The 126,359-nt window shown below is 45.5% G+C and overlaps 4 protein-coding genes across 9 annotated transcripts; all 4 read left to right on the top strand.

Annotated features, from left to right (window-relative positions):
- Window positions 1–4,813: 4,813 nt before the first annotated feature.
- LOC100754633 (zinc finger protein 282) lies at window positions 4,814–38,513 on the top strand. The gene is given in 9 exon segments (XM_027428509.2): window positions 4,814–5,603; window positions 7,794–8,213; window positions 16,840–16,966; window positions 17,403–17,522; window positions 26,060–26,179; window positions 27,638–27,751; window positions 28,533–28,646; window positions 36,043–36,173; window positions 36,176–38,513. Coding segments are annotated over 9 exon segments (2,064 nt in total). The 5' UTR covers window positions 4,814–5,438; the 3' UTR covers window positions 36,929–38,513.
- Window positions 38,514–48,527: 10,014 nt separating this feature from the next.
- Window positions 48,528–64,923, top strand: Znf212 (zinc finger protein 212). 4 transcript variants are annotated; one of them, XM_027428512.2, is made up of 5 exons: window positions 48,528–48,681; window positions 55,632–56,021; window positions 56,146–56,272; window positions 58,664–58,744; window positions 60,495–64,923. In XM_027428512.2, the coding sequence occupies exons 1-5, from the start codon at window positions 48,541–48,543 to the stop codon at window positions 61,328–61,330; spliced, it is 1,575 nt and encodes a 524-aa protein (XP_027284313.1). In that variant the 5' UTR covers window positions 48,528–48,540; the 3' UTR covers window positions 61,331–64,923. The 4 variants fall into 4 exon arrangements, with proteins under 4 accessions (XP_027284313.1, XP_027284311.1, XP_027284314.1 ...); XM_027428510.2 differs by having other exon boundaries at window positions 60,492–64,923; XM_027428513.2 differs by lacking the exon at window positions 48,528–48,681 and adding an exon at window positions 48,904–49,148 and having other exon boundaries at window positions 60,492–64,923.
- Window positions 64,924–66,279: 1,356 nt separating this feature from the next.
- Window positions 66,280–75,930, top strand: Znf783 (zinc finger family member 783). The gene is made up of 7 exons (XM_027428508.2): window positions 66,280–67,296; window positions 69,250–69,588; window positions 69,674–69,800; window positions 69,919–70,047; window positions 71,389–71,520; window positions 71,893–72,000; window positions 72,973–75,930. The coding sequence occupies exons 1-7, from the start codon at window positions 67,273–67,275 to the stop codon at window positions 73,716–73,718; spliced, it is 1,605 nt and encodes a 534-aa protein (XP_027284309.1). The 5' UTR covers window positions 66,280–67,272; the 3' UTR covers window positions 73,719–75,930.
- Window positions 75,931–76,031: 101 nt separating this feature from the next.
- Window positions 76,032–87,022, top strand: LOC100763819 (zinc finger protein OZF). 3 transcript variants are annotated; one of them, XM_027428506.2, is made up of 5 exons: window positions 76,032–76,370; window positions 79,024–79,377; window positions 80,853–80,979; window positions 84,180–84,287; window positions 85,037–87,022. In XM_027428506.2, the coding sequence occupies exons 1-5, from the start codon at window positions 76,347–76,349 to the stop codon at window positions 86,137–86,139; spliced, it is 1,716 nt and encodes a 571-aa protein (XP_027284307.1). In that variant the 5' UTR covers window positions 76,032–76,346; the 3' UTR covers window positions 86,140–87,022. The 3 variants fall into 3 exon arrangements, with proteins under 3 accessions (XP_027284307.1, XP_027284306.1, XP_027284308.1); XM_027428505.2 differs by having other exon boundaries at window positions 85,034–87,022; XM_027428507.2 differs by lacking the exons at window positions 76,032–76,370; window positions 79,024–79,377 and adding an exon at window positions 79,780–80,719 and having other exon boundaries at window positions 85,034–87,022.
- Window positions 87,023–126,359: the final 39,337 nt, after the last annotated feature.

The following is a 126,359-nucleotide window of genomic DNA, read 5'->3' as shown; positions in this document are numbered from 1 at the left end:
AGAAAAACCTGTTTTTAAAAGGGGGAAGGTGACAAGGAGAAGCCAGAGAAATGGAGCCAGAGAGATGGCTCTGGGTTAAGAGTACTTGCTGCTTTTTCAGAGGATTTGAATTCAACTCCCAGCACCCACATGGTGGCTTCCAGTTTTAACTCCAGTTTCAAGAGATCTGAGGCCCTCTTCTAGCCTCCGTGGACATGCATGTGGTACATACGTACATACATCAAACACTCATACACATAAAAACAAACATCTTTTGTATCCATAGAAGTACTAGCTGGCTCAGCCTTTTGCTACCATCTTTTTCATAAATTTAGTATGATCTCTTACTAATTTTCTACACTTACCAGCCCACATGTTTCTGATGCCACAATCCCATATAGCTCTGATGCTCTCTTGATTTTTCTTCTTTTTCCTCCTACTCCTCTTTTAAAGACTTTTATTTTTGAGATTTTATGTGTCAATGTTTTGCTTGCATATATGTATGTGCATCATGTGCATGCCTTGTGCCTGTAGAAGTCAGAAGAGTATCTGATTTCCTAGAATTTGAGTTATGAATGGTTGCAAGCCACTCTGTGGGTGCTGGGAATTGAACCTGCGTCCTCTGCAAGAAAAACAAGTGCTCTAAACTACTGTTTTAAAGCAAAGAGTTTAGGGGGTAGTGGTGCACATCTTTAATCCCAGCACTCTGGAAGCAGAGGCAGGTGGATCTCTGTGAATTTGAGGCCAGCCTGGTCTATAGAGCTAGTTCCAGGGCAGCCAAGGCTACACAGAGAAGCCCTGTATCCAAAAAAAAAAAAAAAAAAAAAAAAAAAAAAGGAATTAAAAAATATTCTTTTACATGTTTCTCAGTTTTTCTAGAATTGAGAATCTGCCCAGGTCCTCTTCCCATGCTCATCCTAACTCAGTCAACTGCAGTCAGCAGTAAAATCCCTTTGGCCCCTGCACCAGGATCTGTAAACCTCATAAATGTATCTAGGAATGGGAACAATACAGCAGTTTAGTGCTGCCAGAGGGAACAGAATCTCTGTCTAATACTTATCGAGGTTTCTTCAAATATTTCTATTTCACAAATACTATCATAAGGCCGACACTTAGCATCCTTGCTCAAAATACCTGGAAAATGCTGTTTGTTCTATGAAAGAAGTCATTTGTCACTTGAAGTCAAGGGAAGGAGAGGTATTATCCTTTTCTGACCCTGCTCCTGTTTTTGTTTGTTTATTGAAGACAAAGTATCACTGTGTAACCCAGTTGGCCTCAAACTCACACTCTTGTCTCAGCTTCCCTTGTAAAGGGATCACAGATAGATGAGTACCACCATGCCTGGCTCTTCTCTTCACCCACCCCACCCTTTCTCTTTTTTCTATTTGTTTTTTGAGACAGTGTTTCATGTATCCCAAGCTGGATGCAAACTTGATTTGCCTAGATTTCTTTGAACTTCTGATCCTCCTTCCTCCCCTTGGTTTTATGGAGTGCTAGGGATCAAACCCAGAACTTTATGCATATTAGGCAAGCATAATTATAGAATTACAATTCTATAACTTCTTATAGAATTGACCACAGTCATAGATATATGATAGCCTTGGTCATCTTGGTCAATTAAATGTCCCCTCTATATCATGTCTAAGGCCATCGTGGAAGCCAGGACAGCACAGTCTCATCAGAACAGCCTCAAAAACAGTCATTCCGAAGTTCTCGAATCAGTCAGGTTACATTCCAAATAAAGGGCTTAATAAAACCACACTGAACTATGTGGGTTTGTGCTTATTAGCAAAGCAGTATTTATAATAAATCTTGATATTCTTCTAAAAATACGGGCTGGAGTTTAGGAGTTAGGGTTTAGGAATTAAGAACACTTGCTGTCCTTACAAAGGAACAGAATTTTGCTCCCAGCATCCATGTTGGGTGCTCATAACTACCTGTAACAATAGCTCCAGGATTGCGACTTTTGCAAGAAACTTTTTGTTTGTTTGTTTGAGACAGGGTTGCTCTGGGTAGTACTGGCACTCACTCTGTAGACCAGGCTGGTCTTGAACTCAGAGACCACCTGAATGGTCCAGAATGCTAGGATTAAAGGTGTATGCCACCACTGCCTGACAACTTTTTTTTAAAGACATAGACTCATGTAGCTTAGCATGGTCTTGAAATTGCCATATAACTAAGAATGACTTTGAACTTCTGATCTTTATCTTCACCTCCCAAGGGCTGAGATTATAGGTTTTTACTACCACATTATATGTCTCATATATAATATTCATAAACATAAATAAATATATGGAGAATAGCAGGTCAGGAAGGTAGCAGACACATTCCTGGAGACTAGGTTTTGTTTAACCAAACCAAGCAGAATTGAAAATTAAGAATGTTCATGAATTAATAATGTCAATCAGTTCTTGGCTTCCAGTTCATAATTAAGAAAATAAAAAAGCATAAGAAATGCAATATCTAACAGCCAACCTCAGTGAATAAACAGGATACAGGTACAAAGAATAATTAAACCATACTTACTAGCCAGTAGGATTCAGGATTTTCATTTTCTCATATGATCTTGTGGAGTAAGGGCAACTGCACTAGTTTGTTCTTGGCTGAATATGAGAATGACCTGGGGGCTTAGGAGGTACTTAAAAGCCAGGGCCCACTCTGGAATGGCTTCATTGCTCTGTGACAGAGAATGTATTTTATTTTTCCAAGTTCCCTCAAGTGCTTGCAGAGGGCCTGTGAGAATGAGAAAGTTAGTTCTTAAACTGGAAATAGCCTAAGTTGGCCTGCTTTCCTAGAGCAGAGAGTGGGGACTAGAGAATAATAAAGGGTCTTTGACTCCATAGTAGGAAGCCATAATTTATTCCAGAGGTAGGTCTATAGACATGTGTATGCCAGCAGGATGGAAAGCTTGAGTCTGAGGCTGCCCTTGTTTCCTAATCCCAATGGCCAACCTGGCAGTCCATAGCCTTTTTTGGATTGTTACTTTATTTGGCTAGTTGGTTTTGTTGTTGTTTTTGTGACGGGCTCAAGCTGGCCTTGAACTCTTGATATTCCTGCCTCAGCTTCCAGAGCGATGAGATGAAAGATGATCAGTGTCACATGTGGAAACCCTGCTGATTAAATTAGTGACGGAGCCTAATTTAGGAGACAGAAGTCTGTTTTCATCTTTACTTAAGCCTAGAGTGAGCCTAGTCATTTCCTTTATCAAATAAAACTCCACCTGGCTGCCTCCAGAGTGCTGGAATTAAAGGCCTGAACTGCCATATTGGCAAAGAGGTGAAGTAACTCTCTTTACTGAGTGCCTACTATGTGCCAGACATTAGCTTATAATTTTTCAACATTAAAATAGACTAGCATACCCCCACTTATACATAACATTGGGGGCTTGGAGAGCTTTAGGGAATGGTAGATAAATGTTCTAAAATTTTTGAGTCCCCTTCTCTTGCCCTTTGCCCAGAGCAATAGCTATAGAATTCTTGGAGAGAAGATAGAAACAGTCAATGCCCACGTGACAGATCAAGGGCCAGGCCTAAGTCTATTTCTTACAAAAAGTGTACATTAACTATGATACTTTAACCAGTTGCCCATTTTCCTCCTCAAGAAGGTCATAGTTAACCAGTGATTGCTGGAGACTGCTCTAATAAATGACTGGACACTCCCAGCAGGGATATCTCAGCCTCCTCGTCCCTTGGTCATTGGAGCACCTATCATAGGATCCATGACCAATGCAGCTCCAGCAGCTCCCCCATCAGACCCTTCCTTGTTTTTCTTCCAGAAGTGCTCCTTAGTTACCCCACACTCTTCAGTTTGTATGGATTATAGGGGTTTGTGCCCTGTAGTTGATAGGCTTGATGGTTATAAAATAATGCAGATATGTTGAAAATGTAAAATTGAATCTGTTTATGTATTTTGTTCATATGAAACATGACCTGGACCTCTAGCCTAAGCAGAAACTCTGCCACAAGGTAAAGGTGTGAATGGCTGTGTGGAAGTCTACCTGCAAAGAAGAAACTGGGTGAGATTGGTGGTGTCTTGCTGTATAAAAAGGGACATTGCTATGACTCACTACACACTTAAGACAGGAAATCATATTAGTTTTATCCTGAGGAGATAGTTTAAACACTTGGGACTAACCTAATGCTTCATTTCCCATCTCTAGGAAAGAGAAAATAGAGTTGACATCCCATAGGTCAGAATATGTCCTCTAAGATGTGGATTGTTGTTAGAAACATATTTGCCTGGAGCTTTCCCTGCTGGACTTGCCTGGTTTCTCTAATAATAGTGGATATGATATTTACAATGGGATATGTGCACTTGCATGCTTGCACAACCTGTATCCAGGAAACAGGGAAAGAAAGCACAGACTTCTGGAAACACAGCCTTCACTAGCCCCCAAGCTCCTTGAGAATAAGTCTATGAAATACTCATTTCTATATTCTGGAAGCATGCCTAACAAAGCACTTGATAACTGTACTTCTGTAGATAACCCTTCTGGCACCCCACCCCTGCCCACAGCTTCACTCTGTTCTCAATTTTAAGTGTACTAAAATTCATCGTTTCCATAAGGTCTGACTTTCCATAGGGTGGTAAACTGTAGAGCACTGCCCCAGGCAAGATAAGAACTGGTCATTTAGGAAGACAAAGTGGACCATATGCTGTAGATAACTACAGGGACTTATCTTTGAGGGGATATTTTCCTTTTTTTTTTTTTTTTTTTTTTTTTTTTTTTTTTTTTTTCCCAAGACTGGCCTGGAACTTACTCTGGAGACCAGGCTGGCCGTAAACTCAGAGATCCACCTGTCTCTATCTCTCAAGTGCTGGGATTAAAAACATATATCATCAGGCCTGGCAAAAGGATCAGGTTAACTACCTTTGCTGAGAGCTTACTATGCGCCAGGCCTTAGTTCCCAAGTTTTCAGCATTAAAATAAGACTAATGTACTTCCCCACCCTTGTTTATATAGAACATGGGCAGCTTGGAGACAGCACATGTTAAAAATCACAGCCAGTAGTGATGTTGCAGTTTAAACCTAAGAATATGCAACCACAAAAACCACCCCCTGCCTAAGCAGAATCTGACACATAGTAGGTGAAATTTTCACAAGGGTGAGGCACCATTTTCTCCTGGGATGCCCAATGCATTCGTACAAGTAATAGAAGCCAAGCCCACAGCCCGGCCCAGCAGGCTTGGGACATGAAGGCCGACCCCCCGGACTAGAGGCCGGCTGCGGCGCCACAGCTCCTCTCGGAGGGCGGCGGTGGCCCCCAGCCCGCAGGCGGGCAGGAGCTCCGAGGCCATTGGCTGGCGCGCCGGCTGCGAAGGGCGGGGAGCGCCACCGAAGGGGACTGTTTGCTCCTACGGGCTGTAGATGGAGCTGTCCGGCCCCGGCGAGGGGGAAGGCGCCTGGAAAACGTTCTTCTTCTCCCTGGCCGGCCCGAGCGGGGAACAGCACTCCCAGGATGCAGTTTGTGTCAACACGGCCGCAGCCTCAGCAGCTGGGCATCCAGGGCCTGGGGCTGGACAGCGGGAGCTGGAGCTGGGCCCAGGCTCTGCCCCCGGAGGAGGTCTGCCACCAGGAGCCGGCGCTGCGCGCGGAAATGGCCGAGGGAATGCCGCCCATGCAGGTGGGTGCAGCGCCCGCGGGCGCCATGGCCTTCCGCGCCGCGGCCGTGGGGGCGGGGCGGGGCCGGGCGGGCCTCGGGGAGCCTCGCGGAGCCTCGCGGAGCCTCGCGGCGGCCGCGGTCCCGGGCGGCCGCGGGAGCGGGCCCGGCGCAGGCCCCGGGCGCCAGGGCCTTCCGCGCCGCCCGGAGGCCGCTGCGTGGGCCGGTGCTGCCCGGGCCCAGGGCCCGCGGGACGCAGGGACCCGGGCCGCGCTGCCCCCGACCTGGCGCGGCCGGGGTCGCCTCCCTGAGCGGGGACCGGGGTTCCTCTTGGCGTCCTGGGTTTGCGGCAGGCCTTTTCCCGGCCCACAGAGGGAACAGTCCAACCATGTTTACACCGTAGTCAGTTTAGTAAAAGGGTTTGAAGCTGCCCTTTTCCGAGTATAGAGAGCAGTCCACTTTCCCTCTGCACAAGGGGTGAGCCAGGGAAGCATCTGGGAGGGGACTTTGTCGTCTTGGGTTAACAAACTTGCCTGCTTTGGAATCGCCTGAGCAGCTTAAGACAACTGATGACGCCCAAACCGCATCCCTGAGCGTGGTCTTGGGGGTGAGAGACAAGGCTCCAGTTGTTTCTTTAGGCTCCGTAAGTAATCTCAGGGTGCCTAGGACTTAGCTAGGATGGCCTTGGGCATAAAACACACGGGGAAGAGGGTTCAGAGTGGCTGCAGATCTCTGTCTCAGAGGGGAGGCTTTGAGTTGCCCGGACTGGGACTCCTCCGCAGAAGGCTCCCATGTCCCCACCTGATTTTCAACCAGGGCTTAGGACTTGACAAGTCAATCTAGAGTCTCTGTGTTGTTTTTGAGCAAAATGATCGGCAGTAGGTCTTCAAACCTGGTGAAATGCAACAGCCTCTGACTTCCTAAACTTCCACTGCCGCTCTAACCCCCTTCTCTGGACAAGGCCCCAGTGAAGCCTCCATAAGCCCCATGGATGGCACTGATGGCCATCCAGCCACCACGACCCTTCAGGGGCTGGCTGGCATGCCTAGGGCCCTGCTGTTCTCTCTCTCATGTCAGAGGGGAATCCTTAGACGCTGTGGGGTGGTCCTCTGGCTGTCACAGTGTCTTTGAATTTGAGAAAAATAGTTTGTATGATTGTTAAAGGCCTGTCCAGCTCACCTCACAGCTGTAGGATTCTACTTTTCCCAACTGCTGAAGCAGGGAGAGCAGAAAGAAAGAGACACTTCCTGTCCTGTGGGGAACCGAGAGCCAGTTATGAGCCAGTTAGCAGCCTGTGTTGTCATCCAGCCCATGCTGACTGCCTTCCACTCTCCTTTCTGTGCCGTAGGGCTCAGCTCCCAGCCTGTACCTCCTGGAAGATAAAGAAAGAGGCTCTGGGCCGTGGGGAACCCCCTCATCAGGAAGTAGGGAAGGAAGTATAGAGCTTTTCCTTGTAGTCCTCAAGAGGGTGAAGAATGTCCCCTCTTCCTGTCTAATAAAGTGATACTGTCTAGCAAACCTATTTTCATTTTGCGTAATTATGAAAAAGTAGCTGTGTGTGGAATTTAACAACTCCTGGTATGCCATCTAGCCTAAGTCCTCAGTCTCCTCTGGCTGGTAGGCCTAGTAGGAATGGCAGTGGCTACATGTTTGCCAAGTGTTTGTGTTACCTGTGGCGCCTAGAACTCAGCCAGTTGGCAGTGGGGGGCGGTGCTGAAGGATGACCAGCTGCGTCTTTGTTCCCCAATTTCGTCATCTGTAAAGCAGAGATAATCATTCTTGCCCTAACCTGCAAGAGAGATTGTGCAGAAGATTAACTTCAGACAAGTTGCATGGAAATTCCTACCTTGAAACAAAGATGACAGCCAAATGGGAAGTTTGTCATTCAGTATAGCTCATGAAGAAAGCAGCTATTTTATTCAGAGAAAGGGTCTGTGACAGGTTAGGCAGGGGGCCATGACCTAGACTTGCCAGGGGCCAAGGCAGGTGAACTGGTAACCAGCCTGGCTCTCATGAGAAGAAAATGGAAGAGTGGTTAGTTGGATGGATGGGTGGCTGCTCTAGCTATCACTGATGTCATTAATGAGCAAGGCCAGAGGTAGAGGCTGGGTAGAACAAAGGTATTCCATAACATTTGATTAGTTGTCCTATTTTAGGTCTTCTCTCTCACACATGTTCTTATTCTGAGCTATCACTTTCTCCCCTTGAACACAGGCTCAAGAATGGGACATGGATGCCAGGCGACCAATGCCTTTTCAGTTCCCGCCCTTCCCAGATAGGGCCCCCGTCTTTCCTGACCGTATGATGCGTGAACCCCAGTTGCCCACAGCAGAGATCTCACTCTGGACTGTGGTGGCTGCCATTCAGGCTGTAGAGAGGAAGGTGGACGCCCAGGCCAGTCAGTTGCTGAACCTGGAAGGACGGACAGGAACAGCAGAGAAGAAGCTAGCTGATTGCGAGAAGACAGCTGTGGAGTTTGGTAACCACATGGAGAGCAAGTGGGCTGTGCTGGGGACCTTGCTGCAGGAGTACGGGCTGCTGCAGCGGAGGCTGGAGAACCTGGAGAACCTGCTTCGCAACAGGAACTTCTGGGTCTTGAGGCTGCCCCCTGGCAGCAAGGGGGAGGCCCCCAAGGTATGTTGTGAGACAGGGGCAGGGCTAGAGGTGAGGACCTACACAGGTAAACAAACTCTTGATTTCATCTTGTCCATGTTGTCTCAATAGCTTTGTGAGGCCTGTCCTATGCCCTCACTTGATCCTGAGTGTGGTGCCCCAGCAGAGCTGTCCCTGTTCCCAGCAGAGCTGTCCCGTTCCCCACAACAACCCCCTGTGCTTATCTTACAGGCTTTGATGTTGCTTCAGCTTCCCTGAGTTGTTTAGCTGTCTGTTGAACTGTGGTTCTTACTGCTTGGTTTACTCACTTGACAATGTATGTGCTTGTCTGAACTGGAATGTGGCCAAGAATCATTTTTGAGTTAAGGTCACTGATTTCAGGTGGGTCCTTCTAAAATTTAGAATTCTGTTCTGTTCCCATATCCACCCTCCTCCTGGTTCACCAACACTTCATTCTCAAGTCAATGGCCCTGTTGTCTATTTCTCTGAGAGAACGGAGACTTCCAAAGCTGGGTACGGGGGCTCACTCCTGGAATCTAAACACTAGAGGAGCTGAGGCAGTAGGTCGCCATGTATTCAAGGGCATATTGAGTTACATATTGAGTTACAACCCAGGTCTATAGAGTGAGACGCTGTCTCAATAAAAACAAAAACAAGGCTAGAGAAATGGTTAAGAGCACTGGCTGTTCTTCCAGAGAACCTGGATTCAATTCCCAGCACCAGCTCACAACTGTCTATAACTCCAGTTCCTAGTGATCCAGTGGGGATCCAAAGTCCTTCACAGCTACCAGCATTCATTCACCACACACACACACACACACACACACACACACACACACACACTTAAGAATAAATATATTGGGCTGGAGAGATGGCTCAGAGGGTAAGAGCACTGACTGTTCTTCCAGAGGTCCTGAGTTCAATTCCCAGCAACCACATGGTGGCTCACAACCATCTGTAATGAGATATGGTGCCCTCTTCTGGTGTGTAAGCATATATGGAGGCAGAATGTTGTATACATAATAAATAAATAAATCATTAAAAAAAGAATAAATATATTAAAAAACAAGGCAAAACAGGGCTGGCCGTGCCTTGGTAAAGGCCCTTGCCTCCAGCCTGATCATTTAAGTTTGATCCAGGGGATCTAGACATTAGAAGGAGAGAACTGACTCCCCCAAATTATTCTCTTACATGCCAACAAACAAAAGGGGGGCTTCCATAAATAGGAGCATAAATAGGAGTTCATTCTTTGGTCTACCATCCTGGTCCATGTGGGTTCTGCTCCCACCCGCCTCTGTGACTCTGTGCTCCCCACCTTTTCCTCTCCATCACCAGCTGTCTCCTCTCTCCTGGGTCATCCTCACCGTCATGTGTACACTGTGTACCTATTTGGACCCCACACTTCCCTCTACCTCATTCTCATTCTCACCATCAGTACAAGAAAATGCCTTGAAAGAGTTACTTGTATTTGTTACATCTAATGCTTCCCTATCTGGTTATTACAGGTCTTCAAATACATGCCAACGTAGGCAAGACATTGTAATGAACTCTGAGTGCCCATCATGGGCTTCGACAATCACACTCTTGACTGATCCTGTTTTTCCTCTGCATTTCCCAACTCTTGTTTTATTTTGCAGCTAATTCTAGGCATCAGTAGTTTTATTCATACCAGCCATCATGGTGCATGCATTTAATCCCAGCCCCTGTGAGGCAGAGACAGGCAAATCTCTGTGAGTTTGAGATCAGTCTCATCTACATAGTGAGTTCTAGGGCAGCCAGGGCTACAAATTGAGACCCTGTCTTTAATCATCATCATCATCATCTTATTCATAAATATTTCAGTATTCACTCTAAAATGTAAAGACTCATTTTAAAGTATGACAAGGTCCACATTTCCCTGCCTCCATCATGATGTTCAGATTTTCAATTGATTCTTTTTTTTCTCCTTTTTTTTTTTTTTTCCGAGACAGAGTTTCTCTGTGTGGCTTTGGAGCCTATGTGTCCCAAGTGCTGGGATTAAAGGCCTGTGCCATCAATGCCCAGCTTTTTCTCCATTTTTTTTTTAATCAAAATTTAGAGTCATACATGGTTGGATGACAGTTTTCAGGACTTGAGTCTCTCCTTGTACTATGGGTTCTGGGGTTGAACTTAGGTCATCAGGCTTGCAAGGCATTTATTTATTTATTTATTTATTTATTTATTTATTTATTGCTTTTTTAAGACAGGGTTTCTCTGTGTAGCCCTGGCTGTCCTAGTATTTGCTCTGTAGACCAGGCTGGTCTCACAGAGATCTGCCTGCCTCTGCCTCCCATAGTGCTGGGATTAAAGGGGTATGTCACCATGTGGCATGAGGCATAAATTTTTAACTGCTAAGCCATCTTGCTGGTCTAGGACTTTTTGAAATATGTAGGCTCTTCCTTCATTTCTTATCCTTCCTTGCACCTTATGTAGTGGAGGAACTCTCATTGAACAGGTTCTCAGTCTATCCTCAATATTCCAGTAAATTGGTAACTAGATAACTCTCTCTGCAACCAACTCCAGTCAGACTTTTTATGGTTTTCTAAGGTCCTTATTATGTCCACAGTATAAGACCATCAGTCTGGTCTCTGCCGTCATCCTTTTAATGCCATCACCAATAGCAGGTGGTTACTCCTTCCTGGCAACACCTTTAATGTGGCTTCTAGGATTCTGATCTCCCTTGGTGCTCTCTCTAGCTCACTAGCAACTAGTCCTCAGTCTGCTTTGCTGGCTCTGTGTCCTTTTTTCATCTTCTGAATGTTAGTGGAGTGGTCCTGGCTCAGTCTTAGCATTTGTGCTCATTTGCACCTGTTTGCTCATAACTTCATCCATACCCATGGTTTTAACTACTTGTGGCTCCCAGATGCACCTTTCCCACCTATCCCACCATATATATATGTTAACAGGAAGAAATGTGAATATATATATTTATATTTCTTCCTGTTAACTCAGCATTCTGGATTTAATACGACCAGACTGAATTATGGGTCTTTTGCCTGAAGCCTATTTTGTCCAAAGTCACCCTCATCTTTAATAATGACAGTTCCATGCTTTCAGTCATTCAGATCTCATGTTGCCCCTCTGGTACACCTCCATAGTCTGACCAGTTCCATCACCTGCTTCAAGTCAGTCTCATCTTCCTTTTTATGGTCTCAATCTCTTGACCTATCTCCTGTTCTCCATCCTTGTTTAGGTCCCACACTACAATATATTCCTAAAAGAATAGCGATAGTGATCCCATTCAAATACCTCATTCATGGCTGGAGATGTAGTTAAGTTGGTAGAATGCTTGCTTAACATGTGCAAACTGATCCCTAGCACCTCATAAACGTTGGCCTGGTAGCACACGCCTGTAATCACAGCGCTTGGAATGGGAGGTGGAAGCAGGAGGATCTGAATTTGAAGGCCATCCTAGGCTACAGAGCAAATTCAAGGCCACCCCAGGAATATATGTGACCCTGTCTTTAAAAAAAAAAAAAAGTGTCATACTAAATCCATATAATGGCTTCTCATCTTTTTCTTCTTTTTTAAATGTAGTTTACATGCAATCTTTGGTTTCATTTTTTTAATTACACTTTTTAGGGGGATGAGGGACATGTGCCACAGCATGTCTGTGGAGATTAGATGACAACCTGTTGGGGCTGATTCTGACCTTCTACCACGTGGGTCCAGGGATGGAACTCAGGTTGTCAGGGTCAATAGCAGGTGCCTCTACACACCGAGCCATCACATCAGCCCTGGCTTTCCATCTCATTCCCAATAAACATCCAAGTTTGCCATCTTCTTGACCTCATCTCACCACTCTCCTTGCTGCCCAGTACCTGTCAGCTGTCTGGCCTCCTGCTGTTCTCCAGAATCACGAGCTGCTCCTGCCACAGGGACATCTCTCCTGGAAGCTCTTCCCTGGTTACCTGCCTGCTTCTCTAGTCAGTCCCACACTTCCATGGGGGTTAGCTTAGCTGTTATTTAATCAATGTGCCTTCCATGGTCACCTTACTACTAAGGAATCAAGCCCCCAAGCTGTGTGGGGTAGCACATGCCTGAATACCAGCCTTGGAAAGCAGGAAGATTTTGAGTTTACAGCCAGCCTGGGCTATGTATTGAGTTCAAAGTCAGCCTGGGGTTCATAGCAAGATCCTGTCCAAATGAGCAAATAAGCAACAGTACCAAGTTCTTCCAGAATCTTGAATTTTTTTTTCTTTCGGTTAGCATTCCCTAATCAGAATGTAAATTATTGGTTCATGACTGTGCCTTGTGTTTATAGTGGCAATCAGCTTAGAGATGGAATGTGAAACACATTTACCTATTCTCTGACTGAAGAGCTCAGAGCTCCTAGGAAGGGACCATGTCTTAGTGTGTCTTTATATCCAATGGGATGCTCAGTCTATTGACACTACCAGAAGAGCTGCCAGACATCTGTGTCTCTCGGCTGTAAGAAACTGATTTGCATCAACTGTGATTTTTGTATTTGTTGCCTGAGCAGCATGATCAGCATCTAGTCACCTGCTTCCCTTTGCTTTTGTCTGTACGTGTGCCTAATCTGTGCAAGATCCTTACCTACTACCACTTGTTCTATATGTTGAATAAAATGGTAGGAGTCTCAAGTTGCCACCTGCCATTGCATGATAATGGAATTGTTTGGAATCAGCAGGCTTGAGTTTGCATTTGACTGTGCCACCTTCTGGCTTTCCTACTATTGGGCAAGTATATTTTTGTTGTCTCTGAGCCTCTTCAGTTTCTCATTAAAGAAGTGTAAGTAGTGAAGCATGTCTATTTCTAGTTGGTCCCTTTGAACTTCAGTGTTGTTTATAACACGAAGATGGCATTGTAATTGCTTTTTGGAGTTATGAAAAGTCATTGATTTTATTTATGGGAAAACACCATGTAATCATTGTTAGTTATTTGTTGACAGGCAGCAAATGACCCCAAAATGGTAGTCTAAAAAATAAATCATCCGATAGTTCCTGTGAGTGAGGAATCAGGAACAGCTTGGGTGGTTCTGCTCAGTCAGTCCTGTGAGGTTTCAGTGTGACTTTTGACTAGTAATGCTGTCATTTGAAGGTTGACTACAACTCCCTTACCTGGTTGTTTGGGTCTCCCCAAGACTGTTTGAACCTACTTATAACAAAGAAGCTATCCCTGTTTCCTAGAATGAGGAATTCAAAGAGAAATAGTAGGATGGGTGTTGTATGTTCTATGCTATACCATTTCACTTCATTTGCTAGAAGTGACTTACCAAATCCTGCCTGCATTCAATAGGTAGAGAATTAAGCTCTTCCAACCTGAAGGGACTGAAAAAATGTTTGTTGGGCTAGGGAGACAGCTCAATTATTAACATGCTTGCCATGAAAACATAAGGATCTGAGTTTGCTCCCCAGAACCCATGAAAAATAGCCAGGCATGATGTGTGCTTGTAATCACATGTTAGGGAAGTGGACACAGAGGATTCCTTGGGCTCAATGGCTAGCAAGTCTAGCCTAATTGATGAGCCCCAAGCTACTGAAAACCTGTCTCCAAGGAGGTAGATACCCAGGCATACACACATACCCATACACATTTGTGAACCTGTACATACAAACATGAACACATATTCATAAAAGAAATCACATGTGTATTTTATAACCACTACAACCCTAGAGTGCCTGGGAGTGCTCATGAATGTTGCTTTCCACAGTTAATGTCACACTGTATGTTCTTAGGTGTTCAAGATGCATTCTGTTTATCTGTTAGGTCTAGGAAGGATATTCTCTCAGATCCCTTAGGCCTGTTGTATCTACTAATGGATTCCTAGCTAATTCATGGGTAGTCTTTCCTGTCTGCAGCTAGTCTGCAGGCTCCCTTCTGTCTCAGACTGTGTCTTAGGTTTCTGTATTCTGTCACCATGGAGCTTTTAAAGAGTGATGTATATTTCCAACTGTATAGTTCTGAAGTTTTGACTCTCCAAGGAAATGATAAAATAAAGTGAAGAAGCCACTGTACTGCAGAAGATGGTGAACATACCTTGGATATATTTAGTGTTAAGTACTTACAGGTGATTGAAGGAATGACTCAGAAGGCTGTGGAACTTTGAAGGGAACAAGAAAAGTTTAAGCTATCCTCAAAGAGGTAATAGTTGCAATAAAAACAATGAAATGCCAAGGGAAAGGAGAAGAAACAGCAAAGAATAATAGCAGAGCTTCATCCCAGGAGATGAAGAAGAAACAACAAAGAGTGCATGAGCAGCTCAATAATAGGTGACGTGACTGGTCACAGGAGCCAAGCAAAGCTCTAGAAAGGTGTTCTGGGCCTATCAAAGCAAGATCTTAACAACAAATCATTGGTGAATTTTCAGGGTATGGTTTGCTTTTAGAGAACAGATGTTAGATTTTAGGGAGCTAAAATGTATATGGATTTTGAAAACGGAAAAACAGACTTTTCTTAGGATATCTCAAGAGCAGGAGCAGAGTGAACTGAGACAGCAGAGATCTGCCTGCCTCTGCCCCCTGGGTGCTGTGATTAAAGGTGTTCGACACCACGTCCAGCTGGGTGTGTTTTGTTTTACATTTTATTTATTTACTTGTTTATTTATTTATTTTTTTTTGTGTGTGTGTGTGTGTGTGTGCACGTGACATAACACAGGTGTAGGGTCATGAATAAGTTCTCTCCCTTCCACCATGTGTGTGTTGGGAATTGTACTCAAGTCATCATACTTGGTGGCAAGTGACCTTACCCACTAAGCCATCTTCCAGTCTGAGTGAGTGAAGTTTTTCTTAGGTTGAAATGACCCCCAGGAGAAAGAGCCAGTGAGAGGGAGAAACTGGAGATGTGAAGGAGTCAACATTATTTGGATTAATCTTTGCAGATGGTAGGTGGAGTAGAAATACAGAATGAAATTGGCAGGTTTGACTTAATAAGAAGAAAAGGGCAAAATAGGAGCTCCCTAACATCAGTCTGGGATCAGAGACAGGTGGGAGAAGATGCAGGGAGACCAGGCAGGGCTTGCAATAAACTTCCTGGGGAACATGGCAAGGTATCAATAAGAGGTCACCAAAGCAGTGTGGGGCAGCTGGTGGGAATTTGTGGCAGATGTTGATTGCAGAATTCTGTGGTTTCATCTAATAACAGGGAAATAAAATGAAAACAAGGGGGTTGCATTTTTTTCCCAGACTGGGAATTTGCCCAAGTCTGGTAGGAGTTCTAGTTATAATTCTAATGATGGACAGGGAGCTGTCAATAGGGAGACACTTGGCCACTAAACACAGCTGTGCATATCACCCTTGCATAGGGTCGCCTTGCAGGTTCATGCACCTGGCTTGTGGACTGACAGACCTGGGACCAGTAGCTTTGCACCTGGCCCTGCTGGCTCTATCATTCACCCGGTGTCCCACACAGACCAGCTTTGGCCCTGAACATGAAGGCATGTAGACTAGGGGCTGGGTGAGATTCGAGGCACTGGATCTCAGAGTGAGAGCCCGATGCTGGTTCAGTAGGGATGTAAGAGGGCACAGGGTGGAGCCTGTGTGGTCAGAGAGAGAAGTTCAGCAATTAATTAATGGAAATGAAACAACCAGGTTCAGAGTGAGGCGGGGCTGGAGGAGGCTGAAATGAGTGTGGACGAGGCTCCTAGTCAGAATGAAATAGCAGCTCTATACAACATATGAGAATACCTCAATGGGCAGTGACTAATGGCAGCCACAGCCACAGCAGGGCTTCCTCATAAAGACAGGGCAGGGTCCTGGAGCTGAGGTGTGTACCTTTGGATTGTCCATGTTTATGACAAAACTTTTCGGGGGGTGGGAGAGTGCTGGAAAAATGGCTCTGTGGTTAAGAGCACTAATTGTTCTTCTAGAGGGCCCAGGTTTGATTCCCAGCACCTAAACTGAGGCTCACAGCCATGGCAACTCCAGTTCTAGAGAATCTAGCCCCTCTTCTGACCTCTGCAAGCCCAGGTACACAGACATTCATGCAGACAAAACACTCATACACATAAAATAAAAATAATAAAATCTTGAAAAAAAATTTAACTGTGTACACACAGGTGATCCGACCTGAAATGCAGGTTTTGTCTCCCAATTTTACAGTTCTTGACTTCCTGATTCCCACTTGGCATCTCTCATTTCCCTGTTACCCTGAACTCCCAAAGAAGCACACTGACTATGGCTCTGTCTTCAGTGTCTAGTTGTCTAAAATAGCAAAGGGCAGGATTAAGTGCTTAATAAAAAAAGAAAAGAGAGAGCCAAGAGATGGCTCAGCAGGTAAGAGCTCTTGATACTAAGCCTGGCAACTTGGATCCTGGTAGAATTTGAGAACCAGTTTCACAAGTTGTCCTCTGACCTCCGAGTGTGTGCCATTGCATAGATACTTCCACACTCATATGCACAATACACAGCGAATGAGTAAAATGTTTACAAAAAAAAAGAAGGAAAAGGGAAAAGGACAGCATTGACACCATTGCTATTGGTTACCTAGGAAGGCCAGCTTTCCAGTACAGGAAATTCTGAATCCATAGAAATGAGTTGATGTGAGCTGAGATACAGAAATTGGTGTTCTGGGAACAGAGGCCAAGCTCTGAGATAGGCTGGCCCTGTGACCCCAGGAAAGTGGGGTGAGGAACAGCAGCAAGCTGCTGACTAAACCCTTGTTGGCTCAGGTCCCAGTGACCTTCGTCGACATTGCTGTCTACTTCTCTGAGGATGAGTGGAAGAACTTGGACGAATGGCAGAAGGAGCTCTACAGCAATCTGGTGAAGGAGAACTACAAAACCCTGATGTCCCTGGGTAAGGATGCCTCCCCTCCATTGGTGAGAGCTCTCTGTTGAGAGCTTCAAGATGTAAAGGTGTCTAAAGGAAAGGGACACAGAACTTTTTATGGTAGGATGAAAATTAAAAGGTTGGCAGCTGAGCCTGTCACTGTGGTAGTGTATGTGACACCACTATTATTCTAAAATATCATAAAATATCAAGTTCATACCTCCTTGTGTTGTATCCTAACAGCCTGGGGTCAACTATGGGCTGTGCACTCTTGACTGTTGGGAACCAGTTCCTTCTACATTAGAAGCCCAGGATCCTGTTGGCTTGCTTTCAAGGTTCCTTCCTTACACAATAACTACCATGCTGAGGGACATTGGTAACAGACAGCCCTGCTGTATCACCTCAACCTGAATTCACTGGTCAACTTCATACAGCCTTCTTTCCCTTTCTCTCCAACTCACAGACTCGGATGGCCCGGTGTCCAAGCCAGATGCTCCAGTTCAGGCAGAACCCAGGGAAGAGCCTTGTGTGTGGGAACAGCATCACCCTGAAGAGAGAGAAATCCCAGTGGCTGCAGACACAGGTAATGACTGTTGAACTAGGGAGGAGCAGGAGAGGGAAGCTAGCGAAGGGGTTGGGTGTGGTGTGAACCTTTTTTTTTTTTTTTTCCTTTGCTTATCTTTTCTTTATTTTATTTTAATTAGAAAGAAGATTATTTTTCATGTTAATCCCAGGTCCCTCTCCCTCCCCTCCTCCCCTACCCCCCGCAACTAATACCTTACCTACCCCATACCCCTTTCTGCTACCCAGGGAGGATGAGTCCTTCCGTAGGGGTTCTTAAAGTCTGTCATATCCATTGGGATAGGGCCGAGGCCAACCCCCTTGTGCTAGGCTCAGGGAGTATCCCTCCATGTGGGGTGGGCTCCCAAAGTCCATTCCTATGCTAGGGATAAGTACTGGTTCACTACAAGGGGCTCCAATAGATTTCCAAGGTCTCCTCACTGACACCCACGTTCATGGGGTCTGGATCAGCATGGAACCATGCTGGTTTCCCAGGTATCAGTCTGGGGACCAACAGCTCTCCCTTGTTCAGGTCAGCTGTTTCAGTGGGTTTCATCAGCCTGGTATGGACCCCTTTGCTCATCTGTCCTTCTCTGCAACTGGATTCCAGTTCAGTTCAAGGTTTAGCTGTGGGTGTCTGCTTCTACTTCCACCAGCTGCTGGATGAAGGCTATATGATGGCATATGAATTAGTCATCAATCTCATTATCAGGGGAGGGCATTTAAGGTAGCCTCTCCTCTGTTGCTTAGATTGTTAGTGGTGTCATCTTTGTAGCTCTCCAGACATTTCCCTAGTGCCTGATTTCTCTTTAAACCTATAATGTCTCCCTCTGTTATATTATCTCTTATCTCACTCTCTTCTGTTTTTCCCTCAACTCAACCTCCCTGCCCCATCATGTCTTCCTCACCCCTCCTCTTCTCCCCTTCTCATTCTCCTAGTTCCCTCTCCCCTCCCCCCATGCTCCCAATTTGCTCAGGAGATCTTGTCCCTTTCCCCTTCTCCAGGGGACCATGTCTGCCTCTCTTAGGGTCCTCCTTGTTTCCTAGCTTCTCTGGCAGTGTGGATTGTAGGCTGATAATCCTTTACTCTATGTCTAAAATCCACATATGAGTGACTACATTCCATATTTGTCTTTTTGTGACTGGGTTACCTTGCTCAGAATGGTTTCTTCTAGTTCCATTCATTTGCCTGCAAATTTCAAGATTCCATTGTTTTGTTTTGTTTTCTGCTGAGTAGTACTCCATTGTGTAAATTTACCACATTTTCTCTATTCATTCTTCAGTTGAGGGGCATCTAGGTTGTTTCCAGGCTCTGGCTATTACAAATAGTGCTTCAATGAACATCATTGAACAGATGTCCTTGTATGAATGTGCTTCTTTTGGGTATATGCCTAAGAGTGGAATTGCTAGATCTTGGGGTAGACTCCCATTTTCCTGAGGAATCGCCATACTGATTTCCACAGTGGCTGTACCAGTTGGCACTCCCACCAGCAGTGGAGGAGTGTTCCCTTTTCTCCACATCCTCTCCAGCATAAACTGTCATTGGTGTTTTTGATTTTAGCCATTCTGACGGGTGTAAGATGGTATCTCAGAGTTGTTTTGATTTGCATTTCCCTGATGGCTAAGGATGTTGAACACTTTCTTATGTGTCTTTCAGCCATTTTAGATTCCTCTATTGAGAATTGTCTATTTAGTTCTGCACCACACTTTTTAATTGGATTATTTGGTATTTTGGAGACTAGCTTCTTGAGTTCTTTGTAAATTTTGGAGATCAGCCCTCTGTCGGATGTGGGGGTTGGTGAATATCTTTTCCCAGTCTGTGGGCTGTCGTTTTGTCTTGCTAACTGTGTCCTTTGCCTTACAGAAGCGTCTCAGTTTCAGGAGGTCCCATTTATTAATTGTTGATTTCAGTGTCTGTGCTACTGGTGTTATGTTCAGGAAGCGGTCTCCTGTACCAATTCGTTCAGGTGAATTTCCTACTTTCTCTTCTAATAAGTTCAGTGTGGCTGGATTTATGTTGAGGTCTTTGATCCATTTAGACTTAAGTTTTGTGCTTGGCGATAGACATGGATCTATCTGCAGTCTTCTACATGCCAGCATCCAGTTATGCCAGCACCATTTGTTGAAGATGCTTTCTTTATTCCATTGTATAGCTTTAGCTTCTTTGTCAAAAATCAGGTGTTCATAGGTGTGTGGGTTAATATCAGGGGTTTCAAATCGATTCCATTGGTCGACCTGTCTATTTTTGTGCCAATACCAAGCTGTTTTCAGGACTATAGCTCTATAATAGAGCTTGAAATCAGGGATGGTGATGCCTCCGGAAGTTCTTTTATTGTACAGGGTTGTTTTGGCTATCCTGGGTCTTTTGTTTCTCCATATAAAGTTGAGATTTGTTTTTTCAAGATCTGTGAAGAATTGTGCTGGGATTTTGATGGGAATTGCATTGAATCTGTAGATTGCTTTTGGCAAGATTGCCATTTTTACTATGTTGATCTTACCTATCCAGGAACATAGGAGATCTTTCCATTTTCTGGTATCTTCTTTAATTTCTTTCTTTAAAAACTCAAAATTCTTATGATACAGGTCTTTCACTCCAAGGTATTTTATGTTGTTTGTGGCAATTGTAAAGGGTGATGTTTCTCTGATTTCTTTCTCAGCACATTTATCATCCATATATAGTAGGGCTACTGATTTTTTTGAGTTAATCTTGCATCCTGCCACTTTGCTGAATGAAGGTGTTTTTCAGCAGTAGGAGTTCCCTGGTAGAGTTTGTCGGGTCACTTATGTAGACTATCATATCATCTGCAAACAGGAAAGCTTGACTTCTTCCTTTCCAATTTGTATCCCTTCATCTCCTTTTGTTGTCTTATTGCTCTAGCTAGAACTTCAAGGACAATATTGAAGAGATATGGAGAGAGTGGACAGCCTTGTCTTGTTCCTGCTTTAGAGGAATAGCTTTGACTTTCTCTCCATTTAGTTTGATATTGGCTGTTGGTTTACTGTATATTGTTTTTATTATGTTCAGGTATGTTCCTGTTATCCCTGATTTCTCCAGGACCTTTATTATAAAGGGGTGTTGGATTTTGTCAAAGACTTTTTTGGCATCTAGTGAGATGATCATGTGTTTTTTCTTCTTCAGTTGGTCTATATGGTGGATTACACTGATAGATTTTCGAATGTTGCACCAACCCTGCATCCCCGGGATGAAGTCTACTTGATCATGGTGGATGATTTTCCTGATGTTTTTGGATTCAGTTTGCCAGTATTTTATTGAGTATTTTTGCATCTATGTTCATGAGGGATATTGGTCTGTAGTTCTCTTACTTAGTTGTGTCTTTGTGAGCCTTGGGTACCAACGTAATTGTAGCCTTATAAAAAGAGTTTGGCAATGACCTTCTGCATCTATTGTGTTGAGCAATTTGAGGAGTATTGGTATTAGCTCTTTTTGAATTTCTGGTAGAATTCTGTACTGAAGCCATCTGGGGCCCTGGGCTTTTTTTGGTTGGGAGACTTTAGATGACTGCTTCTATTTCCTTAGAGGTTGTAGGTCTGTTTAAGTTGCTTATCTGTTCTTGATTCAATTTTGGTAAGTGACATCTGTCCAGAAAATTATCCCTTTTCTTTAAATTTTTGAATTTTGTGGAGTACAGTTTTTCAAAGTATGACCTGATGATTCTCTGGATTTCCTCAATGTCCATTGTTATGTCCCCCTTTTCATTTCTGATTTTGTTAATTTGCATGTTCTCTCTCTCTCTCTCTGCCTTTTGGTTAGTTTGGATAAAGGTTTGTCTATCTTGTTGATTTTCTCGAAGAACTAACTCTTTGTTCCATTGATTCTTTGAATTGCTTTCTTTGTTTTGACTTTATTGATTTCTGCCCTCAGTTTGATTATTTCCTGAGTCTACTCCTTTGGGGTGAATTTGCTTCCATTTGTTCTAGAGCTTTCAGCTGTGATGTCAACTCTTTGATGTGACTATTCTCTAGTTTCTTCACGTGAGCACTTAGAGCTATGAACTTTCCTCTTAGTACTGTTTTCAAAGTATCCCATGAGTTTGGGTATGTTGTGTCTTCATTTTCATTGAATTCTAAGAAGTCTTTAATTTCTTTCTTTATTTCTTCTTTGACCCAGGAATGGTGCTGTTGTGTGTTGTTCAATTTCCATGAGTTGGTAGGTTTTCTGCAATTTGTGTTGTTTTTGAATTCTAACTTTAAAGCATGGTGGTCTGACAAGACACAGGGGGTTATTCAATTTTTTGGTACCTGTTGAGGTTTGCTATGTTGCCAGGTATGTGGTGATTTTAGAGAAGGTTCCATGTGATGCTGAAAAGAAGGTATATTCTGCCTAGCATTGGTGGCACACACCTTTAATCCCAGCACTTGGGAGGCAGAAGCAGGAGAATCTCTGTGAGTTCGAGATCAGCCTGGTCTACAAGAGCTAGTTCCAGGACAGTCTCCAATGCCACAGGGAAACTCTGTCTTGAAAAAACAGCAACAAAAAAAAGAAGGTATATTATTTTGTGTTTGGATGGAATATTCTATAGATGTCTGTTAATCCCAATTGGTTCATAACTTGTGTTAGTTCCTTTGTCTTTTTGTTCAGTTTCTGTCTGGTGGGCCTGTCCAATGTAGAGAGTGGGGTGTTGAAGTCTCCCACTATAACTGTTTGGGGTCTTATTTGTGATTTGAGTTTTAATAATATTTCTTTTATGAACATTGGTAACTTTATATTTGGGGCATAGATGTTTAGAATTGAGACTTCTTCCTGATGGGTTTTTCCTGTGATGAATATGAAATGACCTTCATCTCTTTTGATTGATTTTAGTTTGAAGTCTATCTTGTTAGATACTAGGATAGCTACCGAAGCTCGTTTCTTTGGTCCATTTGATTGGAATATCTTATCCCAACCCTTTACTCTGAGGTAATGTCTGCCTTTGAAGTTGAGGTGTGTTTCCTGTATGCAGCAGAAGGATGGATTCTGTCTTCGTATTCACTCTGTTAGCCTGTGTCTTTTTATAGGCGAGTTAAGACCATTAATATTGAAGGAAATTTAGGTCTATTGAGTGCTTATTCTCATTTGTTTTTGATTTGTTTTTGGTAGTGGTATTACATGTGGATTTACCCTGCTTTTTCTTTTGGGTTTTGGTAAAGTGGGGTTATCTATTGCCTATGTTTTTGTGAGTGTAGTTAATTTCTGTCGGTTGTAGTTTTGCTTGCAGTACTTTCTGTAGGGCTGGATTAATGGTTACATATTGTTTAAATCTGGTTTTGTTGTGGAATATCTTGTTTTCTCCATTTATAGTGATTGAAAGCTTTGCTGGGTATAGTAGTCTGGGCTGGCATCAGTGTTGGTAGATATCTATCCAGGTCATTCTGGCTTTCAGAGTTTCCATGGAGAAGTCAGGTGTAATTCTGATAGGTTTGCCTTTATATGTTACTTGGCCTTTTTCCTTTGCTGCTCTTAATATTCTTTCTTTATTCTGTATGTTTGGTGTTTTAATTATTATGTGATGAGGGGACTTCCTTTTGTGGTCCACTCTATTTGATGTTCTGTAGGCTTCTTGTACTTTCATTAGCACGTTTTTCTTTAGGTTGGGAAAGTTTTCTTATATGATTTTGTTGAATATGTTTTCTGCACCTTTGAGTTGGGTTTCTTCACCTTCTTCTATACCTATTATCCCTAGGTTTGGTCTTTTCAGGGTGTCCATATTTCCTGGATATTTTGTGTTAAGGATTTGTTGGACTTAAGATTTTCTTTGCTTGATGAATTTATTTCCTCTAGTTTATCTTCAGCGTCTGAGATTCTGGCTTCCATCTCTTGTATTCTGTTGGTTATGCTTGCATCTGTGGTTTCTGATTGTTTACTCAGCTTTTCCACTTTCAACATTCCCTTAGTTTATGTTTTCTTTATTGTCTCTATTTTAGTTTTCAGAGTATTCAGCTGTTTCCTTCAGCTGTTTAATTGTATTTCCTTGGCTTTCCTTGATTTCTTGCATCTTTTGGTTTGTCTTTTCTTCCATTTCTCTGAAGGATTTTCTCATTTCCTCTCTTAGGGTCTCTATCATCTGCATGAAGTTGTTTTTAAGGTTGCTCTCTTCTGCTTCATCAGTGTTGGGGTGTTTAGGTCTTGCTGGTGTAGAGTCCCTAGACTCTGGTGGTGTCATATTTCTTTTCCTGTTGTTGGATGTGTTCTTATGTTGTCATCTTCCCATCTCTTCTTCCAGTGGATGCAGGTGGTGTCTCTTCCTTTCCTGGTGTGTATGGGTCCAAGGTTCTCTTCCAGTGGGTGCAATTGGCTCCAATACTCTGATGGGTCTCAAGGCGGGTGTAGGCGGGTTGTAGGCGCTTGCTCTCCAGGTGGGTGAGAGCGGGACTAGTGCAGACATGTCAGCAGACTCTGGGTTGGTTGGTCCTCAGGGACAGATTCAGTTTGCCTGCAGACCCAGGTCAAGAGTTCTCTGAGTGGGCAGGTGGAAATTGGGCTCAAGGCAGGGGCCAAAGCAGCTCACCTCTGCCCTACCTCTGCCCTACCTGGGGGTGGGAGTAGCCCAGAGATGTCAGCAGAGTCAGGGTCACTTGGTCCTCAGGGGCGGATTCAATCTGCCTGCAGACCCCAGGTCGGGAGTTCCCTGGTGTGAACCTTTAATCCTAACCCTCAAGAGGCATAAGGGAGTATATGCCTCTGTGAGTATGAGGCCAATCTGGTCTATGTAGAAAATTTCAAGTCAGCAAGGGTGACCCTATCTCAAAAAAAAAAAAAAAAAAAAAAAAAACAAGTAAGGAAGGGGTTGGGTTGAGACGTCTCCCAGACTTGATGAGGTACATGAGGTCTTAGGCTTGGGAACAGCTGAAGGCTCCAGGCCCCAGACCCAGCCTCAGAGAGACTAACAGAGGAGGTGGAAAAGAAGTCTGCAGCAGAGGTATGTTTCTGCCTGACCAGTTGCTCACTGCCTGAGTGTAATCTACATCTCATAGCCCATTCTTGCCTTGATACACATATACTCACCCCAAGTCTCTTCTCTCACTCAGGAACCATTAGTCCTAAGACTATCACTTTTGGCATCTTTTACTGGGATGGAAGACACTAGGGTCTAGCCCTAGCTCTGCCCTGGAGGACTTTCGCAGGTGCCTTTGCTTCCTGAAAATTGTTGAGAAGATGTGGAATGATGCTGCACTGGTGTCCTCTGCTGACTTAAGAACCCCCACCCATTGGCTCTCATCCCCTACCACTTTTTAAGATAATATTTTCATGGAAAATTTCAGACTGTTCTTTCTCCTTTCCAATCTTTAGTTTTGTTATAGTTTATTGGTCATAATTTTCTCCCTTTTAAATTATTCACTCAGGGCTAGAGAGGTAGCTCAGTGGTTAAGAGCCCTGGCTCCTCTTCCAGAGGTCCTGAATTCAATTCCCAGCAACCACATGGTGGATCACAACCATCTATAGTGGGGTCTGATGCTTTCTTCTGGCATAAAAACATACATTCAGATTGAGAATCCCCACTCTCATTAGCAATCCCTCCCCTTCCCTTTCTTGCAGTCCCAGCAAAGCAGGCCTGCCTTTGTCCCCGTGACTGTCACATGATGCATGTTTCATTTCAATGGCTTTTCCTGGTCTTAATCAAGCACCTCAGATATTCTTTGTCAGTTGTGGTTACAGACTCTAATATTGTATGGCAGCTTTTTACATTTTAGGCCCTGTGACCTCAACAGTTTCACTGAGTTATCAAACCATCATGGATCACAAAACAGAACCAGAACCACTCTCCCCACTTTAGATGAAACGGGGATACTGAAACCCAGAGAGGTGAAGTAGTTCTCAGAGCAAGGTGGTGGTGGAGTTGAAATCAGGATCACTCTCTTTAGATCCTCCCCGAGTCCCTCCTATTGCCTGAGCTGTCTTCTACCAAGAGCTATTACATTGTCCCAGAAAACTCCAGAAGAAAATGTTCTGTTGGCCACAAAACAGGATTCTATGAAAAAAAATAGGTTGTTGGCTTTTATGCTTAAGAATACTATTTTATTCACCCAGCATCAGGATTGGGTTGTACCTCTGCCTGGCCTAATTGCTTCATAGAGCAATGTTTATGTTTGGCCACTAGGGTAGAAAAACCAAGGGTCCTGCACAAACATGTTCTGAGTTCTGGTTAGCTCCAGCAGTTATCTGGTATACCATCTCCAAAGCCTCTCTTTGGCTTCTCAGACTTCATGCTGCTGTTGGCCTAGCCATTCTTTTTTGATACAGGGTGTTACTCTGAGCCCAACCTGGATTAGAACTCATTATATAGCTCAAACTGACCTCCAACTTATGGTGATCCTCCTGCCTCAGCCTGTTGACTGCTGGGATTGCAGCCATGAGCCAACATATCCTTTTTCTTGAATATTCTCACTTCTCTGTTACTGGGACTTTCTGCTTCACAGGTTCCCATATGACTCCAGTAGGGACCCTCCAAGATTTTTGTACTGTCCCCGGGAAGTGCTGACAACCATGATTCTGACCACAGTACATCTTGGTGACCAACATACTAAAAAAAGATTCTAAGAAGTATGGTCCTTTCTCCCCAGGAACAGAGCCCCTGGTGCCTGCACAAGACATGGCCTCCCAGGTGAAGCGAGAGGAAGCCCTATGTGTTCGGAGCCAAAGGGGCCTGGAAGAAAGAGCCATCCCCACAGAATCCATCACTGGTAAGTGAGCCAAATAGCCACTTGGCACAGGACAGGTGAGGCGGTGTCTGGTCAGTAGCCACCAGAGGGTGTCAGGCTAGAGGGCTATGCTAGGAAAGGAAGAGCTATGAATGCAGCGCTGGACTGTGACAAGGCTTCTATAGAGACACAAATATGGCATTCATCACTGAGGGTTTATAACTACTTTCAGCTTTGCTTGTTCTGATTTTTTCTCTCCTTTGTCTAGTAAGTTTTGGATGGTCCCTCTGTTCCCTACAAAAACAGTTTAATGAAAACACTTTATTGGGCTCTATAGGTGGCAGAATATCGAAGCCAATAAGACCTGTTCCTGGACCACAAAGATACATTACACAAATATTTGTGGGCTGCCACTTCCAAGCCAGGCACCCCATTGCTGCATGCCCATGGGGAGCTGCTCCTCGGTGGTGTTTTATCTGGGCTGTATTTAGGTGAGAATCTGCTATGGCAGGTGTGTGATTAATGAGGCCCAGTTCTCCAGAGAGACAGAACCAATGCTTTGTATGTGTGCATTGTGATCGTGTGTGCAATGTGACCGTGTACATGTATATATGTAGAAGGATTTTTTTTTTAAAGATTTTATTTATTTATTATGTATACAGTCTTGTGCCTGCATGCACCAGAGGGCGCCAGATCTCATTCAAGGTGGTTGTGAGCCACCATGTGGTTGCTGGGAATTGAACTCAGGACCTCTGGAAGAACAGCCAGTGCTCTTAACTGCTGAGCCATCTCTCCAGCTCCCAGGAGGATTTGTTTTAACAAACTGGCTAATGTGATTACAGTGGCTGACAGATCCAAAATTTGCTAGCAAGTAGGCTAGCAGGATGGGACCTGGGAAGGATTGGTGGTGTTAAGAGATAAGAAGGTGATACATTGAGTTTGATTTAAAAAAAGAAAAAAAAAATTTGATACAGAAACTAATGTAGCCAAGGTTAGCCTCAAACTTTCTATGTGGTCAAGGGTGACCCTGAATTTCTGAACCTCCTGGCTTCACCTCCCAAGTGTGGGGATTGCAGGTGTTACATACCAATTTAGGAGCCTGTGAAAAAAAGAGGATGTTTTGTGTTAGAAAACTTCCATTCAGATACTGATAAGAGGCTTCTTTGGGAAAACTGTTTTCCTGGGAAATACCCTCATGAGGTTCCCTTCTTCTGTGGCAATCATAGTTCCAGAGCAGAGTCCTCATCCTGGCTAGTTAAGTCTCTGGAGATATTTTGTATCCTATTCACTGCCCTGTGACATCCACTGACTTTCAGCTACAGCTCTATTTATTATAGCTAGAGTGGCTGGAACCTTTAGTTAATTGGGATAATTTATTTATTCTTCTCCTTGACTTTTAGGGAAAACAAATAATTTCATGAAATAAGATTCTCTAAAAACACAGACTGGTGGGAATTTCCCCTTCTCTAACACCTTTGTTGCCTTTGTTCTCCTGAGTAGATTCCCCCATCTCTGCCCAGGACCTCTTGTCCCGGATTAAGCAAGAGGAACAGCAGTGTGTGTGGGACCAGCAGGATTTGGCAGAGAGAGATATTCCCACAGATCCCAATTCAGGTGAGAGAGGAGTCAGAGTGAATTACTAAATTTACCATTCATTGTGTCAATGGACTGATACAAAAATTACCTTAGCATTGCTTTTTGAAGATTTCAAAACTGAAAAGCTTCAAAAGGCTATGTGTATTTATGTGTAAAAGAGCAAGTAATTTATATTTTCTGGAATTTCCTTTCCTTTTTTTCAGGACTTATTTCATCTTTAATTATTTATGTGTGGGTGCCTACAGAGGCTGCATTCCTTGGGGCTCTATATAGACGGTTATAAGCTGCTGAAGTGTGTGATGCAAACTGAACTTGGGTCTTCTGCAAGAGCAGCATGTATTCGCAATCACAGGGTCATCCCTCCAGCCCCTTTCTGGAATTTCATATGTATGGTATCTCCCGTGAAAATTCTGAGGAGGTTCCAACTATTTAGGGAAGCTCTCCCACCCACCGTCCTGCCAGAGCTGGGGTTGCGTTTATGTATGAGTTTGTAGAGCTGGAAGGTCTCACCCTACTCTCCATATCTGGGAGAGAGGATGAGAAATTAAGTCTCGGCTTTCATTGAGGGGACTGAGCAGATGGAAGCAGAGTCCCCTCATAGAGTCCTCAGGCCTTATCAAGGGCTTGCCAGTAACTGCTGCCTCTGCACTACTAGTCAGACGAGCCAGTTGTGGCACTGTGGACCTTCAAAGCTGAGCTTCCCTCTAGCATAGCCTGGCCTGGTGGTCTCTTTGGTGTTCACCGGATGGTGGATGCTCAGTGAAGATGAATAATATTGCCTTTTTTTCCCTGACAACAGAATCTCTTATCTCAGCACATGACATTTTGTCCTGGATCAAGCAGGAAGAGCAGCCGTACCCATGGGGCCCACGTGACTCAATGGAAGGAGAGCTCGGATTAGACTCGGGCCCAAGTGAGTAATGTGTGTGTCTTCTAGAACCCTGGGGTATTTGGTCTGGAGTAGTTGAAGCCTGCAATAGAGTTGCTTGCCTCAGCCTACTCCCTTCTAGGGTGATTTTGCTGGTGGCAGCCTTTTAGAACCTGGAGGAACTGTTGCTGGATGGGAGAGGTGAGTCTGTGTTTGAACCAGAATTTAGAGCAGTCATTTTTGCAACCTGTTGGCAAACTCAGGAGATGTGGAGAACCAGATTGACCACGGGCACTGGAAGAAATGGTAATAGTAGCCACCTCAGTTGCCCCCAGCCACCATTTCTAGATTTTGCATTTTTTTAAAGATTTTATTTACTTATTATGTATACAACATTCTGCTTCCATGTGTATCCGCACACCAGAAGAGGGCACCAGATCTCATAACGGATGGTTGTGAGCCACCATGTGGCTGCTGGGAATTGAACTCAGGACCTCTGGAAGAGCAGTCAGTGCTCTTAACTTCTGAGCCATCTCTCCAGCCCTAGATTTTGCATTTTTAATTTACTTACATTTTATGTTTTAGGGTATTTTAGACAAAGGCTCAAGTAGCGCAGGTTGGCCTTGAATTCTTTATATAGCCAAGGATGCCCTTGGACTCCTGATCCTCCTGTTTGTACCTCCTGAGTGCTTATAGGCCTGTGACCACAAACACAGTTTTATGTGGTTGTGAGGATCAAACCCAAGGCATTAATTTAAGCATGTTAGGGTAGCCACTGTAACAACTGAGGCACATTGCTGGCCTTTTAGATCTGGCCTTGAAGGCATAGGAATTAGCTCATCAGGCATTGCCAAGAAGTTCACTCAGCCTTTGTCCTTGGCCCTACCTTCCCATTTCTCTAGGTGGCTAGGAGCATATGGGCCTGGAGGAGCCTTTCCCTGTGTCTGTGCAGGTATAGCAACCTATTTGGGGAAAGCCCCCAGAGAATTTGCTAGGTTTTACAAAGGGCTGTTTCCTACTTTAGTTTGGATATGATAACTCACAGGACATTTTGAGTCAGGATATTTTATTTGGGGGAGGTAATGCCCAGAATTGTAGAGGCATGAGAATCTAGAAATGTTTCTCTCATCAGTTACTATAGCCCTTTTGCAAGGCTTCTTTTCTTTCTCCTGAAGGGAACCTGCCTCCTGCTTATTAAGACTAGAATTTGAAACCAGCATTTCATCTGTGGTTCTTTGAGGTTTAAGATGGCTCTAGTACCACAGACACATACACATCATTAAAAAAAACAAAAGCAAACAAATAAAAACCAACATGGGTCTTTCAAAGCTTTTGGATGGGAGAGGTGGCTCAGTAGTTAAGAGTAAACACTGCACTTTGTTTGGTTCCCAGCACCCTCAGAGGTGGCTCCCAATCCCTTGTAACTCCAGCTCCAGAGGATCTACAACCCCTCACCTGCAAGCCCAGCGTTGAACTCATATACATACCACATATAGACACATATAATTGAAATAGGATCTTTAAAACCTTTAGATTTATTTATTTTAGTTTATGTGTATAGTGTTTTTCACATGTATGTCTGTGCACCATTTAAGTGTGGAGGTCAGAAAAGGTCATTGGATCCCATGGAACTGTAGTTACAGACAGTTGTGAACCACCATATGGGTGTTGGGAATTGAACTTGGGTCCTCTGCAAGAAAAGTATTCTTAACCACTGAAACATCTCTTTGGCCCCATTGATACAAATCTTTTTTTTTTTTTTTTTTTTAAATGGTAGCCTTAGTGTAGTGGTTTCCAGGGATGGCTAGATGGATGATTTGGAAGATGTGGTATTATGTATAAGAACATTTTGGAAAGGGATTGGCAGGAAGAGAGTAGTAGAGACAGAGGATTAAATATAGAAATGGATACTAGCTGGTAGGTCAGCCAGCCTCCTTCCCAAATCCTTGGCCTTGCACGAGAGAGAGTGCATGCACAGGTGTCCTTATTGGACTCAAGGTTCCTCTTCAGCCCAACTGGATGTGTGTGTGAAAGAGGCTCCTTATTTTATATTAATAAGTATGAATTGAGACTGTAGTGAAAGATTGGAAATCCAGTTCGCTAAAAACTAGTGTGCACGAGACTATTAGGCAGGTCTGGATGGAAGTTTGGAGTCCATTGGCTACTATGGGTTTCCAGAGGAGGCTGAGCTAGGCATCTCTACCCAGATGCCCTATGTTTGAAGGCACCCTCTTAAAATTTCCATGTTAACCACTGCCTTGGGTCAAAACAATGGGCCCCACCTTTTCTAGTTTCTGTTTATTTAACAGTGATTTACTAGTGCTCACTCAGTGCTATGCCCTGTTGTAAGTACAAAGGACAGGCAGGCAATGAAGACTTTTTCCTTTGTGGGAAGGGGAAGGACAATAAAGAAGCCAACAAGCAATCATATTAGATAAAAGTAGTGTGTGGTCAGTGCTCCGTGGGTGCCAGGTCAGGGAAATAGGAAGAAGGGAGCAAACAAGAGGGCTGGGGCAAAAGAACCAGCAACAGCCTCCTGGGGAAGGCATAGCTGGATGTGCTCTAGACTGCCCCCAAAAGAGGAGACATGGATCTATCTTGAATAGTAGACTACAGGGAAGCGCTAGAACAAAGCCAAGGAGGCCTTAATAGCTGGGGCTATGGCAGTGGGTAGAACTCCTGTATTGTGTGTGTGTGTGTGTGTGTGTGTGTGTGTGTGTGTGTGTCTGTGTCTGTGTGTCTGTGTGTCTGTGTGTCTGTGTGTCTGTGTGTCTGTGTGTGTGTGTTCAAAGAACAATTTTTTGGAGTCAGTTCTCTCCTTTCACCATGTGGGCTCTAGACATCCCACTAGGTCATTAGGCAAGTATTGAGTGCTTTTACACACTAAGCCATCATGCCGGGCCCTGAACTAATAAGAAAGGAGCCTAGCAGAGAGAGTTCATTAGGATAATGTAATGAGATCTGATTGCCTTACTCACAAGTATGCCTGTCCAATTTTTGCTTAAGACTTACTCATTTTTATTTTATGTATTTGAGTGTTTTATCTGCATGTATGTATGTGTACTCTATGCATGTTTGGTGCCTGAGGCCAGAAGATGCTACTGTATTCTCTGGAACTGGAGTTATGGACAGCTGTAAGCTGCACTGGAGGGGTTTGAACCCAGATCCTCTGCAACAATCCTCTCCACCCCCCTGGTTTCCATTTTTACAAGGTAAATTCAAGAATGGGCATGCTGGGTTAGAGCTAGATGGGAAGCTCAGGAAATGTTTTGCAAGCTGATAAGTCTGCAATCAGCCAAGTGCAGTTAGAGCGAGCCCAGGAGCAGTGGCCATGGAGAGAAGGTATGGGCAGTAACTGATGGACACACCTGTGAAGAGAGTAACCAAGAGTGTCTTCTAGAGCTGGGTCTGAAGAGAAAGAATGCAGGACATGATCATTTGCTGGTGCTCAGCCTGGGGAATGGCCAGGTAGCTATGGAAACTGAGTGTTCCACATTTGGCTCTGTTAAAATCTCAGGTGGCTTTCAAGTAGTGAGCTGAGTAGATGAGTATAAGAGTCTGGAGTTCAAGAAAAAGTTTAGAGCCGGATAGATTTGGGGCTTATAGGTTGAATGACTTTGGATACCATCTACCTGGTTGAGTCTAATAGGGCACTCACTTCAGATATAAGCATCTAGTTTGTGAGGCTCCAGGCCACCTCTAACTAGAGCTCCAAATTCTGGAATTCCTACTACCTCTCTAGTTCAAATATATGATAGAATTCTTGGCAAAACTGAGGAATATGCTATGGTTATAATTCAAATCAGAAGCAGCAGAAGGAAGACATCTGGATAGGTCTGGTTAGGTCCTTTTCCAATGAAATCAGGATATGCCATGCTTCCAGCACACTGATATGTGTCAGTATGCAGAGTAATGCCACTCAGTGAAGCTTTCCTAAGCTTCAGTGTCCAGAGTTTTACCATGGGCATGACTGACTGAATCAACGCCATGAAATCTAATTCATTCTCTCTTATCCCCTCCCTCAAAGTTGAATGACAAATCCCAACTTTAATTATGAGGTTGCTTTTGGTCTTTTGGGCATGGCCAGCCCCACCTGAGTCATCTTATTAGTGTCATGTGTCTACCAGAAGCACATTAACATTCTCCATCATGCCCTCTTAGAGCATGAAGGACACTTTTGTTAATAATTCAGAAATCTCCAATGATTTAGAGACTACAGTCCCAGAACCAGGGTCAAAGAATCAAATAATTACATTCATTGTTTCAAGGCTTGTGGGCTATGTGAGTTCTTAAACCATACAGACAACAATTAAGAAGAAAAGAGGCAGAAAAGAGGCTATTGGATTTGGCAAGCTGAAGATTAGTCATGACCTTCCCAAAAGGTCATGAGTATGGTATGATGGCACTCGCCTTTAATCCCAGGGCTTGGGAGGCAAAGGTAGATGGATCTCTGTGAGTTCAGAGCCAGCCAGAGCTACACAGGAGACCTTGTCTTAAAAACAAAAACCGAAAAAACTGCTGGGATGTAGCTCAGTGATGGGACTTCCCCAGCATGCGTAAGGCCCTGGGTTCAAACCTGAGGGCAGGGAGGGTGATGAAGTGGTAAGAACAAGTGTTAGTGACTGACTCCGGGTATAATATGGCTATGTAAAAGAACAGGGAGATATGAGGAGGTGGAAGGTGGGGCAGGGGTACTTTTTCCCTTTATCTTATGTGTTTGAGTTTTTGCCTACATATATGTCTGTGCACATGTGTATGCACCCTCAAGGATGTCAGAAGAGGGCATCAGATTCCTTGGGACTGGCGTTACAGATGGTTGTGAGCTGCTTGTGGGTGCTGGAAACCTAACACTGGTCCCCTGGAAGGGTAGCAAGTGCTCATAACCACTGAGCCATCTATCCAGCTCCAGCACCTATACTGTTAACTCCTTTAGAGCCCTGATTTCAACTACCTTGAGGGATAACAAAGTTTTGTCTTCTACGTAACTAGAGTAGGCAGTCCAGGGTCAGGCTTACTTGATTTGAGGACCCAGCTATGTTTTTGAGGAACTAGGTTCTTTCCACCTCTTTCACTGGCCTCCATTGGTGTGGCACGAATCTTGGGCTAATGTCAACATCCTATCAGCTATCCCAAATATCACACATATAGACCTGGCAGGAAGAGGAAAGGAAAGTCCATTTTTTCCCTACAAACTCTAAGGCAATGTTTCTCAACTTGTGGGTCATCACCCCTTTCAGGAGGTGGAATGACCTTTCACAGAGGTCACCTAAGACCATCAGAAAACACAGATATTTATATTATGATTCATAACAGTAGCAAAATTACAATAATGAAGTAGCAACAAAAATAATTTGATGGTTGGGGGATGCCACAACTTGAGGACCTGTATTAAATGGTCACAGCATTAGGAAGGTTGAGAAGCACCACTCTAAGGTCTAAGGAACCTCCCAGAAATCTCCCAGCAAACTTCTCACACCTAATTTCCAGATCTCAATCTCTTGGTTGTATCTGAGTCAGTTTCCAGCAGTAACTGGAAAGTGAAAGCTCACCTGCCCAAGCAAGAGGAGACAGAGCTACAGCAATTGTAGAGTGGAAAAGCAGAAGTCACTGAAGACAGGAGACAGGGCACCAGGCTGTCTCCCTCAGGAAGCCCTCAGGACAGATGTGCAGTTCTCTGCAACAACATTCGAGTGCTGAGAGAAGCTGGCGATTAGGGTGCTCCAGGCAACTGAACTGTGGAGGAATGAAAAGCCACCAGGGTGTTGGCCACAGAGTGATTGTACTGCTAGACCTTGAGTGCTGAATTCAAAGGCTTGGCCTCAGAGCATGATTAAAAGTGAAGAAAGTGCACCTCTGGTCATGCTGAGATTCAGGAATTATCAGAGTAGGATTGTAGGTGGGATCCCCAGGAAGCATCTCTGAGAATTAATGAGCCTGTGAAAGGAGTGAAGTCACAGGCCTCGGTTGAGCAGCAGCAAAAACCCACATGGTAGCTGGTGCTGGGGCATAGACAATCCCACAAAATGCTTTGTGGCCAGGATAATGTATTTGAACATCCAGAATATAGGTGAGAATGAATTTGGCTTTTGCTCCTGGCCACTCCCCTACAGAAATAGTGGTCACAGTTGACTAAACCATAGGGAGGACAGCCTAGTCTGTGTAGGGTGGTGTTTCAGAATTGGCTTCAGATGGGGTAGAAACATGGCAGTTGTGACTTGAGAAATGACCTCCATTGGCCCTGATCCCAAATGGGAGTACTGAGGAGAGAAAGGTGTGGATAAAAATTCACCTTCTGCACTGTCTTCTACAGGCTGCCTCTGAATGGAGGTCTTTCCTCTTGGGGGAAGGAGGACCATAACATGGTATGACAGAGGAGAAGACTCCTAAATTTAGGGAGTTGAGGTCATTGTTCTAACAAAACCCTGGTCTCTGCCCACTGCACCACCTGACACGTACACATACTGGTACCCAGAGAAGTGGTGAGCTTTGGAACTCAGGAGATGTTGGGGTACAAGGGAAAGGCACTGTTGCCTGGGCAGAAGCAGTTTCCTGGTGAGGCGTATTGTGAAATGGCATCAAAGTTTTGTTAGAGGCCAGGGTCCCCTAAGGTCCTGATAGAACTTATGCCATCCTAGTCGCCCAACTTGTTTTTCAGGCCCTAACTGAGCATTCTTCTGAGGTTTGGGCCTGAGCTCACTGTGTTCCATTTAGGCAAGCCTCTAGATGGGTTTTCACCTCCGGAAAATCCTCTCCTTCCTGTTGAATCTCCAAAGATAAATTATCATTATCCCTCAGACTACAACTCAGTCATGCCTGCCCCTCTCCCCACCCCCAAAGTGGGATTTCTCTATGTAACTGGCTGTCCTGGAACTCACTCTGTAGTCCAGACTGACCTCAAACTCACAGAGATCCTCCTACCTGTGCCTCTTGAGTACTGGGATTAAAGGTGTGCACCACCACACCCATTTCAGTCTATCTTTACAAAATTTTAAGAGAGAGAGAGAGAGAGAGAGAGAGAGAGAGAGAGAGAGTGTGTGTGTGTGTGTGTGTGTGTGTGGTGTTGCATGCATGCGTGTCTACGCTCTCTCTGTGTGCCTGGTGCCCATGGAGGCCAGAAGAAAGCATCAGATCCCCTAGAACTGGAGTTTGACAGTTGTGAACTGCATTGTTTTGCTGGGAATCCAACCCAGATCTTGAGGTACAGGTGGTGCTCTAGACCCCTGAACAGTCTACCTTAGAAGTTGACTTATAGGTAGCAGAAGAGATCTGGAGGGCTTTCTTATCCTTAATCCAAAAGCACGGGGGGTTTGGTGAGCATTCGGGCTCATCAAATGAAACTGAGGCCTGGAGGATCCAGCCCCGTTCCGGGACGCTTTGGGATACTGAAGAAGTGTTCTATCAGTGTGTCACTTCTGTCTCTTCCCACCCTCCCCGCCTCCAGGTGACAGCCTGCTGCTGGTGAAGAATCCACCCCCGGCTTCTGCGCAGCCCCAGCCCCAGCCCCAGCCCCAGCCCCAGCCCCAGCCCCAGCCCCAGCCGCAGCCCCAGCCCAGCCGCAGCCCCAGCCTCACCAGCAGAGCCTGACGGCTTTGGCGGTGCCGGATAACCCTGGCGGCTCAGGGGGCCGCAGCCTGCTGGAGGACGGCTTCCCCGCGCTTCCGGGGGATCGCAGTACAGGGGGCGAGACTCAGCCCGGCGGGGAAGGCAGTGCGGGCGGTGGCGGCAGCGGCGGCGGCTGCGCTGGTGCGGGTAGTGGCGGCGGTGCGGGTGCAAGTGCGGGTGCGGGTGCGGGCAGTGGCTGTGGCAGCTGCTGCCCAGGCGGCCTGCGGCGGAGCCTCCTTACTCACGGCGCGCGCAGCAAGCCCTACTCTTGCCTGGAGTGCGGCAAGACCTTCGGCGTGCGCAAGAGCCTCATCATCCACCACCGCAGCCACACCAAGGAACGGCCCTATGAGTGCGCGGAATGCGAGAAAAGCTTCAACTGCCACTCCGGCCTCATCCGCCACCAGATGACGCACCGTGGTGAACGGCCCTACAAATGCTCCGAGTGCGAGAAGACCTACAGTCGCAAGGAACACCTGCAGAACCACCAGCGGCTGCACACGGGCGAGCGGCCCTTCCAGTGTACGCTCTGCGGCAAGAGCTTCATCCGCAAGCAGAACCTGCTAAAACACCAGCGCATCCATACGGGCGAGCGGCCCTACACTTGTGGCGAGTGCGGCAAGAGCTTCCGCTACAAGGAATCACTCAAGGACCACCTGCGCGTGCACAATGGCCCTGGCCTGGGGGTCCCACGGCCGCTGCAGGTGCCGCCAGAGCGAGACTAGGGTTGGGCTGGGGGGCGGGGAGGACCGGACTGAAGTTGGGGCGGGCCAGGGTTTCAGAGGACCAACCCACCGTTCCCAGCACACCTCCTCGCCCTCTCACCACTCCTGCTGGAAATCAGCACAGGAATTGCACTCCAGACAGGGTATTCCAAGGGGTGGACTGGGGTACCCCAGTACTGTCTAACCCTCGTGGACAGTCCAGCTCATCTCATAGGGTGGACCCAGTGGCTAGGGGGGGTTCCAGAGGAACAGCAAGGCAGCAGGAATCGTTTGGACAGTGTGTCCTGGTATGCCTACTGGCCGCCGGGGCCACAAATTCTGATCAGGGAGAGTGAACAGGGAGTCTCAAAACCCCTCTAAAATAAGGAAATGTGATCCAACCTAAGGTGAGGAGACACCCTGAAAAAGAAAGCAAAGATGCAATAGGAAACTGAGGGATGTGCTAAGGGTAACATTCTCATGACAACACTGCCTCGTGCTCTAACAGCGCTTTATACTTTTTTAAGAGTGTTTTCTATTCGTTAATCTATTTACACCCTTAGCTTATCCCTTCGAGATAGGTGGGGTAGGATTTTCCTGATATGGTAGCTGAGGAAAGTGAGACACAGGTGAGATAGATGTTTAGCAAGACCAAGTGAGAACAGTGTGGCTGAGCCGCACCAGGGCTCCAGCCAGCGCAGTGTCCCCACCGCACACACTGCCTACCTCTGTCGGTCTCAGACCTCTCTCACCTGGCCTTCCTGGTTTCTTTCTTCTCTCCCTTCCCTCCCCTGGTCCCCCAAATCCTCTCAGAAGCAACGGGGGACAACTCCTGGGGTTACTGGGAATGGGTAATTGATTGGCTGTAAATGTCTAGGCTTGTTCTTGGGAAGGCTCGTCTTTGATGTGAGCCTGGGCCCTAGCATCCTGGTCCCCCAGCCTGTCTTTCCCAATGTTGATCATTCAGTCAGGTGCAGCAGCAGCTTTTCACTGCACAGTTAAGGCCAGGCCCTCCAGAGGCAGCTGGTGCCCTGGGTCAGACCTCACCCTGATGATTTACTCATTTCCCAGGGCACAGGGTGAGGAAAGACCGGCTGCTAGAGTAGCCACCAAGGAATGAGACTCTGCCCAAGAGGGCTGGGCAAGTGGGTGCTAGAGCCTGAGCTCTCTCCTGCCCTGGGCATCCCAGTTGGTGCTATCTGTTAACTGATTGTGCTCATGGACATGGACACAGACCTACTATGCTCTGACCCTGCAGGCGCCTTGGGAAGCGCCCAAAGGACTCCTTTTCATGTTGGTGCATCGCTCCACGGCTCCCAGCACTGCAGCCTGGTGGGCCAGTCTCCATTTCAGCATCTTGCATGGCCAGGCACTGGGGTGGGGTGGCATGCCCCAGGACCCTTGTTTGTGTCAAAGTGGCTTTCCTGCTCCTCTTGTGGATCCTGTTTCTCTCCCGCCAGGGAGTGTGGTGGGTGGCCAGCATTCCACGGCACCGCCTTTGTGAGCTTCTGTCCTTTTGCTCATCTGTGCTGCTCCGCTTTCCTCAGACCCCTTTTTGCCGTGCAAAGGGAATTCTTGAAATTAAATAAAAGGTATCCAGATTGCAGACTGCATGTTCCCAAAGCTGGAGGGTCCTCCAGCATGGCATCCTACAGCAGACCTCAATGAAATACAACCCAATAAGCTGGGATTTCTTCACTCAGCTTTTTGAAGGAGGCTGATCTTAGGAAAACAAGTTATCTTGAGATAAGTACAAGGGGGGTGTTCAGTGGAGTTCCGGTAGAATAGGTGGAGGCCCTTCAGTTCAGGGATTGCTTGGGAGGGGGCAATATACTAGTTTTCAAAAACATACAAAGACAATTCATAATCTAAATCATGGAAAATAAGATCCAAATATTTTTGACTGCTGGAAGTGTGTTTGGGAGGGGTAATAGCTACTGAGACATCCGTTTAAAACATTTAACACATAGCTTGAGTTTAGTTCATTTTACCCCCAAGAAGCTGATTCCCAAAGAGGTATGTTGATGGAGCTATTGACAGCCAAGGCTCTGGAACCCAGTTTGGTGGGTCCTACTACCCTCCACTACACTCTGAATGGCCCCTTCCTGATGTGGGTGCTAGAAACCAAATCCAGGTCTTGTGCAAGAATAGCAAGAACCTATCTCTCCAGCCCCAGTGTGTGTGTGTGTGTGTGTGTGTGTGTGTGTGTGTGTGTGTGTCTCAAATAGTGAAAGGGAGGGGAGAACCCAGGAAGATTAAAACATCCAGCTCTCATAGCTGCTTCTAGACCCTTCTGAACTGTGTTCATTGTCCAGACAGCTGACTCCTGGATCTCAGCATTACTCTGCACTGCCACCACACACTCCTAGGTACAGAGCCTTGCAAAGACCACTACTCAAGAGTACAGAGAGACAAGGAGGGAATCTGGGGAGCCATAAAAGTAGTATTCACTCCAACAGACCAAAGATGGATTCCACCCAGTGCAGCTTGGTGAGTGGGTTTACAAAGGTTAATTATAGAAGCATGGACAACTTGGGCAGCACTACTAAAGAGTTCCACCCCGCACCAGCTTTCTACCTCATACACATCAGCATGTCTAAGATTATAGACAACTGGGGGTGGAGGCTGACTGCATCCTGTGGTGAGGTCAGCTGTGGCCCTTCCCCCTCCTTCCACAAGGGACTTTAACAGCCTCACTGCCATTACCATAGACCCAGTGGCTGCATTGTTTATTTTATTGTGACTGTAGGCTACCACCATAGCAGTTCTGCTTCATGGTGGTGATGGTCATGTCTACCCTCCAGAGAACTGCTATGTGACACTAGTCAGGGCCCGAGTCCCTTAACCCATTTGGGTTGTTTGTTGTTTTTGGAGACAGATTCTCTTTGTGTAGCCTTTTGCTATCCTGGAACTTGCTCTGTAGACCAGGCTGGTCTGTCTGCCTCTGCCTCCCGAGTGCTAGGATTAAAGGCATGTACCCTGTGGAACTCATTTTTTTTTTTAAGACAGTGTCTTACTATGCAGCCCTGCCTGGCCTAGAACTTGTTATGTAGACCAGGCTGACCTGGAACTCACAGAGATCTGCATGCCTCTGTTTCTTGAGTACTAGAATTAAAGGTGTGTGCCACTAAGCTTGACCTGGTCCCTTAACATTTTGTGATTTGTGTCATTCTATAGAGAAAGTGTTTAGAGGGTAAGAGTGAAGATAGATGGACCTTGATCATTATTCAACATGTAGTGAAAAAGTGTAAGACCCAATTCTCGGCAAGCTTGAAATGTAATAGGAGAGAGAAGACATTTGTGAGAATGAAACCATGTGTCTGCATGAGGATAGATGTGGGAAACACATGTTTGATCTCCCTTAGGGCTTGCCACAGTGGCACAATACAGAAGGCTGGAGAACACTGGTCTAGAGAAGCCATACACAACCAGTGAGCACCAACACCCGCAGTGCCTACCTGTGGGTTTCTGGATCATATTCCAGTGGGTTTCACTCTACTGGTGCCTTCAGCTACACTATGAGACAGGCCCTGGGATAGTAAGCTCTACTCTCAGAACTGTTCAAAGGCAGTGGCTTTCAGTATGTTGTCCTTTGCATATCAGTCACTGAGTTACCCATTTTGATGTTTTAGCCATGTCAGTCTTGATAGGTACTGTGTAGGGGGATGATTTACATGTGACTGGAGTTAGGAGGCTGACCCACATGAAGAAGAAATGGGCAGTCCATGGTAGTAGTGCTTGTTGACAACAGGCCTATGTAAGAAGTGCTGAGCTCATGTTGCATGAAGCAGCAGGTGTAACTTCCTGGAGAAGTCAGGCTTGAAGCATGAGGAGCACGGGGCAAATGGAAAGAAAGGTAGGAAGACAAGGATTGTAAGGCAAGGAGAGCAGTGTGGCCAGAGCAGAGAGGTATGAACTCCTAGGATGTATAGTTAGATGATGAGGCATAGTACAGGCCATGAAAGACCTTGAATCCTCACTGTCCCATAGACAACCATCAACAAGCCTGGGATCCACTGTGGTGTAGCCCTGTAGAGCTTGTTAGAAAGCAGAGCAGGCATAACTGTCAAGGGAAGGCAGGAAGGATTTGATGGAAGTCCTGGGAAGGCAAGATAAGCCAGAGACCACTGAAAATGACAAAAATACAGGTAAATGTTCTTTTTAAAATGTCAATGGATTTTTCCATTTCTGAACAAACACATTTGTGTGTAGATGCTTTCGTGTACATGAGCAGAGGTTGTTGGGTCCTGTTCTTTCATTCTCTGTCCATTCCCTTGAGAGAGGTTTTCCCACTGGACCTGGAGCTAAGCTGGCAGCCGGCAAGTGCTAGTGTTCCTTCTGTCTCTGTGCCCTACTCCAGCCCCACAGCACACTGGGGCTGCAGGTATACTTGGATTTTTATGTGGTGCTGAGGATTTGAATTCAGATCTTGTGCCTGCACAGCAAGTGCCCTTCCACGCCTCTCCCCCACCCCTTTTCTTTTTTGTAGGGTTGATGGTGCCAAATTTTGAACCCAGGGCTTCCTAGATGTTAGGCAAGCACTCTCCCACTGTATTGCCTCTATGCCTTTTTTCCTTCCTATCTTCTTTCTTTCTTTTTTTTTTCTTTCTGAGATGGTCTCATGTAGTTCAGAGTGGCCTTCCTATGTAGCCAAGGATAACCTATAATTTCTGATCCTCCTGCCTCTACCTTCTGAAAACTGAATTATAGACATGTACACCACACATTGCAGAGTCTGAGCCTACAGCTTTATGTGTGCCAGGCAAATACATCAACTGAGCTGTATCACTAACTCCAAACAACACTATTGTATGATCAAGGATTCTCGTGTCTTTTTGAGATCTGGTCCCTGGGTATTGGACATTGGTGGGGAGTAAGAGGAAAATGACGGGAAAAGAATCACAGCAGCACTGACTAATCAACGCAGACCTGTAATTTTACAGTAAATGCTCATTCAGCCTTTAGTGTTATAAAGAACTGCAGGGGGCAAACTGTGGGCCCAGGGCTGATCTCCCCTCTGGCTTTGCCCATAAGACACTTATGCTTGATGAGTCAGGAGACAGTGCCTCCTTTCACCACAGCATCATAGCAAATGACCTGAAATTTTCCTAACCCATCAGCCATCTCTGTTCTTTTGTTGTTTATTTGTAACAGGGTTTCATTGTATAGCCCTGGCTGTCCTGGAACTCACCATGTAGACCAGGTTAGCTCAAACTCACAGAGATCCACTTGTCGCCACCTCCCAGGCACTGATATTAAAGGTGTGTGACTACACCTGACTTCTGTCATTATTCTTAAAAGACTTGGAACCATTCTCATCACCAGAAATATATGTCACAACCCACCATCCTGATCTTTCTCCATCCTATATTTCCCCAATCTCACTAAGGAGAAGCTTTCTTCTATTCTGAGGCCTCCTCTGCCCTTCTCTCCAGGATGTATTTAGAAAACCCTCTAATCTTAATTTAATTTTTGTTTTGTTTTTTGAGACAGGGTTTCTCTGTGTAGTTTTGGAGGCTGTCCTGGAACTAGCTCTGTAGAGCAGGCTGGCCTCAAACTCACAGAGATCTGCCTGCCTCTGCCTCCTGAGTGCCGGGATTAAAGGTGCCTGTCACAAATCTTAATTTTTTATGGTACAATGTTGTTCCATCTTTGCTCTCCTTCTGTCTTCCAAGCCATTTCCTGTGGCTTCTTCTCTCACAATTCAAATGGCCAATAAAAAGCCAATGAAACAAAATATTAGTTGCTCTTTAAGAGGAATTTTGTATCATTTTTTCCAAACCATCAACCAATGAATGGTATTTTGAAGATTTTGTATTCATTACTCAAAATAAAAAATGAACAAATGGGATATGCAGGGAAGAAATCTAGCACGGCATGGTGGTACCAGTTACTCTGGAAGTAAAAGTAAAACAAAATCTTGTTATACACATATCTGATTCCAAGACATGAGTTCTAGAAAATACTCCCTATAATGTTTATTCTGTAGAAATGCTACCTTGCTCTTTGTGTCACATTCTTCCTTTTGCCAAGTGTCTGAGAAATTATTGTGATGGGTACATAGGAAACGTCTTTCTTTTTGTGGTTGTTCTTTTTAAAATCAAGATCCAACCATGTAGCTCCAGTTGGCCTGGAACTCACTATATAGACCAGGCTGGCCTTGAACTCAGAAACCTGAGTCCCTCTGCCTCCCAGTGTTAAAGGCAGGCAGCTACCATGCCCAGCTGAGCAGTTGCATGTTTTACATGGAATAGGTGGAACTGATTTTTTTCTTTTTCCAGCTCTCTATTGATTAAATGTGGTTTTTATTGGGGGTGGGTTTTTTGTTTGTTTCCAGACACAAGGTCTTGCTGCAAACTCACTATGTAACTGAGGATGGCCTGCTTCTACCTAGCAAGTGCTGGGATCATATATGAGTATCATCCGGCCTTTTTTCAAAAAAATTATTATTGTTTTTGGGGTGTTCCATTGTACACTGTGGAGGTCAGGGGATAACTTTGTGGAGTCAGTTCTCTTCTTCCACCTTTACCTGGGTTCCAAGGAAGGAACTCATGTCACCAAGCGTTTCTGGTAAGTGCCTTTACCCACTGAGCTGTCTGTCTCACCAATCCCACCAGGTCTGTTTTTAAAGTAGCATTTCTTTCTCCAAACTGCACCTATGAAAACAATACACAGTTCACCTTTCTGGCAATGCTCTCACTGGTCTGTCCTTTGCTGCTGACATTTCCCTCACTGCTGAGCCAGGCCTGTATCTTCAGCATAACCAGGCCATAGCCCATTTATTTCCATCCATGTTCTTATGAGGTCCTGGGCCAGAGAAATTATACTCCAGTCCTGTTTTCTTAAACTCGAGTTCTGCCTCTACCTCCCCGATAAAGAGTGCCCTGTCACTCCAGGCTATATCCTTTTCTGATTTTTTTGGTTTTGTTTTGGGTGTTTTGTTTGTTTTGAGACAGGGTTTCGTTGTGTAGCCTTGGCTTTCCTGGAACTCTCTCTGTAGGCCAGGCTGGCCTCGAACATCCAGAGATCCACTTGCCTCTGCCTCCCAAGTGCTGGGATTAAAGGCAGTCACCATCACCCTGCTCCTTTTCTGATTTTGAGTAGAGCTCTTTAGAAATATCTCTAGGTGCTAGAAACTGCCTGAGAAAAGCACAAGGACAGGGCAGGAAGGCACTCTATACCCTTACATTTGGTTTCATCACAGACTATAGTACCTTTTTTCCATTTTTAATTCTTATTTCATTTTACATTCCAACTACAATTCTCCCTCCCACCCCCTCAATTCCTCCCACCCACCATCTCCCCTCTAGCCCACCCTGTCAACTCCTCCTCACGGGTAAGGGCTCCCATGAAGAGTCAACACAGTCCTGGCACAATATGTTGGGGCAGGGCCAGGCCCCTCCTCCCATGCATTCAGACTGAGCATGGTATCCCACCATAAGGAATGGGCTCCAACAAGGTAGCTCATGTACCAGATTTGTATCTTGTTCCTACTGCCAGGGTCCTTCTGATAGTCCAAGCTTCACAGCTGTCTCCCACATACAGAGGGCCTCATCTGGGCCTCTGGATTCTCCCCAGTTGTAGGTCTAGAGTTCTTGAGTTTCCACAAGCTTGGTTCAGCTGTCTCTGTAGATTTCTCCATCATGATCTTGACCTCCTTGCTCATATGTTCCCTCCTCCCTCTCATCAACTGGATTCCTAGAGCTTGACCTGGTTCTTGGTTGTGGATCTCTGCATCTGACTCCATCAGTTTTTAGATGAGAGCTCTATGAGGATAGTTGAGGTATTCATCAGTCTGGTTACAGGGGTAGGCCAGTTCAGGCATCCTCTCTACTACTGCTAGGAGAGCATAATACTTTTTTTTTTAATGGAGTATGTATAGCCCACGTTGATGTCAAACTCAATATTTTGCTTTCAGCCAGGCATGGTGATATATGCATGGTGATATAGGTGAGGGAGCTGAGGCAGAAGGATGACTGAGACTGAACCTGTCCTAGGCTGTATGGCAAGATACTGCCTCAAAACATAGAAGAAAAAAAAATCTTGCCTCAACACCTTGCCCCATTCCTGCTGGGATTACAGCAGGTAAGCAACGCCATACCCAGCTTCATGCAATGCTTCTTTTTAAAAAATTTAGACGCGATATCCGGTATCCCATTGTCCCAGAGCACTGCCCTCCAAGTGTAACAGCCATCATCGTCATCAGAGCAGTTGTGACTACTTGTAAGGAACCAGATCTGGCTTGTTGACTGTTGCTGTTCCCTCATAGAAAAAGAGAGTAGGGAGGATTGGAGATACCAGCAACTCCTTCCTGCACCTCCCAGCCATTTGAATGCATTTCTCCTCTAACTGCATGTGGCCTCAGTTCTCAGGAGGGGCAGAGCACATGGAGTGTAGATTGACTCCATCGATGCAGCTATAAGGAAACTGTTGTCCATGCTGGAGTGTGATTTTCCAGTGGTGCAGCTGTTTTAGGGTCACCCACCTCTGTAACCCTCACCCATGCTCTGTAAATAAATTCAATAAATGCGTTGGTTCCTACTTTCATTTGTTGTCTGCGCTCTATAAAGATTGAGTAGATGTTTGTTTACTTCCGCTCAGGGAAAGAGTTCCCAGATTCCTATAGTCCTTAATTTATATTTAAAAAGCGTATAGATGTTTCACCTGCATATATGTCTGTGCACCACATATGTTCCTGGAGCTCACAGAAGCCAGAATAGAGTAGGTGCCCTGGAATTAGAATAACTCTTGTGAGCAACCATGTGAATGTCCCAGTCCTCTTAATTGCTGAACCATCTCTATAGTCCCCCAGAATACTTTTATCAGTCCAAATACTTCTAATTGTGATCAACAGAAGCTGGTTGACCAGCCAAGAATGAGCAACTTCTGGAAAGAACCTGGAATCATTCACAGACTCAGAGGTGCAGTTGAACTAACCCAGGCTACAGAGAGAATCGCCTCTGATCCCTGCTCCCTTCTCTGTGTTGGGTTTCCTTTCCAAACTTATTCCAATTACAACTCAGCTCTGCTCCGCTCTGCTATGAGAGTTTCCAGCAGAGATGCCTTTTGCTTTTCTGTTTTCAGGGTCAGGGTGTGTTTCTTTAGCTGGTCCTTTTATCCTACAGTTTTCCTATAGGGAGGGAAGTTCTGTGCCAGGGGAAGAGAGGCATGCCAGGCTGATGATATAAATGGGGCTCCACAGCATACACACAGCAGCGGAGTCACCTTGAGCCAAGGTATGTTCAGTCTAGTAGTTTTTTTTGGGGGGGGGATGAGAAAGGGTTTCTCTGTGACCTCGAACTCACAGACCAGCCTGCCTCTGCCTCCCAAGTGCTGGGATTAAAGGCATGAGCCACCAATGCCACCAGTCTAGTATTTTTACTGACCTGGAAAATCACGGTGCTCATCCTGTGGAGAATAGCAGGTTAGCAGGGATGACTGAACAGGACAGGTCTCAATGAAGGAGGATTAGGCCATTGTCTATAAACTTACTTGAATTAAAAAAAATGTAGGCTGGGCAGTGGTGATGCACGCCTTTAATCCCAGCACTCAGGAGGCAGAGGCAGGAGGATCTCTATAAATTCATGGTCAGCCTGGTCTCCAGGATAGCCAGGACTATGTAGAGAGATGCTGTTTCAAAATTAAAAATGTAATATATATGTGAATCCTACAAACCATGTACAAAAATGAAAATTTTAAGGGCTAGAGATATTTTAAAAGCATCATTTTAAACTTAAAATTGTATTATCTTATAGTACTTACCTGTAATCCCAGTCATCAAAAGGCAGAGTCAGGAGGATTAGGAGTTAAAGGCCACACCACCTCCACCACCACCACCAAAGTGCTATGCATGGCTTGCAGGTTATCATAGCTACTGTCCAGGTGGTTGGTTGTCCTCTTATGGTGTAGTTAATAAACTATTCTTCAAAAAAAATACAATTAATTTTTGTTTGTGTTGCAGAGATTTTTCTGTTAGTGGCTAATATCAAAGTCAATCTTGGGTATATGTGTAGTGCCCATACTCTACAGATGTAGAGGTGGCAGACACAAGTCCAAGCAGCCACCCTGATTTTTCCAGAGGCATGTGTCCACATCTGAATGTCAGTAGGAAGGAGCAAATGTAGTTTCTGAGAGATACTTAACAAAGTGACATTTTGGGGCTGGAGAGATGACTCAGAGGTTAAGAGCACGGACTGCTCTTCATAGGTCCTGAGTTGAATTCCCAGCAACCACATGGTGGCTCACAATTACCTTGAATGGGATCTGGTGCCCTCTTCTGGTGTGCAGATATACATGAAAGCAGAATGTTGTATCCGTAATAAATAAATAAAATCTTAAAAAAAAAAAAAACAAAGTGACATTTTTCTTGGTGGGTTCCTATCAGTACAAGGCTTTGCTCTTGCAAATATAGAAGCAGAAGCCAGAAATTTTGTTATTGAGTGCATGCTCTATGCCAGGCACACAGCTTCCACAAACACTACACATGAATTGCTTTATATTCTCAGTGGGAAGATAAAGGTAGCAAATAGAGAGCATAAGCCACACCATCTAAATGTTTATTTATTTTTATGTGTATATTTGTGTGTCTACATGAGTATATGTGTATCACATGTATGTAAAAGGCCTCAGAGGCCACAAGAGGATGTCAGATCTCCCAGAACTGGCATTACAAGTGGTTGTGAGCCACCATGTATGTGCTGGGAACTGAACCAGATAGCTCTCCAGCCTTTGCACCTTTAAAAAAATAACTGAATATTTTGAAATTGGGTTTTACCAGGCAACCATGGCTAATCTGAAAAATCACAGAAATTCACCTGCCTCTGCCTCCCATTCAGTTCTCCCCACTTACCCCTCCCATCTGCTCCTCAGAGAGGGTAAGGCCTCCCCTAGGAAGTCTACTAAGTCTGACCCATCATCTCACTGAGGCAGGACCAAGGCACCTCTCCTCCCCCACAACCCTGTGTCTAGGCTGGGCAAGATATCTCTCCATATAGAATGGGCTCCGCTAAGTCAGTTTGTGCATTAGAGTTAAACCTTGGACACAACAAATAGATTTTTAAAGAGATAAGGCGAAAAGCAGAGAAAAGAATTAGGGGTCCAGAGATCTCAAATCTGTCTTTGCAATACTAACAGGTTGCTTCGGCTTATATAGAATTGGAACAAAGGGTAAGAAAGCATGCATAATTATGCAGTCCTGGTCAATATATGATCTAGCCGAGCGTTGTTCCCAGCTCCGATTCTGCAAAGTGGTTGGAAGAAGTCCTTATTGCTGCCACCGAATTGCTTGAGAGGATCCATCTGGCTCCTGCAGAGTGCAGCTTCACACTTTCAGGGGTGACTACCCTTATCTGAGAGGTCATCTGTTCCTTCAATATTCTACTCTTTCTGGGACCCAAAGCAACTTCAGGTTTGGGACAGTGACTTATGTCTGTGCCTTCGGGAAACAGAGGACAAGGGAGAAGGGGAAAGGAAGGGGGGATGGGGTAAGCGCCCTGCTCTTGCTTTGGGGAGCCCTCGAGCCGGCGCCCGGAGCTGCTGTTCACCTTCCCGGCGCACCGGGGCGCAATAGCGAGGCCGCGTCGTGGGAGGAGCGGCCGCGGCTCTTCTTGGCTCGGGGAGGGGACGTTCCCAGAATGCACCTTGTATCAACACGGCGGCGGTGGCGGCCTCCCGAAGTCCAGGCGTTTGGCCGAGCGGCGCACGTCCCCAGCACTCTCCCGCCCGTCGGTGTTGCGGAGCGGACTGCGGCCATGGCGGAGTCGGCGCCTGCTCGGGTGAGGCGCGCCGGGGCGCCGAGGGCGCTGGGGGCGGGGGGGAGACAGCGCCTGCCGGGCCGGGGCGGGCTTGCGGGGCTCGGCCGCGGGCTCGGGCTCCTCGCGGCCGCCGCGGCGGCTCCGACTCCTCCGGCCGTTGGCGCCGGCGCCGCCGACCCTCTCCCACCCGCCCGGCCGCCGCCGCCGCCGCCGCGCCGCCGCGCTCGCCCGCGTCTTCCCGTAGGAGCTCGAGCGGAGCTTGTGGAGTCGCCTGTGGCTGCGAGGGCGGGCGCAGCCCCGGGGTCCGGTCGCCGCCGCTGCGGGAGAGCCCGGGACGGAGCTGAGCGGCGTCTCCGCGGCCGCCGGGCTGGAGTGCTGGTCGGGGAGCCGCGTTCTGCCGCAGGTCCCTGTTCTGAGTTTGCAGCTACAGGTTGAAAGCGGCGCGGGGCCGCCTCTCCCTGGGGACAGGTGTCCTTACCGAGCTGTAGGTGCGCACGGGTGACGGCCCCCTTCCCCCTGAGGGAACGGGAAGACGCTGAAAATGGGCGCGAGGGGCATCATCTCAGCACTCACCTCTTTCCAGGCCTTTGTCTGATGAACTTGAATTGAGAATGTTAGGCTCGTTGTTAAAGAGATTTCTAATTTTTTTTTTACGGCTCCCGTCTTCTCCTACTATGTCACAGCTGCGGCTAACTTAGGTAAAGAGTAGGATAGATGGAACTTACCTGGCTTTCCGTTGTTGAGACAGGGCCTTACTCTGTGTAGTGCAGGCTGGCCTCGAGCTGATGACAGTCTTCCCTGTTTAGTCTCCCCAGTGCTAGGATTACATGTGTGAAGCATTGTGCTCGGTCTTTATTGGTGGTGGTTGTGTTTGGGGGCATAGTAACAAGTGCCTCAGCCTAGTCTACTTGAGGATGGCCTTAAACTCCTACGTCTCACTCCCAACTGCAGCGATTACAAGCATAAACCTTGTTTAATTTCTGTCTAATTATTTTTTAATCTTTCAAAATAAGGTCTTGATCTGTAGTTCTGGCTGCCTAGGAGTAGCTATGTAGACCAGGGTAGCTTTGAACTCTTGCCTCTGCAACCCAAGTGCTAGTGAGACACCTTGCTAGGCAAACAAATAGGGAGAGGCACCATGGCTAGAAAATAAAGGTGGCAAATTTCCAAGATGGACATCTTCTTCCCCCCTCCCAACTCCAGACAAGACCGACAGCCTAAAACTAAGCCCAGGCTTTCTGGGCTTTTGTCTCCCACCAGCAGGCCCCTGCTAATTGACTGGCTCAACAAGTTCAAGGCCTGCTTAGGACATGTTGCACAACAGTTCTGGGCCAATCAACACTCTTCAAATGAAACAACCTCAAATTAGAGGAGGAAAACTCTTCACAGGCTTTAAAACCCCAAGGCTCAAAAAAACCCCAGTAGTTTCCTGGGTAGTACCCCCTCCACTTTGCAGAGGGTCCTTTTCCCTGTGTTTCTGCTGGTACATGTGTCCTTGCCCCCAGTAAACACTTGTCTTCAACTGCGGATTCTGTCCGTAGTATTTGAGATTTCTCTGATGCTACCTGTTGAGCTTGAGATTTTTCTTGCCTTTTAATTCTTTAACTGACAGAAAAGATGAACCCCATCTAGACCCCTAGTCTGTCTCATCCCCAGACTCCTAGATAGTATTAGTAGGATCACTGTTGTGCACCTTGGCTTTTGCATTGAGTTTTACTGCAGAAACACTATGGGAATCCTGAGATACCTTTGTGAGAGAAAAAAGGGTCTAAGAAAATTTGTGTTGAAAATTTTGACTTGACTGGACTTGACTATTTGACTATGGTTTTTTTTTTTTTTTTTTTTTTTTTAGGAAATGGCTAAGAACTAATTAGGAATGGACTGAAAGATTTATCAGTGTTTATTTTCTTTTTATTATTTTAATTTAATTTTTTTATATACCAATCCCAGTTCTCCCTCCCCCCTCCCACTCCCCCACCTTTCCCCCCACCCATCCTGTTATTATTTTGTAAAAGTTTAAAAATTAGAAAAGAATGGTGAGATGGAAACCGGGCACGATGGAACACAAACCGTAGAGAGTACTCATGGAGTTTATTACAGGGCAGGAGAGAAAAAGAGAATGGAAGAGGAAGAGGAAGGGGAGAGAGCAAGCAGAGAGAGGAGAGGGGCAGTAGTGGTCCACCAACCGGAAACAGAGAGGAGCGGGGATGAGGTCATGGGCTTAAAAGGGGCTGGAGCATGTGCTAACCATGATGTGGCCACGCAACACAGGGCCCTTTCAGTTGTCTAAGAATCTGCCTGAATCTTTCAATCCCCGTCAGCTCTTCAAAGAGGGTAAGGCCTACCACAGGGAGTCAACACAGTCTGTGCCATCACCAAGTTGAGGCAGGACCAAGGCCCTCCCCTGTGTCTAGGCTGAGCAAGGTATCTATGAGCGCCCACTAGCTCGGATCAGCTGTTTCAGAGGGTTTCCCCATCATGGTCCTATCTCTTTGCTCATATGATCCCTCCTCCCTCTCTTTGATTCTACTCTGGGAGCTCAGCCCAGTGGTTGGTTTATTTTCAAGGGATTAACACTGAACTGGGAAAACAGGGCACGAGTGTTTACAGCATTTCTGCATCTGACTCCCTTAAGAGACAGACACAGTCCAAAGTGTTGTTTTTCTAGACTAGATAGGTCAGTACTAACATGAGGTGGCAGGACCAGCAGATTCCATCTCTGGTCATTCCTCTTGTAGTTAATCCTCACCAACAGACCTCATTGAGACTAAGCAATAAAGGTCCACCAAAATCTCAAACTAAACTTGAACTTAGTTTTGACAGTGTAAAATTTATTTAAACTGTTCTTGAACATATTTGTTTTCACAAATCTCTTTAGTGAGGATTCTGTGCTGCTACACCAAATTCACATCCTGATAATCACAACTAAAAATTTAAAAAAAAATACCGAGGAAAACAAAAAACCTATATAAATGATATTTGAAATGTATAGTAAACCATAAGCCCGTTATTTTGTATGATAATTTTAAAACAGCATAATAAATAATACTTACAATCCAAAAGTAGAAAGTGTAAACTCTTAAAATATGAATAGAGTTGTGAAGCCAACGTTGAGAACATTTGCTCAATTGTATTTGATATTTATGAAATCAAGGGTCCTTGAGGGAAAAAAAACACTTGAGGATGTCACTGGGTCAAAATAATTTTTTTTTTTTGAGTCAGGGTTTCATAATGTAGGTAGCTATGACTGTCTAGGAACTTGATATGTAGACCAGGCTGGCCTTGAACTCAGGGATCTACTTGGCTCTGCCTCCCAAGTGCTGGGGTTAAATGCCTGGCTGAATAAGATATTAACTCATTGAAGAGTTAGCGACGAATAATTAAACTACGTGACAGCATTGATGTAGAGGTTAGGAAGAAAAGATCAGAATCCAGAAGTCAGTGGTCTTTTCATTATTGCTAAAAAGACTATAAAAAGTCAGTCACTATAGATATAATTGAATTAAAAGGCAAAGATACGAGGATGGGAAAAATCCAACTTTCATTTTGGAAAAATCCAAAGGATAAGTCAATACAGATGGTTAAATATAAAAGGCTATGAGAGAATAATACTAATAAAAAGAAACGTGGCTTACAAGTGTATCATTGCCAGAGATGGAAAATACTCCTGCACTACTAATGGAAAACGATTTAGTTTTCTATTTTGAAATGACATTTTAAAACTAGTTTGAGACTAATTATATAGCTTCAAATACATTTAAAAATTGACAGACAAAATTAATCACCATTTAGAATATTCAAATATAATCTAGTATTTTATTTATCAGAAAACAGTAATAAGGATGTTGTACATCCAGCAGAATTTTTGCAGTGGGTGGAAGTTATGGGGCAGTCGAGTTACATGGGACAGGCAAGCCTTGAAGTGCAGCCAGTATGACCAACAAAATGGGTTTTAAAAAATTTAGCTGATTATGATGGCGCATGCCTTTAATCCCAGAACTTAGGAGGCAGAAGCAGGTGGGTCTCTATGAATTTCAGGCCTGTCTGGTCTATATTATATGTTCCAGGCCATCCAGAGCTATATAGAAAGACATTGTCTCAGAAAAGGGAAAACTTTCCCAAAAAGAGAATTGGGTAGAGAGCTGGGGAAAGTATGTTCAAAAGCCATTATTAATATTTATTTAATTTTCATTTTTATTTACTTATTGTTATTTGAGACAGGGTTTCTTTATGTAGCCCTGCTGTCCTGGAACTAAATGTAGACCAAGCTGGCCTCAAACTCACAGAGATCCACCTGCCTCTGTCCTCCAAGTGCTGGGATTAAAGGCGTGCGTCACCAACGCCTCGCTATTTTACCCATTTTCTATATTATCTGTGTATAATATCTCTCCATGGTTTAGAGCACTTGTTAACTCTTGCAGAGGACCCAAGTTCAATTCCCAGCACCCATATGGTGACTCAAAACTATCTGTAACTACAGTTCCAGAGGATTTGATGCCTTCTGGCCTTCATTGGGGTGTCCATATGTACATTCAGGTCAAACACTCATAAAACAAAAAAATATAATAAAAAAGTAAAGGAAGAGACACCTATCAGATATGGAAGCATGTTCACACAAGTCTGGGTTGGTGTTAGATGTGAACTTAGACTTTGGGTGGGAGGCTGTTGAATAGTTGGAGTCCATCTACCTTCTGCATGCATTTGGGATTCTTCACATACCTGCTTGCCTGCGTCTGCCCCATTGACACAAAGTGGAGCATAGACATGATTTCAGATTTGTGAGCAAAAATTAATCACTAAATTTTAGGATGGGTTGATACATAGCAAGACCTGTCTGAAATAGAGAGCTAGGGAATATGTTAAAATTTCTTCAAATGCAATAGCATACCCTATGTAAGAATTAAAACATTTTATCCTGTATTAGTTACAGTGCTGCTGGCCAGTGACTAGGATTTCTTATTTGTTAGCTCAATCTTAATTATCAACCATAACTACTAATCTATATAGTTTTATAAGGACTTACCTTATGCATCCTGTCTTCCTGGGATCACATGGCGACTCCTCTTAACTATATTCCCAGAATCTTTCTCTCCTAGTTCTGCCTATCTTGCTTCCCTATTGGCCAACAGTGTTTTATTCATTAACCAATAAGAGAGACATATACACAGAAGGACTACCCCCATCAGGCATTGGTGGCACACGCCTTTAATACCAGCATGGGGGGGTGAGGGGTGGGGGTGTGGGGGGTGGGGCAGAGGCTGGCAGATCTCTGTGAGTTTGAAGCCAGCCTGGTCTACAGAGTAAGTTCAGGACAGGCTCCAAAGCAATACAGAGAAACCCTGTCTTGAAAAAACAAAACAAGAATCACAACATTTTTGTCCAAAAAATGTTATTTCTCAAATTTATCTGTGGAATTTGATGCATTTCCGAACACAGTCTGAAGAGTTTTACAAAAGTGAAAATCTTCATATTTGTAGAACATCAGTGGGCCAAATAAGCCAAGGTACTACTATAAAATAAATGGATGGGATTTGTCATAGTATGTATCAATAATTACTATGCAGCTAAAGTTAATAAGATCACAATATTGATAAAGTGACAGAAAAATTAACCCATAGAAGAGAAAAAAGATGGCAAAAACAAACTGTCAGGTAAAAGAATTTGATTTATGGTAGATAATAGCATCACAGATTAGTAGGTAAATGTTGAGTACTTATTATTATTGAATGAATTTTTTGTGACAGTCTTACGGTATGTAGCTCTGGCTGGCCTGGGACTCACTATGTAGACCAGGATGGATTTAAACTCAAAAGATCCACCTGTGCTGTGATTAAAGGCATGTGCCAACACACCTGACCTTGTTTTTATTCATTGATTTTTGTGTAGTGTGTGTGTGTCTGTGAACATGCCATGTCATTGTCAGATGCCCACTTGTAGGGGTTAGTTCTCTGCTTCCATTATGTTGATTCCAGAGATCAAACTTTGGGTCCTCAGGTTTGGCCTTTAACTGCTGAGCAGTGTTACCAGCCCAATAATGGCTTTAAAAATTTTTTTTTACCTTTATTTATTTATTGTGTGTGTGTGTGTGTGTGTAGGTCAGAGGACAACTTGAGAGAAAAGCTTAACTATATGGTAATATTTTGTCTATTTTTCTAATATTTTCAAAAATTATTATGAAATATACATGTAACATTTTCTTTCTTCCCTCTTTTTTGTTTGTTTGAGAGACAGGGCTTCCAATGGTCTTGAACTTGTTCTGTAGTGGATGACTTACATTTTTAATTCTACTGCCTCCTTTTCAAGTACAGGCATTACAGGCATGCACCCCGGTTCCTGTGGTGCTTCAGATCAAAGTCAGGGCTTTGTGCATGCTAGGTGAGCGTGATATCAACAGAACTGTACCTAGCCCCAAGGGAAATTTTCAGTGTCTGTCTTAATTAGGATTTCTATCACTGTGATGAAACACCATGACCAAAAAGCATGTTGAGGAGGAAAGAGTTTATTTGGCTTATGCTACCATGTCATTGTTCAGCATCGCAGGAAGTCAGGGCAGGAACCTGGAGGCAATAGCTGAAGCAGAGGCCATGGAGGGGTGCTACTGACTTGCTTTCTATTGCTTGCTCAGCTTGCTTTTTTATAGAACCCAGAATCTGCTTCCCAGGAATGGCCCCACCTACAGTGGGCTGAGCCCTCCCACATCAATCACTAATTAAGAAAATGCCCTACAGGCTTGCCTGCTGCAGATCTTATGGAGGCATTTTCTTAATATAGGCTATCTTCTCTCCAGTGACTCTAGCTTATGTCAAGTTGACATCAAACCAGCCAGCACCAGATCAGAATGAAAAAGTATGTTTGGATTTGTTTGTTTGTTTTAAGGAAGCTAGGTAGGAGTCCTGGACTTGGAATTGCTTTCTTTATTTGGTATTTGGGAGTCACCCTGTCTCACTGGCCTCGTGTCATCAATCCTACAGCACAGGAGGAAACGGCGTTCCACGCCATTAGCCCCCACCACACCACCTTCACAAACAACAGAGAAAAGCCCATATTTTCAGACCACAGAAATCTCACTTTGGACAGTGGTGGCCGCTATTCAGGCTGTGGAGAAGAAGATGGAATCCCAGGCTGCTCGACTACAGAGCCTTGAGGGACGTGCAGGGACAGCTGAGAAGAAGCTGGCTGACTTTGAGAAGACAGCTGTGGAGTTCAGCAACCAGCTGGAGGGCAAGTGGGCTGTGCTGGGGACCCTGCTGCAGGAGTACGGACTGCTGCAGCGGCGGCTGGAGAACGTGGAGAACCTGCTCCGCAACAAGAACTTCTGGGTCCTGCGGCTGCCCCCTGGCAGCAAGGGGGAGGCCCCCAAGGTAGAACCTCTATGCTTAAAAGTTAGGAAAGAAGGGGCCCAGCCCTTGATTAGTCAAGATGTTAAATCACTGGCTTGTACTCATGATGAATCAAAGCGCTTACTCTTGTGGCTTACATTTGTAGGTGTCTGGATCCATTGAGAATGATGGGGTCTGTTTCTCGGAACAGGAGTGGGAAAACCTGGAGGACTGGCAGAAGGAGCTCTACAGAAATGTCATGGAGAGCAACTATGAGACTCTGGTCTCTCTGAGTGAGTGGCAGTTTTCTTCCTGAATTCTCTCAGGGCCCTCCTGGTTGCATCGGACACTCTGCGGGTCTCTCATCCTGTGATCCGTTGCTGGGAGGAGAAATGAGTCTCCAGGTCCTCTCACCTACAGAGGCTTGAGAAGGTCTCAGGGATGAGCCTTTTGTATTTCTTTTCTGGTAACACAATCACTTCTTGAAACTATGTATGATGATACTGTATTTAATACATAGCTACAAAGTGTCTCTTACTTTTCTATTGCTATATAACATACTGACTAAGGCAATTTATATATATATAAAAAATTATTTGGGGCTTTTGGTTTCAGAGGATTAGTTAGAGTCCTTGATAGCCAAGCAGAGGTAGCAGGTGGCAAGTGGCTGGAATAGCCCTGAGAGCTCATATCTTGAACCTCAAGCAAGATAGAGAGAAAACAAACTCAAATTGGCTTCAGTCTTTTAAAACCTTAAAGCCTACCCCCCACTGACTTGCCTCCTCTAACAGGCTATACCCCCTAACTTTTCCCAAATTGTTCCACCAACTGGTAACAAAGTTTTCAAACATATGACCACTATAAATATAATAAACTTTTGTTTTGTTTTGTTTTGTTTTTTGAGACAAAACCTCTCTATGTAGCCCTGGCTGTCTTAGAACTCATGGTGATCAGGTTGGCCTTGAACTCAAAGAGATCCTTCAGTCCTCTGTCTCCCAAGTGCTGGGATCTGATGTGCCACCATGTCTAGCTAAGGTGCTATTTTTAATATTTAAGATTGTTTGATGAGAAATCCTGTAACGTTGGAACTGATGAGGTCGCCCAGTGGATAGAAGTGCTTGCTATACAAGCCTGATACCTGCATCCAGTCCCATGATGGAAGGAGACAACGGACTCTTTAACTAGCTCCCCAATCATGACACAGAGATTTACTATCAGTTATGAATACTTGGCTTTATCTTATGCTTATATTGTTCCACTCGCTCTTATAACTTACTTTAACCTTGTTTTTTTCATTTGTGTTTTGCCTTGGGGCTTTTTACCTTTCTTCCATTCTATAAGCCCTATTTTCACTGCTTTCTCCGTGTCTGGGTGGCAGCTGCCTAGCTGACCCACGGGCATCTCCCCTCTCTACTCTCTTTCTCTCCAGAGCCTAGATTCCTCCTCCTACATATTCTCTCTGCCCACCAGCCTCGCCTATCCCTCTACTGCCTAGCTATTGGCCATTCCGCTTTTAATTAGGCCACTATCACATGGTTTACACAGCAGCACATCTTTACATAATTAAACAAATGTAACACATCTTTACACAGTTAAATCAGTATTCCACAAGTTGCCTTCTGGTCTCCACATGTGCACTATGGTACAGGTGTACCTAAACTCTTACATACTCTATGTATATACCCACATAAATAATAAAATTAAAATGTTTTAAAGGGAATCTTTAACGAGATATTCAGCACAGGCTGACAAAACCCTTTTTCTTGGCAGTTTATTAGCCAGTGTCATCACCAGCCACTTCGGTCTTCATGTTTATTTGTTAGGCTAGAAGTACTAGCTGGAAGTGTTTTATATAAATATTAATAATACATGCTGTATAGTGAATGTATTGTTTTCTTGTTAGATAAATTCTTTTAAAATGTGGGTCCTTGGAGAAATACCAAAGAGGCCACTGGCTGGACCTTATGAGTGGGTCAAACAGTTGACTATAAACTCTCTTGAGTTGTCCTGTGTCACAGAGCCTGACTTACCTGGCACAGCCTCAGCAAGGAGGTCAGGAGGATAAACTTGGGCACAGTGAAAGAACCCTTGGCAAAACTTCAGCTGTATGGGCAGAGGTGGGGTGCTATGTGGACATTTGTCCTGAGCCTGGTAGCCCTAATGAAGGAACACCAGAAATTAGGGCCAGCTCAGGCTGTCGAGCATGCAGAGTGAGGAGAACACTCTTCCATTGCTGGTGGAGTGCAAACTTAGCCACTTTGGAAATCAATATGGCGGTTTCTCAGAAAATTGGTAATTGATGTACTTTAAGACCCTCAATACCACTCTTGGGCATATACCCAAAGGATACTTAATCATACCGCAAGGACACTTGCTCAACTATGTTCATAGCAGCATTATTTGTAATAGCCAGAAACTGGAAACAATCTAGATGTCCTTCAACCAAAAAATGGATAAAGCAAATGTACATTTACACATGGAGTATTACTCAGTTGTTAAAAACAATGACATCCTGAAATTTTCCATTGGCCAGAAATGTCTAGGGAAAATTGGCAGTAACATTATCTCTTGTGTCTTTTTAACTGTTAATATTGATTCCCTGGCATTGGTCATTTCTGTGGCATCAGACCAGCATGATGTAAGTTTTATTCTCTTGAACTCACACTGTATCTTTTCCAACTCAGAGGTCCTTGGGCAGCCAGAAGAAGAAGCAGAATTGGGTGCAGAGATGGTGGGTGACTTGGTGGAAGAAGGTACCCACCTGGGTGAGTAGTTCTAGAATATTCTTTCATCTTTTTTCTCTATCCCTACCTGCAGGTTCCTGTAGCTTATAGGGAGCTTTCCCACAGTTGAACTGCCAAATAGTATCAATAATCTCGTCTGGCCCAACAGGTGGACTCCTGTTTGGTTTTGTTGTTGTGTTTTTGTTTATTTTCTTTTTTTCAAGACAGGTTTTCTCTGTGTAGGCATGGCTGTCCTGGAACTCCTTTGTAGACCAGACTAGCCTCAAACTCAGATCCATCTACATCTGCCTCCCTGGCCCTGGGAGCTACCATTGCCCAGCTTGTTTGTTTGTCTTTAAAGGTTTATTTTTTTATTTATGTATGCATATGTGTCTGTGTGACTGTATGATGTGTGTGGGGGTATCCATGGAGGGCAAAAGAGGGGGTTGAGTCTCTTAGAGCTGGAGTTACAGATGATTGTGAGCCACCTGACGTGGGTGTTGGAAACGAGTACTCTTCTTCAATGGGCCATCTCTCTGACCTCACTGCTTGTTTTCGAGACAAATCTTACTATAATAGCCTGGACTCACTATGTAGCTCTGGCTGGCTTTGAACTCATGATCCTCCTAATTCTACCTACTGAGTAGGATTACAGTTGTGAGCCATCATACTTTACTAGAACTGTTACAGGTGTTTCTTAACTCTTGCCAGTCTTTGGAGTGGTGCAGATTGTGTAGCATGCTTTTTCATGCCCTGTAAGTAATAGACATAATAAGCTGTCTGTGGTCAGAGTGAGTGGTGGGCCATGAGCTATAGGGCCAAGGAAGAAAGAAACTAGGAAAGGCATTTGAGCAGAGTATGCAGGAAGAACAAAACTGGGCATGTGAGTTTTTAAATTTTATTTTGTTTTACTAGTTTATGTGTATGGATGCTTTGTCTGTGTCTTTGTACTTCATGCTTGAAGCATAGACCCTATCATATCTCTTGAAACTGGAGTTACCAGTGGTTGTGAGCTACCATGTGGGTGCTGGGAATTGAATTTGAGTCCTCTGCAAGAACAGCTGGGACTCTTAACCACTGAGTCCTCTCTCCTGCTCCTGGGTGTAAGATTTTTCAAACTATCAGTTTAGTGTGTTAAACACAGGGCCTTGCACATGCTAGGCAAGTGTGTGTGGCTGACCTTTTTCTTCAACCCCTTTGTTAAAAAAATCTTTTAAAAAATTTGAGATAGGGAGTTTCAGACCAGCCTGGTCTACAGAGTGAGTTCCAGGACAACCAGAACTATTACACAGAGATACCCTGTCTTCAAAAACAAACAAACAAACAAAAAAACCCAAGAAATTTTAGGTAGGGTCTCACTTAATTGCTTGCACTGGTCTTGAGCCTGCTCTGTAGCCTAAGCAATCTGTTGTTACCTTGTGACCCTCTTGCCTTATCTTTCTGAGTAGCTGGGATTACAGGCTTGCATCTCTAGACCCACCTTGAAATTTGTTGTTTTAATACTTTGGAATTAATCACTTGCTACAGTGTGTTTTGTCATTTTTCATAGAGTAATACCAGTTTATAGACAAATTTGGAGAACTATAGTCACATTGTTCTCTAAGAGTGAGGTGTTCAGCTCCTCCTCCAGATTGTGCTCTATAAGAGTGAGGTGTTCAGACCTCCTCCAGACTGTCCTCATTCAGTTGTCCTAAGAAATTTTGCTTTGAGTCTTCAGAAGTCCAAGCATTTGGCTCTGGAGATACCAAAAGTGCTGGAATATGATCTTTGTTGGTCTTTTTCCTTGCAGCAGATAGGGCCATGGTTAAACAGGAGGGCCCTGCAGGTCTTCCCAGCATGTTTTCCAGTGCTGCTGAACAACAGGCTTTCTTTGGCGCGGAGCAGGCTGTGTTCTGGAATAGTCCAGAAGATCCTGCTCTCTTGGAATCAGGCCCTGGGGACTCTAACCCTCAGTCTGTTGAGGACAGTAGAGACCCTGCCCCTGGTAGAAAACTGAACTGCCCCCGAAAACAGAAGTCTCACAGGCAGGTACAATTGGGTCAGGAGTGTGGACAAGGCCTGAAGGTGAAAAGGGACACCAGCCCATACAAATGTTCCGAATGCCAGATCAGCTTCCGCTACAAGCAGCAGCTGACTGCACATATGCAGAGCCACGTGGGCAGAGAGTCTTACTCAGCCACAGAGCCAGAGGAGAGCCTTAGGCCCAAACCACGGCTGAAGCCACAGGCCAAGAAGTCGAAGCTGCATCAGTGTGATGTGTGCCACAGGAGCTTCAGCTGCAAGGTCAGCCTGGTGACCCACCAGCGCTGCCACCAGCAGGAGGGCCCCAGCACCAGTCCACATATCCAGGAGAGATTCTCACCTAACAGCTTAGTTGCTCTACCTGGCCACATCCCTTGGAGGAAAAGTCGGAGTTCTCTCATCTGTGGGTACTGTGGCAAGAGTTTCAGCCACCCATCTGACCTGGTGCGGCACCAGCGCATCCACACAGGTGAGCGGCCCTACAGTTGTCCCGAGTGTGAGAAGAGCTTTGTTCAGAAGCAGCACCTCCTGCAGCACCAGAAAATTCACCAGCGGGAGCGGAGTGCCCTGGCTCCAGAGCATGGAAGGCCCAATGGCCTGCTTTAAGGTTGCCAGCCCCTCACCGTCCGGGGGTGGAGGGGGTTGGCATGAGTCCCCCGCAGAGACACTACATAGTCAGGCTGACTTCTTCCTGAGAATTGTTTCTGCTTTGCCCCCCTTGGCTAAGCACAAAGGCTAGTCTGAGACAAGGAGAGATCTAAGGCCCAGCCTCTGCCCTCTAGGCCCTGCTAGTGGGTTTGCTGTTTCTTTAGCCCTTTGGGTCCCTGTTTCTGGTGTACTGTCACACCACAGGGACTAGTGGCCAGTTCCAGGGCCCATCCTAGCATTTCACACGTCTTCCCACAGTTAAATGGGGCCACAGAGGTATGTGGAGAATTCTAGGAAGTATTACCTTCCATTTTGTAGCCTCCTTGTTAATAACTAGTATAAATAATTTAAATGAACTGCTTAGGTTGTTCTAAAGACCCCCTTTTGGAGTTAGATTCTTGTTGATTTTTTAAAAACATAGCTTAAAACTTGTTTTCTAAATTTTAAGAGTTGTAGAAGTTGTTCCTAACCTGGGAACTGAGCCTACCCTCCAGGAGGGAATAGCTATGGGCTCTTTTAGCCCACCCACACTTAACATAGATTGGAGAGCCAAAACACACTGCTGGGTTCCCTCAGTGGGTTGCTGAGATGGGGCTAGTTTTCTCAGGTGGGCCAAGAGGAAGCCCCTGAAGTCCCTGCTGGATGTCAAGATTTCTGTGAAGAAGCTGAAAGTTCAGTTCTGGGGAGTTTGGTGTCTCATGTACTCTCCCCCTCTCTGTCCCTGGCTTTGCTGTGTTTCTGCAGCTCTGTGGGGGCAGGGAATATGGAAGACTGAGCTTGATTCTGTTATAGCAGGTATCACTTGAAGTTGCTCAGATTAGACTTTCCAGTGTCTGTCCCAGAGATGGAGGAGGAAAAGCACAGGGGTTTGTCTCAGGAGTGTTGAGTACCTGCCCCACTGTCATTTGGGGAGGGAGGTGAGAGTGGGTTCATTGGTATATGTGAATGTATCCTTGGATGATTTACAGTTGTCTGGAATAAATCTTGTTACTTGCATTTAAAAAAAAAAAAATCACATGGGATGTTTTCTGTTTATCAAGAATTGTCACCGGGAGTCAAGTAGAGAGAGATTCCTCACCAGGCAGCCTAGGCTGAACCTACAGTGGACCAGGGATATTGTTGCTTCTACAATTATATACCTTAATGTCAAGGTTAGATTCTTTTTCCCTGTTCACAGAAGTATGGTCTCCGTCCCTGCTAGGAGTTTGAATGTAGCGTGGACTCAGACTCCATCTGAGACCTCTGGGTTGTATTTTTTTGAGGGGGCTGCTGGGAGGAGACAGTACCGCCCTGACTGTCCTGGTACCCTCTTTGTAGACCACACCAGCCTTCAACCCAGAGATCCACCTTCCTCTGCCTCCAAAGTGCTGGGATTAAAGGCATGTATTAACATTGCCTGGCAGAATTTACATTAAAAAATACTATTTTAGGTTTTTTAGAGGTGGGGTTTCATGTGGTCCAAGTTGGCCTTGAACTTGCTGTGAAGTTGAAGTTACCCTTGATCTCCTGATCTTCTCATCACCATTTCTCAAGTACCACCATACTAAGCAACAATTTTTTAATGCCATCATATAGACTTTTATTGCAATCATAAAACTTGAAATTCATATGTTGCAGGGGTTAGGGACAAAATTATACCTTATCCCACCAAGTCACTGCACAGGGCTGCAGGAAGTAAGAAGAGACTAAGGAAAAGCCAGGAAGTCAAGATCAGCAGAGAGCCAGGCTTCCAAACCCCAGAGATGCTGTGATGGTCAGTGTCATTTTCTCAGAGAACTCTTAAGGCTTTGTCACGATGGCTGGGTGTACCTGGGGTAGAGCATCTATAGACAACACCTGAACAACACCTTTAGTTTAAAATTTCCATTCAAGTCTGAAAGTTTAAGAAGTGGAGCTTGGATAGATAAGATTACAAAACTTGTGAAAAATCCATTAGAAAAACAATAGGATTTTTATTTGTTTGTTTTTCAGAACAGGGTTCCTCTGAGTAGTCTTGGCTGTCTTGTAACTTGCTCTGTAGACCAGGCTGGCATGGAACTTAGAGATCTGCCTGCCTCTGCCTGCTGAGTGCTGGGATTAAAGGCGTGTGCCACCAACACCCAGCCCATAGGATTTTTTATTTTATAGGCTAGGTCACAAAGAAGGCTTTAGAGATCCCTGCTTGCCCAGGGACAGATACTATAGTGTCCAACACATGAAGGAACCTGTTTTAAAAGGCAGATAGCTTATGAAGATGGGAGGGGCTGTCAGAGGCAAAGGCTCCCTCCCTCCCCACTTGAGCTTGGATAGGACTTTGAATTAACAAAAGGACCTCCCTCAATTTGGAGAAAAATCAGTAGCACCAGAAATCCACCATGGCTTTGCATTATGGCAGCAAGATTGTCTTAATGTATAATAGATAATTTCATTTAAAAAAAAAAAAAGATTAAAATTCCTGCATCCCCACCCAAACAGCAATTCCTATCTAGAGTTAACCCATCACTTGTGTTGTCAGTACTTATATAGTATCCTTCCTTGGAAACCTATATGGAAAGATAGAAACTGAATCTTCATTCAAAACAAAATGAGTAACTTGGGGCTTATGACGTATAGTTTTGGTCAACACACAAGAACAGGAAGAGGGCATGGAGGTTTCTGAATCAAAACTCAGTGGTAGCTATCTATGCAAAGCGGAGACGTTGGGGAAACTCAGGTCCATGTGTACACAAAAATTATTTTTTTTTTGAGACAGTTTTTGTGTAGCCCTGGCTGTCCTGAAACTTACTTTGTAGACCAGGCTGGCCTTGAACTCAGAGGTCCACCTGCCTCTGCCTCCCGAGTGCTGGGATTAGAGGTGTGCGCCACCATGTTTGGCACATACATCTTAACATCCTTATGGTACTATCAGTAGCACGGTTTTTTGTTTTAGTTTTTTTTTTTTTTTTTTTAACACTTGTATGTATATGAGTGCATGCATGTTGTGGTGTATCTGTAGAGGTTAGAGGACAATTTGTAGGAGTTAGTTCCCTCCTTTCCTGAGTACGAGTTCCCAGGGATCAAAATCAGATTCAGGTTGTCCATCTTGGCGTTGGCCTTTTTTTTTTCCAGCTTGCTATGTAGCCTGGACTTGAATTCACTACTGTTCTCTGACCTTCAGCCTCCTAAATGCTGGTATTTCAGGTGCGAGCCAGCATACCAGACTCCTAGGCACTGTTTTAAATGAAAAACCTTACTTGCCTGTTTCAACTGTCAAACATTGAAAGGTTGCTCTGGGAGGTGTGGAGAAGGTGGGGAGTGGACTGGGAAGTTAGACATGACACACAGGGCAGCAACGTCACATACCCAGATAAGCTGACATGCCTACAGTTAAGTTTCTAATGGTCACTCACCTGACTCCAGTCAGATTAGCTAATCCCATCACCATATGGCCTTCTGGAGCTGCTGGACATGGGCTTTCTTCAGAGTTTTACCTTGGCATCCCCAGTTGCTCATCAAGGCTTCTACTGTCTTTCCATTTGTGTTGTAGTCACATTATTCTTTCTGTCCTGAATAAACCTTTTGCCTTTTTGGTATTTTGGTGTCTGAGTTCTTTTTTGAGAGAGTTTCTCTCATCTGTTTACCCTTTGTGTGTGAGCTGATTGTGGAATAGTCCTTTACACTATGATTGGTTTAATAAAAAGCTAAACAGTCAATAGCTAGGTAGGATTTTGGGGACAGAAAACACTGGTAAGAAGAAGGCATAGTCAACAGCCAGACACAGAGGAGGCAGCATGGGCATTACAAAGTAAAGGTAACTGAGCCACGTTAAAGAATTAGTGAGTATTTATGTCATGGTTCAGGAACTGGTCGGTAGGACAGAAAAATCTGCCAACATGGGCACGTGTGCCATGGCACACAGTGGAGATCAGAAAACAACCTAGAGTTCTTTCCTTCTACCATGTGGGAATGCTGATCAGACTCCAGGTGGTAGACTTGGCAGCAAACACCTTTACTCACTAAGCCATCTTTCTTTTCCTCAGAAAGCAAATAAATGATGGGTACTTGTTATGTTGGCAGTTTTAACACTTGGGATACATCAGTGAACAGAACACATCGACTGTAGTTTGTTTTCTATTAGAATCTTGTTTTGGTTTTTTTGAGGCAGGATTTCTCTATAGCTTTGGAGCCTGTCAAGAACTCACTCTGTAGACCAGGCTGGCCTCGAACTCACAGAGATCCACCAGTCTCTACCTCCCAAGTGCTGGAATTAAAGGTGTGCACCACCACTGCCCAGCATAACTAATTATTTTTTAATTTTTTTGTTGTTGCTGTTTTTGCTTCTGTTTCTTTTCTTTTTTTCTTTTCTTTTTTTTTTTTTTTTTGAGATTGGATTTCTCAGTATAGCTTTGTAGAGCAGGCTGGCCTCGAACTCAGAGATCTGCCTGCCTCTGCCTCCCGAGTGTTGGGATTAAAGGCATGCGCCACCACTGCCCAGTTTAAAGTTTTATTTACTTTGTGTGTGTGTATCAGAGGACAGCTTTGTGAAGTCAATTCTCCCCTTCTTCTCTTATGTGAGCCCAGGAAGTTGAACTCAGATCCTTAGGTTTGCATCAGCTTGGGCAGCAAATGCCTTTACACAATGAACCAACTTGCCAGCCTCAGAGCTTTTTTTTTTTTTTTTAATCATTTTGGGAGGGTTTTTTTGCTTGTTTTTATTATGTATACAGTATTCGGTCTGCATGTATGCCTCCAGACCAGAAGAGGGCACCAGATCTCATTACAGATAGCTGCGAGCCACCATGCTGGGAATTGAACTCAAGACCTCTAGAAAAGCAGTCAGTGCTCCTAACCTCTGAGCCACCTCTGCAGCCCGAACTAATTATTTTTTTAGAATTATTTTTTAAATGTTTTAAAACACACACATCAAAACAAACCCAAAATAAGAAAAAATGCCAGCTGTAAGTTTATTGGTTTATTGATTAAAGACAATAGAATGCGTGAAACAAAAGCAGGTTTTACTTTGTATTCCAAGATTAATCCTGGCCTTCCTAAGGCTTTGTGGCTTCAAAAGGAAATAGGTCTTAAGTGGAATAGTTTATTCAGGATAGCTCAGGACATGAACTGGTTAGAGAGCCTTACAAATGACCCCAGTAACTGTGCTCCTGTCCATTGTGTCATTTGAACTCCCCTGGCTGGAGGAGCAGGATGGTCAGCCGGGAGCCAGTCCAGACTGGGTGTGGCAGAGAGGGCTGGGAGAAGGGGCTCCGCCGTTGCTGCGCGGATGAGACTCATCAATCCCAGAGGCTAAGAGCCTCAACGGTGGGTTCGAGACCAGGATACCCCGGAAGTACCTCTCTCGGGCGGGCTCTGGCGCCGGCCAGCGCGGCCAGCACGCTACCACCGAGGTGGCCCCAGTCCCGGGCTCGCGTTCTGTTTTAAACGCACTTGGCCCCGCAGGGCTTCCCATCTGTTCTGGAAAACAAAGAACAAAGGGTTTAGAAAGCTTCACGTTTCCCCCAGGCTCCCCTGTAGACTTCAGGCCTTAGAAAAGCGGATCCGAAACCCCTTGGGAGGAGGGCGTTCCTGAGCATTTCCCTCGTGGGCATTTCTCCGCGTCACCGGCGCGCGCGCGGGCTAAGCCCGAGGCCGGCTACCTGGCGACCGGTGGCAGGGCGGGCGTCGCGGGCTGGAGGCCGCGGGCAGGGCGCGCGGAAGGCGGGACGGAGGCCCGAGCGCCCCGGGGACGGCCCTTCGCCCCGCCCCGCCCGCCCGCGGGTCTGTTAAAGGGCGCCGGGGCACGTGTGCTGCGGCCGTGTGGAGTCCGCGGCCGCCGGGCAGCAGTTCCGAAGCCGGGCCGCCCCCGCTCGCTCGTCCCCGACGCGCCCCCTGCGGTTGGCCCACCCGTCGTCGGAGGATCGCACCCCAGCGCAGACACGGCGGCCATGGCTGACGCGGCGCCCGCCCAGGTAAGCGCCCTGGCCGGCGGCCGCAGCGCTCGAGGGCCGCGGCTCGCCAGGCCCCGGTCGCCTGCTCCTCGGCCTGACCCCCACCCAGCCCGCCGCGGCCCTGCAGCCACCGGCCTGGAGGCCGCATAGGCCACCGGTCTGCACCCAGCGGCGGGCGGCCCAAACGCCAGGCCCTGTGCGCCTGAGAGCGGTGATCGCGACCCGGTCCCCGGCCGGGCGGGGCGCACAGACTCCTCCTGAAGGCCTCGAAGGACCCAGCAGTTAGCACACCCAAGAACCCCCGTCCATTGTTTCTTCTGAGGCCTTCGGCCGAGCAGTCAGCGAGGGCCCAGTGTGGCCTACCACACCTGCAAGGCTGAGGATGCAGCGGGGCTTAGGCCTCATGCAAACACCTTAGAACGAGACCACCGTTACAATAATACCCAGCAGCTCTACTTTTACGTAGAAACAATTTGACTCAACCCTGTTTGTAATTAAAGATTATTACTTCACTGGTTCTTAACTTGTGGGTCGGGAACCCTTGGCGCTGCATATCAAATATTTACTATTCATGGCAGTAGCAAAATCAGTTACAAAGTAGCAACGAAATAATTTTATGGTTGCAGGTCACCACAACATGAGGAATTGAATCAAAGGGTCTCGGCACTAGGAAAGTTGAGAACCGTTACAAGTTTAGCAGTTTTAGAAGGGTAGCTTGATAATATTCAGTACGGCCGCTTCAGAGGACATGCTACAAGAAATTGCGCCTGTATAACTCTCTCTGTGTTATCTGTGTGTGTGTGTAGGGTGGGTGTGTGTGTGGGTGTGTGTGTGTGTGTGTGAGAGAGAGAGAGAGAGAGAGAGAGAGAGAGAGAGAGAGAGAGAGAGAGAGAGAGAGAGAGAGAGAGGTTTTATTAGAAAGGGGAGGGAGGGAAAGGAAAGAGAAAAGAGGTAAAGATACAACGTGAGACCAGAAAAGAAGAGGGAGGCAAGAAAAGTCCTGTCTGCCCCAGGGGAACTGTGGGGAAGAGAGCTGGAAAGAGAGGAGCTGGAAAGACATGTTATCTCTTCTTACCACTACGTCTTAGACAAGTTTCTGAAAACTTAGTTTCCTGGAATTTTTTGAAAGGAACCTCCCCTTCCCTTGTTTTCTCTGTGTGCTTCTGGGTTCCCTGACTGCAAGGAAGAGAAAATGGATTTTATGGGAGTGGGGCTGGAAGGCCTTTCTGTCCCTGTCTAGATGACACCTTCCTGATCATTCCACCTGTCGCGTCCCTCAGCTGTCTTGCAGCACCTAATATCCCCAAAAACTTGCCAACAGGATAGATCTCAACACTACGTAATAACTACAGCTCTCCCCCAGTAGACAAGGAATGCTCAAGTCCCTTCCTTTGCATATAACCCACTCATAATACCCCAAAATACCGTAAATCTCTCTAGATTTCTAGTACAATGGAAAGGCTAATAGTTGCATTTTGGAGGATGACAAGAAAAGTGTGTACATGTTCAGAACAGATATGATTTTTTTCTTTCTCAATGTTTTTATCTCGGGTTGGGTGAATCATTAAATGTAGACCTGCAGGTACATGGGACGAAATGCCTCTTTATTTTTTTCTTTTTTTTTTTTTAAGGACAGTGTTACACTATGCAGTCGTAGCTGGTCTGGAACTTGCCATGTAGACCAGACCAGGCTATCCTTGAGCTCATACAGATCCACCTGAGACATGTGCCACTATACCTGGCTGATCTCAACTCTTTAGGCTAGTCTGGAACTGTTTAGTTCAGGCTGCCCTTGAACTGGAGGCGATCTCCCTGCCTCCGTTTGTAAATGTTGGGATTATAGGTGTGTACCACCATGCCTGGTTTACAGTGTGGATGTTTTGAGTATGTGATTCTCTTGTCTCTTGAACAGATTTCTCAGAGGATAAGCAGATGAGTAATAACAGGCCTCCCAACCCTTATTTTTTACTCCAGCTAGATACAGAGAAGACCTCATACCTCTACTCCACAGAGATCACACTGTGGACTGTGGTGGCAGCCATTCAGGCCTTGGAGAAGAAAGTAGATTCTTGCCTGGCCCGCTTGCTGACTCTGGAAGGACGCTCAGGGACGGCGGAGAAGAGGCTGGCTGACTGTGAGAAGACAGCTGTTGAGCTCAGCAGCCAGCTGGAGGGCAAGTGGGCTGTGCTGGGGACCCTGCTACCGGAGTATGGGTTGCTGCAGCGGCGGCTGGAGACCGTGGAGAACCTCATGCACAACCAGAACTTCTTGGTCTTGCGGCTTCCCCCTGGCAGCAAGAGCGAGTTCCCCAAGGTAGCCTTTGGGTGCCCTGAGGTGGGGGAGCCTGAGGACCTATGCCTGTAAATGCGTGAGTGAACAAGTGTGACACTGGTTTCAGGTGCCTATGACCTTTGATGACTTGGCTGTGTATTTCTCTGAATTGGAGTGGGCCACACTGGAGGACTGGCAGAAGGAGCTCTATAAACATGTGATGAGGGACAACTACGAGACACTGGTCTCCCTGGGTAAGGCTGCAGAGCAATACTTGGGCTTCCATCTAAGGATGTCTTCCTGCAGTCTTTGCCTTTGCTTTAGGCTGCCAGACCCAGACCTTTCCCCATGCCCTCCCCATTCTGTCTGCAGATTGTGCCATCTCTAAACCAGACATCCTCAACTGGATAGAGAGGGGAGAAGAGCCTTTTCCTGCAGGCCCCTGTGGCCAGGGGAGGGGGACTGAGGAGGAGGCAGCATGCCCAAGGAAACCAAACACTGGTAAGTATTGGCTTGTATTGGAAGCTGCTGTTATACATATGAGATCCTGTCTCAAAAAACAAAAAGAAGGGCAGTTGAGATGGCTCAACAGTGGTGAAAGGTCCTCGCCATTGTGGTGAAAGGTCCTCGCCATGTATGAACCTGATAATATAAGTTCCATCCCTAGAACCCACAGTGGAAGACAAACTCTATGAGTTCAAAGCCAGAACAGCCTAAGCTGTATAGTGAGACCCTGTCTTAAAAACAAAACAAAAGCAAGGGGCAGGGGGCACCCAAAATACCCTTCCCCGAGCTCTTGTTTTGTGTGGGACAGGCCGCTTAGGCTCATTTTGGAGCCTCCAGGTTGTAGGAACTCTTCTGGGAGACAGGCTGCAACAAACACCATGCATGGATCTAAGGTATGAAGAGGAGGATAGGTGTGGAGTAGAGTGGTCTCAAAAGAGTAGTTTGGAGGCTGGAGACATGGCACAGTTGTTAAGAGCGCTGGCTGCTCTTCCAGAGAAGCTGGGTTCAATTCTCAGCACCCACATGGCAGCTCATAACTGTCTAACTCCAGTTCCAGGGCATCTGGCATCCTGACACTGACATACACTCAGGCAAAACACCAACACACAAAATAAACAAATAAATGAACCTTTTTTCAAAGGAGTATTTAAGAACATCAGAGCTCCAAAGATGACATCTTCATTGTGTCTTTTCTGTTGTGCCAATGGGCTTCCTGGAACTACAGAAGGTAGCTTGAAGCCAGCAGTCACCCTGATGTCTGATGGACATTCCTTCTGGCCTTAGTCAGGTTCTTTTGTTTTTAATTTATTGTTTATATTTGTTTTACTTTTTGTGTATGGATGTTTTGCCTGCCTGTATGTATGTGTACCATGTGCATGCACTATCCACAGAGTACAGAAGAGGACATCTGACCCATAGTACTGAAGTTACATCCCATTATCAGCCAGGTTCGAGGTCCAGCTGTCAAGTCCTGTCTGGCACTCTCAGTTAAATTACATTTTGTGCAGAGTCCTTGTGGACAGAGAGGCTTTAGATATAGCTCAGCATAGTGGTAGACACCTTTAATCCCAGCAGATAGAGGCAGAGGCAAAGGCAGGTGGATTTCTTGAGTTCACTGTCAGCATGGTCTACATACTGCATTCCAAGATAGCCAGGGCTATGTAAAGAGACTGTCTCAAAATAACAAAATAACAACAAGACGAGGCTTTACACAAGAACTGAGCTGTGGGGCAGTGGCATGGCCATGGTCTTCACACCCTGTCCTCAATCTGAAAGCCCAGAGTCACTGGCCATCTGCCTAGGTATTGTTTCAGTGACATTGATTTGTGTTTCTAGGAATTCCTCTGAGTCCAGAGCATGCCCCAAGTCAATCTAGGCCTGCCCAGATGGAGCCAAAAGAAAGGCAGGCACCTGAGCAGCAGCAGCAGCACAAGGAATCAAGAGTTACTCTACCTGAGCCTGGCACTGGTGAGTGAGGACAGCTGGACAGCAACACTGATGTCGTCCTCAGCATATGAAATTAGCCAAATATTGAACTGTGTTGCATAGGCTCTTGGGAGATGGGCCTCTAAGATGGGCCTTGGAGAGGTAGGTTTCATCTCTTCAGATGTTTGAATAGCACTGTGGGGACCTGGGCACATCTGACTGTCTGGGCCTACATGGTATTGGGGATGTGGCCTTCATAGCGCTGTTCCTATCTCAGAAGCCCTCCAGACGGAAGCCTAAAATCTCTTCTTCCTGGCAGGACCTTAAGCATGTCCAGGACCTGCTGGGGAAATGAGTATATCTCCTGTGATACTTGTGTCAGGAATGGCCCTCATCTGATTCTCCCTCTCACAGGGATTCCCGCAAGCACCAACACTTCACCAATTAAACAGGAAGAAGAATCTTCAGAGGGAGAATTGCCACCCTCCCCTCCCACAGACAGCCTGCCTTCTGTAGGGCCAGGTGAGTGAAAGGAGACACATGTGGCATAGCAGAGCCTCATAAAAGCTCAGAGGGCCATTTGGGAGTAGCAGTTAGCCTGTGGTCAACTGGCCTAATGGAAATTCTGCGTGAGGACATGCTGCATGTTTGGGCTATGGTCTGCTCCAGTCCCACAGTAACTCTGTGAGGTGGCCTACCTAGATGCATAGCCTGTAGCATCTGGCATTTTACCTGTTGACCTACATAAGTCCTTCACCTGAAGTCCATGTTTTTCTGATAGGGCTGAATGACAAGACCCTTTATTCTCTGCACCTGGGGACTACTATCCTTACTTCAGCCTGTGCTCTTCATGACTCTGTCCCTGAGGTTGTATTGTCTTAGTTCCACTCTTGTATCAGGTGAGACCTGCACTGAGACCCTACAGGCTTTATTTATTTATTTATTTATTTATTTATTTATTTATTTACTTATTTATTTGAGATGGGGTGGCTGGCTTTAAAATCACTGTGTAGCCAAGGCTTATCTGTAGCAATTCTCCCATCTCAGCCTCCTGAGTGCTGGGATTACAGCTACACATGACCCACAAGGCCTCGTAATCATGGTCTGGAAGCAGTTGAGGCCCATGGGCTCCTTGTCCTTCTTTGATTGTAAATATTATCATCACAACACTAGGGCCTTGGTAGCACCATTGCCATGGCTTGAGTGTCACCCCCACTACAGTCCCACCCATCTATTTCTCAGAATCAAATCCTGGACAACAGGGTCCCCGACTCTTGTTGGCTTCTGAAGCTTTCTCCCTTCTCTGCTGTTCTTCTAGAAATGAACATAAGACAACAAAGTTGAATAATTCATGAGGCAGTGCCTGCCCCATGGTGTCTGTGAATGGTACCCCTAATCTGCTCTCGTACCACTCAGAGAAACTGGGGAAGGGAGAAGAGGTCTGAACCTGGAGCCATGTGGTCCTCTTGGAACTAGTCATGATTCCTTTGCCAGGTGGTGGTGCTGTGGCCATCAAGACAGAAGCCCAGTCTGAGGATGAACCTGAGCAACACCTTCCGGAGTCCCCAAACCAGTCCATGTATAGAGTCCACAAAAGGCCCAGGAACAAGACTGGAGGCCCCAGATGGGATCATGCCCAGGAAGTGTCTAGGGTACAGATTAGGGAGCCCCAGGCAGCAGAGGCTGTGGAAGAGCCACCCCGTATTCTTCCTCGACAACGGCAGCAGGCATTCCCGTGCCCTGACTGTGGGCAGGCCTTCCGCTTGAAGATTAATCTGACAATCCATCAGCGCACCCATGCAGAAGAGGAGGAACACACGGACGAGGTTTGGAGTGGCTTGCCTGTTGGGTCAGGGGACAGCCACTCCACACTGGAACCAGGGGAGGTGGTGGTGCCTGGCCCTGTCATCCACTGGCTACCTGGGGATCCCACAAGCCACCGTTCCCTGGCAAGCAATGCTTTCATGGGACAAAGGTCAGCAGCTAAGGTATACCACTGTAGTGAATGCCTGCGCTCCTTCCAGCGACGAAAGACCCTGATACTTCACCAGCGTCAGCACACAGGCAACAGGCAAGGCTGGCCTGCCTGTCCCTACTGTGGCAAGGCCTTCCGCCGGCCTTCTGACCTCTTTCGTCACCAGCGTATCCACACTGGTGAGCGTCCATATCAGTGCCCCAAGTGTGACCGAACCTTCAACAGGAACCACCACCTGACTGTCCACATGCAGACCCACCCCTGAGGCCAGGCTAGCCTGCATTTCCTCCTGTCTGCTGTCCCCTTGGGGAGCCCAGTGCTGCAGGGTCTCAGCCCTGAAGAGGAAGGCTGACCAGAGGAGCCTGCCATGGCACTGTCTGGCACTCCTGAGTGCCCTGGCAGGATCTGCATTCTCAGAGTCTTTCCCTTGTGCCTGACCTGACACTGGTCCCTCATTCTGGCATGACTTTGGAGAGTCTTACTGGTTTTGTTTTCCATTTAGATGGGGAGAAGTCACCCTTTTGGTGACTGTAGGTATGTGACAGGGTGTCGCCATCTCCTAATTCCTCTCTTTTGGACATTCCTGACTTGTGAAAGATTCCTTCAGATTTAAAGTGGGGTCTTGGGCTGGTACTTCAGTCAGTAGGAACAGATTTTTGTCTCTTCCAGAATGGGACAAGAGAGGCATGGAGGTTGGGGGGGATTTGAATGGATAAAATCTGCAGTCTACTTGAGAACAAAGAGTGCACAGATGGCTAAGGGAAGGCACTGGAAATTTGCATTGTAAAATGTTACTTAGTGCCAGGCGTTGGTGGCGCACGCCTTTAATTCCAGCACTCGGGAGGCAGAGACAGGCGGATCTCTGTGAGTTCAAGGCCAGACTGGTCTCCAGAGAGAATGCCAAGATAGGCTCCAAAACTACAGAGAAACCCTGTCTTGAAAAAAAAAAAAAAAAAAAAAAAAAAAAAAAAAATTATTTATTTTTTAGTGTTACTTTGAGATTTTTCTTGGAGATTCCAGACCTAAGAGACAGGAACTTCCTGCTGCCTCCTTCATGTCATGCTGACATGGTGGGAGGACCTACTTAGTGTAGACCTGTCTTGGGGATGGCTTGGCTGCTGTTCTCAAAGCCTAGAGTGGCTCACAGTCTTCCCTGCCTTTCCCTCACATGGCAGTCACATCAATTACTACTTTTATTAGGAGTTGTAAAGGAAATGGAAGCTAGGAATGGATCACTCTTTTCAGGTGTCAGGGTTGATATTGTGGTTGACCCATTGTGACAGACCTGCAAAAATGCATGAAGGAAATTATACAGGAAGCCCCTGCCTGGGGGACTCTGTGGCAGAATCTAGGGAATTCTTCAGCTCTCTCGAGCCTCATGGTTCTTGTCTGACAAGGAAAACAGGAAGTCACCTTAGAGTTGTCTGTGTCAAAAGAGGCACTAGACATATGCACCTAGCTTTCTCCTTCCTTTCAAGTCTGGGTATCTTCTCTTTGCTGACCTTGTGCTCTTCCCCCCCAGGCAGACTCCTTCAGGAAGGAGTCTCTTTTGCCAGGTGTCGGTTCCTTCAGGTTCTAGAAAGTAAGACTTTCTAGCTGAGCTGGTATTTTAGGGGCCTTCAAAAACACATGCTGAAGACACAGCGTCAGACTACATAGAGTCTTGAGGGTGGCTGGTTCATTGTGCCTTGTTGCCACACCGTGTCGAGTGCTGCCTAGACAGCTGTCCTGATAGTTTGCTCTCTTTTGACACTCAGACACCAGGGCACATTCAGGAGGATGCCTTCATCTGGCTGTGCTATTTCCTGATGTCCTTCAGACTCTTGCCTCTCAAAAGTCCTGAACAGATGAGGCAGAGGGTAGCACTGCCATCATTCCCTGGGGCAGGGGAGCAAGCCTGTGGCAGTTCAACCATGGTTCTGGATCCCATTTGCCTGCTCACCCAACTGTTGTCTAAGCCCTCTCAAGCAAGACAGCAGCTGTCAGTAAATGCTCAGACAGGATGTACACAGTGTATCTGTCTCAAGTATAATCCTCAGCTGCAAGAGCTGCCTGCTGCTGTTCTGGAGGTGCAGGGCTAAGGTTCCTAGGCCTATTTTCTAATGCTAAATGCTCCCTGGAAACAAGTACCCTACAAATACAAGTGCTAGGGTTGGGGAAAGCGGTGCTGTGTAACTTTATTTTATGGGCTTGAGTGACTGTATTTCCTCTACCTCCAGAATGCTAAGATTTGCTTGCCGGAGCCATCATGCCTAACTGGGCTTATTTTGTTCTGGAATTCAGTGGGACACGTTGAGGGGTGTTTTGAGTTAAAAATGAACGAAGGCACCTGCTTTTTTCAGGAACCCAGCGATGGCGTCCAGACCCTTCTGGCTTCCTCATTTTTAAAACAAAGAAATGGTTGGGCCATATGGCTCTAAGAACTCTGAAGGTGGCAATCTTAGCCTAATTGGTGCTCAATAAACACGTTGCTTAAACTATGTGTTCATGTAGCCTAGTTTGTACTGGGTAGTCTGAGCTGGTGACCCCAGTGGTTTTCTCCTCCCAACACAGGTGGAGTTCACAGACACCTGGCACTCACACCTGGAGGGCGGAGACTACGCGCCAGCGCACGCTGTGGGGCTGGTGCTTGGGCTCGCCAATGTAGTCTGGGCTCTGTGCCGCTAGGAGGCGGAGCCTCCAAAGCTAGCCAATGGGGAGCCTGCGTGCAGCCGGCGGGGCGGGAGCAGTGGACGAGCGTCTGAGACACTGCGGGATCACAACTGTGCTTACTCTGTCCCGAGGCTATTTGCCCCCGATTGCCTTCCGAGCCTGGTGCGTGTGAGCCTGGAAGGGCCGTCTGCAGGGAAGATTGCAGTGGCGATTGTGGGACGAGGCAGAATCGCGTGCAGCCATGACAGACGCGGCCGCTGCTCCGGTAAGGGTGGTCCGCACCGACCATGCGGGGATGTGAAAGGGCTCCTGAATTCGCCGGGAAGACATCTTACCACCTCTTGAAATTGGGTAGAACTCAAGCCAGGGTCTCAGGGAGGAGGAGTAGGACGCTTATGCCCACAGGATAAAGCCCTTGTCTCTTGTCCGGGTTTTGATGATTCGTAACACAAGCCAATTGAGGTTAACCAGGAAATGCATGGGCCCGATGCACCAGCTGTGGACGTTTTAACTCCACATGACTCCTTTTCCGGGGGGGGGGTGGTCTCTCCGCCTCCCCTTGCAATTATTGGCCATTTCAGATCTATTCCCGAGCTAAGGCCCCTCCAGCTAACCCTCTTGGCCCCGGGAGCTATAATCTTGTCCCTACCTATGTATGGGCTTGATTTCGATTCCACTGAGGGTGGATGCATACATCCCTGCTATTTCCCAATAACCCACAGGAGGACTTTATTACTGCAGCTGGTGTGTGTGTGTGGGGGGTCGTTATAGAAGACATTGGTTAGGTGTTTTAGACTCAGGCTTGACCTATTGCGTTCCAACCCGAGTGATTGAACTGCTGAGATAATGTCTCTGAAGGTAGAGATTATCTGCTAGCGATAGCTTTGCAGTGACTTCAAAGACATTTCTAGGTGCCAGATTTGTGGCAAGGGTCACAGAGAAACGAAGATATTTGACCCTTATCTGTGGGACTGTTTGCCTCCTCCCAGCCATATTTTGCTGTATGGATGAGTGGTCAGACCCCAGGGTGGCTTGAGGGTGCTGCAATAGAAGGGAGGAAAGGATAGGTATCGGTGACAAGCATCTAATTGTGTGGGGCACTTCGCTATATCTTTTTATGGACGATGTCTTGACTAATTGCAGCTTTGGTGTATAATATATAGAACATTCTGGTCAGTGGTCTGAAACCTTCATGTTTATTAGTAATACAGTATAAGGGAATGCCATACACTGAGTGCCTTTTCATACCTGTAGCTTATTTCATCCTTCACCACCTAAGAGATAGGAAAGTCACAATGTCCTTGTAATTGAGAACACAGAGAGTGTATCTTTGCCTCAAACTGCTCAGAATTCAGTTCTGGAAGAGGCCCGTTCCAGGACTTATCTGCTGTCCCCACAGAGGAACTCCTTGCTCTTTGTCTTATTATTTATAGTTATGCATGATATATTGTCCATCTCCTTTAGACAGGGTATTCTTGGGGGTATTTCCTTTTGACTAAGATGCTGGCTTTCAGCTTTCTCTGGCCCCTGCTTACTGGCAGCTAGCCTTCCAGTGTAGTGACTGTTCAGGGGCTGGTTGATGAGGTGCCTCAGTCAGAGACCTTTGTCCAACTCAACACAAGTTGAAGTCGTCTGAGAGGAGGGAACCTCAACTGAGAAAATGCCTCCATTAGAAGAGGCTGTAGACAAGCCAGTAGGGCAGTTTCTTAACTAGTGTTTGTGTGGGAATGCACAGCCTATTGTGGGTGGGCCACATCTGGGCTAGTGGTCCTGAGTTCTCTGAGAAAGCAGGCTGAGAAAATCATAGGAACAAGCCGCTAAACAACACTCCTCAATGGCCTCTGCTTTAACTCCTGCCTCCAGGTTCCTGCCCATTTTGAGTTCCTGCCCTGACTTACTTCAGTGATACACTGTGAAGTAGAAGTGTAAGCAAAATAAACAGTTTCCTAGTCAAGTTGTTTTGGTCATGGTGTTTCACTGCAGCAGTAGAGCCCCTAACTAAGACACCTAGTATCTCAGGCAGGTCAGGAATCACACTGCATTAGATGAGTCTTGCAGTGCTCAGAGATCACTGAGGTCAGAACAGCTTCACTTTGGGGGGAGCTGCTGTAAGTGGATCTCTGAGTTCAAGGCCAGCCTGGTCTACAGATCAAGTTCTGGGACAGCTAAGGAGACATGAAAAAACCCTGGGTGGAGGTGGGGAGCTGAGATTGCTATTAGGTGTGCAGTTTTTGTGTCCTTTCTGTTGGCCTGTGTCCCCAGGGGAAGAAAAGGTAGCTAACTGATGGAACTAATGTAAGTAGAAGAGGTGTGTGGTTGGGGTTTTCTTTGGGCCACCAACCAGCTCCCAAATAAAGACATGGAGACTTATTGATTATGAATGTTTGACCTTAGCTTAGACTTTCCCACTAACTCTTTTAATTTAACTCGTTTCTATTCATCTATGTTTTGCTTCAGGGCTTTTACCTTTCATTCTGTATGCCCTACTTTCCTTCTTCCTCCATGTTTGGCTGGCCCCTGGCACCTCCCTGTGTCTTTTTTCTTTCTTCTCCCTGAGCCTACTTACTCTCCTTGCCAGAAAGTCCTGCCTCTATCTCCTCCCTTGCTATTGGTCATTCGGCTTTTTATTAGATCAATCAGGTGCCTTAGGCAGGCAAGGTAAAACAGCAACAGGTCTTTACATAGTTAAACAAATATTCCACAACAGAGCAAGATTAAATCCAGTATACATTTGAATGCTCACTATTTTATTTTCTATTACAATGGGTCTAGGTTCAGCATTCTTCCCGTGAAGGTTCTGTGGGGTCTAGCCTGTGAGAAGTCTGAACCCATTCCGGCAGATGTTGGGGTTACTGTATTTGAGAACAGTTCTTGGCCTTTCTCTGGAAACTAATCCATCTCCTTATCTTTGGTCACAGGACAGACATGTGGGGACTGATCTCCAACAACAAGCCCAGATCCAGTCTGCAGAGATCTCCCTTTTAGCCATCCTGGCTGCTGTTCAGGCTGTGGAGAAGAAAACAGAATCCCAGGCTGTCCATCTTCGGAGCCTGGAAATGCGAACAGCGTCAGCTGAGAAGAGGCTGGCCGACTGTGAGAAGACAGCCACGGAGCTCAGCAGCCAGCTGGAGGGCAAGTGGGCTGTGCTGGGGACCCTGCTGCAGGATTATGGGTTGCTGCAGCGGAGGCTGGAGAACCTGGAGAACCAGATGCAAAACCGGAACTCCTGGATCCTGAGGCTGCCGGATAGCAGCAAAGATGAAGCCTCCAAGGTACTCTCAGAGTGAAGGGAGGCCTCCATTGTAGTCACAGTGCACCTTAGGGAGCTTTTTAAAATCAAAAGGCCAGTGAGACATTGGAAAGCTGCCTGCTGAGGCAGTAGAGTGAGTTGTTGGGAAGGATTTGTTTGAGCAGCAGCAGTTGTCTTATCCCAGAATGACCCCCCCCCTTTTTTTTTCTTTTTTTATTTGAAAAGAATTGTTTTTGCCAGGTGGTGGTGGCACACACCTTTAATCACAACACTCGGGAGGTAGGGGCAGGTAGATCTCTGACTTGGTCTACAGAGTGCCAGGATACCAGGGCTACACAGAGAAACCTTAAAAAAAAAAAAAAAGTTTTCATACAATTTGATCATGTTTTCTCCTCCCCCAATTCCTCCCACATCCTTCCTTTCTCCCTACCCACCCAACTTTACAATCTTTTTCTCTCTCTAAAGAACAAAAAAGAAAAGAAAAGAAAGGGAAAAACCAGCTGGGCAGCGGTAGTGTATGCCTTTAATCCTGGCAGAGGTGAGAGTGGTGTACACATAGAGTTCCAGGTCAGGCTCCAATGCTACATGGAGATGCCATGTCTCAAAAAAACAAAGGGAAAAACCCACAAAAATAAAAAAGCAGATACCAAAATATACAAGCAAAACACTAATAAGTCAAAAACATGTCCAAACAAAGCAAAACTAAAGTATGAAAATAGCATTGAGTTTGTGTTGTCCAACTTCTCCTGGACATGGTGCCTGCTGTGACGCGTGGTGAATTTACCCAGTGAGACTCCACTGGGAGAACTGCTTTTCCCTTTGCCATCGGCTGTCAGTTGCAGATAGCTTCTTAGTTAGTGGTGGACTTCCATCCACCTTGAACCTGTACAGGTCATGCGTACGTTGCCAGTCTCTCTGAGTTCGTATGTGCATTAATCTTGCTGTGTCTGGAGGACTCTGTTCCTTAGAGCTGTCCATCACCTCTGGTTCTTACAGTCTTTCTTCCTCCTTTCCCACATCGATCCCTGAGCCTTGAGGGGAGGGGTTGATGAGGACATCCCATTTAGGACTGAGTGTTCCAAAGTCTCACTCTGCACATTGTCCAGTTGTGGGTCTGTTAGTTCCCACCTATTACAGGAAGAAGCTTCTCTGATGATGGCTGAGTGAGGCACTGATCTGCATCTCAGCCTGGTGTAGCCACTGGGGGTCTTTGAGTAGAAAATGTTTGAGTATGGGCAGCTGACACAAAGGAATGGAGATGGGCTAGAAGAGAAGGCCCCAGAATGACTTTGAGAGTGATGACTGGTTCAAGTAAAGGAAACCTACAGAAAGCATCCCCATGCGGTTTGCAGCAGAAGATGCAGGTGTGTACAGGAGCTGGGGGGACGCTTTGCTATGGAAATGTGGTGGGCAGAAGCTAGCATTTGGTCAGTGGTGTCAATTTGAAAGCTGTTTCTGGCTGTTCTCTGAAAGGGTGTGGGATTTGTATTCCTCCAGGTTTCTGTGACAACTGAAGAGGTGACTGGGTGTTCCCCCGAGCAACAGGAAGGCAGCCCCGAAGACTGGCAGAAGGAACTCTGCAAGCATGTAGTAAAAGAGACCCATGAGGTGCTAGGCTCTCTGGGTAAGAGACAACCCCAAGGGCTTCCAAATGTGTTTTTATTCTTTTCCTCAGTGTGTTGAGACAGAGAAGATTGGCCCTCTGTCTTAGAAGCAGGTGGAAGGTACCCTTAATTCCCATCTTTAGAATTAAATATAGATCTGCTTCTATTTTGTATGTATGGGTCATTTTGCCTGCATGTGTGTCTGTGTATCATATGCATGCCTGGTGCCTGCAAAGTCCAGAAGAGGGCATTGGATCCCCTGGAACTAGAGTCATAGGTGGTTGTGAGCTGCTATATATGTGCTCAGAATCTAACCTGGGTCCCAGGAGAGCATTCAGTGCTCTTAACCACTAAGCCATCTCTCTAGCCCCATAGGCATATTTTGTAAAGGTGTCTCAGGTCTGAGAATTGAGGGCTAGCAGTAAACACTAGGTCCTCCAGCCAAGTGTGCAGAAGTGTGTTTTTATGTGAGACTTGATTGGATCTAGAATTTCATGGCTATATCCCCAGCTCTTGCATCATTCTGGGGCTTGCAGAAAGGTTAAATTGCTTATCAGGGCTTCAGTGGAGACACACAGATTAGAATCTACTCCTCACTGTCCCGTTCCTCCCAGTTCATTAGTGTAGAGTAGAGGCTTCCTCTACTTTATGTTTGTTCCCCTAGGACTTCGTTTGTAGCTATGCCTACTCCTAGTCTATCACTGAATTCTGATAATCAGTCCAGGAGCTGTGGAAGGTCAGGGGTGAAGCAGATGAGGCTCTATCTGTGCCGATGGCCCAGCTCTTCACCCTGCTTCCTAAGGGTGTGCTCTCTTCAGGGAAGGAGCCAAGTTTTCGTGGGATGTTTCCCTTCCACACTGTGCCTGGCACACACTAGGTGATAAACAATGAGTACTGGGTCAGAATGAGAGCTCGATTTCCATTCTCTTTTGGGTAATATCACCAAGCTCGAATGGAGATTGCAAAGCTGTTTTCTTTCCTTTGCTTTCCAGCTGCTAGAAATTAAACCTTGTGAATTCTAGGGGAGCCCCCTCCCACTGAGGTACAGCTCCAGCCTTGTTTCCCTATCTGACAGGACCTTACTATAACCCAGGCTGGCATGGAAGTTACTGGGTAGCTCCAGCTGGCCTTGAACTTGTGCCTCTGGAGTATTGGTATTTTAAGTGTGAACCACCCTGGCGTTTTGAAAGGTGAAGAAACCCTTAGTTAAAAAATGAAAGACAACAGAAGAAGGGACCACTCTTAATTGAAAGGGGATAGATTCCCTGTTTGCTCAGAACACAAAAATTAACCAAGGTACCACCATTCCGAGAGCATGCTCGCGTGTGTGTGCACATGTGCCTACTCATCTCTATGTGTATGTGGGGGCACCACACATGTGATGTTAGATCCCCTAGAAATAGACTTAAGAGTCAGTGCTAAGCATCCTCATGTAGGTACTAGGAACCAAACCCAGGTTTTCTGTAAGAACCCGTTCTCAAGGCACTTTTCCTTGTTTTTAGATTTTTACTATATTTGAGGAGATAAGCCCTCATTTGAAGGGGTCTCTTTGGGTAGATTAATTAAGGATGAACACATTGAATGGTTGGAAAGTTGCACTGAGATTAAAAGTATTTTGGGGTCCCTGCAGGAGTGGTGATACCACAGAGAGGGCAGAGTGCCAGGATACAGAAATCAGCCTATAGTCCTGGGGGAGGTATAAAGGGCCAGGAGGGCTTGCTTAGTGAATGGTATCTTCCCCTTCCTGTGGTACAGTGAAGGGACCTGGAGCCCCATGGTAGGTGTGGTCAGGAAGCAGACACAAATCTGAGGCTGAACTTGGCTAGTATGTCCCTGGAGGTGCAGCTTTGGCATGCTCTGGAATGTGGTGTCCTTAGGGGACTTAGGGCTGCCTAGCCTTGGATAGTCCTTGCTGTCTTAGCAGTCACCCATCCTCTGTTAGTTTCTCCACTGTCATTTGGTGTAAGTTTGCTTTATTTTCTAGAAGGTTCCAAAGGCAGCTAGCTCTTCTCAGGTGCCTCCAGAACAATGGAATGCTGACCCTGCATTTCCAGATCAAAACCTAGAACAATACTGAGTATGTGGTTGGTAGCTAGATAGCTTAAATGGTCTCCACTTTTTTTTTTTAAGTTTTTAACATTTATTGGGGTGAGAGGAATGCATGATGTGTTGTGGCTGTGGTTTAGAGATTGGCACAGACTAGTGAGGTCACTTGGCCCTTGAAGGACACCTACCCTAGGGTACTGTGTTATCTAGGCTGCCAGACAGAGACTGATAAAATCTGCACCCAAATACTGCAGTAACAGCTTAGACAAGATGGTTTCTCACTCCTGACAGGCTTGTTTGGCAGCTCAAGTTGTCACAGATTCAAGTGCCTTTCAACTTGTTGCTCTGTCTTTCCTAGGGAGTAGCCTTGCCCACTACAGTTCAAGGTAACAGTTAGGAAGCAAGTAGAAGCTGGGCATGGTGGTTCATACCTTTAATCCCATCACTCAGGAGGCAGAAGCAGGGGGAACTTTGTGAGTTAGAGGCCAGCCTGGTCAACATAGTGAGACTCTGTCTCAAAACAAAACAAAACAAACAAAAAAAACTAGTAAGAGCTGGGTGTAGTGGCACACACCTTTAGTCCCAGCCTGACCTACAAAGCAGGTTACAGGACAGTCAGAGCCACTTAGAGAAACCCTGTTTTGAAAAACAAGGAAAAGCTAGTAGAAGGGAAAGGTTTGCCCTTTTCTCTTGTGGTATAATACATTTATTTCCAATTTAACAAGCAAAGTTAGTGCTTATGTACTATAAATATTGATCCATCTAAATCTCTTGTAGGTTTTTGTCTTTTTGTATGCATTGATGAAAATACTAAGCCACAGAAAGGCTAGGTAAACTATCAGAGATTATGTAGCTGGAAAAGTCTGAGCCTTTATTTACATCCTGTTATCTGCTTGAAGAAGTGTTCTAGAAACATGGACTGTATTCTGGGCCCAGCCAAACTCCAGCTGTTCTTTACTACAGAAAGAGGGGTGTAGTGTTAAAAGGCTGCTGGCCCTTGGTCATAGGCCACTGGTCTCCTGACAGTCTTACCAGAAAGTCCAGTATGCACTTGTTCTGCCTTTGCTGGGTTGTGTGGTTCTGTTGAGTTTCTTGTGGTCACTGGTCCTGGATAGAGACTACAGGAAAGAGGCCATGAATCTGATTCCCCTGGGGCTTCTTCTCCTTTCCTTAGGAACAGGCCAGCTGGAATCTGCCCCGAGTGTTCTTCCCTGGATCAAACAAGAGGAAGAAGCATACGAGAAGAACCTTCGGGAGACAACCCATGCATATCTATGCTCAGGTCAGGCCCAGGGACAGGTTGCATATCTGGGTCTCTGAACATCTCCAGAGGGGTCTTCTGTATTTGTGTCTGGAAATGGCAGTGAGCAAGTATCCTGTTTTGTGCTGTGTTTGCTGTGGACATCCTCCCACAGAGTTATCTGAAACTCATTTTGTTCCCACAGTATCCTGGCTTTGCTTTATGAGCTATAGCTGGCACGGTGCTAGGTGGGCACTTCAAGGGCTGACAGATGGATAGGACACAATTCCCCATCCCCACAGGGACTTTTCAGTTAAGAGAAAGTCAGCCACAAATTAACAGTACAACATAAGAAGAGGAAACCATGTCTAAGCCAGACCCTTTGAGAATGATAAAAGTTGTGGACACTCTCCTCAGAAGGCACACTTAGAATGTATTTACAGGTGAAGGCCTTCTGTAATCAGGATGTGGTGGGTGTGGTGGCTATCTCATTCATGGTCTTGGTGGCACAGATCAGGGCTGTCGGGAGCTGGTCTTGGAAGGCTGTTGAAGAGACAGTAAGCAGGGGCACACAGCTTAGCTGCAAGGGCATTCAGATGACATGCAGATGGTAGAATGTGGGCCTCTGGCAGAAGGCACGTGGGAGTCAGGTAGGTTAGGCCCAGAATGAGGGCCTTCAATGACAAGCTCATGTGAGCCTCAGGACTTCCACACCAAAGAACAGAGGGATCAGGTGGCCTAGCCGCAGAGCCTGTGGCAGAGATGACTTATTGCTTCTCTCCTCCCAGCAGAAACCTGGCTAGCTAACAAGAACAGGAACCTGGAAGGAGAGTCTGTGGTACAGGAGCCAGCCTGGGCAACTGAAGGGAGACCCCACAAAGAGGACCTTGAGAGAAGAACCTGTGGGGATCTGCTCCCTGTCTTCAAAGAGAAAGAGGTGTCTTCCCTCCCCCAAGGCTCTCAGAGTCAACCTGAGTCAACTGAGGCCACTGACAATGGCCCGAACTTCATTGTCAAAGAGCTCAGCACTGAGCACGAGCACCCACACCATGGATCTCAGCCCTTTGCCAGTCTCCAGTGCCCCCAGAGTGCCACACAGCAGGTCACTCTTACCAGGAACCGTTGTGCACCCACAGCCCCTCGTGCCTACACCTGTGTCCAGTGTGGCAAGAGCTTTGTCCACCAGTCAACACTTACCACACACTACCGCACACACACCGGAGAGAAGCCTTACAAATGTGCTGAGTGTGAGAAGCGATTTGGCCGCCTGTCCACACTGCTGGAGCACCAGCGCACCCACACTGGAGAGCGGCCCTTCCCATGTGCACAGTGTGGCCGCCGTTTCGGGCGCCTGTCCACACTGGTGGAACATAGGCGCACACACACGGGTGAGAAACCATTTCCATGCACCCAGTGTGACAAGCGTTTCACACGCCTGGCCAACTTGACAGTGCACCAGAGTGTGCATTCAGGTGAGCACGCTTTCCAGTGTACCCAGTGTGGCTCATGCTTCACGCACAAGCCCAGTTTCCTACGACATCTACGCAGCCACTCTCAGGAGAAGCGCTTTACCTGTGGCCAGTGTGGCAAGAGCTTCACCTGTCGCTCCTGGCTGGTGCGCCACCAGGGTAGTCACGCCCGCTCAGCCTCCTCTGCTTATGTGGCTTGTGAGAAGAGCTCACCAAGCTGTGAGTCATCTGCAAGTCTCCTTAAAGGTGCAGCCAGGGGAAAGTTTTCCAGTGAGCCTTCTGCCTCACTCAGATCCAAGGACAATAAGACCAGTCAGGACCACAAGGCATATGGCAGAGGTCAGCAGCTCAGTGACCATGGCCAGGAAGGTCTGATGGGGTCTCTGCATAGTTGTCTGTCTGTAAAGATGGAGAATGCAGGTTAGCACCCAGAGAATTCCCTAGTGAGGCCACACGAGGCTTCTGGGTCCCTTTGATCCAAGCTGTCTCTCCTAAGGTGCACTTTCTTGGTTCAGATGTGTGGTACCTGCCATCTGCTAGACTTCCCAGGGAAAGGTTTTCTCCCGTGGACTGCAGGTGCTAAGTGGCCCTGAGATTCTTACTGCAGGGAATGTTCCTCCACCATAAGTTGTTGCAGAAACAGAGTTGAAGGGAAGAATGAAACATGAGTGTATCTGCCAGCAGCAGCAGAGTCCTCTGAGATCCTGGTGGCTCCTATCACCATCTCAGCAGTTTAGGAAGCAACATGGGCTTTTCACCCTTCAAAGTGGCTGGCCAGTTAGGAATGCTACAATTTTGAAAAGTTGAGTTACTCTGCTTCTGTCTGAGCAACTCAAGCTAATTTCCAAGATTTCCCTAGGACAGGGCTGGGAATGCGACTGAACCGAGTGTTCATCTAGCAGGCATGGATGCAGTCGTGGTTAGATCCCCAGCATCAAATTATACTGGCCATGGTGGTCATGTACATACCTGTAATCCTGGCATTCCTGTTGATGCAAGAGGATCAGAAGTTCAAGGTCAGTTTGGCTACATGTGTCCCTGTTTACATAAAATACCCTTTGGGAGTTCAAAGCTCTAATAGATGCCAACTCCCCCATCTCTCTCATCATCCAATAACTGCATGCACATTCCCAAGGACTCTCACTGGAGGGGCTGGGACTCTGTGTCCCCACTTTGGAGGAATGTGGATAGACAGAGCTGTGCTGCTTGCTGTGCCCTCTGGGCTGTGTCTGCATCTGGGAGTGGTTTTTACTGAAAATCTGGGATTTCCCATACTCAAAACCTATAAATAAAGGTATTTATGAAGCACTATAAACTTCCCTTCTTGCCCTGATGACCCACCAAAATTGGTTTGTTTTGCAGTAGTAATATTTGGCTCCAGATTTGGGTAATAGTAATGAGTTATTTTCAACTGTGTGTCCACATTGAAGTTCTGAAAGAAAAATGATGCAAAACACCAGAGAGGCAGTTGGGGTGGGGCAGGCTGATTTTGCCTGGAGGGCACTGTGTCTAGGCCATAGCAAGCACACCTGCCTGCAACTCTAGCCCTCTTCTGGCCTCGATGGACACATACATACAGGAAGCATATGTTCACATAGACATGTACACACAAAAGCTTAGAAAGCAGTGTCTGTGGAATGGGTGGTAAGTGCCTTTTCACAAGGAGGCACCACACACAATTCACATTCCCCATCTCAGTATTTATACTTTGACTTTCATTAATCCTGAGGTCTATTGATTGTAAGGCACACATTTATTTTCTGCTTCTATAAGCAAAGGAAATCTGTAGCGGTCATTATGACTTACCAATGCAAGATGTTAAGTGTAGCCATGTTTTTTGCTTTGCTTTTTCGAGACAGGGTTTCTCTGTATTGCTCTGGAGGCTACCCTGGAACTTACTCTGGAGACCACGCTGGCCTCGAACTCACAAAGATCTACCTGCCTCTGCCTCCCTAGTGCTGGGATTAAAGGCGTGCTCCACAAAGTAGTCATGTTTTTAATTTGAGCAAAAATGTCAGGTTCTCTTGGGTAGGTCCTGACCAGCAAATGTCTCCCCCTTTCCAGGTGCTAGTGGCAATTGGTATCCCTCTTCCTCAGCCTTTTACATAACACATACCCCCTACACTCAGAGCATGGACTCTCATAGCAGACCCCAGTGCGATTATTTCAAAACTCCCACAGGAGCCAGGCATGGTGGCACACACTGGAGAGGCAGAAGCAGGCCAGTCTCTGAGTTCAAGGCCAACATGGTCTACAAATCAAGTTGCAGAACAGCCATGCTGTTTTACAGAGAAAACCCTGTCCCGAAGAGCAAACCACAAAAACTCTCCTATAGCATGGAAAGGACTCCTTAATGAACAAATACCTCTGTAAACCCCAACTCCCCAGCTGTCTGTTTCACGCTAGGACAAAGACTTTGCAACTAGGTCTGTTGTGCAGTGTTTTTATCAGGGAAGCAAGCTCTTTTCAAACACCATCAGGGTGAACACACTATGGGTAAGGCTTGGGCCTGTATCTGGTTGCATAATCTTGTAGGGTAATCCTATGAGAGCTGGGAATGGAGTTGGGCAGAATATTTGTCTAGCATAAATGAAGCTGTGGGCTTGATGCCGAGTGCCATATGAACTGGTGACAATGGCATATACCCATAATCCCAGCAGTTGGTATGTGGGCAGAATTATCAGTTCAAGTTCATCCTTGGTTACCTAGGGAATTCAAGGCCAGCCTGGGCTACTTGAAACTCTGGCTTCAAAAAGTCTTGAAGCCAGCCTGGACTACATAGTTAGACCATCCCAGAAAAGAAAAGAAAAAGTCTTAATGGGAACTGAATGTTTAAAAAGTGGAAGTGCCTGGGGATAGGTGGCAGGAAAGAAAATGTAGTCCTGCGCATATCAAGATGTTAAACTTTGGGGATCTGTGAAGAGAACAGGTCCAGTGTCTGAAGCTGGTGATCTACCTAGAAATGAGGAAGCCCTGTGCAGCCAGCTCTCACTGCCCTGGACAAAGGCCAACCCAGCTGCCTTGCTTGCCTCACCGTGATGGACCCCACGTTCTTACACTGTGAAATAAATAGATCCTTCCATTGACTGCATCTGTAGACGTTCTGCCAGAGTATCACAAAAATAGCTACTGCATTCCCCCTCTGCTCTCTTGTTACTTAGATATTCTGAGACCAGGCTAGCTCCTGTCTCGGCCTGTGAGTGGTAGGGTTACAGTGTGAGGGACCATGCTGGAACTGTCCACTCTGGCCCTTCCTGTTTCCCTTATTCTGCCTTATGTTTCTTCATAGCTCTTTGTCTAACCTACAATCATTTGATTACCTTCCTCCATGACAAAATACAAAAGACTAGAACTTTTTGTTCCTGAACAAAACTGCCTGGCATGCCTTAGATGATCACCATGTATTTCAATGAGTGTATAGATAATTAAAAGTGTTGTCAAAGCACTGAGCATGGTGGCACGTGCCTTTAATACCAGAATTCCAGAGGCTGAGGCAGGTGGATCTTTGTGAGTTTAAGGCAGCCTGCTCTACCTATTGCATTCCAGGCCACCTAGAGCTACACAACAAGACCTTGTCTCAAAAAACTATGAAAACTGCCAAAGCCAAGATAGACATTTGGGGTGATTATAAACAGAAAAATTGTATTTCAAAAGAAAGCTATAATATATCTTTTATTCAATCATAGCTCATTATTCTCAAGTTATTTTAATTCATCTAGTTTCTTCTAATATTTGTTTACAAGTCTCATCCTCTGTTGTCATCTGGTTGGCTTAGTTGGTTAACTTAAGGCTTGAGTTCATAATTGGAAACCATTATACAAACAAGGATTGTCAAAATAGTGTTACAAAGTCCCTTTTTTAGATACCTGTTACCCATCAAATTTCTATAGAAATGCAATTAACTGAATAATGTTGGTTCAGTGCTTTGAAATGATTTCAGCATCTATGGAGCAGTGGAGCTGACTGAGGACCATTTCTTTTAAACCTTGCTGCTCAGAAATGGCCAAGGGAGTCCTGATGGGCTGGAGAGATAGCAGTGGTTAAAATTTTTCAGATGGATCTGGGTTTGATTCTCAGCACCCGTGCACATGGCTGCTCACACCTCATCTGTGACTCCAGTCTCCAGTTCCAGGGGATCTGGTGCTCTTTCTGGCTTCTGTAGGCACCAGGCACGTTAGTGGTGCATGGTATACATTCAGACAAAACACCCATAAACATAAAAATATTTTCTTAAAAAGGGTCTTAAAACTGATGGTAAACACCTTTAATCTCAGCACTCAGAAGGCAGAGACACGTTTGTCTCTTGGGTTCAAGGCCAGCCTGATCTATAACGGGAGTTCCAGAGCAGCCAGGACTTCAGCAAGACCCTGTCTTCAACATCCCGTAGACATTCCTGAGTGCAGAGGCTGAGAACTGCTCGGTTGTCTACACGATTGTCCCTCATTATTTTAATAATATTTGCTGATCCTGAGTGACATGCTAGTCTCTGTACTAAATAATGGAGCAAAACAGGTCACTGAGGCATGGTGGTGGTCCTCATTCGGGAAAGCGTGGAGGGACAGAGGCAGATACCAAAGCCCTACTTAGACCTGGTCCATTGGGGTATTCTGTAAATATCAAAGGGCTACACTAGTATTACAAACAGTATGTCCACAAATTTAACTCGATGTGCCTGGAATTGTAAATATGAATCATTTTTCCTTTTTTCTCTTCAGTGTCAGCATCAAACCCTATGTCTCACATGTAAGGTTGATTGACTACCACTAGCCTGGACCACCAGTGCCAGTCTTTTTTGGGGGGCTGGAAAGATGGCTCAGTGGTTAAGAGCACTGGTTGCTCTTTCAGAGGACCTGGGTTCAGTTCCCACCACCCACTTGGCAGCTCACAACTGTGTGTAACTCAGATTTTGGTGGATTCAACTCCCTCACAGAGACATACATTCAGGTCAAACACCAATGCACATAAAAAAAGTGAGATGTCTTTGCATTAAAATTTTTTCTCAGTGATGGGGATCAAATTTAGGGCCTTAGGTATATTTGGCAAGCACTACTACTGAGCTACATCCCTAGCTCCTAAATCCTCTTTACCTATATTTTATAATAACACACAAGCAACTGGGTTTAAAAACTATATTAGTCTTACCTTTAAAACATGTTTTGGCCATTTCAATAGCTCAATGAGCAGAGGCAATTGCTACCCTACCACATAAGCCTGATGACTTGAGTTGGATTCCTGGAATCCACATAAAGATGGATAGAAACAACTGTAATGTTGTTCTCTGTCCTTTGCCCATGTGTCATGGCATGCAGGATCCCCTATCATACTCTCACAAACACACCTTTTAAAATGTGTGTGGGGTGCATGCATTTGAGTGTGTGGGTAAATGTGCCTGAATGTAGTGGCCTGAGTAGGAATAAGGTGTTTTCTTCTTGCCTCTCTGCCTTGCCTTGAGATGGAGTAGTTCATTAAACCAGAAACTTGCTGTTTCTAATAAGTTCTTGGGGTCCCGCTATCTCCAACCCTCAAGGTTGGTTTACAGGCACATGTAGCCATTGTTAGCTTATGTTGTTTTTGGGGATTCAAAGTGCTAGGATCATGAACTTAGGTCCTCATGCTTGTGCTCTTATTCTCTGAACCATTTCCCCAGTCCCAGTTTTAATGGTGTGTGTGGGGTGTGTGTGTGTTTCCAGGATGATCTTGAACTCCTAGACACAAGTGACCCTCCTGTCTTGGCCTCCCATGTGGGTGTCAATACAGACAAATGCTACTGCCACTATGACTGGCTCTACCTTGCTGTCTATTTTGAAACAGGGTCTGCTGTAGCCCAGGCTAGTCCTGGGTTCACTATATAATTAAGGATGACCCTAGGTCTGATGTAGCCCAGGCTAGTCCTGGGTTCACCATATGATTAAGGATGACCCTGGGTCTGATGTAGCCAACGCTAGCCCTGAGTTCACTATATAATTAAGGATGACCCTGGGTCTTATGTAGCCCAGGCCAGCCCTGAGTTCACTATATAATTAAGGATGACCCTGAAATCTTGATTTCTCCGCTTACACCTGCCTAGTTCTGGGATTATAGGCATGTGTCACCTAGAGCTTCATGAATGCTGGGCAATCGCTCTACCAACTGAGCTATACCCACAGTTATTTATATTTTATGTTAAGAGAATGTGCATGTTTGTGTGGGAACACAGATGACCAATGGGGAAAGAACAGAGGTGAAAGGGACAAGGTATTGCCATAGCACACAAAAGACAATTCCTGGACTATGTTAAAGCTTTGTCTTTTTTTTTTTTTTACATCTTCTTTTGAGATGGGTAATAAGTAGTGAGAAATGTGATCTGGTGATTAAAAGCACTGGCTGCACTTCCAGAGGATCTGGGTTTGATTCTCAGCACCCACATGGCAGCTCACAACTATATGTAACTCCAGTTTCAGAACATCCAATATCCTCTTCTAGCCTCTGCAAGCACCAGGCACACACACATATACAGACATGCAGGCAAAATACCCACACATATAAAATAATAAACTTTAAAAAAATTTATTACTATTATTATTAATGACAGGCTTTCTTTATGTAGCCCTGGCTGTCCTGTAGACCATGCTAGCCTTGAATTCAGAGATTCATGTGCCTTTGCCTCTCATGTAAAAATAGTAGACTTTAAAAATATAAAAATATATGTGTGGCACATCCTTTTAATCCTAGCATCATGGGGACAGAGGCTGGAGGGTCTCTGTGAGTTTGAGGCCAATCTGATCTACAGAAGGAGTTCCAGGACAGTCAGGACTACACAGAAAAACCCTGTCTCTGGAGAATCTCATGCTGGGGTTGGTGGCACAGGCTGGTGAACCCAGCTACTTGAAAGGCTAAGGTAGGCCACACTCCAGCTCACCCACACACTCCACCAACACAGAGTATTGCATTCCTACCCTCCACCTTCTGCAGGTGGGCCACCTGGGCAGATGGTACTGGGCTGCAAAAGGTAAACCGAGCAAGGCAGGAGGAGTGAACCAGAAAGCAGCATTGCTGCCCTCTGCTCCATCCAGTTCCTGCCGCCATGTTCCTGTCTCTGCCCTGCTCGAGCTCTGGCCCTGACTTCCCTCAAACGATGGACCATGACTGGGACATGTATGCCAAATCCCCCTTTCCCCAGGTTGCTTTTGGTTCTGATGTTTTATTACTGTAACTGAAAACTAAAGCTGTCCACATCACTCTTGCATCCGTGCAGTGTGGATGGAAGCAGAAACCACACCAGATCAAGCCAAGCCAGGCACAAGCCTCAACCCCAGGTGTGAGGGTGTGAGGGTGTGAGGTAATAAAGGCTGGAGGTTTTCTCTATCACATGGACAGACTGCTGTAAGACATTAAAGCTGAGCCAGGCGTTGGTGGCACACGCCTTTAATCCCAGCACTCGGGAGGCAGAGGCAGATCTCTGTGAGTTATATAACTAACATATTAAAAAAAAAAAAGACATTAAAGCCTGAGCTTGATATGCAGATCAACAAGGAGAAACTATCTCATGCATTCATTCATATTTTTACTTATGAGTGCAATCTGGCTCACATTGCAGATTTATTTTTAAAAACGTATTTTTATGTTATGCGTATGAGTATTTATATGCATGCATGTATACCTGGTGCCCACAGAGGCCAGAAAAGGGTTTAGGGGTCCCTGGAACTAGAGTTATTAGTATTGATGAGCCAACATGTATGTGGGTGCTGGGAACTGAACCTGGGTCCTTTGCAAGAGCAGCAAATAAACACATGGTGGCTCACAGTCATCTATAATGAGATCTGGTGCCATCTTCTGGTGTGCAGGCATACAGGCAGACAGAACACTGTATATATAATAAATAAATAAATCTTAAAAAACTTAACTGTGCATTTAAATTTGGCCAAGATGATAAATTATGTTCTGTGAATTTCACCACAGTAATAACAATTGTAAAAAAAACTCAATTGTATTTCTATATTTCAGGCAAAATAGAAAATATAAACTATGAAAATAACATTTATTATAGCATAAAATATGAAGTGTTATAAGTAACTCAATCAAAATACTGGCAGAATTTCCTCTACCTGGGAAAGTATAAAACCTTGAGGGAGAACACTAGATAGATAAAATAAAGTACTCCATATTCCATTTATAAAATGCTTCAGTTCTCATAGAATTAACTTAAGACATTCTTTGAATTCCAACCAAATTACTGACAGCCTTTGCTTGGGCTAGGGCAAATCAACAATTCTAAAGTTCATTTAAAAATTATTACACACACGCACACACACACGCACACACACACGTGTGTGTGTGCGTGTGTGTGGTTATGTGTTGGCACACACATGCCATGATCACGTGAGAATATCAGAGAACAACATCTGGGAGATACTTTTTTCCTTAATTCAAAAGTTTATGTGACATGAAAGGTTTGTGAGACACTGGATATGGTAGCTAGCCCCACCAATCATGACTATGAAGCTATAGTAGCTATGATTTAACATAGTACAGGCAAGGGTAAGCTGACCAACGTAATACAAGGGGCCAAGAACAAACCCACACTGTATGAACTATGGAAAGGAAGATGGGTTAGTTTTTACTGTCACTAACCTGAATCACAGGGAATGCTCACAGGGTTTGGTCCACAGTTTCTAGTCAGCTTCCTTCGATGGAAGACTTAATTTTGTCAGTTCAGCTCCAGGAGGGAAACAGACAAACTTCCAAAGGAGGAATGTGGGGCCTGGCAGTGAGTTGTGCATGCCTTTCCTAGGGAGACAGAGGCAGATGGATCTCTGTGAGTTTGAGACTAGCCTGGTCTACAGAGCAAGTTCCTGGATAGGCTTCAAAACTACACAGAGAAATCCTGTCTCAAGAAACAAATGAGAGAGGGAGAGGGAGGGAGGGAGGGAGGAGAGAGAGAGAGAGAGAGAGAGAGAGAGAGAGAGAGAGAGAGAGAGAGAGGGGAATATGGACTAGACCCAGGGACTCTTTGATCCCAATCAAATGCTCTCCCCTTGAGCTATGCCCCTCCTTTTGAGAAGAGCTTGTCATCAGCCCTTCTCTACACCTTCTAATCTAACCTGTACAGGCACTTGTTCTAACTAGTTCTATTTTTCTGTAAATGGTCTTTCTTGTACCACACTTTCCAAAAGCACCATGAGCCAGGTGTGGTGGTATGCACCCATAGTCCTGGCAGAGGCAGGTGGATCTCTGTGAGTTGAGCCAGTCTGGCCTTCATATGGATTTCAAGGACAGCTAGGGCTATATAGAAAGACCCCATCCCAAAACACAAACAACAACAACAAACCCATCACTTCTTGCCACCAGTCTGGAAGGTCACTTCAGGTTCCACATGAGATGATACTCTATTCTGTCTTGGAATCCAAGCTGAAGAAGAACCCCAAAGGGAAGGTGCTTCTTTCTGAGCAAAAACTAGCACTTTCATTGCCATCTTTGCACTGGGATCTGTGATGGCTAATATTGTCAACTTGACAGGATCTAGAACTTCTCGAGTTCTGAGGGAGTTCCTGGTTGAAGACATTAGGTTGAAGGTAGGAAGACCCCTTTTAAATGTGGGTGGCCACATGCCCTGGGCTGGGATCCCAGACTGAATGAAAAGGAGAAGCAGAGACTACAGCACAGTAGACACAAGCTGTGTGAGCATGAGACCAGGGTTTGGATCCACAATACCCAGTAATTACCAAGCAGACATAGCAGGTGAAGACAGGATCGTGGCTAGTCAGACTAGCTGAATCACTGAGCTCCAATTTCTCAGAGTCCTCGCCTCAATACATAAGGTGAAGAACAGCTGAGGAAGATGTCTGACATCTACTCCAGGCCTCCACATACCATGTGCATCTACACATATTTGAACATGAATATACATAGTCACAATATCACACACACACACACACACACTCATACACACATACACACACACCACCACCACCACCAATAACAACAACAACAACAACAACCACAACAAGCTGAGCACTAGTGTTTCCTGCTCTCTGCCTGTGGATGTGATGTGACAGCTGCCTCTTGCTGTTGCTGTCACCACACTTTCCCTATTCTGGTAGACTGTCACTTCTTCAATTGTAAGCTAATAAGCTTATCTCTCCTTTACTTGATTCTATCACATATTTTGCCAAAGCAATGAGAAAAGTATCTAATTCAAGGTCTCTTTCCTATAACTCAGGTAGAGACCATGATGAGCCTCTCACATGTCTCCTTCAAATTCTACATCTGCTTGAGGTGCTTGGAATTTCAATTTTTGTTTTAGCTTTTTGTGTGGTACAGTCTAGCAAAGCAGGTCTTTGAGCATCAGGTACCTCTTGGACATTCCAGGGCACACTGTGTCTAAGGTCACCTTGGCTGGGATGTGGGAAGGACTTACCTTAGTGGTTCTGGATTCTTCAAGAGGTTTCAGATAAGCAGAGAGTCAGTCAGATGTCGCAGGAGGAGCCCCTCCAAGGCAGCCCACTGCTGTGGTTGTTGGAAAGGACTTAGTACCTTGCTGGTACTGGCAGGAGGCCTTCCTTCTAGCTACATGGGGCTTTTCAGGAGCAGCTCAAAGTGTCCTCATGACATACACCTGACTTGCCCCAGAGATCCAAGTGAGAGGCTCAGAAGTGAGTTTCATTCTGTTACATCCGGTTCATTAGGATGGTGTTACCAAGTCAGCTCACATACAAAGGGAGGTTAATTGAGCTTCACAGCCTTTAGGGGAAAGTATCAAAGATCTGTGGGCACACTTTTAAGCCACCACAGAGCCACCAAAGTCAGAGAGTACAAAGGTGGATCCCGCTGAACTTTCCCAAACAGACTCGGAGCCAAGATTTTCCAGTTCTGATGTGTTAGCTCCAGGGTCTAAAATGGCTCCAGAAGGATTCATTCAAAGGGGACTTCTGGATTTGAACCAGGGATCCCTTAATTATTATTGGTATATGTTAGTTGTATAATTATATAACAATGGTTTCATTATGACATTTTTGCATATGTATACAATATTATTTTTTCACATTCATCCATCACTGTCTCCTGCCCCTCCACTCTTTACTCATCTCCCTTTTCTAACTAGTGCCCTTTCTACTTTCATGTCTTTTTGCAAATTTACTTTTGTTCGTTTGTTTTGTTGGTTTGAGGCATGGTTTCTCTGTGTAGCTCCTAGCTGTCCTGGAAACCAGGCTGGCCTGGAACTCAGAAATCGGCCTGCCTCTGCTTCCTAAGTGCTGATATTAAAGGCGTGCGCCACCATGTATCGATGATTACAAAGTGGAGTCAGAGATAAGTTGATAACTGGTAGTTTATTGGAGGAAAACACTCATGCAAGGGAACCAGTGACCAGGTTTACACCTGAGCAGAACAGACCCAGAAATGCTTTCCAGTCAGCTCAGCCAAGAGAGAGAGAGAGAGAAAGAGAGCACAAGGCTTGCTAGCACACATTCTCTTCCTTTGCAACCTTAGTTTGCTTTCTACTGCTTTCATAAATCCATGACCAAAAGCAAGTTAAGGAGGAAAGGGTTTACTTTACCTTACAGTTTGAAGGGGGAAGTCAGAGCAGGAACTTGAGACAGGAACCTGGAGGCAGGGTCTGAAGCAGAGATCATGGAGGAGCACTGTTTACCAGCTTACTCTTCTTAGCTAGCTCAGTTGGCTCTCTCTCTCTCTCTCTCTCTCTCTCTCTCTCTCCCTCTCTCTCTCTCTCTCTCTCTCTCTCTCTCTCTCTCTCTCTCTCCTCTCTCCCTCTCTCTCTCTCTCTCTCTCTCTCTCTCTCTCTCTCTCTCTCTCTCTCTCTCTCTCTCTCTCTCTCTCTCTCTCCCCCCCTCCCTCCCTCCCGTCCCTTCATGGTCTAACCACATAACTTTGGCTGGCCTGTAACTATGTAGATCAGGCTGTCTGAGAACTCATAGAGATCTGCCTGCCTCTGCTAGGATTAAAGGCTTGCACCACCACACCTGATTCCCAGTTTGCACAGAACCACCTGTGCCAGGATGGCCCTGCCCACTGTGGGGCCACCAATCAAGAAAATACCCCACAGGTTTGCCTACAGGCCCATTTGACAGAGGTGTTTCCTCAATCCAGGTTCCCTCTTTTCAGATGACTCTTGCTTGTGCCAAATTGACAAAAAACAACTAAACAAACAGACAAACAAAAACCCAAACAAACAACAAAAGCCCTAACTACTCCTCAATAATGTCTCACTTCTGTTCAAACACCTCTGGGAACTCCAGGTTTTAGATGCATGTACAATAAGGCAAACTTCTAGGGAAAATCCCCTATTTATCATATACTGCGTGTATATGGTTAAAATAAGATTTATTATGGGATGGGACATATGCAGTAAGCAAGGGCTTAAGTCATCCAACCCTGTCAGTCAAAACAGAGCACCACCAAACTAAACCTCTAGCAAACAAACGCCTTTCTTCTTTGAGAGACAAGGTCTTTTATGTAGTCCTGACTGACCTGAAACTCCCTATAAAGACCAGGCTGGGTGCTATCAGGGAAATACAAATCAAAACAACTCTGAGATACCATCTTATACCTGTCAGAATGTCTAAGATCAAAAAGTTAATGACAGCCTATATTGGAGAGGACATGGAGTCAGAGGAGCAATCCTCCATGGCTGGTGGAAGTGCAAATGCGTACAGCCAATTTTGGAAATCAGTAGGGAGGTTTCTCAGAAAATTTGGAATCAATACCACTCTTGGGCATGTACCCAAGGGATGCTCAATCATACCACAAGGACACTTGCTCAACAATGTTCAGAGCAGCATTATTCATAATAGCCAGAACCTGGAAAAGCCTAGATGGCCCTCAGCCGAGGAATGGATAAAGGTGGGATACCTCGCCCAGCCTTGATGCAGGGGGAGGAGCTTGGTCCCGCCTCAGCCAAACTCTTTTGACTCCATGGGAGGCCCTGCCCTTTCTGAAAGGAGATGGATGAGAAGTGGATGGGGGTGAGGGGGGTAGAAGGGAAGTCGGGGGAGGAAAAGGGAGGAGAGGAAGGAGGGGAAACTGGGGTTAGTATGTAAAATAAATATTTTTTTTTTAAAAAGAGACCAGCGTGTGTGTGGGGGGGGCACACGCCTTTAATCCCAGCACTGGGAGGCAGAGGCAGATGGATCTGTGTGAGTTTAAGGCCAGCCTGGTCTACAAAGTGAGTTCCAGGACAGCCTCCAAAGCCACAGAGAAATCCTGTCTCAAAAAACCAAACCAAAAAAAGAAGAAAAAAAAAAGATCAGGCTGCTCCCAGGTCACAGAGATCCATCTGCCGCTGCTGCCATAGTGCAGGGGTTAACACCTGCACCACCACAGCCAGCACCTCCTTTTCCTGAACCCCATAAAAGGAAGCCCCAAGCAATAATAGGGGACCTTGGGCCCCCTCACTCATGAGGCTCACCATCAGTGTTAGCCGTGTGTTTCTGGTCTGTTCTGCTTTGCTTTGAGAGTGTTTCTCACTCCTTACAATCTCAACATCTACTTACTCTTGAACACCTGGTACAGACTCTGGCCACCAGCACCACTACTGCAGGAACCTGCCAAGAAAGCACACTAGAACATAGATTCCTCTTTCTCTGGGGCCACTGTACTCTATGACAAAGCATAACACTGCCAACTGATAAGAGGGAGATATACAGTCCCACTGCACTGCCAGAGCAGACAGTGAGTCAGGTGTGTTTTAAGAGGCAGTATGTTGACAATTGTTGCAGGAAATAGCTGACCAGAGAGCCTCACCCTTAAGGGCAGAACATCAGTCTCAGCTGTGCATGCTTTAGTAAGGGATCACCCTTGAAACCTGCTCATTATCAGCATCTAAATCAAGGTCTTCACCCTTCACTGCCTCCCTCCCAGGTCCCATTCAATCATGCACCCGTCTCTGGCAGAAATTCCACTTTCTTCTGGATGTTAACTTTTAGGAATTTTCTTAGAAAGAAAAAAAAGAAGAAGAAGAAGAAGATTAGACAGGCAGGATAGTAGCTTTGAGGAGGCATAGACAGGCAGATCTCTGTAAGTGAAGCCAGCCTGGCTACATAGTGAGTTCTAGGCCAGCCAGAGCTACACAGTGAGAACATGTATCAACAAAACAACAACAATAAACAAAACAGAATGTTTTCTGGTTTTGGATCTGTATGAACACACGTGTGCTGGATCCTCTGGAGCTGGACCTGCCTGACAGGGGTGTCAGGATTCTCTGCAAGAGCAGCAATTGCTCCTAATGTGCACGGGCAAGTGCTTTTTACCTGCTGGGCTGTATCACTGCCCTCCTACTCTGTTCTTTTATGAGACAGTCTTTATCATGTAGTTCAGGATAGCCTCCAACTCCCTAGGTAGCCAAGGGTTTTAGTTATGTTTCTATTGCTGTGGCAGAACACTGAACTAAAGTGGCTGATCTGTTTTACATGTCCACTGAGAGAAGTCGAAGCAGGAACCTGAAAGCAGGAACTGAATGAGAAGCCATGAAGAAATGCTTCATACTGGCTTGCTCAATTTGCTTTTTGTTTTTGTTTTTTTCTCCATGTAGGTTTGGGGCCAGTCCTGGAACTTGCTCTGTAGACCAGACTAGCCCCAAACTCACAGCGATCTGCCTACCTTTGCTTCCCTAGTGCTGGGGTTAAAGGCGTGCTCCACCACGGCCTGGCTCAGTTTGCTTTCTTACACATTCTAGGAACGTCTGCTTTGGGACACCACCACCCACAGTGGGCCGGGCCCTCCCATATCAACCATCAGTCAAGAAAAATTTCCACACATTTGCCTAAAGGCCAATAATGGGGATTATTATTATTATAATGGAAGAATCTCAAATGATTGAGATACCTTAGTTTGTGTCACATTGACAAAAACAACCAGTCAAGACACCCAGGATGACCTTGAACTCCTGATCCTCCTGCTTCTAGTCCCAAATGCTGGCATTTGAGGTGTGGGTCACACACCCAGCTTAATAGTTGAACGTTTACTAAAGTAGGCGCTCTTCAAGGCCCTAAGCAACCAGTCTCCATGTCCATCCTAGGTTCTCCACTTCTGCTAACACCTGGCCCTACTCTTGGGCTCTCCACTTTCCCCCAAATATGTGGCTGCAACTTAGTGGGTCAGACGCCTCTCCTGGCATTGGTCACTCCCCCCCAAAGCCTCCTCTAGCCTTAGCCCCTGTGAAAGGAAAGCAAAACAGGTCAGGGGTAGGAAAAGATGCAAAAGAAGGAAAAGGTATGACCAGAGAACTTTTCATATCCAATAGTGGTAACAGTAATAGGGAAAGAGGCAACTTCTTGGAGAGGGTACTAAGGTATGAGTGGGTGGGAATACTCAGGGGAAAGGAACAGAGCCTTGCAGGGATGTGGGCAGAAGAACACCTGAAGACAGCACAGCCAGAGCATTGCTGGAGGTCAGTGATCATGAACATACTTTTACAAGAGACTAGTCCATAGAGGTACCTAGTTCAAATCCAGGTGTTCCCCTGTGGCTTTTTTTCTCCTTTTATTCTAGGGGGTGTGTCAACCCTTTTTATCTGGTAGACTGACTCGTGTAATTAATTTCTTTTTTTTTTTTTCAAGTCAGGGTTTCTCTGTGGCTTTGGAGGCTGTCCTGGAACTAGCTCTTGTAGACTAGGCTGGTCTGGAACTCACAGAGATCTGCCTGCCTCTGCCTCTCGAGTGCTGGGATTAAAGGTGTGCACCACCACCCATCGTGAAATTAATTCTTAAACCTGCATCAAAGATGTGCATGTTCCTAGTGTGACATTTTTCGTGCCTCATCTTTACCTCCTCAGTCACAATCATTCCCTGAAGGACTTGAAGAAATCTGTCCCAGGCTTTGTCAGTGTTCCTTGTGTCTAGTAACTGCTATCCCGACTTTATTTGCTGATACAAAGTTTGCTTTTAAGGGAAATGGATTCAGGGCTTACAATAAAATACTAACCCTGTCTAACAAGGACATAAAGACAGGAACTGAGGAGCTGGAGGACTGATAGACAGTATTCTTGAAGTCTTGGTTTAGAAGTGAAATACAAACCATCTTGTAGCTTCCTAGTCATAAAAAAGAAATGAAAGCATCCCATCATCAACTAGGAAATAGCTATGACTATCTGTGAAGAACACTAGATATTCATAGAATAAACCTTACCGGGGAGATGATGTCACTTCCAGGGCATCAATCTATAGCACACAGGAGATATTACAGCCAGGGCAACCATCTACAGCACACAGATGATGTCACTGTCATGGCAACCACCTACAGTACACAGGGTATGCAAAGCAAGTGCATTAGCACCATAGGGCTCTACAATACAGTGGCCCTAAATACTTGCTGTACTTGTGATTTAAAAGAGGGTGGGATAAAGGTGCTTGCCACCAAGCCTGACCGCCTAAGTTCAATCCCTGAGACATAGATGGTGGAGGGCGGGGTCATCCTCTGACCCCCATAATGTACATTTTAAAAGCAGAAATAACAACAGACATGAGGTGGGATAGGTCCTGAGCCCACAACGTCAGTAGACACCATATACTCTGCTCTAGCTTGCTTTCTGTTGCTGTGATAGAGACCATGACCAAAGGCGGCTTAGGGAGGAGAGGGTAATTTGGATTACATGTCTGGTCACAGTCCATCGTAGAGGGAAATCAGGCCAGGAACCTGGAGGCAGGAACTGAAGCAGAGGCCATGGAGGAATGTCCTTACTGGCTTCCTCTCCACACCTCACACAGATGCTTTCTTAACTACCTGCCCAGAGATGGTGCTACCCCCAGCATCAAACACTAAGCAAGAAAATGCTCTGCAGACTTGCCTACAGGCCACCTGATGGAGGCCTTTTCCCAACTAAGGTTCACTTCTTCCAGATGATGAGCTATGTCACATAGACACAATAAACAAAGAAAAACATGCACTACTAAATGTACGAAGTCTAACTCAGAGAAACTGGATTATTTGACATGATTTATCTTCTTTCTTAGTTTTAGAATCTAATTTTATCCTTTCTTCCCACTTGAGATATAGAAGGGATGGTTGGAGTCCCAGCTGCAGACTTTGATAATAGGATCCACATTTTAAGGAAGGCTCATAGAGAGGTAAAAGAAGGCTGTATACCTAAAATACCCTTAAGTTCCCATGCCAGCCCTGGCCTCAACTACAAAGAAAGAGGCAGTGGTAGCGCTTACCTTTAATCCCCAGCACTCAGGAGGCAGAGGCAGGCCTAGCTACAAAGAGTTCCAAGATAGCTGGAGCTATAGAGAAACCCTGTCTTGAAAAAGAAAAAACAGCTGGGCGTTGGTGGCTCATGCCTTTAATCCCAGCACTCAGGAGGCAGAGGCAGGCAGATCTCTGTGAGTTCGAGACCAGCCTGGTCTACAAGAGCTAGTTCCAGGACAGCCTCCAAAGCCACAGAGAAACTGTCTCGAAAAACAAAAACAAAAACAAAGAAAAAGAAAAAGAGAGAGAGAGAGAAAAGGAAAAAAAGAAAAAACAAACAAAACAAAACCCCACAAAACAACAACAAACAAAATCCAATGAAGCTTTCAGGGGAGACCAGCCCAGGGTTTTTGTTTGGTTGGTTGGTTGGTTTTTGCAGTTTCTCTGTGTAACCCTGACTGTCCTTGAATCAGCTCTGTAGACTAGGCTGGCCTCAAACTCATGGAGATCTAACTGCTTCTGCCTCCTGGGTTCTGGAATTAAAGGTTTGTGACCTGGCGCATGCCTTTAATCCCAGCACTCGGGAGGCAGAGGCAGGCAGATCTCTGTGAGCTCGAGGCCAGCCTGGTCTCTAGAGCGAGTGCCAGGACAGGTTCCAAAGCTACACAGAGAAACCCTGTCTCGAAAAACAAAAACAAAAACAAAAACAAAAACAAAGATGTGTGACACCGCCACCCACCCAGCTGAGCATGCTCCCTTTTACAGGACTATAAAAGTGAAGATGCTTCTGTTGTCCCGTGGCCTTCTCAGCTCCCCTGAAGTGTGAGACAGGGTAGGCAAAGACCTGCTATAGTAACACCCAAGGTTACTGGATGATGTCTGGGCCCCCACACAACAGAAGGTTGTTGCTTCTTGTGGCTTCCTACAGCATCACAAGCAGGTGGGGTTCACCTTCCGGTGCTGGTACAAATCTGTAATCCCCACCTTGGGATAGAGGAGGCAGGAAGATTAGGATCTTGGTTGAGGTTATCCTTGGCTACACAAGTTTAAGGCTATTTCACTCTTGAACCAAGCAACTATGATGGCAACACAAGATCTACATAATATTGAAATATTTTAGTTTGCTGAGAGAAAAAGTTTTAAAAGATTTTAGTTCACAGAGAGAAAAAGTTTACCACAGGCCGTGGCCCATTACCAGGAAGTTGCCCCAACCCCGGGCACATCCTATGGTTTAGACGGGGGCAATCGCCAAGACAAACCTCTTTGGGTCACACCTGGCTGGCCAACAGACAATCAAGGACTTTTCAGGGTACGTTCTGTGGCTTTTCCTTTGTAGAAACACAGGTCACACCTGGGTGACCACTCAAACATGAGATCATACTTTGTAATCTTTCACTTTGTGCCCCTTGCCTGTATGCTGATCTGTGTTTTTTTCCTATATAAGGAGCCTGTAACCCTTGCTGGGGTGTGCAGCTTCCCCGATATTGCTGACACCCGAATGCACATTCATTTAATAAACCCTCTTGCTTTTGCAGCTCTTGGTCTGGTTTCTGAGTCTCGGGGGCTCCTTGGGATCCTGAGGCCCTTAGGGGTCTGGGGGTCTTTCAATATCAGGTCCATCAGGCTGGTCAGTAGTGCCACACACCTTTAATCCCAGCACTCAGGAGGAAGAGGCAGGTGGATCTCTGAGTTCTAGGCCACCCTGGTCTACAGAGAGAGCTTCAGGACAACCAGAACTACACAGAGAAACACTGTCTTGAAAAACCAGCCAGCAAAACAAGCAAACTGGTGACATTGTCTTTTTGGATCCTGCACTTGCTGTTCATCCAACTAGGATGCATGCAGATCTTAGTGGCCTGTGCTATTACTCAATGTCATGGTGACATCCTGGCCAGAGCTGCATCTAAGGGCCATGTTAGGGTGCTGATGTCTGAGGTTCCTATTACTTCGGAAAGGACATGGAGACACCCAAGATTGAGGGCCATACTACTGATGGGGCCTGCACTGCCACTTGGTGCGGTGGTGACATCCAGACCCATGTCTGGGTTCATGGCTTCGAACTCACAGAGATCCACCTGCCTCTGCCTCCCAAATGCTGGGATTAAAGGTGTGTGCCACAACCTCCCAGCGCTACAGGCTAATCAAAGGAAGCATTTTCTCACTTGAGTTTTCCTCTTCCCAGATGCCTCTAGCTTGTTTTCGAGTTGAAAACCAAAATAAAAACAATCAAAACCAAAACCCACCAGCCAACACAGAATACAGACAGGGTTTGGTCAGAAGAGAGCAAGGATTCCAGGCTGGAGGACTTGGTAGTGGCTGAGCAGAGGTTCCTACTTGTAAGCAAGTGTGAGTGCTGGGTTTGGGCATCAGATGTAAGCCAGTGTGAGTGTTTCAGCTCTGGAGCTGCAAAGGTGTCCCTGACTTGTGGGAAAGCCAGGCTACCTAGAACTACAATAGGACAGCTCAGTCCTGGAGGGAAAACTGTCCTGGCTTATCACAAAGCCAGGCTACCTGAAGCTGGGTTGAGGTGGGGGACGATCTCCCTGCAGGATATAGCAATCCTACTCCTTTCCTAGAGAGCCATTACAACTGAGCTCTGCTGAAATACAGCAGAGCTGTCTGCGTCTTCCTCCGCCCAAGATGTTATTTCTACTACACTCTGCTACAGGGGAAGCCCCTGCAGAAATGTAGCAATCTCCTCTAGCTCCAGCAAAAAGTTGTTACTTTATTTTTGCTCAGCTCTCCTAAAGGAACATCTCAGCAAGTCTTTTGTTCTTCTATTCTGCTCAGCCTGGGCAGCTGAAATACAAGCGAGCCATGCGCATGGCCTTAAAATAAGACAACAGTTGAGCAGCTGTTATCGACTGAACTGGAACCCACATCCTGTGGCTCATCTCTAGGGGATCTAATGTCTCTGCTTTCCAACTCCATGGCATCTGTACTCACAGGCACATATGTCCCATGCACGCACAAAGAGCGCTATCACATGGATTACTTTTCTAATATTTAAACAACACTTTAATGAATTTGAACATACATCTTTCCCTTTATCAGACTGTATCTCCAGGACTGATTCTCTAATGTGAGAATCTTAAGGTCCAAGGCTGCTCTCATTAATGTGTCTCACAAGTAAGTCTCAGGATTAACTCTTAGTGTTTCTGGCAAGTCCCTTTCTCCCTTACCACGGTGCTCGCTGGCTCTACCATTCATTGTGCCCTTCACCTCCATCAGAGTGCTAGTAATTAGTTTAGAAAAACACCCAGAAATCCTGATCTGGCAGACCTTCCACACAGTCAACAAGGAATGGAGTTTGGACCTCAGATTTGCAGCCCAGACCTCTCAACTTGTACAGCAACCTGATTTGACTGTGTTCTCAAGACCTCCTTAATTACACTCTCAAGAACTGATACATAATAAGCCAGAATGCCAGAATGCCCTTCAGGTTACCTGGGAAACCAAATTAGCCAACAGAAGGTTGCCTAGTGAGGCTGCCATCAGAGCAAATGGAACTAAATACTCTTGAGACTATTTTCTCAGGCTGTGGGAAATTAATATGAATTATTCTTGTTGTAAAATATTGGCCCATCTCTAGAGGCCAGAATATATCCTCACATTCACAAACTCTAAAGCTCCTAAATTTGTACCATTCTGTTTCTGCTGGACCTAAAATATAGATTATTTTATTTTGTATTATCTTATTTGAGATGGAGCCTACTAAGTAGCCCTGTCTGACCTGGAACTCAATAAGTAAACCATGCTGGCCTCAAATTCACAGCCACCTGCCTCTGCCCCCTGACTGCTGGTGTGCCATCATGCCTGGCTTCAGGTTGTTTTTGTTATAAAAGAATAAAGTTAACTATCATCTATCCCTCAGCTTGTGCCAGAAAATTTAGACCCTCACAGAAGGTCACAGAGCTGAAGAAGCCAGTGGTGATCAGTGAGGCTGTAATAGGACTGTGGCCTCCCAGACTCTCCCAATCACATATGGACATGAGTCCCTCTGGTCACCTCGTGCCTGAGTCCATGTTCTTCTCAGCGTCTCCTCATTATACTCTTGAAGATGTGTAGCCATGTCCAGTTGGCTCTGCCACTGGTTGTACCCATGCTGACATTTATTTCCTGAATCCTCAGCCTGGTAAAATTTAAAAGCAATGACAGGAGAGATGGCTCAGTGGTTAAGAACACTGGCTGGTCTTCCAGCTGTCCTGAGTTCAATTCCCAGCAACCACATGATGGCTCACAACCATCTGTAATGAGATCTGGTGCCCTCTTCTGCCCTGCAGGGATACATTCAGACAGAACACTGCATACGTAATAAATAAATCTTTAAAAAAATTAAAAGCAAAGCTTAGCAGGTAGTGGTGGTGCACACCTTTAATCCCAGCACTCAGGAGTCAGAGGCAGGTGCATCTCTGTGAGTTAGTTTTAGGACAGCAGGGCCACACAGAGAAAATCTGTCAAACAAAAACAAACAAGCAAAGCACTAGGTGTGGCCTGATGGCCCAGCTTTGTGATCCTAGCTACTCTACTCGGGAGACTGAGTGGGATGAGTGTGGAATCACTCTGCAGGGGCTACAGTGAGTTGCCTGGGGGGACTTAGTAAGACTCTTTTTCAAAATAATGAAGGAAAAAGAAAAAGAGGAGGGGAAAGGAGGAGAAAGCAAAAAGAAAACCAAAAGGAGAGGAAGGCAATGAGTGCTTAGCTAGCATTCTTTGTTGTTGTTTTTTTAACAGGCATGTATTCCATGTGCACAGGCATTTTGCCTGCATGTTCAGCACATGTGTGCAGTGCCTGAGGAGATCAGAAGAGGACAACTGGAGTTACAGTGGTGAGTGCTGGGGATAGAGCCTGAGTCCTCTACATGAGCAGCAAGTTTTTTGTTTTGCTTGTGTGTGTGTGTGTGTGTCTGTGTCTGTGCGTGCGCGCACGTACACTCTCGTGCACACATGCACAGATGTTTTTCGTTTTGGTTTTTTTCTTTTTTTTTTCTGTTTTTTTCCAGACAAGGTTTCTCTGTGGCTTTGGAGGAACTCTTGTAGACCAGGCTGGTCTCGAACTCACAGAGATCTGACTGCCTCCTGAGGGCTGGGATTAAAGGCGTGCATCAACACCGCCCAGCATGCAGCAAGTGAGTGCTCTTAACCACTGAACATGTCTCCAGCCCATACCCAACTTAAATTGTACCCTTTTAAAAAAATTAAAATATTTTTTGAGACAAGTCTCACTATGTAGCTCTGGCTGTCCTGGAACTCCTCACTATTTAGATCAGGCTGGCCTCAAATTCACAGAGATCTGACTGCCTCTGCCTACTGAGTGCTGGGATTAAAGGTGTGCCACCATGCCCAGCTCAATTGTACTTTTAAAACATGAACACTGGATTAACAAAGTTCACATTCAAAAAGGACATATAAGCAGTAAACATTCTCCTCTGGCTGTCCATTACCCACGTTTCTGGGCCCACGTGTGATGGTTAGCATATACTGTGAACTTGATAAAGCCTCCAATCACCTGGGAAGAGTCTCAGTGAGGAGTCCCTGGAGTTACATTGGAATGGTTTATACGCCTATCTTTAGGGGATTGTCTTAATGAAGTTAACTGGTGTGAGAAGACCTGGCCCTGTGGGTGGCACTGTTTCCTAGGCAGGGGTCCTGATCTGTGTAAAGTGGAGAAATCAGGCTGAGTACAAACAAGCAATGGAGTAAAGCATTCTTTTCTCTGCTCTTGACTGTGGGTATGATATGTCAGAATCTGTTTTAAGTTCCTCACAATGATGAACTAACTGAAATCTGGAATTGTGAGCTAAAATAAATCCTTTCTTCCCTTTTGTCTTTTTGTCAGAGTTTTTTGTTGTTTGTTTGTTTGTTTGTTTTGATCACAGCCACAGAAATGAAACTAGGACAGCAAGAAAACAGCTTCTTTTGTATTCTTCTAAAGGTGGGTTACTAATGAGTAGCCACTCTTTTCCTCAAACACAAATGGCTGGATAACAAACAAACAAACTGCATTTGCTTTGTTTCCACCTGATTAATTTTATCTGAACAACGGTAGGTAGGACTTGTGAGCATCCACTCCCAAGACAAGGGATGCAGTTCCCAAGGTCTTGATGCTGTTGAAAGGGAAAGAAGTCATCATCTTTCCTGGTTTTAGGAGCTTTGCTGGGAAAAGAGCACCATCAGGGACCTCAGTAGATACAGAAACACGGTAACTATGGGGGTGGGTATACCTTGGTTTGAACCACTAACCTTTAGGTCTGCATTAAGGGGTTCCACACCTGAACAAGCCACCTAAGTTCATCTTACTTTAAAGCCGTATCTAAGGCTCCTGCAGGACTAATGTGCCCACAGCTTTCTCTTTCCTTGCCTTTTAAAAAATTATTTTCCTTTTTTAAATTTACTTTTGTTTTTTGAGACAAGGTTTCTCTGTGTAGCCCTGGCTGTCCTGAAACTTGCTTTGTAGGCCATCTGGCCTCAAGCTCACAGAGATCCACCTGCTGCTAGGAGCTTCATTGTGGCAGCACTATTGATAACAGGGACATAGGACACTGAGGCATCTTGCTCCAGATTACAGTGAAGGGACAGGACCAGGGATTGATCAGTCTCCTGAGGTCAGCTGCCCTTTCTGATGCTACCTCACAACAGACTCTTCCTTCCCTGTCGCTTCTCTTAGGCCAACACCACCCACAGGCTTCCCTCTGTGAAGGGGTCAGAGATGCCACCCAGCCTAGTACCGTGACAGGGCTCAACAGAGGCTAAGTGTTTAATGCAAAGCTTGTTGTTCCTTTGGGTTTTGCTTTTTTGAAACAGAGTTTGTAGCCCTGGCATCCAGGAATATACTATGTAGCCTAGGCTCACCCTGAACTGGTCTTTATGCCTTCTGAGTGCTAGGATTACGGGATATACCACTATACCTGGCTAACAGAGGATTTTTGGAGTGAAATCAATCACACACTCTAAAGCACTGAGTGTCTATAAGTAGCTCTCGATTATCAAGTGGCCAGTAAAGCAATCCACAGCATGCCTGCATTGAAATCATCAAAGCTGCTGGATTTCGGGATTGCAAGATTGCTGGATTGCTGGATTGTTGGCATGGTGGTATATGCCTGTAGTCCCAGCACTTGAAAAGTGGCGGCAGAAGGATCAGGAGTGAATTTGAAGTCAGACAGTATTACTCCAGAGCCAGTCTCAAACAAACAAAGCAAAACGAAACAATTTAAAACAAAAGACAAGAAGGCCAGCCAGATGGCTCAGCAGTTAAGAGAACCAGTTCCTCAAACCCACATGGTTGCTCACCACTGTCTGAAACTCCAGTCCCCAGTAATCTGACACAGGCATGTGGTTCACACACACACAGATAAAATACCTAAATACACATAGAAAAGAAGGGCATGCACTCGTGCACACACGTGAGATAAATAGAAAACAGAAAAGGAAGAAAAAAGGAAAGAAGGAATACTCATAAACCCCTGGAGCCACTGGAAAATTCCTTTGAGCTCTGTCTGAAAGAGGCTCCAGATTGCCCAGCACCTAGGGGATGGGTGGTGACATTCAGGGCTGGTGCTTTTCCAGCATCTGAACCTCAGACCTCCCAGGAGTGTGGCTTGCTTCTGCTTCTCCGGCTCTGCCTCCTTACAGTTGAGAGTCCCTTCTCAGGACAGGCAGTAACAGTGGCTGCAGATGCTCAGAACTACACAACCCTCTTTTCCCAGGGGGAACATGAGTCTGCCATCAGGGATAGTTATGACGTCAAGACTGTTGCCCTGGCATCTATTAAGGAAATCAAAGTGAGGCTTTTGGAAGTTCATCTTGTCTAAGGTGAACATCTAACACCACAATCATCTCCTAAGATGACATGAGGCCACCATGGTCAGGGTGAGAGTTTCAAGCTCATGTGCACTTCCGGGGACAGTGTGCGGGTGGGGAGAAGGGAGAGAGAGAGACATGAGGCCACAATGGTCAGGGTGAGAATCCAGTCATGTGCACTCCTGGGGGAAGGGGGAGTGACATCTGGATTTGGACCTCCTGATGCACCACTCTTTTTCTTTTAGGACATCAACCAGCTCCCAGATCATGACACAGAGACTTATTAGTTTTGAATGCTTGACTTTTTTTTTTCTCTGTAGCTTTGGAGCCTGTCCTGGAACTTACTCTGTAAACCAGGCTGGCCTCAAACTCACAGAGATCCACCTGCCTCGGCCTCTTGAGTGCTGGGATTAAAGGTACGCACCACCACTGCTCAGCAGTGGCTTTCTCTTTTGATTAAACTAACCTGTTTCTCTTCATCTACCTTTGCCTTTTGTTTTATTTTTGTTAATGTAAACCTTACTTTCCCTGTTTCTCGTATCTGGCTAGCTGGCAGTGGCTGCCTGACTTCTGGCCCTGGGCATCTCCCTCCTTCTCTCCTCCTATTCTTTCCAAGCCTATATTTCTCCTCCTATTTGCTCTCTCTGACTGCCAGCCCTGACTATCCCTCCTCCTGCCCAGCTATTGGCCATTCAGCTCTTTATTAGACCAGTCAGGTGCCTTAGGAAAGGGAAGTGAAACAAATGTTACCTTTAAAAGTTAGTGTGTAGCTGGGCGCAAGCCTTTAATCCCAGCACTCGGGAGGCAGAACAGGTGGATCTCTGTGAGTTCGAGACCAGCCTGGTCTACAAGAGCTAGTTCCAGGACAGCCTCCAAAGCCACAGAGAAACCCTGTCTCGAAAAGCCAAAAAAAAAAAAAAAAAAAAGTTGGTGTGTTTTCAGAGCAAGGGGACCACTCACTAGTGAAAATGAATGTCCCAGGTGATCAGCCTCTCAGAGTGCCTCTGTTGCAATTTCCTCAAAATTCTGCATCCAGAGCAACTTTTCATAATTAAACAAATGCAGCATAAATACAAGTAACACACCTTTACACAGTTAAAGTGATATTCAACAGCATAAACAAATATAACACATCTTTACCAGTTAAGGTAATATTCTACAACACTTCCCCCTTTTGTCTAAATAAGAAAGGTTTTAACTTTAATATAGCAAAAAGAACAAGTAAGATTTACATGTACAATGTCCAGTCCACTAGTATTTGGCAAATTCAGAGAAAAATATTACATTATTTATCCTATCCTGGTGAGTCCAAAGTTTTGTTCCTAATGTATCTCCTATCATAACTATGGAAAACTGCAACTAAAACTATCTAGTTTTCAACTCTCTGGAAGACCCCAAAAGGATATAATATTACCTGAGTACACAGAAAGTGCAATCCACTTCCAAACATATAGCAACAACAAACATCTGGTCAGTCACCCAAGGTTCCTCTGCAATATTGGAGCATCCATCTTCAGCCTACAGGCCTGGAATACCTGGCAGATTTTCTTATGAAGTAGGAATTTTGAAGGACTGTCTTGTTTAGTCTTGGCAAAGTTCATCAGTCCCTTACCTGTGTGTTCTTCTGTTCTTCTTGTCCAGTTTGTACAGCATACTGGCAGCAGTAAAGACAAGAACAGTTTCTTTGCCCAGTGGCTAACTTTGCCACAGTGAAAGCAAACTCTGTATGGATTTTCTTCAATGACCATCATATTTTCTGGAGTAAATCGGTTGGTGCTGCTAGGAGCAGATATAAGCAGATGTGTCTCACTGTCATGAAAAGCCTCGGGTTATTAAACATCTTAAAAGTCATATTCTGTAGGTCTTTGAAGACCATCTATCTATCTAAATATGTTGGTTTAACATTGAAAACATATCTAACATGACTACAAGTTTGATTATTATAGATAACTAACTACTAACCTGCATTTCTTAATTATACATTATATATTTTTCTTTTTTTCTTTTTCTTTTATTTTATTAGTTCAAATTAGGAACAAGCTTGCTTCAGATGTCAATTCCTTCTCCCTCTCCTTCCCCTCCCCCCCAACATCCCACCTGCCCCTAGCCATCCCCCCTCCACTCCCCAGGCAGGGTAAGGCCCTCAAAAGGGGCTCCCCAAAGTCTACCACATCATCCTAGGCCAGGCCTAGGCCCTTCCCCATGTGTCCAGGCCAAGAGAGCACCCTTCATATTGGATGGGCTCTCAAAATCCCTTCTTTTTTTTTTTTAAGACCTTAGATATTTAATACAGTGCGTTACCCCTGTACAAATGGGAAAAAATTAAGTTCAACATTTCTAGACCAATATGGCTGTTAATTTTTGTACAATGCCAACTCAACATGGTAAAACGGGATACTTTTTTCCAAAGTTGACAGCACAGCTAAAGTTTCCAAAAATTCAAATTATATATGTATACATATATTTATATTTATATAAAAAGACCAATAATGGCAGTATGTTATGCATCAATAGCAACAACAGCTTTTCCAGGTTCTGCAGTCATTTGAAAAAAATTGTAGAGACATCAGCACTCTCCATTTAAAAAAAAAAAAGTAAAAAACAAAATCCCAGGAAAACAGCACAGTTTTGTTACTCTTGTGGTACCTGACACCATTTTTTTTTTTAAATTAGCTTCTCAGTCATTATCTGGAAGGAAACCATTCTGAGCAACATCATTAAAAACAGCTCTGATAAAGCACAGTCACTACTATGTATCATAAAGCAGGTCAACATATGAGTGAGTACATAACATGTTTGTCTTTTTGTGATTAGGTTACCTCGCTCAGAATGGTTTCTTCGTGTTCCATCCATTTTCCTGCAAATTTCAAGATTCCATTGTTTATACATTACATTTTAAAATGAGCTGCATAAGCATAATACCCCAAAACAAGAGTAGAAACATACATACAATATAACAAAATAACTTTAAATTTGTATTAATATTCCAAAATCCATATCAATGTAAAATATTTGAGGATAATAGTTGTCTTTTTATCCTAATCCCTGGATTCTCACTAAATGATGACAAGCATCCATAACCCACTGAATGACCAAAACCCACCCATTCTATCTCTTGGGAATGTGAGTGTCCTGTTTTCTAGAATGCTTCCTGTTGTTTGTGGATGCAGACATCGTCTTAGGGAACCTGGGAAAACAGAAATAATGGCCAAGTCCTGGGAAAATAATTGTAACATTTGTTGTTCAGTCTCTGTGCAATGAGAAAAAGCACAAGGCTTATCTTTGGTCCTGGTTAGAATAGTCTGTAAATAATCTCAGACAGCAGCCTTGAAGCTGTTCTGGATGCAGAACTCTGGGAAACTGCAACAGAGGCACTTTGAGAGTATGGATTACCTGGGCCACCTGTTTTCATTGGTGTCTGGGCCACTTGCTCTGAAACACACAGTTTCAAAGGTAACATACATGTCTGCATTAACACAAGTATGGACTGAGAGTGTGTTGTACACAAGTCAGCCAAAGGTAATATTTTTGTTTTATGTTTGAGCAGGTAAAATATATGTCTCCTGTCTTGTCATTTTTCTAGGTTTATTTCTTAACATCCATAGCCAGGATTTTCAGGGGGTCTTCCCCATCAAACCTGATCACTATCAACCTTGAATGAATCCACAGGCTTTTGTTCCTGTGAAAACAAAAGCTTAACCTCTTCCCCAGAGCAGTACATTTGTTAAAGTTCCGTTTTAAAGTTAAGGCATTCTTAAAAGTATTTAGGCTTGTTTAATTTAGCAGCATCTGTTATAACCCCATGTTTCTTACTAGCTGTCTTTTATTCATCAGCATTCAAAAAAATTCAAAATTAACATACCACATAGGATCCAGACTCCCTGTGTATTTTCTTTCTATATGTGGACATATATGTGTGTTTTTAAAGACATTTTTTTGTTATTCCTTTTTTGAGACTATGATTTTAAACTATTTTTTTTCTGTGACTGTCTATATCCTTTCCCTTTTCCGGGGCAGGATTTTTTCAAGACAGGGTTTCTCTGTGTAGCTTTATAGACCAGGCTGGCCTCGAACTTAAGAGATCCGCCTGCCTCTGCCTCCCGAGTGCTGGGATTAAGGCGTGTACCACCAGTGCCCAGCTTCCCTTTTGTTCTTTAAACCTACATACATTTTTAAACACACAGGAACCTGTTTAGAGGGTTTGGTTGTTTTTTGTTGTTTTTTCCATTTTCACCTGCTTTACTGCTTATCTCTACTCTTTTTTGTCTGCACGAGCAAAAAACTGCTAAGCTACATCTGGTTCCTCTGACATGGCTTTGGTGGCTGGTGCAATCCCCTTCTGGGGCCTTTGGGAACTGAACCCTTAAGCCTGCAGCCTGGTATGGAAGTATGTGATTGAGAACTACATTTAAATCCCCAGCTCTGGAATGCTGGTGCTCCCAGTGAAAAAGGCTGTTTAAGCACTCTGCTATATGGAGTTTCTTAAAGGAGCCATCTCTCTCTCTCTCTCTCTCTCTCTCTCTCTCTTCCCCAGCTTTCTCAGGCCCTACATGGAATACAGGCCCCATGTTAGAATTCCAAAATATAACTGGCTTTTTCCTATAGGCCACCAACCAGCTCCCAAATCATGACACAGAGACTTATTAGTTTTGAATGCTCAGCCTTAGCTTAGCTCATTTCTGGCTAGTTCTTTTAACTTAAATTAACCGGTTTCTCTTCATCTATCTTTTGCCTTTGAGATTTTTACTTTTCTCTCTGTATATCTTACTTTCACTGCTTTTCATATCTGGCTAGCTGGCAGTGGCTGCTTCTGGCCCCAGGTGTCTCCTTTATTCTCTCCTCCTCCTTTTCTCCATATCTAGAGTTCTCCTCCTATTTATTCTCTCTGCCTACCAGCTCCACCTATCCTTTCTCCTGCCTTGCTATTGGTCATTCAGTTCTTTTTTTTTTTTTAAAGATTTATTTATTTATTATGTATGCAGTTCTGCCTACATGCCAGAAGATGGCACCATGTCTCATTAGAGGTGGTTGTGAGCCACCATGTGGTTGCTGGGAATTGAACTCAGGACCTCTGGAAGAGCAGCCAGTGCTCTTAACTTCTGAGCCATCTCTCCAGCCCCGCATTCAGCTCTTTATTAGACCAATCAGGTGCCTTAGGCAGGCAAGGTGAAACAAATAAAACACATCTTTTCATAATTAAACAAATGTAACATAAAGTAACACCTTTACACAGTTAAAGTAATATTGGTCAGCATAAGCAAATGTAACACACATCTTTGCACGGCTAAAATAATATTCCACAACATCCTGAGGACAGGGCCACTGCCTCCGAGACCTCCTTGATGGGCTGTCTCTAGTGGGCTTCACATAGACATTCATTATCTCTGGCCAGTCCTATTGAAACAGGGTTCCCATGTCACCCTGCAAGTGCCTCAGCCATGCTGAGTTAATGAGTTCAATCAACTTCATCAGCCTTCCTGGTTCCCACTCTTGAGGAGAGGCTTCTCTTGCAGGAGCTCAGGTGAACACATCATACGCACTCAGTTGAACTGTGGTAAGCATTGTGAAACCAGAACAAGACAGGGCAAGATGTTACTCTTGGTTCCAAGCATTCCCCCGGACAGTGGCATTTCTAGAAAGTGGAGGCGTGAGAGTGGAGGATATAACCTAGAAGGTAAGTTGACTAAGATACCTGTGGCTCGGAAGGTGGATAAGATGTGGTGTATGGTGAAGGATGGGCCACCAGAGAGAAACCACTGGCAGGAAAAAAGTCTGTGACATGACCAGAAGAGAGACAGCTGGGGCTGCAGCCTAAGCTGCTTCACTGACATTCTTCTTTGTTCTATTAGTCTTCCAGTCTGCCAGTGATGATGGCGCACACTTTTAATCCCAGCAGTCAGGAGAGAGAGGCAGGCAGATCTCTGTGAGTTTGAGGCCAGTCTAGTCTACAGAGCGAGTTTCAGGACAACCAGGGCTACACAAAGAAATCCTCTTTCAAAAAACAAAACATCAAACAAATAAATACACAAAATTATGAAGTATGTTTATGTTCAAAACATGTCCTGACTTCCTTGGGCTCTAGGTATAGTTTAGAATTCCTTGGAGCTGGAGAGATGATGGTTTAAGAGCTCTTACAGAGGACTGGAGTTAGGACACAGGCTCCTAACTATAACTCCACTTCTTGGGGATCTGATGCCCTCTTTTGGCTTCTTAGTGTTAGGAATCAAGCCTGCGTCCTCTGGACGAGCAAAAGATGCTCTTAACAACTGAGCTGCCTCTCCAGCCCCTGGATCATGGGTTTTAGTTTTGTTTGTTTGTTTAGGTTTTTGAGACAGGGTTTCTCTGTGGCTTTGGGGGCTGTCCTGGGACTAGCTGTTGTAGACCAGGCTGGTCTTGAACTCAGAGATCCGCCTTCCTCTGCCTCCCGAGTGCTGGGATTAAAGGCATGCCTGGCTTGGTTCATGTTTTTGTTTGTTTGTTTGTTTGTTGTTTTCTTTTTTGATACAGTCTCATGTTGCCCACGTTGACCTCAGATTAGCTTTGTAGCTGAGGATGAACTTGAATTTCTGAACTGGGCCATACCCAGTTCACTCCTTTGTTTTATCTCACTCCTACTCCTTTGTTTCTTTGTTTTTGTTCTTTGAGACAGGGTTTCTCAGTGTAGCCCTGGCTTCCTGGAACTCACTCTGTAGACCAGGCTGACCTCAAACTCACAGAGATCGATCTGCCTGCCTCTGCCTCCCAAATGCTGGAAGTAAAGGTGTGTGCCACCACTACCTGACTCTCTCTCCTACTTTTAATATTTTTGGTCAAATATGTGTATATTTGAGGGTTTCTATGTGCTGGGATTAAAGGTGTGCACCACCGTCTGGCTGTCAAATTATATTAAACCCTGTTCTTCAAGAACTCCATCTCTATGTCATCATGACTTGCCCTGAGATTCTTTTGTTTTGAGACAGGATCTCATGAAACACAAGATAGCCTTCAACTAACTATGAGCTGAGGATGACTTTGAACCTAATTCTTGTGCCTCCATCTCTCAAGGGCTTGGTGGAGTTCACCTCTGGGACCAGGTCTGAAATTCCTTTCTGGCATATATGAATAATTTCAGCTCTATCTTACTTCTCAGGCTGCTTCAGGTGATATGGAGGGCAAAAACATGTGTGTACACAGATAAACACAGGGAAGCCAGGAAAGTTAAACTGGAGGCATCCTTCAAAGGAAAGAAATGTTTAGCCCATTCCTATGCTGGGAATGGATGTGGCTTACAACCAGTTAACCCTTTGCAGTCTGATGAGTCAGGTTCCACCTGTATCTTCCAGAATTTATGTTTTACTTATCCAGACCCTTTCCCCCTAAAACCTTGAGCATTACTTGTAGGTCACAAACCTCATCCTTGTGAAAAGTGCCATTTGTACTTTAAAGTGACTTCTTGGTTATTTTGGGGTCAAATCCTTCTCCCTAGGACTGTTGTTTCTAAGTCAACAACAAGCCAGTTTTAGGATGAAGTCACATGTACTTTGTAAAGAGCTTCGGTATAAACATGTACTCACCAGTCTTAAAAACTTCCCTCCAAATTGTGTTATGCTTAAATATGGCAAAAATAAATGAACTGATGTCAGACTCCAAGTAGTCTTGGCCCAGCCCCAGTCCTGGGGATGTTTTCCCTGCTGGTTGTAAAGCCTGCAGAGACCTCCCACAGTCCCATAGGGACTGCAGAGTCTCTTGCTGAATATGTAGGTCTATAAGCAAAGGCTCGCTGAGCAACCATCAGAAGCTAAGACACATATAGGGGACAGATTATTTTCCATAGTTCTAGGTTTTGTACTTAAAGTGGGTCCCTTTCCCCTCTAGGAATTGTGGAACCAATCAATAAACCAATCAATAAATGACTGACTGACTTTTATGATTCTCCAAGAATAGGAGAAGTGGAAGATAAATTCCATAGTCAATTCAACACTTGGTTTCTAGGAAGTTATAGAGAAAAGAATGTGGCACAGGTAGGCTCACAAGGAGTGCTATAGCGTGCTTTTTGGGACTGAGCTTTGCAGAGAATTCTAATGCCTCTCTTTCTCTCTCCCACCCCATCTCTCTCAAAGGTTCTTTCCAGATATAGACATGGAAACTGCCAACTTTATGGCAATGGAGGATGTGTTCTTTAGCATGCAAACAGGGTTTATGATGAAGTTACAAGTTGTCTGAAATCCAATCAGTTCCTGATGGGTCACCAAAAGAGGGACTTCTGGTCTATAGGCACCCTATCTTCAAAGGTAAGGATGAGGTAGGAGTTCAGCTGGGTCACTGAGGCAGTACTCAGACTAACACATCCAGGAAGAATCAATCTGTTCCAAACTGTACTTGATCTCTGGCCTCCAAAATTGTGAGAGACTCAGTGGGAGTGGTGGCCCATCTCTTCGGAGGAGGTCATCCACATAGTAAGTTCTAGGCCAGCATGGGCCATGGAAAGAGAGAAAGAAAGAAAGAAAACAGAGTCTGGAAGATGGTTGAATGTTAAGAGCTCTTGCAAGAGGACCAGGGTTCAGTTCTCAGTACCTTATAACACCAGTTCCAAGGGATCCAACTCTTCTGATCTCTGAGGTGCACATGTATACAGGCAGGTAATACACTCATACACATAAAATAAAATAAGTAAATGTTAAAAACAAACAAAAACCAGAATGATTGGAAAGATGGCTCCTAAGAGCTTGCTGCTCCTGCAGAGGACTGGAGCTCAGGTCCCATCACCCATACCCAGGAGCTCACAACCAACAGGGGATCGTGTGCCTCTGACCTTTGTGGGTACTGGACTCATGTGCACACACCCACGCTCAGAGGCACTTACAAATAATTTTAAAATAGGTTAACCTTCTAGGACTGATTCATTCCTTTTCCCTCGCTTTTGGCTTTCTTCGCTGCAACTGGCTTGAGCCTTCGGTTGGGGTAAACCTCGTATCTGTTTTGGCCTGAAAATTCCAGAGCTCGCCTTGGTGTAAGCACAGTTGTGTTTGCACGGGATTTGCGTGAAGAACTGGGCCGGGCAGGCTCGAGGGTGCAGGGCAATGAGGACGCGGGCGCCGAGACATCGCTGCAGCGGAAGGGCACTCCGCGGGCAGGCGAGGCTGGGGTTGGCATTTCGGGGGATTAGCCACTCCTGGGCGTGGCTCGGGGACTGGGCGGGCCCGCGGAAAAGGGCCTCGCCGCCACCACCACCACCGAGAGGCCCCCTCACGTTCCTAGAGCGGCCGCCAACAGCCAGGTACGGTGAGGGCCTCCGAGGTCTTATCGGTGCTGCCCGCCAGGGGGCAGCACAACGGGCAGCGCGGCCCGACGTGGCGTTTCCTGCAGTGGGCCCAGCTGAGGGAGAAGAGGCTGGGTGGGAGGATGTTTGGAATCCACACCATGAAAATTAATTTAAATGTATAAACAGAATACTTATTTACATTTATTGAAAATATAAATACAGAAACCTATAAGATAGGTTTTTGGGATTAGAAAATAGAATGGCTTCCTGGAGCCTTGGCTCCATCATCTCTTTGCCACACTCACAGAGCCCCGTGAGACAAACACCGCTGGTTTTCCTGGGTGTTCAGGATTTGAAAGTTTTTATACAAAATCTCTGGGGCAGAGATGATGTGCTCTGAGGCCAGCTAGGGAGTGTGGAGGGCTTGAGGGCGTCTGGAAGGGGTTGGAAGATCTCTCCCCGGGTCAGAGTTTCTGTGTGTGCTGTAGAGAGTGGGCACACAGCCAAGCCAGAATCTAAAACAAGAATCTCAGAATCTGGTTTATTTTGAATTCCAGTAATTTGTGCTCAGTCAAAAAGGTTGAGTGGGGTCCTTGGGATGTGGGGGCAGCCAACCACACCATCTTCCTGAGTCTGGCTTTGCAGCCTGGGTAACCTCTCTACACCAGGTATCCATTTGGAGGATTTGGCAGTAAACTGAAGACAGTGACCCCTAGTATGTGGGCTAAATATGAGAGGGAATTCTCGTATGATTGCATACTAAAAGATAGTATCATTAAAGGTTTTAGATTTTGTTGTTGTTGTTTAGAGACAGAATTTTGCTATAGCTCTGACTGGCCTCCAATCAGCTATGTAGTACAGGCTAGCCTCAGCCTCCTGAGCACCGGGATTGGTGTACCACATGACTCTGGTTTGGGATTGCCTATAATTAAGACAAACATCTCTGGCTGTGAAGGCTGGTTGATTGCCAGCACTTGGGAGACAAAGTCAGGGCTCTGAGTTTGAGGCCAACCTAACCTACACAGCAAGTTCCAGACCAATCAAAGCTACCTAATGATGCCCTGTCTAGAAAACAACAAAACAACAACAAAATTTCCAACAAGGCAGAGTTTTTACATCATTGCTGACCTGTAGCATTCTTATCCAGTAGATTCTTATATATAGCCAAGATGTCAGACTACAGAGCAAGCATAAAAACATAAGAGCTATTCCTACTCATGGTGAAAATCTAACACACAATGGCCAGAGCGCCCCAAGGAAGTTCACTAACCCCAGGACAGCACAGCCCCTCCACGACGCTCATAAGCTGTGAGGTAAGGTCCCTGAATCTTCCCTGGCACAGGCAGTAGAAGCATGTGCTGCGATTATAATGTATCCTTTAAGGACATCTGTGCTGTCATTTCCAAAGCCTTCCAGGAATTCCTGGTGAATTTGGCTTCTGAGATTTTCCTGGTGAGGTTGTAGGAAATTACCACTTTCTGATAAGAACATCTAAGAAACTTTTCTCTATCCAAGAGTGAGGTAACTATGGCAAGTGTCACTGAATAAATTAACTATACAGAGCTTGTTTGAGACTGAGTAATGCTAAGAGTCATAGGAACTTGTCAGATCCTTGGGCTTAAAGTAAGTTTCCGCCTTGGTGGTTCCCCTCACAGAAACCCTGGCAGACAGTGGCCAGCAGGAAGGATGCCTTGACATGGAAATGGTTCTACTTAAACAAGGGATCCAGGGGCTGAAAACAAAAGGTTGAGAATACGGACAGTGCGGAGTTAGAGCTGTGTGGATCTGGCAAATCCTCATATAGTTGATGAAATTTTGTGTCTTGCATCTGGTTGTTCCAGCTCCTGGGAGATGAGGCAAGCGATCATCCTTCCACACAGTGTGTTCTCCAGCACCCTGTGCTCCCTAAGACCCTGCCTTAAAAGGGAGAGAGGGGCAGCAGGCTCTTCCTAGTGACACGCTTAACATCACGGGCATGGAAATGGCTACAAGTCCTCACGCCAGATGGCACCAACACACATTTCTTCTGTCACGTCAGTCATTTGTTCACCTAAAAGATTTTGTTGTTTAGAATTCAGAAATTCACTAGGCAGTGAGTGGCATGTAGGCCTTTAGTGCCAGCACTCAGGAGGCAGAGGCAGGTGGATCTCTATGAGTTCAAGGCCAGCCTGGTCTACAGAGCAAGTTTCAGGATAGCCAGAGCTGTTACTCAGAGAAACCCCCCTGTCTCAAAAAACCAAAGGGAAAAAAATTCAGAAATTATTTTTAAAGCCAGAAAGAAAAAAAAAAATCCTACTGTGTCTGTTTGGGTGAAGTTAATATTTATTTGTTCCAAGACTCCAGGCAGCTGGTAAGAAAAATGCATCTCTATTTCTCTCAGTATGTCTACTGTTTGAATTAAACATCAAGATCATCTTGGTTGGTCTGAATATTGACTTTTTGTTTGTTTGGGTTATTGTTATCATATTACTTGTTTTGCTTTTTGAGACAGGGTCTCACCATGTGGCTGGTGGGAAACTTACAGAGATCTGTCTGACTCTGTCTCCCTAGTACTGGGACTAAAGATGTGTGCCACCACACTCAGATGCCGCAGCCCCCCACCCCACCCCCAGCATTCTGAAACCTTTAAAATTTTTCCCTCAAAATTTATTTGAAGATGAATCATGAATTTTTTTAAAGGTTTATTTATTAATGTATACAGTATTCTGCCTGCATATATGCCTGTGAGCCAACATGTGGTTGCTGGGAGTTGAACTCAGGACCTCTGGAAGAGCGGTCAGTGCTCTTAACCTCCGAGTCATCTCTCCAGCCCTGAATCATGAATTTTTGATTGAATAAGGTATTGGTTAATTCAAGTTAAGCAACCACAGAATTAAAAAGGGAAATGAGTAATAATTTTAGTTTGACATGAATTATCATTAAATTAGGAGGTAAATTGTAAGCCAATTTTGGACAAAATTAATGCAAAAATTTTCATTGATAACTATGTTTAACTAATGTAAACACACACACACACACACACACACACACACATTTTTTAATTTATGTGTATGGATGGATAGTCGGCCTGTGTGTATGTCTGTGCCTCACATGTGTTCCTGGTGCCCTGGGAGACCAGAAGAGGGCAGCAGAGCCCCTGGGACTGGAGTTACTAACAGTTGTGAGTTGCTATGTGGGCACTGGGAATCAAACCCTGATTCTTTGAGAGAGCAGCCAGGGCTCTTAATTGTTGAGCCATCTCTTCAGCCCCCACACAAAATTCTTATCTTAGGTAATGGTAGAATGACAAGAACTCTGTTTAACTGGTGGCACCTTTAATCCCAGCAGTAGGGAGGCAGAGGCAGGTGGATCTCTGAGTTTGAGGCCAGCCTGGTCTATAGTGTGAGTTCCAGGACAACCAGGGCTACACAGAGAAACCCTGTCTCAAAAACAAAGATTCTGAGCCAGGCCTGGTGGCATCTGTAATCCCAGCTACACTGGAGGCTGACTGAATCAAATATCTCAAGTTCAAAGTTCGCTTGGGTTAGTTTAGCATTTGTCCTTGTTTGTGCTGAGAGGGATGGTAGCTCTGATCCTTCAGCACAGAGGCAGAGTGTGTGATACTTTAATCAGTGCCTTTTTCTTATAAGAATCTCCTTTCCTGCCGGCCATGGTGGCGCACACCTTTAATCCCAGCACTCAGGAGGCAGAGGCAGGCCATCTCTGTAGCAAGTTTTCTTGGACTATCTTTGGATCAACAACTTTATCAAATAATGAATGACCCAGAGACTTACTATGAAAGCTTGGCCTTAGCTTTGGCTTTTTCCCAACTAGTCTTTATAACTTAATTAACTCACATTTCTTGGTTGTGAGCCTAGCCTTTAATGGCTGAGCCATCTCTCCAGTACTTAACCCATTTTTTTTTTTTTTTAAATCTATGTTTTGTCCCATGGCTCAGTTACTTCTTCTTAGTACAGCACATCTGAATTATTCTGAGTCTGTTAGCAAACTTTCACCTAGATCCCTCCGGAAGTTCCACCTATTTTTTTCTGTCTAGCTATTGACCATTTAGTTCCTGATTAAACCAATCAGAAGGCACCTTAGGCAGAGATGCATCTTTACAGCACAAGCAAATATTCCACAACAGATCTCTGTGAGTTTGAAGCCAGCCTGGTCTACAGAGAAGTTCCAGGATAGCCAGGGCTACACAGAGAAACCCTGTCTCAATAACACAAAAGCCAAACCAAAACAAAAAAGAATCTCCTTCCCCCAACTGCTGCTCTGATCATTGCACAAATGGCTTCTTAGGTGCCAACCTCAAACAAAACCTCAGGAGGTGGTCCTCTTGCTAACATCACTACAGCCATCATTTTGACAAACACAAACTGAGAGTTTTCTTCACGTCCTGTTTCAGTAAGTGGCACCATCTACTAGATCTTGGTTAAGGAAAAAAATGCCGCATGTCCCAATGCTGTGACAGGGTTGAGGAGACCTGCTTTCTGCCAGGTCCAGAGTTAACTGAGGCACTCATGAAGTCAGAGCTGCCTTCTTTTATTAAGGACCTTCCAGATAGAAACTGGGAGGCATGGCAGCAAATACTTAAGGGCAGAGCTTAGGTTAAATCCTGGCCAGGCAAGTTTGGGCTGAAGTCTGAACTTCATCTATTAGAAGAGATGGGGACAGCAATTTATAGCTTGTCATGGGATGAAACAGAAGCATGTGTCTTGCACAATACCTGGTACATTTTTGAACCAATGAATTATCGGTTATTGTCATTACCCTTAGTAAAATTCTGAGTGATGATTTCAGACCAGCTTTTATGTAAGGCCACTATCAGTAGTATTAGGTTAAATTCCTTTTCTTTCTTCTTTCCTTTTACTTTTTAAATTCTTTGAGTCTGCAGCTATCTTTTGTATGTGTTTACTGCAAATACACATTTCAAGGAACCCAATTGGAAATGATCAAAATTGATTTTGAAGAAATTTTAATTTAAAGGTTCCCACTATGAGAAGGAAGATGATTCTGTAGCCAAATCACTTCCCAGAAGGTGGATACAGAGGCCAGGGCCTGACTCAGCATTGCCCCAGCAACAGAAAGGCCTACAGGGCCTCAGTCCCTGATCCCTTAATCTGAAGAGCTGCCAGCCACACAGTGCCTCAGGAAAGGTCTCCCTGGAAGCTGGCTGTTGAAATTGCTCTGGGGAAGGATTATAGGTAGAAAATTGAAGACATGGTCTTTTTTTTTTTTTTTTTTTTTTTGCCAGTGATATCTAAGTAAAAGTTCTCCCTGAAGGTCTAAGCTTCTCTAGATCCCAAAGGTTCAGTTTGGAGCATGAAGCCCAAAGGTGCTCGCAGACTCCAAGCACTGTAAAGGCAGCAATAGTTTCTTATGCTTTGTTTCCTCATGGAGCCCAGTACATAATAAATTCTGGGAGGCTATACAACCAAGCACCCTTAAAGGAACCAGACCTATGCCCTACTCCATCTGCTTCCTCTTGCCCCCGCACAAGAGCCTCTCAGACAGCCAAGAAAACCCGTCAGTTGCCTACTTAATGACTCCTGCTAGAGAATGTCTTGACTCGACCTCGAACATTCCTTTTCATCCTTAGTACAGTCACCGTTTTGAAAAACACAGCCTATTCCCTCAAGAGATACCTTTCTCTCAATCTTATTTTCAATGAAAGAAAAATCTGGTGTAAAGGGACTAGTTAACAGACTGGCTTTTCTCCTTCCAACAACCTTCAGATCCCAGGAAAAGTTCTTTATGGTCAAGTTGGGCAGTGGTGGCGCATGCCTTTCATCTCAGCATTTGGGAGGCAGAGGCAGATGAATCTTTGTGAGTCTGAGGCCAGCCTGGTCTACAGAGATAGTTCCAGGACAGCCAGGACTACACAAAGAAACCCAGTCTCTACCCCCCAATGCCCCTCACCACAAAGAAAGAACTTTATCATCAAACATGGCTTCTGTGTTGAAGACTTGAGTTCAAATCTGGACTGTAACCAGGCATGGGTAGTTCAGGTTTTTAATCCCAGCACTTTGGAGGCAGAGGCAGGTTGATCTCTATTAGTTCCAGGCCACTCTGGTCTACACAGTTAAGTTCCAGTCAGAGATATAAACCGATACCCCGTCTTTAAGAAAAAAAAAAATTGCCATGAGCTTGAGACCAGCCTGAGCTACATAGTGAGTTCTGGACTAGCCTAGGTAAAAGTAAGATCTTGTTTTAAAACACTAAAATCCAAAAAATAGACAAAAAAAAAAAAATCCTGACTCTCATTTCTTTGTGACTGACTTTGTGCTACCAAAGTTCTGTTACCTCTGTGCACTCATGTACACACACACACACCCTCCACAAAAATGAAGTTAAAGAAAAAATGTCCTGATTTGTGGCTGCTCCAACTACCCACACGAGGTGTCCTTACTTCCTCTACTCCACTGCTCTGCCAATGGCATTCCAAACTGAACAGCAAAGTTTGAGCCCTGAGGGAAGCTTTAATTATAGGACCATCTT

The sequence above is a fragment of the Cricetulus griseus genome, chromosome 8 (genome assembly GCF_003668045.3).
Source record: "Cricetulus griseus strain 17A/GY chromosome 8, alternate assembly CriGri-PICRH-1.0, whole genome shotgun sequence".
NCBI lineage: Eukaryota > Metazoa > Chordata > Mammalia > Rodentia > Cricetidae > Cricetulus > Cricetulus griseus.
Note: the sequence above shows the minus strand (reverse complement) of the source record. Positions and strands in the feature narration are given on the sequence as shown.

Excerpts from the sequence above, each read along its gene's own strand:
- Znf212 (XM_027428510.2), top strand. The coding sequence starts at position 48,541 with ATGCACCTTGTATCAACACGGCGGCGGTGGCGGCCTCCCGAAGTCCAG. Across the intron at positions 56,022-56,145 it reads GCAAGGGGGAGGCCCCCAAG|GTGTCTGGATCCATTGAGAA; the intron begins GTAGAACCTCTA and ends TTACATTTGTAG. Across the intron at positions 58,745-60,491 it reads GGAAGAAGGTACCCACCTGG|CAGATAGGGCCATGGTTAAA; the intron begins GTGAGTAGTTCT and ends TTTTCCTTGCAG.
- LOC100763819 (XM_027428505.2), top strand. The coding sequence starts at position 76,347 with ATGACAGACGCGGCCGCTGCTCCG. Across the intron at positions 76,371-79,023 it reads CAGACGCGGCCGCTGCTCCG|GACAGACATGTGGGGACTGA; the intron begins GTAAGGGTGGTC and ends CTTTGGTCACAG. Across the intron at positions 79,378-80,852 it reads GCAAAGATGAAGCCTCCAAG|GTTTCTGTGACAACTGAAGA; the intron begins GTACTCTCAGAG and ends GTATTCCTCCAG.
- Znf783 (XM_027428508.2), top strand. The coding sequence starts at position 67,273 with ATGGCTGACGCGGCGCCCGCCCAG. Across the intron at positions 69,589-69,673 it reads GCAAGAGCGAGTTCCCCAAG|GTGCCTATGACCTTTGATGA; the intron begins GTAGCCTTTGGG and ends CACTGGTTTCAG. Across the intron at positions 69,801-69,918 it reads CGAGACACTGGTCTCCCTGG|ATTGTGCCATCTCTAAACCA; the intron begins GTAAGGCTGCAG and ends TTCTGTCTGCAG.